Source organism: Juglans microcarpa x Juglans regia, chromosome 1S (assembly GCF_004785595.1).
Source record: "Juglans microcarpa x Juglans regia isolate MS1-56 chromosome 1S, Jm3101_v1.0, whole genome shotgun sequence".
Classification (NCBI taxonomy): domain Eukaryota; kingdom Viridiplantae; phylum Streptophyta; class Magnoliopsida; order Fagales; family Juglandaceae; genus Juglans; species Juglans microcarpa x Juglans regia.
The window spans coordinates 2,312,067-2,456,245 of NC_054595.1; the positions used below are offsets into that span (position 1 = coordinate 2,312,067).

A 144,179-nucleotide genomic window follows, 5' to 3' on the forward strand; every position below is an offset into this window, starting at 1 on the left:
CAGCCTTGTGATTGAAGCCCAACCTGTGTGCTTGATACCCAGCCCAGCCCGTGCGGCCCGTGTGAACCCAGTCCCCCACTTATCGATACAGTGCCGTTTTGGGTCAAGGGAAAATTAGGGTTTTATTCTTTTCTCCTTTGGCGCCGCACTGCTTCATCTTCTTCCTTCTTATTTCTTCTTCTTCCTTCTTCTGTTTTCTTCTTTTCCAGCAGCTGCCGTGTGTCAACCCTTCCTTTTCCACCTCCTTCTTCCACCTCCTTCTTGCATGAACTCTCGGTGTCGTTCGGTGGAGGATCCTTAGCTTGTTGTCATGCGTGCCGCTCCCCACGGCCACCACCTCTTTCTTCCGCAAGCTTCTTGGTGGCGTTAGGCATGGCTTCCGGGTGGTGCTGTCTTTGCCGCCGCATCACGTGTCCGCGCGATATGCTTCTCCTCCTCCACGGCTTGTGATGCCGATTTTCTTTTCTCTACCCGTGCGACACACAACTCCTCAAACCACCATAATTGGTCTATTTATAGTCCACGAGTTCCTCAGATTAAATGTTTCGAAAATCCTCATCTTCTCTCTCGCTTAAGTTTACCGCATTTCTTGGTGTCTGAGATTTTGTTCTGTATATTTGTTAGTGAACCCGCGAGCTTGTGTTGTTCTGCCGAGCTCTATTCATTTCTAAACTTGTGAATTATCACTCGGTTTCTTGGAGAAATTGTTGTGTTGTAGTGAGTTGAATTTTCATCCGCTTGTAAATTGACCCAACCCGTGAGTTGAGAGGCCTTTTGACACTGTTGCCGCCGCTGAGCCGCCACCTTGAGCTACGCCCTTTCGCTTGATCTTTCAGATTTATTCCTATCTTCATTGTATGTAATTATCCAATGCAATTCATGAGTTTTAAAATAATATTGTTATAATTGTCATTCGTAAACTGTTGATTTATTGGTCTGTTGTAATTGGGCCTTGGGCCGGATTGGAGGATGGAATTACACGTGTAATTGGTTGTATTTGTAATTGTTGAGAATTTATAAATGAATTATTTAATATGTCATCCAATAATTGTTGTCATGCACTTTTATCGCCTTAATAAATTGTGCTATGTTGTCACTTTGTCTGTTTGGAAATGAGACTGTTGTGATAATTGTGTTGGTACGTGTGTATCACGACCCCAAGCCGAGATGGGCCATTATCTCGATAGAGCTTCTCTGGTCACTCGGGAGTGAAACAAACTGACGTGACGTCCACTTAGTTGTCGCAGGGCGACGACGGGAACGGACGAGAAGGTAACGCTCTCGTACCAATTCCGTGGCCTTTTTTGCTGGCGAGGTTAGAGGATGCTTGGCCATGTACGCACTGGGCGCGGAACTGAACATCGCTCGTTACGAAGTTTCATGCACAGACGTTACCTGTGGTGTGACGAAGAGAGCCAGGGTGTGCGGACGATCCATAGGGAAGACCGTGGTGCATGCATAATAAAATAATGGTTACGATTGGGCCAAAATGGGATTTTGGCGTGAGTGATTAAATGTGTATTTTGGTTTTTCTGCATATTTGTCCATACGGGGACATGTGATTATATTAATGTGTTTTAAATCTCTTGGATGTGGTTTTAATTAATTACTTGCTGAGATGTCATAATCTCATAGTGGTGTTTTACCCTACGGTTCCGTCTTATGGTGCCGTAGAGTCTGACGCAGAGCCCGAGTTTGAACCCGAGGGATCAGCTCCGTTGGAGGTTTGAGTTGCTCAAACGTTGATCAGCGTTATGGGATTTGTTCCCTTATGTTATTTCTTGTCTTTAATTTATGTCGGATGAATGTATAAATCTTGTAAAGATATTTACTGTTTTTGAACAATTATGGTACTTAATAAAGAAAGACCTTGTTATTTCTCCGCTGCGAATATTATATTGTACACTTATTGCATGTTGTACACACTCTGAGCACTAGTCTTTGAGGTGCGTGATCCGTGTGGTCATCATCCCTGTGTCACGAACTCCACAAATAACACGTGGGGGTCAAGGGCGCCACATTATGCTTATTATAAAAATAGATATGTTTTCAACAAACAGATTTAATGATATGAAAACACATCCGAATGGATTGAAATCAAATTAAGTGCCAATTAATTAATGTCATATTGTAAGTGACAAACAAGAACATTAATGTCTTATTATAAACCATGTCACTAGAGTCCATGTTTAATTGCACAAAATATTTGTATATATTTTTATAGCATGAAGAATTGAAACATGTTGTTGTACAGAGATGATTCTAGAATAAGTTTATTGGTAGTGTTTGTTTTTTGTACTTTTAGGCTGAAGTGTAAATAGCTAAGGTCAAATGGTGTTTTCGTTATTTTCTTATAACTTTTTGTTAGGCCTTTAGATGATAGTTTCCCTTTTCTTTGTAATCAATTGGGTCTTTTCTTCTTCAATACGACATAGCATTCCTCTTTCTTTTCTCTGCTACTTTTCTTTTCTCTGCTACAGTTGCACCTATTTTTCTCCTTTTTGCAACATGGCATCAGAACAGGATTCAAACACCAACAATCTCTCTTCACGCTTCTTAAATTTTAATGACGTCACCAACCCTTACCGTTTGGATAATGGAGATAACCTAGCAGTCTTTTTAGTGACTGATCTCTTGACCACTGAAAACTACATTCCTTGGTCAGAGCTATGCGTAAAGCTCTTAGGACCAAGAACAAAATTGATTTTATCAATGGAGATTTTCAAAGACCCATGAAGCCAAAGGACCCTCTACTGGATGCTTGGAAACAATGCAATGATCTGGTCATCTCATGGATCCAGAACTCAGTTAGTAGCCAAGTGAAATCAACTCTCATTTTCATGGATGATGCACAGGAGTTCTGGGCGGAGCTACAAGACAGGTATTCTCAACAAAATGGTCCTAGAATCTTTCAATTAAAAAAGACTTTGGCTGGTTTGATGCAAGAATAAGATTCAATCAGTGTTTATTATGGTAGACTTAAGACTTTGTGGGATGAACTCTTTGTGTATGATTATATTCCTGAGTGTGATTGTGGAAAGCTAAAGGTTCTCTTGGACCGATATCAAAGAGATCGAGTGATTCAGTTCTTAATGGGATTAAATGATGTGTATAGTAATGTTAGAAATCAGATTATGCTACTTGATCCTCTGCCTCCTTTCAACAAGGTATTTTCCTTAGTCCAATAGCAAGAGAGGCAACATCAGATGGTTTCTCAAGCCCTCACATCTAACTCTATGGCTCTTTTCACTAAGAGGAATTATGTAAATACCAAATTTTCAGCAAAACTTGCTACTAATTACAAACAAAACAGACTTTATTGCACTTATTGTAAGGTTTCGGGACATTTGTTTGAAAATTATTTTAAGGCAGGGAATATTGAAGCACCGATATGCACTCACTGCAATATGACTGGACATATAATGGAGAAGTGTTGCAAGTTTCATGGATATCCTCCTGGGCACAAGCTTCATACCAAGTCAAATAACACTGCAGTTTTTGCCAATTCAGTGAGTGTTTATCAAGAGGAAAATGATGAAAGGAAAATGATGAAGCCAAAGTGGCTTCAACCAAAGAGCAATATCAGCAGCTGTTGGCTCTTCTTCACCAAAAGGATCCTTCACAAACTCCACACCATGTCAACAATGTACAGGCCATTTTCAAACCAGGATCAGGTCCTTCGAATTATTCCAAATTCTCTAGTATTCCAACTTGTTTATCATTCTATACTCATCAACCTTCCAATGTTGCTAACACTCCATGGATTATTGACACAGGTGCAATAGATCACACACATGGTCTGCAACAGATTATTGACACTCCATGGTCTGTTGCACCTCCTTCTTGGCCAGAGTGATTGCACAGGTCCCATAAACTATTAAGTTGCCAAATGGTAATGATGTTCCAGTAACACACATTGGTGGTGTTCAAATTTCAGACACTTTGGTCTTGACAGATGTTCTTTGTGTACCTTCTTTCACTTTCAATTTGTTATCAGCAAATAAACTTGCAGAGTCATTCACATGCATGTTGTGTTGTTTGTTTCTCTGACTCTTGTTTCATTCAGGACCTCACATCTTGGACAACGATTAGGATGGATGAAGATAAGCATGGACTTTATCACTTCTTCCAGACTGTTGTTGGTCCTTCTGCCCTTTTCCAAAAAGTTTTCAAAGTTTTTTTACAAGAGTATTTTTGCTTCTGGTACTGTCATAGATAGTTTATCCGTTTCTAGTCTTTGGCATTGTCGCCTAGGCCAACTTTCTAATCCTAAATTGAATTTAATTGATGATCCTATTGTTAGAAATAATGTTGATCATGACAATGAAATGCCTTGTTCTATTTGTCCTCTTGCAAAGCAAAGTCGTCTTTCTTTTCCTCTTAGTGATTATAAACCATCATATTTATTTGAATTGGTGCATTGTGATAGATGGGAGCCTTATTCCACTGTTGCTTATGATTGTTCAAAGTATTTCCTTACCATTGTTGATGACTTCTTAAGAAGTACTTGGGTGTATCTTCTTAAGAAACTAGGCAGTGTATAAAGTCTTTTTATAATATTGTTGAAACTCAGTTTAGGGCTAGAATTAAAATCCTTAGAAGTGACAATGGAGGGGAGTTCCAAATGACAAATGTTTTTGCCAGTAAATGTATTATTCACCAAAGCAGCTATGTAGAAACTCCACAACAGAATGAGATTGTAGAGAGAAAACATAGTCACCTTTTGAATGTTGCTCGGGCTTTGAAGTTTCAGTCAAATATTCATCTCAAGTATTGGAATACTTGCATTTTAACTGTAGCTTATTTGATCAATAGAACTCCTACGCCTTTGCTAGATAACAAAAGTCCCTACCAAATTCGTTTTGACATTTAAACTTTCTACAACCATTTAAGAGTGTTGTGTGCTTTTGTTTTGCCACTACTTTATCTCAAGGTCGGAGGAAGTTTGATCCTAGAGGAAAGAAATGTGTTTTTCTTGAATATCCTTTTGGAGTTAAAGGATATAAGTTGTTGGACCTTAATAATCACATAATCTTCATATCTCGCAATGTTATGTTTTACGAATCAATTTTTCCTTTTCAAAACATTCCTCAATCTCCTTGTTCTCCTGAAAATGATATTTCTCCTTCTTGGCTTTTATCCCACCATATTGACCAGCCCATATCTACCCAATAGAATTTTTCTTCACCTAAAACTGACCCTTCAGCTGATGAATCTATTTTCAAACCTATTGCTGCAGACAACTTTTTTTTAGATACTCTTGCAACATTTTCCAATCTCCATCATGACCTTTCTTCATCTTCTCATGTTCTTGTTACTTCTCACTTAGCCAGTAATCCTTCTACTCCTACTCCACTTACACCTAATTCTGCTCCACTTTGCAAGTCCCTTAGAACTAGAAAGGCACCACAGTATCTACAAGAGTTTCATGTGAGCAAGTCTAACTTAACTCTCCAACTCAATTTTTGTCTAAGGTGCCAACACGCACTCCAGACATTTCTTTTCCTCTTTCTGATTACCTTTCATACCAGAGACTTTCTCCACCTTTTCAAGTTTTTTCTTCCTCCATTTCCACCCATTTTGAACCAACTACCTATGCTCAAGCTGTGAAAGATCCTAAATGGTGCCAAGCTATGGAAATTGAGTTGCTAGCTTTGGATGCAAACAATACCTGTGAACTAACTAATTTGCTCCTGCTAAAACTGCTATAGATTGTCAATATGTCTATAAAGTGAAATTTAATTCTGATGGCACTATAGAAAGGAAAAAAACCAGGTTAGTAGTTAAAAGGCATACACAGCTAGAAGGAATTGACTATACTGAAACCTTCTCTCATGTTGCTAAAATGGTAACTGTGCGATGTTTGCTCTCTATTGCTGCTGTTCAAGGGTAGTTTTTGCATCAACTCAATGTAAACAATGATTTTCTTCATGGGGACTTACAAGAAGAGATTTACATGCGCAAGCCACCTGGTTACAGCAAAAGAGGTCCTAATCAAATGTGCAAATTTCTTAAAAGCTTGTATGGAGTTAAACAAGCTTCAAGACAATGGTATTCAAAATTCTCTACCTCTCTTCTTGACTTTGGTTTTCAACAGTAAAAAGCTGACTGTAGTTTGTTCACCATGAATACTGCTGAGTCTTTTACAGCCCTTCTTGTTTATGTCGATGACATTGTTGTTGCCAGAACTTCCATGACCTCTATTGTTGTTCTTAAAGATTTCTTACATAATAAATTCAAGATCAAAGATCTTGATTCACTGCGATATTTTCTTGGGATTGAAGTGGCCAGGTCCTCTAAGGGCATTTACATTTGCCAACGCAAGTATGCTTTAGACATCCTAGCAGATTCAAGAACTCTTGGTTGTCGTCCTTCTAAGATTCCTGTGGATCAGAATGTTAAGTTTAACAAGGAAACTAGAAATTTTTTGGATGACCCAACTATTTTCAGACGACTTATTAGAAGGTTGTTATATTTAACAATTACTCGCCCAAATCTTAGTTATAGTGTCCAGACTTTAAGCCAATTCATGGATAAGCCAGCTGATGTCCACTTGGCTGCTACACAAAGCATCTGACATATGTCAAATCCTCTCCAGGTCAAGGAATTTTCTTCTCAGCTAGTCTTCCTTGGAATTGCGAGCATATTGTGACTGAGATTGAGCTTCTTGCCCTAACACTCGCAGATCTGTGACTGGTTATTGTATTCTATTGGAAAATTCCCTTGTTTTTTGGAAATCAAATAAACAAACCATAGTCTCTCGTTCTTCGGCAGAAGCTGAATATCGTGCAATGGCCACTACTTGTTCTGAACTTACCTGGCTAAGATACATCTTAGTTGACCTCCAAATTTCTCATCCACAAGCTGCTACTCTTTATTATGATAACCAGGTTGCTCTTCATATTGCAGCAAATCCAGTATTTCATGAGCGTACTAAACACATTAAACTTGACTGTCATTTGATACAAGACAAGATTCAAGAAGGCTCCATTCAGACAGCTCATATTGCCACTTCTTATCAGCTGGCGAACATTTTTACTAAAGCACTACCAGCTCATGTTCTATTACTTCATCTCTCCAAGCTAGGAATAGACAACATCTATTCTCCATCTTGCAAGAGGGTTTTATAGCATGAAGAATTGAACATGTTGTTGTATAGAGATGATTCTAGAATAAGTTTATTGGTAGGTTTTTTTTTTTTTTTTTTGTCCTTTTAGGCTGAAGTGTAAATAGCTAAGGTCAAAGGGTGTTTTCGTTATTTTCTTAGAATCTTTTGTTAGTCCCTTAGCTGGCAGTTTCCCCTTTCTTTATAATCAATTGGGTCCTTTCTTCTTCAATACGAAATAGCACTCCTCTTTCTTTTCTCTGCTACTGTTGCACCTGCTTTTCTCCTTTTCGCAACATATATGGTTCTAATCAGAAATTTGACCCTTTTTATAAGAAAAATTATTCTCATCAGTCACTATTTACTACCCTATACACTATAAAAAAATAAACTGTAGGTGTGGAATGTGGGAGTGAATAGTGACTGATGAGTAGAATTCTTCATTTTATAATTACTCCAACTAATATCTTTCAAAGATTACATAAATATAGATGTGAAAGCTCTACCCATGTGATTCTGATTTTTTTTTTTTAATTGCTCCTTGTTATAGAGTTTCTTTTAAAAAAATATTATTTTATTATGCAGTATTGCTTTTTTATAATACCAAGCACTTGTTCAGAACAATGAGAAGCCAAAATCTTTTAAAGTCAACCGGTGTTAGTCTTGTATATGTATTATTTAATCAAAACTTGTTCATCTTTTTAGATTTTTAAATGTCATTGTTTAAATAACATATATTTGTTTTGGAAATGCTCAACATATAAATTAAGATTTCTTTGAAATAGATAATGTTTACATTTTTTTTCTTTCATATATATGGGTGCGAGTATTCAAAATTAGGGAGTTTATTTATTTATTTTTGTTTTTATTTAGTTTGCATTATTTGCATGGACAGAAACGAAGTTTGACTATTTTTGAAGCTCATGCTATTTAAATAATTCATAAAAAATCATAATGGATTACACGACCTTAATGGAGTGTTAAAAATGGCAACCCGTCAGCCAAAAAGGCTGAAGAGAAAAGTACATAAAAAAGATACATTTATATATGATTACAAAGCAATAGATTGCCTTTTTTTCCCAAAAATTCTTATTGCAGTCGTAGTCACTAGGGAAACCGCATCGTAACCGGCATCCACGTGGGGGAAAATGAAACGAACCGTTTCATTCATTTCTCCTCTTTCATGGTTCCCCTTTCGTTTCCCCCTTTCTTTTTCGTCCCCCTTTCGTTTCCCCCTTCGTGTCTTTTTTAGAAATGAAAAATCGCCTTCGTGGGTTGCAGACGCTCAAAAATCGGAAAGAGAAGAAGATCAAAAATACACTGGGTTGCAAAGGAAATTGAAATCCAAAAGAGAACCAAAAATACACTGGTTGTGCTAACACTATGGTTGGCAACTGAGAGAGAGGAAGTGAACACCTCGATTTTGCACAGATTTATTCCAAAAAGATTTCAAGAAAAGTTTCAATACATGGTGAAAAGAGAAACAAAATATTCAAGAGAAGCTCCAACCCACGAAACCCACAGTGAACAGATCGAAGAGCTCACCCAATGTCCCTCCTCCTTCCCTAACCCAGAGACCTATGTTAATGCATGCTCGTTTCAATTTTTCTTTTTAAGAATGTGCCACTTGCTATTTGATATAGAGACTACCTATTTATTTATTCTATTTCATTTTCCTGGTTTTTAGGGAGGGAAATGTAGAGTAGGATGGATAGGGTTATGTAGTGGATCTGCCCAGAAAATGTATAGAGCAGTTGTTGAAAATTCTTTTTTCCCAGAGCTATTATTGAAGCTTGGTTAACACACGAAAAGGATCTTAAACTATCAAGAACCCTAGATCAGAAGGGGAAAAACACAAAGTGAAGAAGAGAGGATGAACTGAAGTATGGAACTGTGAAGGGAGTTTAAGTGAGAAGTCTAGGAACTCAAAACGGTGCCATCCTATTGGTCAACAGAGTATGGCTTGGCTAAGTGGAACGCAATGTTTAGTATGTTAGAAAGGAGTTTGTCGTTGTTAAGTTGTGTAATAGGCAACATTTTTATTAAAGTTGGAGTATGTTGTTTATGTTGAGTCGAACACAGCGTTTTGGTGAGTATAAACCAAACGATGCGTTTAGTTATAGTTGTTTTCAGTATAGCGTTGGTCAGATTATCAAACTTAGAGTCTGTTATGAGTCTGGTATATTAGGTAAGAATCATAGAGAGGAAGGGGTCTTGAATGTGCTAAGTTTATGGATTGAAATGGATGAAGGAATTGCCTCAAATAATTCCCCTGTATATCGTTATCTAATGAAGTTCTAGTGGTTTCCATTAAATCCTTGTTCATCGTTAGGGTTTTATAGAGATTTTAGTAAACATAATTCTAGCAAGTGATATCATTGAGCCAGCGATCCTCATGGCTGATGGGACTGGTTCCAAAAAATACCAGGAAGCTCTTTAGAAGCAGGTTGATGGCTTGGAGAAGGGCTTTCGTGAGCACATGGGAGACTAGACCAGATCACTGATAGACTAGACCAGCTCACTTAAATGGTTCGTACTCTTGTGGCTCATCAGGGAAATGAAGGTGCCAGGGACCTGCATTTACAACATGAAGTAGATTAGTTACATCTGAGGGGGAAAATTAGAGAGGAATCCATTTGGACTTCCCACATTTTGATGGGGATAACCCATTAGGACGGATATTCAAAACTTCTCAATACTTTGATGTCAATCAGACACTCCTTGCCCAACGGTTGTTATTGGCTTCCTATCACATGGAAGGGAAAGCTCTGGTATGGTACCAGGATGCATTGGACACGGGGCAATTTGCTAATTGGGAGACGTTGGTTCGTGTTATGTTGGTTTGTTTCGAACCTACAGCTTATGACGATCCCATAGAAACACTCACTCGCCTGAAACAAACAACAACAGTGGCAGCTTACAAGGCCCACTTCGAGACACTCTCCAACAGGCTACAAGGACTGTCAGACCATCATAAACTAAGTTGCATCCTTAGTGGGTTGAAGGACGAAATCAGGTTACCAATCCACATGCTTAATCCCCTTAATTTGACTTCAGCTTTTGGTTTAGCGCACATACAAGAAGAATATATGTCTAGTACTAAGAAGGCCATGAAAGTCAGTAGTGAGAAAGGGGTCTTTTCACCAGGGGTTACTCTAATGCAGTGCGTCATTTTAGAGAAGGAAATAGTCAAACCCAAAAATTCAGTTCACCTACTAAGAAAATCTCATCTATAACAATGAATGAAAAGCGTACTGAAGCCACAGGCAGTGAGTGTAAAGCCTGAGATTTCATTGAACGCAATCACAGGAACAACTATTTCTAGAACTATGCGTTTAGTAGGGTGGATCGGGAATGAACATGTGGTGTTTTTGGTTGACTCCAAGGGTACGCATATTTTCTTAGATCCCTCTATTGCCCAACGTACCAGATTGAGATCTTATCAAACTCCTTTCTCTCTCCTAATGAAAAAACGTGGCTAGATAATTGCAAGAAAACCTTCATGCTATAGAAGTTGACATAAAGATTTTAAAAATAAAAAGCAATTAAGCATTGCAAATGGAGTGTTAAAGTGTCACATGAATTATCAAAAATAAAAAGAGATTAACCCTTAAAAATAAAAAATAAAAACTATTTGCAAAGATTTTTTTTACACCCGCAATACACTAGGCTACCGACCACTCGGGGTGGCTGATTGTGGATTTCCACGAAGACCCACGATGCAAGTTTATCTACACAACCTATGTCTATGTGGACCTACAATCAGATCATGAATCATCGATAACTATCCCATGGGTGGCTCAAGGGCAACCGCTAATACAAGGGATTGACGTACGTGTTTTTTCAGATTTTTCCCTCCGGCCACTTTGGGTATTAATCTGTTTATTTTTATTTCACGTGGATTCCACATCAGATTACTGACTGATGCAGTAGCTTTAACGTTTTGCAACAAAAAAAAATACAAGCAAGATCCAATAGATCTATAATTTAAAAAACCCCCCAAAAGCAGAATCATCCTCAAAAGACAAAAGCACAATTTAATTTAAATATAATTACAAGAGGTTGAAGGTTGACCAAGCCGACGATCCCTAGCCAAAAGCCACGTGTCATGTACAGAGACCAAGCCAAAGTCGTCCATGCTTGACATAACGGCAGCCCAAATCAGTTCCTCCCCTGCGCTGGCATTTCAAAGCTCTAGGCTTGGATTAAAAAAAAAAAATACTAGCAGATTTAAATAATTGGTGGTCCGTTTTGTTCTAGCTTTGGACGACCTTTTGCAAATACAATGTATCGGCACAAGTATATTGCGAATAAACATGACCCCATTTTGCAGCATTTGAAGAAAGAAAAAGGGTCCCATGCTTTTATGGCAAATTGGCTCACTTAAGAGTCTAACACCACACGACAAGGAACTGATCGCCCTGGTCATCGAAGGCAGCAAAACAGTGAAAAAGACCTAACTGCCTTTGGCCTAGTTCTTACCTTCAAAAGGGCAATATTTTTTTATGAGAAAATTGTCGGTTTATTATTGTTCGTCCGGCAACTCCAGTTGACCAAAGACCGTATCAATGGATCCTTTCTCCATATCAAACAGTGAAATACTCTGAACTGTTTCCTTCAAACGTGTCATGAGTTCCTTCCAATGTCTTTGCCAGAGAATTCTCCTCCTCCTCCTCCTCCTCCATAGGATGCTGCTGCCGCGGCTACGTCAAGACCACCGCCTATAGATGTAATTAGAGCTGACAGGCCACTGCTGGGGCTGCCACCAGCAGCCATTCCCAATCCAAGAAAATCAAGAGTGGTTTGCTTAGGACCAAAGACAGAAGGTGTTCCCATCATTAATTCCTTCAATCCTGAGCCTCCATCACAATGGGCAAGTCCAAGCCCCGAAGGAACTGAGGAATTCTCGGGCTCTACTTGTCTCTGACTCCAGTGCAAACCATCCTGCTGCCCAGATGAAGATGATGATGAAACTATACCAAACCCACGGAGCAATGATGCATTGGTGGCGGCTGCCCCCATTTGGGCAGCCTTCTGTAGTAGTGCGGTGGCAGACATTGCTGGTTGTGGTGGTGCCGCATATTGCCGACGGTCTTGCCCTGAAGTCCCAAATAATGATGACGCGTGATTAGTGGAGAGGCAGAGAGAAATTGGTTCTGTAGATGAAGGCCGTGCAAGTTCTGTTGGGGGATCAGGACGCGCCATAGCACGGATTAAGTCGGTAAATGCAGGAGTTTGAGGAGTTTGCAAGCTTGCTGATGCAGTAGAGGAAGCAAATAAGCTTGCGAATACGCTACAGCTTGTATTGCCATTGCTGCTTGAGCTGGTGGTGCTACTACAGCTCCCATTTAAGCCTGTCGCAGCAGCAGGTGCTTCTTCTACTATTGGCTGGGGATTTTCCGGTAACACTATAACAAAAGCCAAAAGAAGAGAACAATAAAAGGGGTTAAATTAAAAACCGAGAGAGACCTGGAAAGTGAAGCTTTTCCTTTATGAAGAACTTTAGAAGAAAAGGCAGAATCAATAATGGTTTCCTTTATCTAAATCACTTCCAACAATCCCCCACCCTTCTTTTAACTTTTGAATGACTCGGGTTGCTTTATCAAAGATTGCACATATTGAATTTCATTACTTCGGAGGAAATCCCACAGCTTATTGTTTTTATATGGTATTTTATCAGCTTGCCAAATCTCAGATCGATTAATCAACTTTGATACAAATAAAGATGACAAAGATCAGTAACAGACAAAATTACTAAACTCCAAGATAGAAACAGATAGAGAAAGAGAGAACATAAAGCTGTTATTGATTTAAGACAAAAATACACATCCGACAAAACCCAACAGAAAAAATTTGAAAATTTTCCAAATTATGGTCATATTTACCCGGACTCTTAGTCGGCAAAACCGAGGATATTTGACCAGTACTTGGCCGTGGTGCTGCTGGTGGAGCTGGAGCTGGAGCTGGGGCTGGAGGCGGGGCTGGTGAATCAACTGCCTTTGCATTCGAGTTTGGCTCCGAAGTTGGATTCGCCAACGGCTGAGTCTGAGCTCTGGCGCTCTCCTCTGCCAACGCATCGCAGAACGCCCGGTGGGTGATAAAGCTATCCCTCCTTCAACGAATCAAAAACCAAAAACAATTTTAACAAAACCAATAAAGCTGAACAATTGCACTAAAAAACTGTGATTCGAACAAAAAGAAATCGAACAATTCCAAGCCGAAAAAGAAGAGTGAAAACCTAGAAAACAAAGTCCCACAGTCGCATTTGTACTCCCTAGTGCCACAAATCTTTGAATGAGCTTTCCAATCGGACTGCACCGCGTACTTCTTCGAGCACTTATCGCATTTCCACTTCTTCTCACCGTGTTTCCTACAGAAATGCTTCTTTATCCCCGTGAGATCGCCCAGGGCTCGCGATGGATCGTGATGCACGCACGACGGCTCAGGACAAACATAAACCCTCTTCTTAACCTCCTTGCTCGACCTCTGCCTGAGCTTCCACGGTAGATTGTGACCCCGACGATGGAGCTGAAGGTTCTGATCCCTCTGAAACCCTTTGTTGCAAATCTCGCATACGAATCGGTTCGTGGCCATGAGGGTCTTCGGAGACAGAGAAATCACCTCCGCATCTGGATCTGTAAAATCCCCACAAATCCAAAAAAAAAAAAGTCAAATAACCTCTAAACAGAATATCATAAAAGAAAAGAAGAATTACTAGAACATGAGAAAGCTCATATCGTTGTGATTCTTATAGGTACCGGGCATTCCAGGGAGGTTGCGCTTTTTCTTAGCTGTGGGCTTTGGGGGTTGACTCTGATTCCCAGAGGAAGAGACGCTAGCTTCCCCGGAAGCCGTAGAGGAATTATCCAAGTCGACCGGCATAGATACTGGGAAATTTTTGCTAGGGTTTTCTTGGGAACAATTTACTAAACAAGCACAAAATTGAAAGACAAACAAAAAATCTCAGGGCATTTTCTAGATTTCCAAAGAAGCTTTTGGAGACAATGTTTTGGGGTTTCTCTCTCTCTCTCTCTCTCTCTCTTATCTACCAGTCAATCAGCCTTATTTTCCCTAATCTTTACCTACCTACCGGCTCTGACGGATGTCTTACCAAAATTCACAGTACCTCAAGGAACCTCAATGATTATACGCTAAGACTGAAAACAAAAGCTCTTCTCTCGGCTGATAGAAGTTAAATGAAGCAAAGAACCCACAACCAACACCGGGAAATTGATCTCCGGCAACGGAACTACTACCTGATCCTACGTACGTTCAAACAATGAATAAAATAATTCTACTTTCTGGTCTAGACAAACAAAGTGAAGGCATTTCGGCGAATATTTTTCAGGGATTTCAACTTCTCGGATCAATCCATAAACAATCCGATATTGCAGCGAAAACAGAGCGAGCATTAGACAGGGTCCGTGTTTTATAAGGCGGCTAAGGAAGAAGAGAGAGAGAACTAGAAAAGATGAGAGATCTTGTCCCACCGAGAGAGAGAGTATGCTAAAGTCTTCGGTCTGTGCTCTGCTTTCCAGCTTTTCAGTCGAGAGAGAAATGATTAATTAAAGTAGTAGTTTTTAAACCATGTTAAGCTGTTGAGTATAAGCTTAACTAGCCTTTATTAATCAGACAGAGATTAACAAAGGTTTGGCAGTGACTTCTTGACCAAGTTTCTAATCTACGACCGAGGATTTAACAGTACAGTTGTCTAGGCCACGGTCGTTAGGCACGTTGTCGGAGCTAATCCAACTGGCTATACTGTTCGCTGTTTGTCGTTTAGTGAACTCTTATGACCGATTGGATTTACGTTCTGAAAATTCTATCCAACTTTATCTTTAGGCCTGGCTCGGGCGTCATAAGTTGTATTTTCCTCTATATTTATTTTTATTTTATATTTATTATAATTGTGTTATAAATTATTTTTATTTAAACCCATAAAAGTCAAATGACTTTTCTCTCTTGATTCAAACCTTTTAAGCCTTTCCGGGCCATACCCTTGCTTGCCGAGGTCCACCATCTTTGATTGAGACTTTTTTCTTGTTTTTTGATTTTTGTGCATCCATGATGGATGGATAATACTGTAATTTCATAAGAGTCCGTCTACATCTATTGTATACAAAATTAAATTATATATTGATGTGTCACTTCATTATTGATTAATTAATAATTTTTTTAATCTTAAAATAAATATGTTAGATATTTCTAAATAATTATGCTAAATATTTTTTAACAATTTATGAATTTACTCTGAAATCTCTTGATATGATATTGAAAAAAAAATTTTGCTTATCATCTTTTATACAAAATATGAGCAGTATTTGACTGTATGAACCATGTATTTAGATGTTAAATTGAATTTAGTTGAATTGAATTGAAATGATAAAATATTATTATAATATTATTTTTAATATTATTATTATTTTAAAATTTAAAAAAATTAAATTATTTATTATATTTTATATTAAAATTTAAAAAAATTATAATAATAAATTAAAATATATTTAAGTTCTAAACAAAACCTTAGCATCTCTAACGAGTTGTAAAAAGAGAATTTTCCATTTCAAAATGGTACGTGGGTTACACGTTGGATTAATTTGAAGACAGGTGGAATGAGCAGCCTTTGCTTCTGAGGGGTACGTTTTCAATTTTCAACCCTGCACCTCATTACTCCATAGCGCCCCCACCTGTTTATAGTGTTTTCACTCGTCTGTTGAGATCGACCCTTCGACTCTTCGACTCTCGTTCGGCCGGAGAAGGTAAAGTTAGGTGTTTTTTTTTTTGTTTTTTTTTTAATAATAAATTGAAATAAAATGAGATGAGATCAAAGTTAAAAGTTAAATAAAATATTATTTTTTTAATATTATTATTATTTTAAAATTTAAAAAAATTAAATTATTTATTATATTTTTTTTATAAAAATTATAGTGATGTGATGAGATGAGATGAAACACTTTTATTATTCTTATTATAAAAATAAAAATAAAAAATCTACTTATAATTTTTTATATTATTACTCTTTCAATATTTCTTGACGTGACATTTAATAATAGGTCTATAAGTAAAGAAAAAGTCTTTTTACAAACGAATTCGCATACTAAACCGTGCATCAATATTGATATATAAAATATCCGTTTAATAAAACTATGTAAATTGAAGATGAAAATAATTTTTATGAGATATATGACTTTTTTCTTCTCTTCAAATTGCTTTATTCTTATTATTGAGTTAAAATTTATTTTTTAAATTTAATCATGTCATGTGAATGGTATATAATGTAAAAGAATTCAAATATAATTATTCGACTTCTAATTACTCTTATTTTTTAGGAGCTTCAATTTAAAATATTTTTTAATGTTAAATCTTCTCATTTTTTATTACATTTATCATATTTGTTGATGTGTCATACTTTTTTATAGATTAAAAATAATAAAATTTAAGATAAAAAAGAATATTATTATTTTCTAAATGAGCAGGCGAAGTCTATCACTACAAAATTTCTCTCCCCTTCGATTAAAGAAAAAGATGCTAATTCTAATAATCTAAATATCAATTAATATATATTTTGAGATTCATTATTAAGATACCTTTTGTACCAACCATGGTCATTATCGAGTTGTCACGTTGGAATTTTATACCGGTTAATGAACTGTCCATATTAATATTAAAACATTAATTACCCAACGGAACTGACAATATAATTCGTGCCATTTGGGGAAGGGATTTTCCCAAAAGTTCTTCTTAGGCAGGATTGTATTCAGGTGTCATCTCCCCATACAAGAAACAGCATGCCCCATCTCCCCATACAAGATCTCAATTACAACAACCTTTCCAAAAGTTCTTTTGTTAGTTTGTATAAATTTATATTTCTTATATACTTAGTGGGGGAGTCTCTTTGAGAGTTGCTACCGTATCATATGTTGTTATCAGATTATTATAGGGTTGGAAAATCCACGTGGATAGTAATTTTTTCTTAAGAAATTATTTGTACAAGTTGTAAATAGATAAATTTTGTACAAGCCTTTGTAAAAAAAGTAAACCCATTTTAAAAAAATTGAAAAAAAAATTATACTTTTTTAATAGGACCTACTTTTTTACAAATAACCTACGCAAAATTTACTATTTATAACTTGTCCCCTACCTGAATTATCCATTTTATCATACTCCTTCATTTTTTTAGGCATACCGAGTAAGTGAAGAGTTATTATCTGCTTTTTATAAGAAATTTATTGATAAATGAGACGGAAAACACTAAAGACACAAATAGATCCTACAAAGGGAAGCCACAAACAAACATTTTTTTTTTCTTGCTTTTCCTTCCTTTCTCCCTCGCTCGTCCCTCCCCCCTCCCAAAGCCCTTTGTGATAAAGGAGTTAGTTCTCCGTCGCCGATAGCCCTTGAACGAGTTATACTTAGCTACAGATGACTCGGTCAACTCACTTGGCAGACAAGCTCGTCAAGCACTCTCTTCAAGCACTCTGATGCTGAAAGAAAAAAAGGGGAAGAAGAGCATAGATAATCCCAAAATATTCTCTCTTTCTTTCACTCTATTCTTTGTGTAACCTTTTTTTTTTTTTTTTCCAATTTGCTTAACCCTCTATTTGGTTGCTGAGAGAATGAAATAAAATGAAAGAAAAGAGAAATTTTGGGTTTTGAATCTACGGATGGGAATTCAGCAAAACTGTTAAATAGAGTAGGACTTTGAGAAATATTTTGCTTTCCAAATATTTTGTTTCGGATGGCTGATAATGCGTTCACTTTTTTGTTCCATTTTAAGCTCTTAATTTCTTTCTTTTCTTTTTCTTTTTCTTTTTCTTTTTTAACAAAACGATCTCTTTTCATCCTAAGTTTGCTTGTCGAGAAAATGGAGGGAAAATAGGAAGTTGAGATTTTGAGTCATTGTTCCAGTTGAATTCAATTACTTGGAATTTTATTATTGACAACAAAACAATATACGTTTCAAGATTTAGAGTTTTTTTTTCCAGCCATTCCCTTTCTAAATTTTCCAGTCAAAATTATATTAATTATTCTTGTGTCGAAATGTTCGTTTACTCTTCATCTTCTTTTGTCTTTGTTCCTGTCTTCAAAGACGCATGTCAATATTTTGTAGGAAATTTCCTTTGTGTTTTGGTGAGAAAAGCTTTTGGAGTTTATAGGTTTTTGGGTGTGTTGTTTTGATTCTTGTTGTTTTTGGCTTTTGGAGTTTTGAGCATGACGAAGCTTGATTTGGGGTTTGGAGTGAGAAAGGGTAACATTTTGCCAAACGAAATTGAAGAAAAAAAGAAATTACAGCACTTTGTGGGATCCCTTTATGTTCGCAGCAGGACTCAAATGAGAATAACTTCAAACCGAATTTTGTGTAAACCTTAGATTTACACCCCCTAGTAAAATTGTGACACTTGTGCTTTTTAAGAAGAGAAAAATACAACTGGTCCCAGCTAACTCTTTATCTCTTTCTCCACCCTCGTTTCTCTCTCTTTCTCCCATCTCTCTTTTCGCTCTTTTTCTTCCCTCTCTCTCTCCCCTCTCTCTTGCCAAATGGGTGATGATTTACATACATAGGCACAAATGGAGGTATGACCCCAGCAAAATTTATAGCTAACATATTTCCATTTAGCAGGATAGTTTGGTTGTGTAGATCCCCATCTTTTGCTGTTAGATGGTACTCTTCTCTTATATTTCCGCATTTATAAGGTGGAGGCAGCATAATGGTTTTCCTTTTATGAGACTATGCTCATGTTTAAAAATTTTACTCCCATTGAAAGCTTCATTGGCATGGATGGTGGTGCTGTCATCTAGGTTGATTAGATAATGTGATTCTTTTCTGCATAATGAAGAACCTTCATCAGATCACAAAAAATAGAGCATATTTACATGTTTTAATTAGTAAATACAGATGAAAACTTACAGAAACCTTTGAGCAGTGAGCATAAGTCAATTTTTTTTTTTTTTCCAAAAAGCTAGTTGGAAGAACACTATAATGAAGAGAGCATAAAAAAAATCTTCCAACAGTTCAGAAAGTATCAGACCTTCGAATGAGAGAGAGGGGAGAAAAAAAGAGTGATGGGAGGGGGGGGGAGAGAGAGAGAGAGAGAGAGAGAAGGCATATGGGATTTGGAGATTTGCTTAGCTACAATCGTTTCTATTTTTTATTTGTTAAAAATCATAGCTGTCACAAATTAATGGGAGGGTGTGAATTCCCCCTCGGCACCCATCCGGCCTCTAGCATCTCTCTTGATTAATAAATTTATTTGATCCTACTTTTGTATAGTAAGTTTTTTTTTAGGAGTAGTAATATGTGACATGACCTGTTAATCCAACACGAACACGACACTATAAAATCAGTCTAGGGTTTAGTGCTAACGGATTCGGGTCAAAACCGGTTGACCTGTTAAGACACAATTGCTTAACGGATTATTAATGGGTCAACCCATTATGATCCGTTAAGAAAATAAAATTTACGATTATACCTTTAAGACCTAAAACTCAAAAAACCCTAACTCTAACCCTTATAACCATGCCGCCCCCCTTCCAATTTCACTTTTCAGAAAAATTTCAAAAAACCCTAAGTCTGAGTTGCGAGCCTAGTGCGCTGCCCCCTCTAGCTCTCTTCACGATGATGCCACCCCCCTCCAATTCTCTTCATGGTGAAGCCGAGTCGCCTATGCACACTTAGAGCCATGGATTCACACTGCCCGCCACAAATGCCCGTCGCCCACGCCGCATCCCCCACTGTAAGTCAAGATTAGCTCGATCCTTTTGAACCAAAAACTCTACCTTTACCATAACATAAAGCTGGAACATATATAAAAACAGAAACTCCATTAATAAAGCTAGAACAACCGAGATTAACTCAATCATTTTGATTTCATGATGCCTGAACTCAATTAAGAAAGATCAATTCTTGCACATAATTTTGCCTCAATACCCGATATTTAGACATAATCGATTTACTGCTCTATTTTGAGGTAGCATCTGGACAAATCTCCTCTTCTTCCACCTGAACAAAACTCACTCGCTTCTACTGATTTTTATGGTCCAACAAAGAACATTAGCATACATATACAGTTAATGCCAAGCATAAAAAAATAGACTTTGGAATTGATAAGAATGGCTTGTATCGAAACGAATCTTTCCCTGTAAATGGATGGAAAAAGACTCAAATATGTGTGTGCTTGAGATATTGATCCGTGTACTTAGATCAGTAGAATCTTTGCTACTTTGTTTCAATAAAAATAACGTAGGTAGCCATAAATATGGCAGAAATTCAAAGAGCAAACGAGGAATAATTAAGCAAATATATATATAGTTTGACAAAATGAACCGAGTTTTAGAACATGACTTGCTTGATCTATCCTCTGTACTCTGTAGTTTAAAAGTTTATGGTAATTATGCACAAAATCAATTGTAAAAAAAGGTAAGCTCTTATATATTTGAATGCCTATTGTAGGTAGAGAGTTCACATGATAACTAAACTTGGAATAGTTCTATATCTAAACTAATTATGGTTTAGTCAAATTTGTGGGTAACTAACTTATATGTTTGGGGCATGAGATGAGACATAAAATTCATATCACAAATATTATATTGTTTACATGTGTTCTTGTTGTTTGTTGTCAAATAAGTTCGGCAGTAGGTGAAAATGACAATTTGATTGATTTAGACCCGTTTAACTCAGAAAGTTTTCAAAATGAGAAATCTAAAGCAAAACGAAGGAAACGGTTAAACGTATGGACTTTTTTTGAAATGGTTCTTGATTTTGAGATCAATGATGGCAAGTCACGAGCCAAGTGCAAGATGTATGAAATTACTTACATGGCAATGAGCAAATATGGAACTGAAAATATGAAGCGTCACATTGACACATGCCCTAGGAGAAATTCACGAAATATTGGTCAAATGATGTTATCGCAAAATAATGAAAATATTTCAGTGAGCGCTCCTAAATTTGATACTAAGTAATATAGAGAAATTTTTGTAGCTGCTATTGTGAAGCATGAACTGTCTTTCCGATTTGTTGAACATTCAGAGGTGAGATCTTTATTACAATATTTGTGTCCAGATGTTCCAATTATTTCTAGGAATACTGTCAAGGCTGATTTAGTTAAGATGTATCATCGAGAAAAAAATAATTAAATACATGTTAAATGATTCTTCTGGTAGAATTAATATAACATATGACTTGTGGACTTCTATAACCACTGATAGTTATATGTGCATTACAACACATTTTCTGAATAGGAAATAGGTTATGTAGAAAAGGGTTTTGAACTTTTCTTTTATGCTGCCACCACCACATAATGATATATATTTGTCTGAAAAAATTTATAATTTGCTATGTGAGTGAGGAATTCAACACAAGATTTTTGCATTGACTTTAGACAATACTTCTTCTAATGATGTTTCAGTAGAGTTGTTAAGAACTCAATTGAACATGAAGAAAGCTCTTGTTTGTAATGGTGAGTTCTTTCATCTTCGTTGTTGTGCTCATACTCTGAATTTGGTAGCACATCATGAGCTAAAAGAGATTGATTTTGCTATCCAAAAAGTTCGTGAAAGTATCAAGTATGTCAAAGGTTCACAAACAAGGAAAGTAAAATTTTTAGATTCAACAAATCAAATGTCTTTGGATAGCAAGAAAGGGTTAAGACAAGATGTCTCCACTAGATAGAATTTTACTTTTCTTATGCTTAAGAGTGTTTTTTTTCTATCGTCGTGCCTTTAGTCATTTGGAGTTGACTGATTCCAATTTTAAGTATTGTCCATCAACATCTGAGTGAGAAAAAGTACAGAAGATTAACGGGTTATTGTGAGTTTTTTATGAAGCCACTTGTAATTTTTCTGAAATCAAATACCCTACAGCCAATATGTACTTTCCATCAGTATTTTTTTATTTATTTTACATTAAAGCGGCACTATGAGGGTGAAGATGACTACATGAAGAAATGTGTTGTAAAATGCTTGCGAAGTTTGAGAAATATTGGTTCGAGTTCAATGTCTTGTTGGCTATAACAGTTATATTGGATCCTTGATACAAGCTTCATTTTGTTGATTTCTCTTATACAAAACTTTATGGAGAATGTTTTATAGAGTATATGAATATTAGGAACAAAATGTCATCTCTTTTCATGGAATATAGTTCTTCTAGTACTCCCACAATGACATGTTCTACCACGATTTCTGATAGCACTGTTAGTAGAGCGGAAAGTCAGTCTTCATATAATATTATTTCAGGTAATATCAAATAATATTTTTTGTTTTAATGATTTATATTATATTGTTGTTTCATATCACATATTGCCTTGAAATATTTTTATTTATTTTTTGTGTATAGGAATTTGATTCATTTAGACCTGGTGATCTTTCTGCCCATATGAAAAAAAGTCAATTGAATCTTTACTTGGATGAAACTAAGGCAGATAAAAATGCAAAGATTGACATTATTTCCTTTTGAAAATAAATGAATTTGGTTATCCTGATCTTACTTATATGGCTCGTGACATTTTGAGTATTTCAATTTCTACAGTTACATCTGAATCTACTTTTTGTGTTGATCTGCGTATCATTGATCAGGTTAGGAGTGCACTAAAAGTAGATATTGTTGAAGCATTAGTCTGCACTAGAGATTGGTTATATGGCGAGGAACAATGTAATATTATTTTTATTTTATTGAATAAATGACTATCATTTTTCAATACAATAATATTATTTGATATAAAACTTTACTGATGTCTTTTTTTTAATAGAAACATGAGAATAAGTTAAATTAGACGAGTTAACCAAAGATGTAATAGAGTTGGAGAACAACATGGGTAAGGACTTGGAGGACGCTCCACCTCCTTCTTCAAGCTCTAAATTTGTTTAGATTTATGTTTTTATTATATTTGAGATTGTAACACTAATATATTTACTATGTGTGTTTTGTTTATTATATTTGAGATGTAATTTTAATATATTATTACAATGTGTGTGGATCATATTTGTTTTTATTGTAATTTTAAACTTGTAGTTAATTTTTTATAAATATTATTTATGTTTAAATATTTATATAAAATCAATCAGGTCAAACGGATCGTGTCGTATTATATCGTGTTTGTTCAACCCATTAATGTAAATGGGTTGGGTCATGTCGTGTCGTGTCAATTTATTTCTTATTCATTAACGTGTCATAACGGGTCATGTCGTGTCAATCCGTTATCTTATCATGTCGTATTGGTGTTTGGAATTTTGACATGAAATCCTTAAAGGGTCGTGTTCATGTTGACTCATTAACTGTAATGTACATACTTCGACACGACACGATACGAACACAACACTTTAACACAATTTGACACCCTTAATTTTTTCCCTTAGATTGATTTGTTAGCGCTATTTAACAGGTTAATTCTAAATCATGCCAAACAGCTATTATTAAGTCTAGTTTGGATAGTGAGATAAGATGAGATGATATGTAAATAGTAGTGAAATAATTTGTAAATAGTAATAAAATAGTTTGAGTTGAGACGTTTTATGAGATTTTGGGAAATGAGGGAGAAAAAATTGAATAAAAATATTATAAAGTTAAAATATTGTTTGAATATTATTTTTTACTATTATTTTTATTTTGATATCTGAAAAAGTTAAATTATTTTTTGTATTTAGTTTGGAAGTTTGGAAAAGTTATAATGATTATACGAAAAGTTTAAAATATGAAATTAAAAAATATTTGTATATATAATGTTTAAATATTGAGATGAGATTAAAGATTTTCAACATTCAAACCAGGCCTTAGTATTACCAAACTCGAACTCCATACATTAGTATGTTTGGTTACTAAACTCATATCAACTCATCATTACAATTTTTACAAATTTCAACACAAAATATAATAAACAATTCAACTTTTTTAAATTCTAAAATAATATTAATATTAAAAAATAATATTCTAACAATATTTTATTATCTCAACTCAATTCACTTTAACATCTAAACGCAACTTAAGAAGTAAAATTTTTGTAAATTTTTATTAAGTATATTGTGCATTTTCCATGTGATTGAGTTATACTATTTGTTTAGTCGCATTTAATCACAATATTGTACGTGGCTCTTCATCATCAATTCAACTAATTAGTAGCCATTATTGGAAGGCAGCGATATTCGAGCAGTGAAATATATGTAGGTTGGCAACTCACATCCCGCACGCGTACATAGTTACCAATATATTTGCACGATTGCTTCCGGTCTATGGAATATATCATTCTTTTTCTTACTTTTTTATAATCCAATTTGTATTGAAACTGAAATCAAATGTAAAAAGGAGGGATATCCTAATTTAGAAATTATAGTTGTAGTCGTGAGTATGTAAGTATCGTACAATCACTTTAAAAAAAGTGAATAAATACGAAACTCACATTAAAAAAATTAATTTTTTAATAGGAGACGCTACTCTTTTTTAAAACGACTGCATGATACTTATGTATTTCATGACTATACGTAGAATTACTCAAGAAAGCTGCCAAAAAAGGTGGGTTTTGTTGTCCAATCTGCTATTTTGACATATTCATTTGAGACTTTCACTTAGACTACCTACATATATATTTGTTTAGAGAACATTTAAACATAAAAATGATAGGTAAGCTTGGATTGTTCTGATCTTTGGTGACATTTAAAAAATACGCGCACCTATACTGATGCGTGGGCTCCATGCGCTGTCGATATTTGAATAGAGTGTGCCAATCTTGAAGACTTGAGGTTGAGGAAGTGACCAATGTCACACGTATAAACAATAAAGTTATAATTTTAAAATGATGCATAAAACCAATGTGTTAGTTCAGTGGCATGCTTGTAGTCGCTTCTTGAAGATTGGCAGGTGGGATTGCTGTGGCAGGCATGTTTGGATTGTGGGTGCAGATTAGAAGGCATTACTGGATCAAGACTTTTGCATTTTAGATAAAAGACAAAATAAAGGTGGGGAAAGCCATACATACAAGGAAGGGAAAATGGGAATGGGAAGGGGGAAAGGTGGAGGCCCTCCCTTCAAGAGAGATGCTGTGTTTTCTTAGAGAGGTGGATAAATATATATCAATTTAATATGGGAGAACTTGTCATTTTCAAATAAAGGGATGACTCAGCAAACTCTAGATACACTAGCAATGATCATACAATTCATCAATTGTAATTCAATGAAATTTAACTTCGTTTGGAATTTTAATTTATCTAATTATTATAATTTTATTAAATTTTTACATAAAATATAATAAATAATTCAATTTTTTTCAAACTTTAAAATAATAATAATATTAAAAAATTATAATATTTTGATAATATTTTATTCAATTTTTATCTTTCATCTCAATTCATTTTATCTCAACTCACTATCAAAACGTGACGTAAATCTTTCAATATTGGTTGGGTGCGGCAGTATAATATCCCCTTAATTATTCCATTCTTAGGGCACCAAGTACTATACACTATCTTTGACAATTTTTAAGCCATTTATCTCTTTGGCAACTTTAACAATTAGTTCTATTTCATGATAAAGATAATAAAAAAAATTAAATAAAAAATAAAGAAAGAAGTACTGTAATTAGATTGCAAATAAAATCATAACTCATCATGGAAGATTCATGATATGGAATAGTTTTCAAAGCAAAAGTGAAAAAAGTATCAACTTACTAATAATTTATTAATTGACTAAAGTGGGCATGATGGGCCTCTTTACATGGGGGTTTTTTTTTTACTACCTAATGACACTTATATGAAATAGTTTCTTAGAATAATGTCCTTCAGAATCCCATTTAGTAATAAAATGTCGGGTATGCCACCTACGTGTCACGTCGGCAAAACCCTTTTTTATTTATTAATTTTTTAAAAAACAATTAATTTAAGTAACAACTGCAAATCTTACCATATAAAGAAATAGCACAAGAGGTTCGAGAGTGAATAAAATATTATCTTGATTTATTTTTTTAAAAAAAATGTATTATCTTGATTTTGGAAGAATATTAAAATATGTCATGCATTGTTTAGATATTATATGAATAGTTATAGATAGTTTCATACGAATACGCAGTATGCTCATCTACAAAAAAAAAAAAAGAGAAATAAATGGATCAAACATATTCCAAATGCAAGTCATGATTTGAATTTCACTTGATAAAAAAAATATACCATATCCGGATAAGCTGATATAACAAAAGGTAATACAAGATCATACAATTAATAAGAATAAATTAAGATTCATGAATAAGCTTGAATTAATTATTATTATTATTATTATTATTATTATTATTATTATTATTATATATAATTTCTTAACTAAGTTGATATTTCAATAATTCGTAGGTTCAAATTTCATCTTAAAATTTGAACTTTAATATCGCTATAATGTTTTGTATCGATTATTATTTTTATTTAGTAATGTAAAGGTGAGTGAAATCATGGTTTTTGTGGGAGCTTTTAATGATTTTATAATAAAAGTATTTTTATAATTTAACGTATCAATCAATCAAGTCACATCAATTTTTAATTTTAATTTTATAAGATGTATTTGTGACTAAAGTATTTCTTTTTATTTTTTCTTTGCAGTAGCTACGTCGCATTTATGCAAATAAAATAGAAATAGTTATAACTTAATAAATATAATTACTTCAAGGGGAAAAATTCCTTCAGAAAATTACAATAAAATCTTCCCTATTAGGCAGCCTGGAAGGGTGTGACTAGTTTTGTCATTTACAATGTGTGGTCAAATATATCTTGAATGACCAGTTCTCAAAATAATGTGGTTGTTGCACCCGCCAAAAACTTTGCAATCCCTGAATATATGTTGCAATTTCGCAATCGAACCACTTTTTTTGGGACTTTGGAAAGCAATCTTTCATTGCAATTTGGCCACTACATTGCAAGTTAAGACCAGCCAATAGCCATGAGTTATACATTACATCTCTTTATTTTTTGTTTTTTGTTTTTTGTTTTTTGTTTTTTATTTTTGTCTCTCTACCATAAGATCAGCCATAAGACATGCAAGGACAAAGCTATATGTAGTTTCTGTTGGGTATTGAGAATATATCAAGTATTCTCAAAATATTTTACTACTATTTATTATTTTATTATTATTTTTCATTATTATTCAATATTTTATCATTATTTTTTTATTACTATTCACAAAATACTTAAAAATAGCTCACTATATGAACGCAACCTAATCTCTTTTTATTGAGTATCTACTTAATTGTCTTGACTTTTAGGTCGTGGGATATAGTAGATATCACTCGTAGAGTGAACCCAAAATTTAATCTACATTCTTATCTTATTCTTGTTTTACTTTATTGATATGATATTGTTCATCATCCCAAAATTTGTATTGAAAAAATAAGAACTGATTCGAAGATTATGATCAATATTACACTGTTATCTCATTCATCCTAATATGCTAATGTGATATTGTTCATTATTCCTAGTTTCTTTTCCTAAAAATTTAGTGTTATTTATAAGATTACGAAGAGTATCACATTAATAAAATAAGATAGAAGGGAGATGAGAAAGTAGTATATAGTATTTTCTTTTCTAATAAATTCTTAGGAAGACTGACCATAACACATTTGAGCGCTTAAGGGCTTGTTTAGAAAGTGAGATGATCTCATCTCATCTCAAAATTTCTCATAATTTCCTTTCCAAATATCACTCAAATACAAATACTTTTTAATTTCAAATTTTCAACTTTTTCATCTAATCATATCAACTTTTTCAAACTTTCAAATAAAATACAAAAAATAATATAATTTTCTCAAATTTAAAAATAATATTAAAATATTATATTCTAATAATAGTTTTTAACTTTATTATATTTTTATTCAATTTTTTCTTACTCATTTTCTAAATTTCAATAAAATATCTTAATTCAAACTATTTCGCTATTATTTACAAACTATTTATCTGTTGTTCCTAGAATTCTTATTTCATCTCACTTTTCAAACTTGTCACAAGTCTCACGTGTCCTTTTGCTTGAGCTGGTCTAAGTTACTGATACGATACAGATGTAAGTAATAAAAATAGTAAATTAATAAAGTATACTAGCTTGTTTAAAATTTGAGTAAAAGTCGATAAGATTTGAGTTAGAAACTTACTAACTTAGAACTTCGTAAACAGAGCATGAATTTTTAAAAGTTATTTTTATAAAAATGCTCTTAATTTAACACAGAATTATGTAAAGAGTTACGAAAAAGATGGCATGTATATTCAAAAAGCTCTGCCGTTTTTATTCTCCATATTCTCATCATCACTTGCATTGACTTGGGGTTTCATTTTTTCCGTAGTTCAAACTCTCATTATTCAGGTCATGATATGGGGCCTTGAAAACTTTACTTTTGCCCTTAGTTTAGAGACTGTAAGGACCAATCACGTTTCCGGGTATATATATTTTTATAGACTATTTAGGTATGAATCTACACAGTTTTTTTTTTTTTCCTCCCTCTAAGCAAGTAAATTTTCATTAGATAAGTAAAAGAAGATACATGAAGAGGGAGTGGGGTTCCTCAACAAACATCTCAGTATAATAACCACGGTGCAAGGTGGAGGAAAAAAAAGAAAAAAAAAATATTTTGAGATCAATTTCTTGATCCTATCCTTATCTTACAAAAAAAACACCGTTTTAGAAGATGGCTTTTTACAAACTGTAGCAACACCGCTGGAGGCGGTGGAAGTAGGTGCACTGCATGGCCATGCGAATCTACACAGGCTTTACTTTAGTCACCTACATTTCACAAATTCAAACTCCTACCCTCATCATGTTGATCAACATCAACCTAACACCTTTTATTTCTATTTTTATGCACGTGTTGTCTCTTGTATTGGGCTCCTGAGCTGTTCATCATCTTCAACTCGTATTTTCTCGCATTATTAAATAGAAAATATAAATGTGGGATGAGGAAATAAAACTCCATTTCAAATAGAAAATAGATAGACATAATATAAAATGGGTTCCAACAATAAATTCTATATGATTTATTTTGCATTTCTATTTCTTTTTCTTGAGACTTGTCATGTTAGAAAATTTATATTAGAGTATATAACGGAAGCGGAATTAACTCGAGTGGCAAATCTTAGATTTGATGTGGTTATTTCACAGATTTTTTCATCATTGTTGTTAGCTCAAATTTATTCTCAATAATGGTGAAATGTGTCACATGGTAAATATTAGAATAACACTCGCTATTCTACAACATAAATATCGGACCAGAGAATCAACACACTTGATGAGATAGAGCCAAAAATCCATGTCTTAAGGGTCGAGGATCTTATCTCTTCTAAATTCAACTAATAACTTCGCTATTATTCATAAATCATTTAAATTCAACTAATAATCTCATTATTATTTATAAATCGTCTTAACTCATCTCATCTTACTATCTAAACAGACTCTAAATGCTTGCTATAAACGCGCCTTTATTACATGTTTGAACTTGAGGGGACTAATGTTGAGGCAAATCTCTATCGGATATAAAAACAGCGTTTACATTACTATTCCTTTCCACGGGAACTGTAACATAATTGTTGAAGTACAGCTAACTTTGAGACTTGAAAGCAATCCATGTTCAATTGGCCAACTAGTCATGAGTCTTGCATTTTGGGTACAAAGAAAAAACAAAATGTTGCCTCAAATCACACACAAAAATAACGGATATAAAGTTTAATTATGAAACTTAAGGACTGTACCATTGTCAGCAAAAAGATATATAGTTGTGTCCATTATAATTACTTCGTGCTAAAAAGAAATGTATTATGCTTAAGAGGACGATTGTCCACAAACACAATCAAATCTTTTAGCTTTTGCTTTACATGCAAAAAGTCCACGATCTGCAAAAGCGGCCTTTTTATTTTTTCCTTTCTTTCAGTTCCACAAGTATGTTTAAACAGAATACATTGTACGACAGGGTTTTGGGTTACAACAATCAACTCATGCTCCTTGTATCTCTTTCCTCAATTCCATATAACCAGATTAATTTACAATAAAAATATTATTTATCATTCTTACACTACACACTAATATGTAATTTATCATTTTTATCATTTTATTTAAATATACAAATCATATATTAGTACGTGCATTGTAAGTTTTTTACTCTTGCATGTTACATATCTGCACTGCAAAAAGTAAGAAAAGAGAAAGGCAGAAGTGATAAGCAATTTCACTAATTCAACTTTCTTTTAAAGAAAAAAAATGCAGGTTGTAGTCAAGTTTTATCATTATTCCCTCACATATAACGGAAGAATACTATTTATAATAAGAAATTTCAAAAATTACAAAATTCAAAGATCGAAGACTCACGAAGAACCTATTAACAAGTAAATGACAACGATGAGCCATAAAGTTAAAACTATAAAAACAAGTACGGAATCCGTTTCAACAATTCTATTATACAAATCTAACTAATGGCAGAGTAGCAAACCACGTTTTAGAGGAGAGATTTCGGCATACACATTTGAATCAAAGCCCAATGGGACAACAAGATCACATTGGAAGTTGCTTGTTCAAGTCGACTTGTCTGGTGGTTTTGTTTTTTCACAATTCTAACTATCACTTGCAGTCTCGAACAAAAGAAATAGAGTTAATACTTCCATGCTTAAACTTTGGGGAGAGATTTTTTTTTTTTTTTTTTTGAGATTGCTTTCAATTGGTGTATTTTTCAATCACGGATGTCTAATAATATGGTCGGATGACCCTCTTGTCTTTGTCTTTAAGTAGTGATGATCGATGGGAGTAATACTTTACCGGTTCATCCATGGGTAGCTTGATAATAAATAAAATGAAATAAACATGATTCAACACCGAGACTTATATCCATGGGTCTGACGTAAATCCACTATAAATAAAACTAAATATAAGTTCTTTAGTGATCTTCTCTAAACTCTCAACAAATTAATCCCACGAAGATGGCTAAGAAAGGTGATCAAGAAGCCCCTCAGTTCTCCCTCATAACTCAATCTCCGCCCCGTCCCCTGCCTAGCTAACCCATTGAATCTTAAAATATATTTTTGGACTTAAATTATAATATAATTAAAATTTATAAATACAAAAAAAACTTAAACTCATTAGAGTTATATTTTGGATTGTATTGACCTCCTAAACCAACCTTTATATAGGAAGTCAAGGCAATGCAATAATCATACTTCAGTAATGTGAGATTTAGTAAGGTTGGCGCAGGAGACCAAGACATTTCAATAACTTGAATACAATTTCAAATCTTTAATAAATTGTATATATCTATATACAATATATTTATTTATATATATATAAAATATATATTATATATATAAATATAAATATAAAAAAATATTTTTTTATATATGTTGAGCAGAGCGAGGGGCAGGGCGAGGCCCCATTGGGGTCATCCCGCCCCTCAGCCCTGCCGGTCCTTCTCCTTGCAGGGCGGGGTAGTGGGGTGTGGAGCCCTGCTGCCCAACCCTAGTCATGCTTGAGATACTTAGGACATAATTACTATGATTGTTCGAGTATCTCCATTGATAATTTACATAAGGTATTTTCGGTGTAATCATTTTACCTTTACTCAAATCTTCCTGGCGATATCATACTGTTTGTCAGAGTATTACTAGGTACTCCCAAGATAATTATTCTGATTGTTAGGGTATCTCATTTAAAATACACATGGTGTAATCATTCGGATTGTCTAAGTATCTCTGACGGAATATGTTGAACGAAATCATTTTTAATTGTTTACTATTCCTGACGAAACAACTAGTGAAATCATTTTGATTGTCAAAATTAATGTATTTTCACATTTAAGTTCATGTATTCCACATTCAGTTCAAGTTCATGTCACGTTTTAGTTTATATTTCAAGTTCACATTCATGTTTCATGTTCAAGTTCATGTTTTACATTCAAGTTCAAGTTTATGTCATATCAAGTTCAGTTTTAAGTTCAATTCACGTTTCAGTTCAAATCATGTTAGTTCATGCCAAGTTACACATCAAGTTATTTTATACTTGCTTATAACTTTGATTATGTATTTATGTCTTTACTGCCATGCATGTATCATTAATCTGTGTGTAAATTTTATGTTAACTTGCTGAGGTTTGTATTCAAATCTTATCGTGGTAATTTCAACTATCATTTCTCCCGAATGATAGGCAATGTGTCAGGACCAAGAAATGGAATGAAACCCGACCGACTAGAGGAGGTTGATTAGGTGACATTGATGTGACGTAGAGCTTGTGGCCTCCATTGTTAGATTTATAGACAGTATTATGACATCATTAGTTGAATTATGCAAGTTGCTTGATGAACTAGACTATTGATTATGTTTTGGTGATGTAATGATGGAGCTCTAACTCTCATATTTTTTAGACTACAATCCTTTTAAGACTCATACTGTAATCATGGATGTTTAACATTTCAATATGGATTATGTTGTAAGTATTTGAGATATCTTTAGTTGGTGCATAGTATTGTTTAAGAAAAATTATCCATTGCGAGTATTACATAATATTAGATGTAAGTTAGGCGCATTACATCTTTAATTGTCACGAACGAGGTAGGTAACCTTGTGTTGCATATCTCAATACTTCAGATGTCTGTATGATCTCGAGTGGAATCTGGGAGCGTCACATATGAGATGCTTAGGGAATAAGATGAGATGAAAATTTTGTGAATAATAATGAAATTTTTGAATTCAGAGATGAGTTGAGATGGTTTTAGATGAATTAAATAAACTATTGTTAGAATATTATTTTTAATATTATTATTGATTTGGTATTTAAAAAAATTGAATTGTTTATTATACTTTGTGTGAGAATTTGTGAAATTTGTAATGATGAAATGAGATGAGTTGAGGTGAGTTTTGAATCCAAACATGGCCTTCAATTAATTTTTTTTTTTGGATTTTAGAAAATGAGAGAAAAATTGAATAAAAAATATTTTAAAGTTAAAATATTGTTAGAATATAATTTTTTAATATAATTTTTGCTTTAAAATTTGAAAAAATTGAATTATTTTTTATGTTTTGCTTGAAAGTTTAGAAAAATTATAATGATTAGATGAAAAACTTGAATATTTAGAATTAAAAAGTGTTTGTATTTGAATGATGTTTGAAAAAAAAATTATAAGAAATTATGAGATGAGATGAAATGAGTTATGTTTTCCAACAATCTAATTCTAAATTTTAAGATATGTAAGTTTTGCATAGTTCGTTTGAAAATATTTGAAACTTGCTATATAAAGTATTTTTTAAGGATTTAAAGTATACCTCATTTTTTTTTTAAAGTGGACAGTGTGAGAGTTGCATGTTATAAAATGAGTTGCACGTTATAAGATAGTATTAATTTTTTGAGTGCTGCTAGAGTGCTACTCAGTAGTGACTGCTGGACGTGCCTCTAGGGAAAATTTCATTTTTTCATTTTTTTCATTCATTTTTTTAATATTTTTAAATGTCTTTTAAAAATGTAAAAAAGTACTAATACATTAATAATTACTTTTTTAATCAATAAAAAAATGTAAAAAAATTAAATATATGAGCAGTTAAAATAAGAGGACAATATAGGGCGGCATAACATTATTATTCTATATTTTTTTTTTATAAAAATTAAAATATATCTTTTAAATTAAATTATGTTATATAAATATTTTGTGATATAAAATTTTTAGAGTTATTTTTTTATTACATTTAAATATTTTTAAAATATAAAAAAAAATACCGATATACTTAAAATTATTTTTTTAATTATTAAATAAAAAAAATATTTTTATCAAGCTGTCAAATAAAACAGTACAAAAGAGAAGGTAAAGTAGTGTTTTTCTTTAAAAAAATAAAAAATAAAACTGTGTGAGTGCTTGGTTAAAAAGAGCTTCACCGGGGACGCGTCTCAACAAACCCTACTCTGTTCGTTCCTAAACCTCACCGGTTGCCGGAGCGATAATCACGTATTCGTCCCGTTAGAGATAGAGTCGGGGGGACAAACGGAGATTTCGACTTTCCAGTATGGACCTGGACGACATCGACGCGCCGAACCAGGTTCCGTCTCGGACTTCAAGATTTGCGCCGAAATCCAAGCCGAAATCGAAACCGAACTCCCAACCTGAGCCTCGAGAGTCCGTACCGAAGGCAGAGCCCCGGGAACTCGGTGCCGCAATTCCGAATAAAAAGGAAGATGAAGAAGCAATGACGGCAATGGCCGAAGCTTCGGCTTCGGCTTCGGCTTCTAATGGCGATGTGAAAATGGAGGATGAAACCCTGTCGGAAGCCAAGGAAGAATCTATGGAAGATGATGCCATGGAGGAAGACGCAGTTGTCCGCGAAATCGACGTCTTCTTCAATCCCCCCATGGATGACGACACGAAGGTCGGCCTACCAGTGCAAATTTTTTTTAACTCTTCTCACCTTTTATTTTCCACTTATTCTCAACACTCATTTGTGTCTGTGGGTCTTTTATTTTTGTAAAACTTGTTTTCAGCTATATGTTTTGCAATATCCTCTGAGACCGTCCTGGCGGCCATACGATTTGGATGATCGTTGTGAAGAGGTGCGTAGTTTCGGATGAATCCAGCGCATTACATTCGTTTTTTTGTAATGCAGGGTGGAGTTATGAGTTTTGCGTCTGTGTTTTGTAGGTTAGGGTGAAACCTTCCAGTGATCAAATGGAAGTAGATTTGGCACTAGATGTCGATTCCAAGAATTTTGACCAAGATTTCGGCAACCGTCTGAAGTTGACGAAGCAGGTCCATTTCTTATCCTGATTATGAATAAAGAACCTATTTACGCATAGAGTGTTGTTTACATAGTGCAAATACTAAGATAATAATGATGCGATCATTTGTGATAGAGCTTCCAACCGCATGAATTGGATGGTAATTCGAAGGGAGATATCCTGGTTGGTCTTTCACCGGCAAAATAAAATGTTTTAGGGTGCGCATACTGTTTTTTTTCAAATTGCATCATGCAATATGGGCAGAAAAATGGAAAGAATCTCCATTTTTATTTGTAATATGGTATTCGAATTAAAATTTTGGGTTGTTTGTGAAATTGGTTAATTTGTGATGTAAAATTAAATTGCATAAGTCATATGGAAATTATGAAACTTGATGTTGGGGTATCACTCAAAATTATGACCATTAGTTATACTAGGTTAGGCTAGCCTTTTCTTCTAATTTTTTTCCCCTGGGTGGATTGTTTGGGGTTGCAAATGGGTACTACTAGCTTACACTCTCACGGTGTCTGCATTTGTGACATGTTCTCTTCTACTCTTTTTGTGTGGGTAAGAGGGTAATCGAAATGAAGGAGAGGGGAAAGGGAGCTAGGGGGTATCGAAGGGGTGACAGTGGGTGTTGACGAGGTGGGGGAGTCTCAATATGGGAAGGCTTCCTATTACATTTCAGGAAGCTGCCCAATTGGCGAGGTTGTGCGCTGTTCTGTGAACTTTTTGGGCTGACCATGAGCAGCCGCTAAGTCCGTTGTTTGACTAGCTACATGTCCTCTTCTACTTAGTGGTAGAGTACAAACTATGTATTTATAAATCAAAGTGAACAGCTATAGTCAGTAGCAGAGTAAGAAGTTCTACAGGGGCAAACTTGTTAGATAATCAACATTTTTTTTTATCTTTTTACAGGGCAAACAAATTTGGTAATCAAGATTTTTTGATCTTTTTACATAATGCACAATTGCTCTGTATAATAACAGAAAAGACTATTAACATGATTCAAGATGCTGAAATTTTATTACTATGTTATCTACCTAAGTTTGCATGTTGCATGTATTTGGCAGTGATTTATGAATCATAGACAATGGTTTTTGGTTTTCAACAGAAAACTCAGCTATTTGCTTTGAAGTCCTAGTTGAGTAAAAGAGAGAAAACATAAGAGAGCTAGAGGTGTTCAAGGGACATGAGGGAGGGTGGAGGAAAGTTCCGTATTATGGCCTTAAAAAAAGATATATTTTTGAAACCTTTTTTGGGTCAAACTCTTGTATACTCAGAAAATATAGATTGTTTAAGGGCATGATTGGATACTATGAGAATTCTCAAAATTCTTAAAACTTCTCATAATTTCATTCTCAAACACAACATTTTACAATTTCAAATTTTCAACATTCTCATTTAATCATTATCTAATCATTATGCAAACACAAAAATCAATACAAAGTTTACAAACTTCAAAACAAAATACAAAAATCGATAATACTTTTACAAACGTTGCAACAGAAATAATATTAAAAAAAATATATTCTAACAGTTTTTTAACTTTATAATATTTTTATTTAACTTTCTCTCTCTCATTTTCCAAAACCCAATAAAACATCTTCACTCCCATTTCACTATTATTCACAAAATTCTGAGATAATCAAGCATCCAAACATGCCCTAAAAGATTTGTGGCTTTTGAGTTTTAGCAATTTTTAAGTGTATGCCTTTAGAATTTTGAGAGACATCATGAGCTTTTTCTTAGATTTTTCAGGGTTAAGAGAGTTCGAAGCCCCCTTGCCCCATTCCCTATAATGGTTAGAATATGTAAGCTGATTATAAGAGTTTCGGTTTAAGTTCTATCTTCTTTTTAAAGAAATGTGTCTCGGTGATGTGTTGCACAAGACATTAATTTGGCCTAGGAGAAAAGGTTCTACATATCCATTCCATTGTAATGATATGAATGGTTTAATGATTGGTTCAATGGCCCAATCTACTTTTCAATTAGAATGGTTAATAAAAGATGATTCAAACAGACTTAAGGCTGGTCCCCTGTTGAACCAGTCTGGTCCTTTTTTCATATAGGTGGATATTTTATGCTCTTGTTTTCTTAATTATGAAGCATGTTTAGGTGATCATACTCATATTGGACTTAATGACCTGGTGGTTTGGCAAATAGTGGGCCTGGAAAATAATGATGGCAATTTAGGCATAAGTCTCCTAGGTATACAGATAACCTATTCTCCCCGGATTTTGGAGCTCAATGCAAACACTATTAATTTTGGTGCCATACTTCTGTATCTATAGTTTTGCACTTTTATCCAATCTGGGAAATGGTTTTCTACTTTAAGAACAATGTTTCTCTCTCAAATTTAAGCTGATTGGGATGTGGTCCTTGTCCCTTCACTTTTTTTCAGTATTGTTAGTCCACTACTTGTGGAACTTGATTGTGATACAATGAATTTTGTTTAGTTTCTTGTATCACTAGAACATCACTCCTAGGTGTTGCTCTTGTATACAACCTGTGTACTTGGGTTTTTGCCTATTTTTATGATCAAGAAAATTTTATTTACTGATAAATTTTTTTTTGTTATCTTATAATAAGAGGGGAAATTGTCGCATGGACCCAACATGAGATGTTTACTAGGTAAAATAGAGTCTATAAACTATCCTTAGGGAGCTATTGTTGAAACTTTAACCAGTCCTTTTGGTGTATGGTGCAAATGTGGCTAGTGTGGCTAGTATGCCCCTAAGTTGTGATATCAATTTTATCTCATACATGGTTATTATACTCTTTTATTTCATTTGTTTGAAAACCACATCTGTTTGGGGGTTTGATTTATTGTAACCTTGCTTTCGTTCTTTCTAAGTTATTCTATGCATGAAACAGTATATGATGTAACTTGAATTCATACTTATTGGTTTTCCTTTAGACTTTGTCGTCATCGTGGAAGGTACCTCACACAACTGGCCACGCTATTGGTGTTCTGATAGGTAATAAGGTACTCTCTCTCTCTCTCTCTCTATCTCTCTCTCTTGTAGAAGAGTTTAGTAAATGGCATTGTAGTTAGTGAATTTTTGCTTTTAATTTATTGTTTAGTCGCGACATTTCCTATTGGCAACTACAGTGCTAATATATGCTCGACATACCTCTTGTAGGAGATAAGTTCATGTGGTCCAACAACTGAGATCCACCGACATGGTCCATAATTGATAAAAAAACCTTTTGCGTAATTGGGTAGCTTTGTTCCCAGATGTTACTTAGAAGAGGCTCTTAGATTATTTTCAGACTAATTTCTTTTATTTCTTGATTGTGATGATTATTTTTGGAGTAAATGGTAGTTCATGTTCAAAAACTTGTGGGTGAAATTCGAGGAATTTGTTAGAAGTTGTAACGTTTGTGGTTGTCATATGATTTCCATGGGTCTTCTAGCTTCCATATGGCTTGTAAATTGAATGTTTTGAAGGTAGATTTCAGGAAATGGAATGAGGTTGTTTGAGCATGTTGGGAAGTAGAAACAACTCCTTATGGATGAGCTATGGGAGATTGATGTTCTTGAAGAAGATAGTGCCATAAACAGGAATGAGGTTGAGAAGGTCTTAGAACTTTAATGAGTTGGAGAAATCATCATTTTAGAGGAGGTGAGTTGGAGACTAAATTTGAGGGATTTGTAGCTAGAAGTGGGATAATTTTTTTGATTGGTAAACAAATTTTTATTGATCAAAAGAGTAGGCAAGACCCAAGTATACGGGACATATACAAGAGGAATGCCTAAGCATGCTAGTTTAGTGATTCAAGGAATTCATGGAAGGCCATGCCATGAAAATCAATTATAATCAACCAATGGAGTAAAGTATTGAAAAATAAGTTTCTAAGCTCATCCATTGACCGCTCTTGGTCTTCAAAACTTCTTTCATTCATCTCTCTCCAAATGCACCACCATAGGCATATTGGGACCATCTTCCATATTGATGCAATTTGAGAGTTGTCCCGAATGCCTCTTCAAGAGGCTTGGAGGTCACTTACCCTTCTTGGCATCACCCAAGCTAGTCTCGACTCCCAACTGAGCAAAGACTTCATTCCACGAAGTCATGACAATCTTTCAATGAAGTAGTAGATGGTCAACGGACTCTCTGCTCTTCTTGCACATACAACACCAGTCCATGACTATGATTCGGCGTTTCCTCAAGTTGTCTAGAGTGAGAAACTTCCCCAAAGAAGCCGTACATCCTTTAATGAAAGAGTAAATTGTGGCCCATTTCACCCCCCCCCCCCCCCCCCCCCCCCAAAAAAAAAGCCCTAAGAAATCGCGTTGGAGTTTCTCCATGCGGTGAGCCACTTTGGCGGAGAGTAGAAATAATGAGAGGAAATAAGCTGGCAAATTGGAAAGAGTAATTTTATTAGGGTTACCCTACCACCTTTGGATAAATACATCATCTTTCAACTAGCTAATTTCATCTCCATTTTTTCTAGGACATCATCCCAAATAGATTTTGATTTGAACGTAGCACCCAACGGAAAGCCAAGATATTTCATGGGTAGCTGAGATATCTTGCATCCCAAAATGGACGCCATTCTCTCCAAATTGGGAACATCCCCGACTAACACTACTTCTGATTTGACCAAGTTCACCTTCAACCCTGATGCAACTTCAAAGCATAATAATAAGAGAGCGCTCAAGGCTCAAATTTGATCATGGCCCCACGAAATATTAAAGTATCATCAGCGAATAATAAATGAGATATGTTGAGTGAGCTAGTAATTGCCGCCTCCATTAAGAATCCAGATATGAACCCACCCTCCACGACACTTGAAATCATCTTATTGAAGCTTCCATCACTAAAAGAGATAAGAGGGTCACCTTGTCTCAATCCTCATGAGCTTTTAAAGAAGCCTTTTGGTGTGCTATTCACCAATATAGAGAAACAAGCCGTAGAGATACATTGATGGATCCATGTACGCCATTTGTACCAAAGCCACATCTCTCGAGCATTAAAGTAAAAATCTCGAGTTGACATGATCATATGCTTTTTTCCATATACAGCTTGCACAAAAGCCCCAACTCTTTCGACTTGAGTCTACTATTCAAACATTTGTTGGCAATAAGTACTGAGTTGAGGATTTTTTTTACCTTTGACAAAGGCATTTTGAGGCTTTGATATTAACTTCTCCAACACCTTGCTCAACCTATTCACCAATACTTTGGAGAGAATTTTGTACAACCCGCTCATCAAGCTAATGGGACGGTAATCTTTTACCTCTACAATACCAGGTTTTTTTGGTAGGAGTGCTATAAAAGTTGTATTTAGGCTTTTTTCAAACCTTCCATTTTCATGAAATTCATGGAAGACCCCCATGATGTCTTCTTCAAGCACTTCCCAGCATGTTTGAATAAAAGCCATAGAGAATCTGGACCTGGAAATATTCTTTTTTTCTTTTTTGGTAAGTAATCAAGAAGTTTTATTCATAATAATAGGCAAAGCCCAAGTACACATGGAGTATGCATGACAATGCCTAGCTATAATCTACAACAGAAAGAAGAAAGCCATGGAGATCGAGTCCATTACAAACAATAGCCCCCACCCAAGAAAACAATGTTTTAAAGAAAAAACTTTCAGCTCCTCCATTGTTCTCTCTTGGTTTTTGAAACTTCTATCATTTCGCTCCCGTCAAATACACCAACACTTACATATAGGAACCATTTTCCATATTGCTGCGACTTGTGAATTTCCTCGAAGGCCTCTCCAACATGCTAGCAAGTCCACCAATCTACAGGGCATGACTCCTGATAAAATAAGTCCTGTAAAAAAATCAGCCCACGGGGTCCTGACCACCTCGCAATGTAGAAACAAATGATCAACATATTCACCATCTTTCTTACACATGTAACACTAGTCCAATACCATTAATCGACGTCTCCTTAGATTATTTGTGGTGAGAATTTTGTCCAAAGCTGCTGTCCAAACAAAAAAAAAAAAAAAACTGCTTTTGAAGGAGCTTTGGTCTACCAGATGCTCTTCCATGGGAATGAGAGCCTGCCTGGGTTCGATAAAACTCTGTGAAATGATTTGACCGTGAATTTACCTTTTTTGGAAGGGCGCCAAAACATCCTATCCATCGTGCCCTCGGTCATATGTACGGAATACAGAGCCACATAAAAATCTGAAATAACCTCAAACTCCCAATCTTGGGCATCCCTAGTGAAGTCCACATATGCAGCAGTTCTATACCAATATGTACTCTAAAAAAGTCAGTTGGAGACCTAAGTTTGATGGTATTGGTTTTGAATCTACCAGTGTTGACGAAGCCAAAGTACTAGAGGTGGCGTAAGCTAGGGCTGAGCACCGACCCTTTTGGAGTCGGAGGGCCCATCCTCCGACTCCGACTCCGACTGTGTTGGAGGTCGAATCCGACCTCCGACTCCGACTCCGACTCCGACTCCGACTCCGAACTGTGCCGAATCCGCTCCGACTCCGACTCCGACTTGTCGGAGCGGAGTTGGATTTTTGGACTTTTTTTTTTTTTTGTCTTTCCTAACTTCATATTTGACCCACTTTTTAAAAAAAAATAAAAATTGTGGGCTTTCAAATTTCAATTTTCTCAAAATTACAATCTAAACTTATTAAACTTTTGATTATAACAAAAAATACAACTAAATAAAACAAGTAATATATATTAATACTATATATTATACTAATAGTGATATTAATACTATATATAGATATAGTGATTAGTATAACTATATTAATATTAGTTCTAGTGATTTAGTATAACTATATAAATTTAATATAATATATTAGTATAAGTTATAGTGATTAGCATAACTATATATTAGTATTTGCTATAGTGATTTTAATTTAGTATAACTATATAATAGTATTAGTATAAATATTATACTAACTATATCACTGATAGTATTAGTATACTAGTAGTCTAATACTAGTATATCACTGATTCACTATAGTTAATAGTATCATATAGTAATATAGTATTAGTAATTAATACTATAGTGATTTATATAGTAATTTATATATAGACTTAAAGTGGATTACTAATAGTATTAGTATTAGGCCATAAATCTAATTATTATACTAATGAATAGTGTGTATTAGTATTACTAATATGGTATTACTAATATATTTATCAAAAGGAATATATTGAGAATTTATTAGGTCAAAAAATACAATTAATACAAGATATTGTTATATAAAATTTATATGAATAATACTTTAGTTATTATAGTTTATACATGAGTATTAAATGTTATTATAAATTTATAGATTAGTGTTTATCCATTCGTATTACATGTTGATATTATTATGCATCTTAGTATTTATAGTATATTATATATATATTAGTATTACATGCTATTATATTTATACATTAGTAATTTAGTGTTACATGGTAGTAAATTAGTAATATTGTAAATTTGTAATAGTATGATATTTACATATAGTCGTATACTAAACTATTATTAGTCAATTTAGTCTATATATTATAGTATAAATATATTATTTAACTAGTATATTATTGAGTTTAACTAACTATATAAGATATAATTGTATAAAATTTAAATGATTAATATATCGAAAAACACATTTTTTTTTTTATAAAATATGTATAAAATCGGAGGCGGAGGCGGAGTCGGATTCGGAGGCGGAGGCGGAGTCGGATTCGGAGGCGGGGGGTCGGAGTCGGATCGGAGCGGAGTCGGAGTCGGTTCATCATTGACTCCGACTCCGACTTCCAAGAGGAAAAAAATTCTGACTCCGATTCGGAGTCTGAGCGGAGTCGGATTTTTGCTCAGCCCTAGCGTAAGTACTGAATGGTGATAAGGCCTTGGGTTTGGATGGGTTTATTTTGTTACTCTTTAAGTCTTCTTGGGAGGTATGCATAGCAACTTTCATAACTATCTTTCATTTAATAACTATCTTTCATGAGTTCTCTGCACTAGGCAAGATTGAGGAGAGCCTATTGTTGGTGAAAGCACTAGGTGCACTCAAACACAAACACTGTCTAGAGCCTAGGCACAAAGTGCAAAGCGAACGCGTGCCTGATTGAAGTAAAGCGCTTATTTGTAGAATTAATGTATGATACCAAAAGATCCACAAAATACAATAAAAAAGGTTTGAAAAGCAGGATGGAACATATTTATGTAACATGAAATCAAGTAATTAACTATTTATATAAATTACTTACGTAATCAACTCTGGCTTGGTCTACCACCACGGGGTGGTCCGGCCACCCACGCGGTGACCATGCTTTGGCCATCATGGGGTGGCTGCCTGTGGTCTCCACTCCTACAAACCTCTATTTTTTTTTTAATTTTTTAATAAAGAAATGATTAAAACTTATTTTTTAAATTTAATTTTGAATTTTGAAAATAAGAAAAAACAGTTTGATACGTGGGAGGTTCACGGGGTGACATTTGTCATCTGTTAATTAAGATAGACCGAAAATGTGATGGAGGGATCTAATCCAAAAATTTTAAAGGAGTTAATCCTAAAAAAAAAAAGGCACGAGGCGAATCTTAAATGGCCAAAAGCACAAGGGGTTCTATGACTAAATTTCCCTAAAATTAAAGTACATGGTTGAATAAGAGTATGTGTAAAGCTCACTAATTATAGGTATTGACTTCTATGCTCAACATAAACAGTCAATTATCAATTCATCTAGAATGCCAACATGGACTATGTGGAATTCATAGCATCTACTTCACATATGACAACATGTGGTGCCATGGTACCTAAATGATCTTCAATATCAACAAAATACTTAAGAATATTTGTTTAAATCATCTTGTAGGTCTTGAAATGATATTTTATACTATTTTTTTTTTTAAATTACGGAAGTGTGCCTTTTTGTGCTTTAAGCTCACACAAAAGCCCCAAAAAGCGCATTAAAAAAAAAGTGTGCTTTTGTAAATGCGCTTCGCTTTTGATAAGCAAAGCACTTTGTGCTTAAGTGCACTTTTACCAACACTTGGAGAGCCTTAATGCTACATTTATTGCTCTTGTCCCTTAGATAGCCGAGTATATGGATGTTAGGAATTTCCGCCCTATCAGTTTAGTGGGCAGTGTATACAAAATTATTTCTGAAGTCCTTGCCAGTAGACTCAATAGGTTGAAAACAATGCTGGATGAGGCTATTTGTGGGACACAAAATGCTTTCATCAAGGGGCATCAGATTTAGACCAAGTCTTTATTTCCATTGAATTCCTTGATAGCAAAGTCAGATTGGGGGGCACCAGGTGTGTTTTGTTAATTGGATCTTGAAAAAGGCGTATGATAAGGTTAATTAGGGTTTATTGATGTTTCACCTCTGCCACTAACAATGTTCTTATGTTTTGAAGATGTTTCCGGCTGAAAATTAATTTGGCCAAATTAACAATGTCCCATTTGGAGTAGTGGATGGGATCAGAGGATTGGCTGGGTATCCTGGGATGTATGGTGTCTTCTCTACCTATGAAGTATTTAATCCCCTTTGTGGCTCCATTCAAGCCAAGATCCATTTGAATTATATTATTGAGAAAAAGTATCTCTTACTAGTTAGATGGAAGCGGCTGTGTTTATTGAAGGGCGGTTGGATCACTCTAATTAATTGTACTCTCTCCAATTTGCTGACTTGCTGCCTGTTTCTCTTCCCTATTTCTATTGTTGTAGCTCATTGTCTTGAGAAATATGTGGCATTTATTGATATTCTTGTATGTATTAGAAGGCAGTTACTCATGTTTTTAGGCCAGTCAGCGCTTCATTCCATGATTTTAATTGCTAGCATGGGGATGATATCTCATTTAAAAGTTGTATGCAATTTCAAAGACACCATTTGATGAAAAAGAGTTTCTAACTTTCGTTGGTAGATTAATATTCCTACCTGTTTTAATATGCGTGTTTGCTTTATTTAGAGATAACAGATGCAACGTTTGAGAAAATCTGTATCAATACCTCTCAACTCTTTTCCCCCATGATTGGCTCTATCCTCTCTTTTCCTATCTCTCAAGGTCCAAATCAATTCTATTGACCATTTAAAGACGTTTTGACTTCTTTTTTTGTTGTGCAGTTGCACCTGAATATAATTCATACAGTTGTGCAGCTCCGACCATCATTGGAACATCTGAGGTCTGGTGGCTCAAAAAGGAAGAACAATGTTGCAGGGGATGGAGAAGTTACAGTTAAATTGGAAGAATCTGCTGAAGGAAGATCTGTTAGTCCATCTAAGAAGCAGGTGATTTTTGTTCTTGACTCTATGCTACAGAACTGTAACACCCCTTCCCGTAGGTCAGGAATTTTACGTACATTCATAACATAATGCCCGGTAAAGAAATTTGAAGTTCTGAAAATACGTCATTTATGCAATATAGCATAGCATGGACATGACATAACATAATCTAAACTTCATATGGATATTACATGGCATACATGTGATTTTTATAACATATCATCCATTCTAACAACAATCCATATCAGCATGGCAGACAGAATCTCATTCACAAACATATCATCGAAATTCATAGAGATTCATGAAAAGTGGCTAACCTTGAACTGGCTCGTAGCGTAGCATAGGTTACAGTAAACCTCACATTTTCATGCAACAACTGAATAATTTACAGCACACATATAGTTATGATCATGCTACTTTCCTCTTAGCGCTAATTTTTGGTTCCTACTTAGTAGCTCGTTACCTATACGAGGTACTAGACGTTACTAACTTTCTAGAAAACGTGGTCGTAGCATTCTACCCACTTGAACACACATCATGAACTTTAATCTAATAAAATATTCAGCTATATACTGAATTCATTAAATACTAATATCATATAGCCATTAAAACCATAATATCATATCTAGTCCATCCAATATAATTTAGTAGGGAATATATATTAACTATTCTATAAAATAACGGTGTAAATAATAATTTCATAAAATAGGTTTAGGCCCCGTTTGGAAGTTGGACTGAACTGAGATAAACTCATTTCAGTCTAATTTTGAGCCGAGTCTAACATCCAAACACCCAACTCTCAAATCACTAAACTCATCTCAACTCAAAACCACTTTACACATGAGATCCATAACCTTTTTCAACTCAACACCTCTTTACATGCGGGAACCTACAATCTTTTTCAACTTCTCATAAATATATCTAAACTCATCTTAACATCCAAACACATCTAAACTCATCTTAGGTGGGCTCCACAAAACTCACTCCACTATCTCAACTCACTATTATTCATAAAGAACTCAATTAATCTCAATTCAGTTCAACATCCAAACGGGGCTTTAATAATACTATAGGCTAACCATAATTTAATGCCTAGCTATATAAGTTTCAATCCCTTAAACATTTTTTGAAAAAATAAGTTCATGGGTTATATATTTATTCAATTAAACCATGCCCATATAAAGTATAACATAGTGGTTTCTTGTAAAATACAACCAGCCTCATTTAAACATCATGCCCACAAGAAATCAATCCACTTAAACAATTATGATAGTTTCTGAAATATAATAAAATCAAGCCCAACTCAATTTAAACACAAGTCCAGTTAAAAACTAAGCCTAGCACACTTATATCTTAAGAAGGCACTTGGCCAAATGGGCTTAGGGCCCAAGGGCCCATTTTAATTTCAAAAGGGCAAGAACTCTCTGGAAAACAGAAAGGGCTGAGAAACAGAGAGCTCGTGAGAGAGGGAAGAGACTGTGCGACACTCACCAAGAGAGAAGGGCAAGGCGATGACAACAGTGGGTGAGTCCAGGTCGACGGAAGCATAGGCTTCTGAGGAGGAAATTGTAATTGCGGGACAGAGGGAAATAAACTGTGGTCTGTTAGAACGAGAATCACAATGCAAGTAAAAGAATGGAGGGATTCCCGCGTGGGCTTACCGGGAAGGTGCGAGTTCGACGGGATGCGACCGGCTGGCAGTTTCTGAGGCTACCAAGAGGTGTTCCGACTTCTGCTGTGGTGGTCGACAGTGGAGCAGAAGTAGAATGGATAGAACTTTTTACTCACAGCACAGAGAGAGAGAGAGGAACTCAATGGAGGAGAGAAGAGGACTTACCGACGCTGTCCTCTGGGTGATTCCGACGAGGTGGCTGACTTGGTATGGAGAGGGAGTGCTACGGTGGCTTCCATGAAAGTGGTTTCTCGATTCTTTTGCTGTGTAGTTCTGGTTTGAAGTGTAGGAGAAATTTGATGTCGCTGAGGGTTTTGGCTGCAAGATATCGTGGGTTTGATGGAGAGGAAAAGAGAGGATTTTATGGGAGGGTTTTGAGGTGAGTGTTGGTTACTGATTAGGAAACTATTCAAACTAGGAATTGAAATCAAACATAGGGATAAAAGGGGCGTATAGAGTGGAAGAATCCCACTCAAATGAAATTGCTATTTCAAAACTGATCTGATAAAATATTTACTAAACTAATATATTAATAATGATAATAATAATAATAGTAATAATAAAATATTAATAAAGTAATAACTCTAAACACTACTTTAGGACCCACATGTTACAAGAACTGTGGGCACCTATTGCAGAAAAACCTGAGTGCATGGATTTGATTGTGTTCATGGTGGTGACTGAAGTATATCCTAGTTTTTGTATCTATTGTATATGCTGACATGACTTCTGCTTTTATGGTTCTTCTAGTTATTTTAACCCACAGTAGCTGATAAGAGATCCGGAATAGCAGTAATTATCAATGCTTTAATATATTTTATTGCTCACTAGCTGTTCTATTAACCTTTTTTTTGGTGGTGTGGACTCCATTTCTCATTTCTTGAATAGAATGTTATTGCATACCGTTGTATTTATGCTTATATGCCCCCTCTGCCCAGATTTTAATTCTTGCCTATTCATTTATCACCTTTTTTTTTTTTTTTATTAATTCAGAACAAGCGGATAGAGTCTTCAACTGAGGAGAAAACCAATTATGAAGAGGTATGATAGTTGACCTTGGGATATAACAGTTGATATTTGGTAATTTTTTTTGGCTTAGAATGAAGACTAATTAGTTGCTAATTGTTTTTCCTTCCCTCTTCCCTCACACCAGGGCTTTTGTTTTTTACAAAAAATCTAAAGTGTCATTGTTGCCTATTTTTTCACCCTTCATTAAAAAGAAACTGTGTGTAACTCTAGATGCTTTCTTATATAATGTTTTTCACTAGTTGACTGGTTAAATATTTGTTGTCTTCTATATTTACTTATAAGAAAAAAGATGACTAGTTAAATACAAAAGTATCAGTATGTATATAGCTTTGAACCCACACTTAGTCAATCTAAAGACATGGAAGGGTTCATGTTTTAGTTTCAATGGCTTAAATTTTTGTCAGATCGCATGCTTTGACCTTTCAAGTTGTTTGTTTGCCATGTACATAGAAGTTTTTCCCGTTGAATTTTGCTTATTCAGTTTCTTTCTAATTCCATTGAATTAATCTTGTGATGATAGCGTGTTAATCAGAAGCAAGTGTTTTTCTGATTGATCTTGTTATTTTGACTCACATATTTCTGTTTCTCATGTGGAACCATGACAATCATATGTTTTACATTGGACTCGGCTACCATGTGTCATGGCAACCCCAAGCAGCAGATCTCAATTTATTTTATTTGACTGTATCTGTTTGCTTTATTTAGTCCATTGTAGGATATTGTAGGAACTAGTCATCTTTCTCTTCATATTTTTATGGTTGAAGAGCTGCCTGCATTATTGGAGTTCTTTCACTCTTCTGTTTACATCTATACTGCAAACTGAGCATTACCTGGAGTCATCACCTGAAAACTTTGTTCTTTTCTTTTCTTTTACAGCCTTGGGTTCCTCTCAAGTACCATGGCTCAAAGAGTGATTTCTCTGCCAGATATTTACAAAGAATGGTGGAACAAAATAGCTCTCCTATACAATTTAAAATGAATCCGTATGGCTTTTACTTTCTTAGTGATGCATGTCATCTATGTTATTTTATGTTTTTGGTCCCTGGGAGGCTCACCGAGCTCATGGGCACAATGTGAGGTAACCTCTCATTTTCTTCAACCCTTAAACACTCTTTCCTAGGTGTTGGTGGGCCTACCGGATCTGTTTGTAAAAGTACAAGAGATTTCACTAGCTGAGCTAACTAAAATGTGATAATATTATCTGTGTCATAATTACTTATCAAAAACTCTCGCCAGTATTTTACACTCACTCTATTGAAAGCAGTTTTTTTTTCTAAGTAACTCTATTGAAAGCAGTTATGCTAATCATTTTATGTTATATTATAATTTCTGTTTGAAGGCACGATTATGTTGACTCCTTGTGTCCCGGGGCATCTAACAACAACATTAAACCGAAAACTACTTCAAAAAGGTATGGTCATCCTCGTCATCTAGTTTCTTAGTTATAAAAAAATCTAGTTCCTTCTTGCTCATGTTAAGGAAATCTAGGTGTATGTATCTTAATTTGATTTGTCTGTTCCTTTTGGATGGTTTGCTATATGCTGCAGTGATGTTAGTATTTATCTTCGAAGTTTTAATTTGTTGGTTTATATTAAGGTAGGCATTAGTTAATTCTGGAAAATGTAATAATATGTTGTGTGATGAATGGTTTGGTGGCTTGTTGTGTGATCTTTATATTCATGCAAGTATTTAAGGAAGAAACTAGGATAGGGTCAAATTAAATAATCTGACTTCACCTCATTCTTCTCTGTGAAATTTTCCATTTGCTTTTAGTTGCATCTTTTAGATGTAACTGCTTCTAAATTAGTTAATACATTGGATGTGCAATTCGAATCACAATTTGAAGCTTTGTTGTTACGTTGCCCTATCTGTGAAAGACTGGAATTTAAGATGAAAAATATCTTACGTAGTCATCACTGAATTTGTATAAATTGGCAAAATTACTCTCAACAAGATAGTGAAATAAAATGTACATTTTGACTCTTCATCTTCTTCACTTCTGAACATTTTCTTTTCCACGCCTTCCCAAATTATGTCCCTTGTCACCGAAATGAGTGGGTTGCTTAGCTACCTTAGTTTCAAATTATGGCTCATGCCATCCATGTGCAACATGGGCCTAATCTGTGAGCTACAAATTCATCAAGGTAAGGTTTGGTTATAAGATGGAAGGTCAGATTGCCTGTGTCTATTAAAGGACTAAGGGATGAATGATACTAGAGAGAGATATACACTTGTAGAAGGGCAAAGAATGTACAAATAACATTGGAGGAAGATAGTAGAGAGAGATCTACATTTGTAGGAAACAATAGGAAGGTAACTGTATGGGTGACTTTAGTTGTGTGCACAAAGTTTCGGAGCTTATGTGATATCTAGGAAGTGTCTGTTATACGATTCTCTTGTGAATACAAACCTCATCTTGAGGTTGAGAATGAATCAATGAAAAGATTTTAACTGGCTGGGGGTATTGTAATTCCAGTCAACTATTCTGCACCACTTTGCAATTTGGCTTATATAAAATACTTTAGGACCATTTACATGACTAGTACACTAACGAAGATAATGAGTGGAGTCTATTCTTTGTTGACTTGAGGAGATGGAACAAGGGGCTCAGACAATTGTTGAATCTTAGGACTTTTTGGATTTGTATTGAATATCATGAGAAAACCAAATGTTGGTCTGTTTGTGCCATAGTTGATGAGGTTGGTAATTGGCTGACAATCTTAGGCCATGGGAATCTGAAGCTGGCATCTTCTTTTTTTTTTTGACAAGTTATTACTTATCAAAAAAAATTTTTTTTGATAAGTGAAATAAGTATCTATTAATCCAATCAATTGTCAATTACAAAGTCAGAATATGCCCTATTTATGCAGGAGCATTAAAAACTAAGAAGTCATGAAAATCCATGCCATTAAAGTCCCCACAGTAATGCCCCAAGTACAAAGAGTCCTAAAAAATAACATTTTTAGCTCTGCCATAGATCTCTGTCTTAAAAAATCCTCTCATTGCGCTCCTGCCACAAACACCACATAATACAGATAGGAATCATCTTCCAAACCGCGTTGATCTGTCGCACACCTCAAATTGAGGTCCAGCAAGCCAAAACATCCAATATGGTTTTCAGCATAACCCACGCTATGTCCATTCTATTAAGCACCTCATCCCATATAGTTCTGGCTACTTCGCAATGTAAAAGTAAATGATTCACCGACTTACCCCCTCTTTTACACATGCAACACCAGTCTGCAATAATTATCCTCTTCTTTCTCAGATTATCTATAGTGAGAATCTTTCCTAAAGACGCTGTCCACACAAAGAAAAAGCTTTGGGAGGAGCCTTATTGCGCCAAAGCTTTCTCCAGGGAAACTATATCTCAGGAACTTGTGTGAGTACCTTGTAGAATGAACAAATAGTGAACACCTATTTCCTTGCTGGACTCCATCACATATCATCTTTATGCTAGATATTTGGACGACAAGAATACAAGAGACTATAAAAATCTACAAAACTCTCCATCTCCCAATTCTGTGCCGCCCGGTTGAAGTTGATATTCCAGTGAATGTTCCTTCTTGCAACTTCCATAACGCCATCTTCTCTAATTGACAGATAGATGTCACTGTTAGAATTTAGATGCAAGATTAAGGTAGATTTTGCAAGTTTTTATGTTTAGTGCTTTATTGGAGAGGTAAGTTATATATACTCAATTCTACGCTCACTGTTGCTATTTTTTCAATGGACAATCACGGAGGTTATGGTCAAGGAACATGGTGAATTCTTGATTGTGAGTCATTCTTCAGTAAGCATCATTTTTTTTTTTATGAAGATAGCAAACTAATACTGAAACTTGTTCGAGTTGTATCAGAAATTGCATATAATCATTTTATTATGAGAAATTTATAGGTTATAAGATAGGTCAATGGGGAGGGTGGAGTTCAAATGTAGTAATAAATGGGTCGTTTGGCATTGGGGTATTATTTTTTTTTATAAGTAAACGATTATACTGATATGAATAGGTATAGCCCAAAGTACACAAGATGGTATACAAAAGGTCACACCTATTTAGAGAGAGGAAATAGAAATGAGAAACATGAATTGAGGCCACGAAAATCTACAGCTGTGGCCCAAAGAAAGAGAGTGCTAACAAAAAATAATCTAAGTTCTTCTAGTGAGCGCTCCTTGTCTTCAAATGCCCGGTCATTTCGCTCCTTCCGTAGGCATCACATGATACAAATCGGGATCATTTTCCACACCGCTGAGATTTGTGGGAGACCTAGTAGATTTATCCAGCTGGCCATGAGCTCTATCACTGTGGCAGATATAACCCAAGCTAACTCCATTCTATTAAACACTTCATTTCATAACGTTCCAGCAACCCCACAACGCAACAGTAAATGATCCATAGTTTCACCATTTTTCCTACACATACAGCACCAATCTACTATGATCACCTTATGTCTCCGCAGATTATCCGTCGTCAAGATCTTACCTAATGTTTATGTCCATACAAAAAATGCCGCTTTGGGAGGCACCTTGTTTCTCCATATCTTTTTCCATGGGAATTGTGTATTCTGTGGTTGTGCAAGAGACTTATAAAAAGAATGGACTAAGAATATACCTTTATCGGTAGGTATCCACCACATTTTGTCTGCTCTTTGGGTTCTTGGCATCATGGTGTATAGAAGAACTCCTCAATGCTGTCAACTTCCCAATCTTGGGTGGCTTTAGTGAAATTCACATTTCATTGGACTAGGTCCCTAGATAACTCTCACCTGCAATCCTAAAAAATGATGGAAAAGAATCCTTTAGGGCTTGATCTCCACACTACAGGTTGGTCCAGAATTTTATTCTAGATCCATTGCCCAACACCGGTCTAGTATGAATGGGTTTCCAAATTCCCACTCCATAAACCCAGTGAACCTTCCTAGTCCTAGTGCACCCCCCCAACATGCCTCTATATTTGCAATCAATCACTGACTTCCAAAGGGTTTCCGGTTCCATATTATATATCCACAACCACTTCCCAAGCAAGGCTCGATTGAAAATTCTCAAATTTCTAATACCCAACCCACCCAAATAGACTAAAGAACATACCTTATCCCATTTGACTAGATGATACTTGAATTCTTCTCCTATCCCACTCCAAAGAAAATCACGATATAACTTCTCAATACGGTTCGTCACACTTGTTGGAATTGGGAATACAGATAAAAAAAATACGTTGGTAGATTAGAAAGAGGACTTTTGATAAGGGTGATCCTACCACCTTTCGAGAGATGTAATCTCTTTCAGCCTGTCAATCTGCATTCAATCTTCTCCACCACTATATCCCAAATCAATACAGATCTTGCAGCTGCCCCTTAAAGGAAGGCCAAGGTAATTCATGGGAAGAGAGGAAACCTTACATCCAAGGATACTAGCCAGCTGCCGGATGTTACGAACATTGCCCACTGGCACCAATTTTGATTTATCAAAGTTAACTTTCAACCCGGATTCCACTTCAAAAAAAGTAATAATGCCCTCAATATTCGAATTTGGTTTTGTTCTACCTCACAAAAAAATTAATGTATCATCTGCAAACAATAAATGAGATAGGTTAATAGTGCCCCTATTAGGATTACCCACTGAGAATCCCTCGATAAAGCCACTATTCACCAAGGTTAGAATCATTTTGCTAAGTGACTCCATGACAAGAACAAATAGGAGTGGGGACAAGGGATCTCCTTGTCTTAGGTCTCGAGAGCTATTAAAGAAACCATTAGGGCTACCATTCACCAATACTGAAAATCTCATTGTTGAAATACACCATCTAATCCACGAGCACCATTTCTCTTCAAAACCGTACCTCCCAAGCACAGAGTAAGAACTGCCAATTAACATGATTATACACCTTCTCCATATATATCTAACTTGCATAAGATTCCCTGTTGGCCAGATTATAGCCTATTGTCTAGGCATTCATTAGCAATGAGGATTGAATCCAGAATTTGCCTATCTTTAACAAAAGCATTTTGGGATTTTGTAATGATCCTCCCAAAACCTCTCCTAGGCGATTGGCAAGTACCTTAGAAATAATCTTATATATCCTATTCACACGACTAATGGGGCGGTAATCCTTCACCTCTGAGGCCCCAATCTTCTTAGGAACGAGTGCTATAAATGTGGAACACTTTCATTAACTCCACCCTCACCACATCCCAACAAGTTTGAAAAAATCCCATGGAAAAGCTGTTCGGGCTAGATGCTTTATCTTTAACCATTCTCCTTACCACGTTGTGGACCTCTAACTCCTCAAAAGGCCGCTTTAGCCACGAAACCTGCTGTGGATCAATGGACTCAAAGGTTAGTCACAGGAGCCTCCATCCCACCTGTTTAGAAAGTAAGTGTTCAAAAAATCCCACAACTTGCTCCCTAATCATAGGAGCCTCCATACAGTCCACTCCGTCTATTTTCGGCATCTCAATGGTGTTAGTTCTCCTATGGGAGTTGGCCACTCTGTGAGAACTTTGTGTTGCAGTCTCCTTCTTTCAACCATAAAGCACTTGATTTTTTATGCCAAGAGATCTCTTCCAATAACACTACCCTTTCTAAGTTTGCCTTTAACTCAACCTTCCGAGATGCTTCCTCCATAGAAAGAGCCTGCCCCTCTTGTCTCTTCTTGACCACCTGAAGCTCCTCTAGCATGAACTAGTCTCCTACATCACCAAAGGATTGAGTATTCTATAACTTTAAATCATTTTTTTGAGCTTTCAATTTTCCTGCAAAAATGAAGCTAGGGGTGCCATTAATTTGATAAGAATCCCACCATTGCCTAACCCTTTCCACAAAAACTTTAGTTTTCAGCCGCATATTTTCAAACTTAAAATATCGACGCCCTCCTTTAATACCTCCACAATCTAGTAATAATGGGAAATTATCTAATGATCTGAACATAGACAAGGTAGCCTCTTTTGACAAAGCTCCGGATAATGAGTTTCTCACTCTAATGATACTAAAAATCTGTAGTATCTGTCCAATCTAGCCCATGTATGAATATTGGACCACGAAAAAGCACCACCCATGAGAGGAATATCCATCAAACCTAAGTCAAAAATACACTCCGAAAATTCTGTCATTGCTGGTCGTAATCTGCTATCACCACGTCCCCTTGGCGGGTGCCCCTATCAGATGCCGTGGGGTGGATTGGTGCCACCATAGTCTGGCCATCCCATCCAACGCCACATTTTTCACAAAAAAATCCACAAAATCACATATAATTAGAAAAATCTCACAAATTCAACAAAAACAAACTTACAAAGTTACATATTAGACCAAACAAATAAACCAAATTAAGTCGTAATCGATCCATGCACAGACCCACGACAGTGATCATGTGTCATAAAGATGTGCATAGATCTTTAGAGATTTGTGGGCAGATCTTTATGGCCCATGGTCATGGTTGTGGGTCATAAAACTCGCATACCCATGGTCGCAGCCGTAGGTCTCTAACTTACGTATCCACGATGACGACTGTGTAGAGACCATGGCCAAGCCGTGGTCTTACAATCATAGACTGTGGCTTGGCCGTCAGCCATGACAATGGAGAGAAGTTGGCTTAGAGGAGGAGAAGAAGAAGGGAAAAGGGAGGTGAAGAGAAAGAAGAGAAGAGAGGATGGTGACGGCCACTGAGGTGTGAAAGGAAGGGGGAGAAGAGAAGAGGAGGAATGGAGGCTGGCGAGTGGGAATGAGAGAAATGTGAGAGAGAGAGAGAGAGAGAGAGAGAGAGAGTAGTATTCGTAGTTAGGGTTTTTTTATATTATTATTATTATTAATAGGGGTGAAGAAGGGACTAGAAAAACCAACCGGATTGGACCAAAATTGTAACTGGTCCTTTTCAGTCCCACAGATGGTGGACTGAATGGGTTTTGGTTTGGTCCCAGGGTCTCTGATTTTTGGACCGGACCGAAACCGACCAAACTATATTTATTTTTTAAAAAAATATTTTTTATATATAATATATTATTTTATCTAATAATTGTATTAGTTAATTATGTAATTTTCATCTAATCTATTATTATTGACCGTATAAAATGTCAAATAATATATGCTAACCATTAATAATATATCATAAATCATATGAAATTTGTCATTGTTTGTAGATACATTCATACATACTCTACTATTTACACTTAATTAAAGTAATACTAAGCAGGTAATTTTTTTTTTTTTTTAAAATACCTAAGTTGCAAGCAAGCATGAATAATCTATGTACAATAAAATTATTTGATATTTATTAAACATATATAAAATGTAGGACATTATTAATAATTATGTATACTAAAGAGTAAAGTCTAAGTTAGTAAGTAGTAACTATCAACATCATAAATATAATTATAGTGAAATATTTTTTTTACTAAATTGGTTACATAATCCACATTAATAATTCACTTTATTTTAATTTTAGTAATTTAAATAATTTTTTTATTAATTTATTTGTAAAAAAAAAAAAAGATGAAAAAAAATTAACAAAATAATTGGACCGAACTGAACAGATCGATCGGACTGGACCGATAGCTACCGGTTTGGTCTGGTTCACTAGCGGTGATTGGTCTGGTCCAGTGTAGAAAATGATGGACCCTGGACCGGACCGGACCGGACCGATTTACACCCCTAATTATTATTATTATTATTATATTTTTTTATCAGTAATCAAGAAATTTTATTCATAATAATAGGTAAAGCTCAAGTACACAGAGAGAATACATGAGAGGTACCTAACTAGAATTTACAACTGAAAGTATATATATATATATATATATATAGGGTTGGGTGGACGGGTGAAACCCGGGCGGGCCCAAGGCCTAGCTTGGCACCCGTCCTCCGACATTTCAAATGGGCAGATTAAAGCCCGTCCGCCTGTTTTATAAGGACGGATGCCCCCGCCCATCCTAGGTAGGGGCTAGACAGATGGGTCAGGCGGGCTGGATGCGGGGGCCTGCCTACCAGGCCTACAAGAAAGTAGAAAAATTTAGTTTTCAATCCGGTCTCAAGGTGGGGTTTTTTCACCCCAGACCAACTGAATTTACTATATATATATTTGTAAATAATTTTTTATAATTTTTTAAAGTAATATAAATTGAAAACAAGTAATTATATGATTTTCTTCTAACTAATTATAAGTAATTATGTAATTTTCTTATAGCCTAATTATTTGTGCTTAGATTATATAAAATATTTAAGGTTAAGAATTCTAAGATAGGGTATTAATTATTGATAATAGACATACTACTAACATTATTAATTTATTTTACTTAATTAAAACACTTAATTAGTTAAGTATATAGTTAGACAACTTAAATTCAATAATTCACTTAATTATTTTTTTCATTTTATATAAAGTTTGTCAAAAACTTGGGGGAAAAAAGAAAGAAAAGGACCTAGACCAGAACACCCTGACAAGACCGATTGGACTGAACCAAAGCGGTCTGGTCCAATCGGTCCGGTCAAGACTTTTGGTGGACCAAAAAACAGGGTCCGGCCCAAAATTCAAGTGCTGTCTCTTGTATACTTCATGTGTACTCAAGTTTGCCATCTACGTTTCTAACCTCATTTACTTATCTAGAAAAGAAATTGGCTGGTTAGCTTGAGTGTTGCCGTTCTACCAAATTGAACCATCAATTACTACTTTTGACAATTAACTGGTTTGAGTTTTGCCTTCTACCATAATAGTTAAGATACTTGCAACATGTCCAATAAAAGAAAAAAAAAAAAAAAAAAAAAAAGGTCACACAGAGGAAAAACAAAAATAAAAGAAAAATAGAAAACAAAGCAAAAAGAATTTGCATCTTTTGCAAATGAATAATCCTCCTTGGATAATCTTGTCCTAGTTTTCCTCTATCTTGTAGCTCCGACCATCTGGGCACCTAGCTTCCTTGGCAAGGCCTTTTTAGATGCTATTTTCAAAGAGTTGTTTACAAAACCCCTAAAAAAAAATCTTATCCGTATTCAACTCCCATCATCTCTGATCATGCCTCTATTGTCTTTCCTCTCTCCCCTTCTTTTGCAAAATATGCTGACGATCTCTCTTAGAAATTTCAGGTGTCATATTTTTTTATATACCTCTTTGATCCTCCAATCTCTTATTTGTTGTAGAAATTCTATATTTTCTCTATTACCCCAGTTATTCATTTAGAAGTTGGCAGAAGAACTTTGTTTAAGAAGTTTTTAAAGTATTTTTTTTAAATGAGTGTTATGGAGTGTATTTTAAAAAATTGTAAATTGTGTGTATATATGCTTTAGTAATTAAGATTTTGTTTTAAAATTGGGTATTGCTTTGATTAATTGTGTGTTAGCTAGGTTTGAATAGAGGCTACGCATATTGTGGAATTGAGGGGAGGGGAGGTGGAAGGTGGGAAGAAACGATTCATTTGGTGACGATGGTAATTTCAGCAACAATAGTGCTGTTGATTCGGAAGCAACAGGTTTCAATCAAAGTTGGGGCTCAGGCACTCTTCTATCCAGCTGTACTCTTCAATATTGCTAGGAATAAGATTTAGGTCGAGTTTAAGTGGTGTCCAGCAAATCTATTGGTTGAAAATCAATTCTCAAGGAAAGATTCTAAAGGGGACTGTAGGTTTGAGTAGATAGAGAGCCCTGTGCTTGAGCAAGAATCAATTTTCTGGGAAGGTCCTGGATGGCATTGGGAGTCATTTCCTGTTGAGGTCCATTGATTTTGCAAAACTTTGCTTCCATTGTGGAAGCATCTTATTTCAGCCAATAGATCTTCTAGCCAATCTATTGGCCAAGAATCAATTCTAAAGATCTCTCTCTCTCTCTCCCCTGCTTTTCTTGGACATGTGTAAGCATCTTAGTGATCTGATGTGTAAAACTGTAAAAGTGGTACATCCCTGACAAGACTTAAGGCAACTAATTGTCAAAATAAAAATTTAGGGATCGATTTTAGAGGGGAAAAATCAGGTTAGTCTCTTTTCAATTTCCTTTATATTAAGTATGTTAAGCTGCCTAATGTTTGTTATTCAGATGTCTCCCCTTTGTATTTGCTGTGCCCCACTGTTCATAACTATAATACATAAATTATTTAATTTATTTATTACTTATAAATGTGGTTTTATATAAATTTTTGTATATGTTTTATTAGATGTGTTTATTGTTTTGCTATGCCAATGGAAACAGCAGCACTTACAGTAACTGTTTTTCTTGTTGAAGTTTAATATTTTTTCCCCATAGAATTTCACAAATGTTAATGGATAATGTTTCAGGTTTATGCTCTCACTGCCTTTGGAAGAACGAATTAAGAAACTGCTGTGTGAGGTTTGTTGCAGCTTAACATTACATGCATGATTTTGCAATGATATGGTCATGGCACTTGAAAAAATTCTGTGGTGCCTGTATATGTGTGCATTTGTGTATACAAGAGCACTTATGTATGTGTGTGGGCTTGGAAATTTCCAGTTGGTTGGTTTGCAAAATAAATGTTGAATCCACTTATCTTCCATCTTTTCAACTAACTTTAATTTACTGCACACATTTCTTTTTGAGTTCATTCTTTATTCAATAAACACCTATACAACAAAATTTAAGCTTGCATATCAGCCGGTCTATAATATCAACCGGTATATAAGATCATGTGAGCTTTCTGGTACAATCCATGCTCTTATGTCAGGCATCATGCCCTTGTTCACTTTTAATTGTCGTCTTGTCATTGGTGGAAGGCTTTTTGCTTTTTTACTCATTGTGGGGTCTATGGTTTGAACCTAGGGTATAACTTTGTAGCTTGTGAGTGCAAGAGCAGTGACTTTGATGTTATTGTAAGGTCGAGTGTCTATTCATTTAGATTGCAAGTATTTGTTGTCTTTTTTTTATGTATTATAATGAAATAAACTTGGTGTTCAAACCTCCTACGTTTTTTTTTTTTCGAAAAGAACAAAATGGAAGAAGCATGCTATAAAAGGAGTTTGCAGTTTGTCTTGGTCAAAAGTATGAGTTTCCAGAGCAATTCACAACCTCTTTGGGTGAATTCTGTTTCCGATCTTCTCACTGCTTAAGTTACATTGTGTGTCTAGCAAGGCTCCATTAACGTGAACTTCTGGTTATATCTTTTTTTATCTGCATTCCTTTCTAACTACAGATGTGTCATTTTTTTACCGCTTTTTTCTACAGTTCCACACATTCTATATGTAAAGCATGGATAAGTTTACTTGCAGTGCTATTTTTAAATATTTATATTTATTTTTCCTTATGATAATTTAGGATCTTTTCTTAGCAGGGACCTCCAGCTCACCGATTCAGCTTTCTGAAACACTTTGCTTTAGATTGCTGCGATGAAGAATTTTTGCAAGTCCTTCAGAAGTATGCTTTACTAGTCCAAGGTCTTTGGGCTCCAAAAAGTTCATTGCTACTTCTGGAAGATGGTGAATCGTCCTTAGTTAGGGATTACTTACTTCTTTTATTTAGCGAGAATTCAACAATTTCAGAATCAGATTTGTTATCAAATATCCCAACAAATCTTAGGAAAAAAATGGAAGTCTTCCTGGATGCTTTTGCTGTCAAAAGATCTTCATTCAAATTTACTGGTTGGAAATTTAAAGAGCCTGCTGATGCTTCTTTTATAAAACGCTACCCAAAAATTGTTGACGCACAAAAAGAGGTTTGGAACAGTATTGAGAAAAACTTAAAGAAGTATATTGGAGGTAAAAAAAGAGGGCCGCGCGAAAGGAATGCTGACCCAAAGCCTATAGTAACTGGTACACCTGGGAAAACTGTAAACCCTATTGGAACCTTAATGAAAAATGCAATTGGAGTATCCAGTGGGAGGAAGACCATGTCTGAAGAAACTCGAGAAGCTCTACCTAAGGCCCTCACAAAAGTTTTTCAAACTCACAAGGTTTGCAGGTTAGCTTTTGGAGCTTTCATTTATTCACAACTTACTACAGTACGAATCTCGGCACTAGTTTTATTTTCAAAATTAAGCTGCCTTTATGTCTTAAGATTTCCATAATTGTTGCCTAGTATCAGTTATATTGAACATAATTTTGAATGACCAACAGAAGGTCATTTTTTCCCTGCTGTATGTACCTAGACTATGATGTTGCTTTTGAGTTTGGTTGATTTAGCCGGAAGTATTGCTTTTAAGATTAATGGTGCAACATGAGGAAATAGTCTTATATTTTTTGGAATTTTATTTGAGGAAATTATAAATGAATTTAGAGGATTTTTGAAGTTATGATATATATTTATGTATGGTGTATAGTATTTTATGATGATTGGTGGTACTCTTATGTTCTATAGGTAACTCGATTCTATCGTCAAGTACAAGTTGTAAGATTTAGGACTTGAACTTTGGAGAATCTTAGGTTACAATTTATTGAGATTATTATTTTAGGTTGAGAATTTTATTATTATTATTTCATGTGGAGAGTTGTATTTTTGTGGAGATCGTTAGTTACTATTGTATTTGGAGTTAAGATAATTGTTGGGTGGATTTATTATTAGGCTTTTAAATCAATTCCATTGTTAAGGTTGATATTTGTTTAGACTAGAATTGAATTTGGAGTGTATGATGATTGACACGTAGGGTGCTAACGTGTACGCCTAAAGGATTAGTAAAGCATCAAAACAGAATATGCGATGATTGCAATTTTTTAATATTAGATTCGATTAAATGATCGAGGATTTGGAAGAGAGACATGAAAAGCATGTGGCGGATAAGTATTTAAGTTATTTAAGATCTAGCAAATTCCGAGGACGGAATTTTATAAGGAGGGGAGTTTGTAACGACCCGGCCGAATAATTCTAAGGTTGGAATATTGAGAATTTTTGTTGGGCCTAAATTATATTTAATAGGCCATATTGGATAAGCTCACGAGCAATAATAATTGAGATTGATTAGGAGTTTTAATTAGGTTCAATAACTAAGTTAAATCTCATTTGATATTTATTGAACAAGTTAGACTCATTTTCGAATTTAAAAATTGGCCATTAGATATTTGTTTTAATTTAAAATATCACTGATTGAAGTTCCCTACGCAGTCTCAGTCACTGTCAATCCTATATTAAATGAATTACTAGATCATGTTTTTAAATTCAAACTCTTTTTTTTTGATAAGTAATCAAAGATGTATTAATAAAGATAGGCAAAGTCCAAGTATACAAGATGATATACAAGATATGAAACCTATCTAGGTCGCAGTAATGGAAACTAGAAAGTCATGAAAATTCAGGCCATTAAAATCTAAAGCAATGGCCCATAGAAATAAAGTACGGAAAAATAGCGTTCTAAGTTCTTGCGGGGACCGCTCTTTGTTTTCAAAAGTCCGATCGTTGCGCTCTTGCCTTATACACCACATAATACAAATCGGGATCATATTCTACACCGCCTTGAATTGTTACGCTCCTCTCGGAAGTGTCCAATTAGCCAATAGATCTACCACCGTTGCAGGCATAATAAAGGCTAACTCTACCCGGCTAAAAACTTCGACCCACAAGACTCTAGTAGTCTCGCAATGTAGCAAAAGGTGTTCCACTGTCTCGCCAGATCTCTTGCACATGCAACACCAGTCTAGTATAACTAATTGGCGCTTTCTCAGATTGTCGGTAGCCAGAATCTTCCCCAATGCTGCTGTCCAAGTAAAGAAGATCACTTTCGGAGGTGCCTTATTTCTCCAAATTCTCCTCCACGGGAACGGGGTGGTGGCGGTTTGGGAAAGAGACTTATAAAAGGATCGAACTGAGAAAATGTCCTTACCCGTGGGAGTCCACCACAGCTTATCAACTTGCTGACTATTTGGCTTCACATAATAAAGAAAGCTGAAAAAAGCCTCAAAGATGTCCACTTCCCAGTCTTGCGCCGCTCTACTAAATGTGACGTTCCACTGCACTTGGTCCCCTGTTAGAAACGTCCCTTGTTAGAAGCATAAAGTCCTCTATCGAAGCATCATGGTTGCATGCCAACTGAAAAATAACTGGAAATGTATCTTTTAGGGCCTCATTCCCACACCATATGTCCCTCCAAAACTTAATGCGAGAACCCCTCCCCAATACCAATTTAGAAAGGCTACTAAAACCCCCCCACCCCTTCCTAATGTGTTTCCAAACTCCCACACCTCTAGCCCCGTACACCAGCCCCCCACATGCTTCCATATTTACAGTCAATCACCAGCTTCCGTAACGCTTCTGTCTCGTTATTATACTTCCATAACCACTTCCCAAGCAGGGCTCGGTTGAAAGTTCTCAGATTTTTAATACCCAAACCACCATACGAGAGTGGTGTACACACCTTATCCCAGCTGAGCAAGTGGAATTTGAATTCATCTCCTATCCCACCCCAAAGGAAATCACGGTACAACTTATCAATCCGAGCCACTACCCTGGCAAGCAACTGAAACACAGATAGAAAGTAGGTAGGTTAGTTAGAAAGGGTACTTTTGATAAGAGTCAAACGGCCACCTTTCGATAAATACAATCTTTTCCACCCTGCCAATTTCTTTCCTATCTTCTCTATGACTGAATCCCATATGGATGAGGCCCTTGTTGCCGCCCCCAACGGCAATCCCAAATAAGTAATAGGAAGAGAGGCTACCTTGCACCCAAGAATACTAGCTAGCTGACAAGTATTACTCACGTTCCCCATTGGTACTAGCTTTGATTTGTCAAAGTTCACTTTCAAGCCTGACGCTGCTTCAAAGCATAGTAACAAAGCCTTCAAAGCTCTCAACTGGTTTTGATCTGCCTCACAGAATATGAGTGTATCATCTGTAAAAAGTAAATGAGAAAGTAATAATGCCCCTATTGGGATCGCCAATCAGAAATCCAATCACAAACCCATGCGTAACCGCTGCCGATGTCATCCTACTTAAAGCCTCCATTATGATAACAAAGAGAAGTGGGGACAAAGGATCTCCTTGCCTTAGACCTCGAGAGCTATTGAAGAAGCCAGTAGGACAACCATTAATCAAAACTGAGAATCTGGCTGTAGAGATGCACCAACTAATCAAATTATGCCACCTAGGCCCAAAACCACATCTCCCCAACAAATACAAGAGAAAATCCTAATTTACATGATCGTATGCCTTCTCCATATCTAACTTGCAAATAATACCTGTGGAGCCAGCCTTTAATATTCCATCCAAACCCTCGTTCGCTATAAGGACTGAATCCAAAATTTGGCGCCCTTTAACAAATGCATTTTGTGGTTTCGAAGTGATCTTGCCCAAAATCGCCCCCAGTCTGTTAGCAAGCACCTTGGATATAATTTTGTACACCCCATTCACAAGGCTAATGGGTCGAAAATCCTTAACCTCCACCGCTCCAGTCTTCTTTGGAGTCAACGCGATAAAAGTAGCATTTAGGCTTTTCTCAAACTTTCCAACCAATGATACTTCCTGAAACACATTCATAATGTCCACTTTCATCACATCCCAGCAAGATTGGAAGAAACCCATCGAGAAACTATCTGGGCCTGGAGCTTTATCTTTACTCATGCGTCTAACTACATCATACACTTCCTCCTCCTCAAAAGGCCTCTCCAACCAGGAGGCTTCTTGAGGCGCAATAGTATAAAAAACAAGACCATCCAGCTTTGGCCTCCATCCCGCACGTTCTGTTAATAGTTGTTCATAGAAATCCACCACATGGTCACGAATCAAAGGGACCTCCTTACATTCCATGCCATTAATGTTCAGCATTTCAATAGTATTAGTTCTTCTATGAGAGTTAGCAACTCTATGGAAGAATTTAGTGCTCCAATCCCCTTCTTTTAGCCACAAAGCTCTCGACTTCTGACGCCATGAAATCTCTTTTAGGGATAGTATTCTTTCTAATTCTGCGACCAGCTCTGACTTGCGCAATAACTCATCTGGTAGAAGGGCTCTAACCTCCAATATTTGTTCAAACTGTTGTATCTCCAAAAGATTGTGAATTCCAAAGCTTAAGATCATTTTTCAAAGCTTTTAACTTACAAGCTAGGATGTATGAGGGGTTACCATGGAACTAATAAGAAGACCACCATTGCCTAACCTTATCCACAAAGCCTTCACTTTTCAACCACATGTTTTTAAACTTAAAGTATCGACGTCCACTTCGAATGCCACCACAATCCAACAATATAGGGAAATGGTTCGAGCAAAGACGTGGCAGCCTCTTCTTGCACACTTCCGGATAGTGCACCTCCCACTCCGGTGAAATTAGGAATCTGTCTAGTCGTGACCATGTCTGATTATTCGACCAAGTGAAGGAACCCCCTAGTAGAGAAATATCTAGCAGGTTTAAATCAAAGATACAATTTGAGAACTCTGACATTGTTAGGCGCAGCCTACTCTCTCCCGATCGTTCACTAGGAAATCTGATTACATTAAAATCCCCTCCTATACACCAAGGAAGCTCCCACTAGCTATGTAACCCAGCAAGTTCCTCCCATAGGGAACGTCTATCGTTGTCTACATTTGGACCGTATAAACCTGCAAAAGCCCACTCAAAATTATCTGCCACGCTCTTAAAAGAGCATGCCATTGTATACTCCCCCACAAACTCCTCTATTTTCTCAACAACTATTTTATCCCACATCACTAGAATTCCACTCGAAGCCCCATTTGAAGCTAGATAAATCCAATCCGCATAAGTGCAACTCCAAATGCTTCGAATTAATCTTCTAGGGACACTTTTTAGTTTAGTTTCTTGCAAACATGCTATATCCACCCTCCATTCTCGCAACAAGTTTTTTATGCGAAGCCGCTTATTCGCCTCATTTAACCCGCGGATGTTCCAAGACAATTTTCGGCTTCATAAAGAATAGGCGAGCCCCTTCCCTTTGGATTTTTTACGACTTGAGCTTCCTTCATACTTCAGTGACCAAGTTAGGCGGTTGAGCTCCCGCTGTTTTTTCGATGCTGATTTCTTTGATTGTGTGATCCGTTTCAATTGCAGTAAGTAAAGCTAGAAACTGCTCTTCATAACCCCCACATTCCATTCCTATCCAGTGTTGCATTTCTTTCACCTTATTAAACAGCCAATCCGGAGCTTTCGAATCACTTGGTAGCAAACGATTCAGTGGGATAGGGTCCCCATCACTAGAAGCCCACTGCAGATTTGGAATCACCCCCCTTCCTTCCTCTCCGAAAAGAGTCCTCCCCTCCCATTCAACCACAGCAGTACAAGTGGGAGATTGGGTCTCAGGGACCATCAACACGTCACAGCCAGATTAGGTCTCGAGAACCACCTCCACCCCTGCCTCCTCAACCTCTAGCTGAGCTTCAGAGCCAAAGTTCCTCACCACGATGGAATCAAGATGGTCCTCGGGATGACACTGGACCTCTGTCTGGGGAAAGGACCCTCCCATCATGATTTTCGGCAATTTCTGGGTATCTGAAACAACACCGCCGTCTCACAGTGGCGGTAGCACCACCAACTCCACTTGACAGCCATCCCGCACCTTCTCTGTACACCCCCCCTTCTCGGGCATCTCCTCGCAGAAAGAAGCCTCAAAGCACCTCTACTCTACTGACGGCAAAGGAGCCGCCGTCGGTTCTGTGGTCGTCGAGCTACCGGCCTCTATCGCACAAGCGGAAGGATCCCGATACAAATTGCACACTCCAATTCTCGCCGGAGCAGATTTCATCAACCTAGCCTCAGTCGGCGGTGTCGCCACCTTCGCCGGGGCCACCTGGCTCTTCGCCGGCAATGGTGGCTGAGGCCCACCCCCCGATGGGCCTGAAGCAGATGCAACGCGTCTCCTCCACACGGGCCTCTTTGGATTCAGCTGAAAACCCCAAGGCCCAACATCAATTCCTTTACCTGAGGCCTGTGTGAAACTCCTGGGCCCATTCTGAAGACCTTGGTCCACACCCACTTCCACCCCTGCTTCATCTTCAACGCACCGTTTCAATAAATATAAATCAGCTTGCACGTCTTCTATTTTCCTCTGCATTTCCATCACGACCTGCAAAAGATTTGCCTCATTAATTCTGACAATTCCACTGCCAGCCCCTTCCCTCTTTTGCATCTTTACTGAAGAAGCGACGTCCCCAGCCTGCAACAACGCACCTCCTCTCAGACTGACAGATTGATAGGGTGGGTAAACAACCTTTGGTTTTTTTAGAGCCTCCAGATACGATGTCGAGGGTTGAGCAGTCGTCGCCGCTACCACCAATGGAGGAGATGACTCCGCTACACTGCCACTACCTGCCACCCTCAATACTTCCACCAGCTTACTCCTGCCCCTCCCATCTGTCCATTCAGGAATGAGAAGATTATTTCTCTGACCCCCCTGTCTGAACTCCACTAACGCCATGAATGCCCCTTGGGAGTTAACACACCTCTGGGCTATATAGCCCCTGTCCCCTTCTCTGTAAGCCGAATAAAACTCCCTTCTTCCCACCTTTGAACAGTCCTCCAAAGCTTTTATGAACCAACAAGCCGAGCTTAACTCTAAATGCAGACTTCTCACTAACTTCCAACCTCTCTCTGTAATGTTCACCCATCGCCCAACTCTTAACTACCTCAATACCTTACGATCAATAACAATAGCATTCAACGTGCTCGTATTCCTACTCATACTTGCAGTTAACAGTCACTCAACCTCCCATGAAGGGCAGCACCAACCAAAAAAACAAAAAGCGTACGGAGAGAAAAATTCAAACTCTCTTCATAGATGATCACGATTGAGTGTTCAGCAGATTAGTTTCACTATATGTATTAACTGAGTCCAATTCAAACTGGTCGTCACCGTCTCCCAAAAATCTCTATAAATATCTCCCTTCCATGTGTTATTTGGAAAAAATCATAAACCTCCTAGTCTAGCATCGTGATTGACTTTGTGTTGGAAGTTTTAGGAAACAACACTACAAGGTAAGTTGCTTGATCATAAATTAGGATTCGCTAGTTATATATATAATTATTAAAGCCAGTTTTTTGGAAGCCAATGTTTACGTACCACACATGTTATGATATTTGCAAGCACGTCATTCATCTTGTTTCATTCTACATATTATAGCATGTCTCATGCATCTCACGTTGCATAAGACATAAGCTTTCGTAAGATCAAGTGTAAGATAAGCTCAGAACAGTTAATCAGATGGTCATTCAGATGCATGGTACCAATGCGATTCAAGGGCGGATGTGCAAGTCACGGATCTAAGCGTGGTCCACCATAGTATGCTAGAATATTATTAGTAGCTCCCCTTGCGGCCGCGAGATGTGTGGCCGGTGCACAATCTTGCACACATGGTTAAGTGTGTGGGCCAACAATATAAGTATGATAAGTCGATAATTCAAAAAAAGTCGTGCATGTCATAGCATACGTATGAACAATCATGATTTTAAGTTCTCAGCATGAAATATTTTATAAAAATCTTATGTTAAGTATGTTATGTTATGAAGGTAGAGCTGCAGGACGAGACTTAGTCCAAGGAGGCGTGACAGTGACCTAGATCATGTACAGAGATTTTAAGTTATAATTTTTATGGCATAGACTTTGGGAAATTTTAATAAATGCCTCCTCGCACTCTCATTTATGATTTTAGTATTTTAATACAAAACGACTCTATTTATTATAAGGAATCTTTGTACTTGGCGCTTTTTTAGAAAAAAAAAAATTATTTTTAAGTCAGGTTCAGTAGTAGAACTCTGGCTCCCGAGAAATTCTAAAAGTAATTTTATTCTTAAACCTAGGAAGCGGGGTGTTACATTTTCTGCTTAGTAACAATTTGGGCGACTAAAGGTCTGTTATTAACCTGGGAAGCAGGGTGTTACATTTTCTTAAACCCGGGACTTCTTGTGACAGCCGTTTTAAGGCAAGACACACCTGTGGTAAGGTCCTCTTACAAGAATTTTAGGGTTGAACCAATTGCTAATTTGAAGGATTCGAGTCTTCTGGAAACTCTTTGCCAAATTTGATATCAAGTAATTTTTGGGGCACCATTTTTGTTCCTGGATTTTTTTTTCCTGAGTTCAATTACTGTGGTGTTTTACTCTGACAGGAAAGTGATGCACAGTACAGCAGTTTTGGTGGCAGCTTAACCTACTTGTGCCATTTTAGTGCTTTCACTTGTAGATACTTTGGTTGTGAGGTGGTGGTAGTTAACTAATTTTGGTAGTTTTAAACTGGAGTTAGATGCTGGTTTTGAGGAGCCAGGTAAACTTGCAAAAGCTGGAGTCCTTTGTATATTGTTTTCCTGACTCTGATTAATGTTTCTAAAAATTTTAACATGATTTACTTATATAAAAAGAAAAATCAACTTGAATTTACTCTCAACTACTGTAAATGTAATTATTGTGATGTTTGAAGCCATGTAAGTTGTGTGAATCTTACCATTTTTTATTGCTGATATTTTTAGTATTTTGCACCATATGCAATTTTAGTTTTTTATTTCTTTCAATCATGGTGTAAAAATCATTAAATTTCTTTGAAATCATGATTCAATTGTAAATACTAGAGTAATAATACTTATTAAAAACAGAAGGATGGTAGAATGACAGCGTCATTTGCTTTGCAGCTTCCAGCTGATATGTCAAGGTCTGCGTCAATTGGCGATTTCTGTGTCTACTCTTCCAAAGGCAGATGCTAGAATGGTGGTTGCTGCTGCTTATGGCGTTGACGCTCCTTCTGAAGAGTTGCATGAGATTATAAACCAAGTTGCAACAAATATTCATGGTCTTTATGTCTTAAAGTCGTCTCCAGAACACCCAGAATACGATCCATTGAGGTCATTGACAAATGCACTACTTTGTTTTCTCTTCTTTCTTTTTTTTCTCTTTTTCCTCTTGATGAGCCACCATTGTTGGTGAAAGCTCTAGGGGCACTTGAGCACAAATGCATCTAGAGCCTAGGTGTATAGTGCAAGCATGCACCTGATTGATATATAATAACAAAAAATTATTGAAATATAATAAGGTAGAAAAAGCAAGATGGTAAAACTGATCAAACGAAAAAAGAAAGCGAGGAGAGTGAGAAAAGTGCCTACGTAAAGCACAAGCACACGCTTTTTTTTTGCTTTCAGGACGTCCTCAAAGTTTTTGTGGAGTGAGATGAGACTATAATGGTTAGCAGTGTCCAGTGATTGTCAGAAACAAGCTTTGATTTGATAGTGGGTTTGGAGTTGTGCAATTGTAGTGGCAGACGAATAAGATGGTGGTTGAGAAAAGGTGGTGGTTTTATGGTAGTGGATGGGGGTGATGTTTGAAGTGGTTATAGTTGCTAATTCGGCTTATAGATTGGTAGTAATAGGAGTACAGCAGGTTGAGTATCCAAGAGTCTAGTCTCAAATAGAAGATCAAGAACATATTTTCACTTAGAGAAAGATATATACTGAGAGTATGAACAACTCAGTTCCAAGAACATATATGTGCCATTGTTATAGATTTTAATGGTCTCAACTTTCATGATTTCCTTGTATCCATTTCTAGTTCCTAGCTACGTGTAATCTCTTGTATACTTCCTGTATACTTGGGATATGCCTGTTTCAATATCAATAAAATATCTTCTTATGAAAAAAACCATAGAACGTATACTTCCAAGTAGGTCCAGATTTACACACAAAAAAAAAAAATTGAAGTTTCAGGGAAAAAAAATCACCATAATTAGGAGACTCCAGCAACTCAAAACCATGTGATTGTTAAATGCTAACATCATAGCGCCTTGGTCAACCAACGATGACCTTCAGATCCTGATGGCTTATACTAGTGGGTGGATCGGCTGGCTCTGTTACAAGTGTAATTTTTTTTCTTGATAAGTAAACATTTGCCTTTATCATACCATGTAGTTGTAAGCGTTGAATTGTAAAGTTGAAAAGAGTGGAGATGAGAGGAAACAAAGAGGATGTGGAAGAGGTCCTTTTTTTTATTGTCTGCTGATCACAAGGTTTTTCACCACATATTTATATTAGGTTAACCATGGCATAATCACAATAATACCCTTAAGTTTTTAGAGTAACAAGACTTCATACAAAACATAACAGTTCTAACAGTGGTGAATGAGATCCCACTTTGGCTGGGAGGGAAATTTTTTTTGCAGTTTTTAATGATTCCAAGGAGCTTTAATTGCATTCTGGACTAGTCCTATTGGAATATGAGCCTTGATGTAGGTTTGATTTTTCTTAGGTCAATTCAATTGTTGAAATACTTATGAAACTGAATGGAAAAAGGTGAGATTGAGCCATTTCTCTATTTTTTTTTTCAAAATGTTTTTGAGCCCAAAGGCAATGGTTTTGATGCTCATCTAGTGGAGCATTGTGAATCTAAAAATTACTTACAATAATAACTTCATGCTGCTCATGTATTATGCTGGTAAGAGATATTCTACTTTGAGGTTATTTGTTTTTCTGTTCTAAAAAATGTGTTTCCCTTGCAGGAAAGTTGTTATTGATCTTCTACGTGGAGGATCACCTGATGTAAAGCTTAAAAAGGCTAATGTATATCAAGCTGCCAAGGAGGTTCTTAAGAGGGATATCTCCATTAATGAATATAATAAGGTCACTTGCTAATTTTCTCTTAATCGACTTTTGATGATCTTCTGCATGCTAAGAATAGTATTAGCAGTAGTAATTATGATAGTAGTACTACGAGTATCAACAACTGCAACAACGGAACATGAATCATGCTTGTTATCATGACCATACGAAGATCAAATCCTCTGTACAGAATTCGCTTTTAAATTTGATAGGAGAACTTCTGCAAGTGATGACCTAAAGATGTGAGATTTTTAAAAATTGTGCCATAACTGTCAGGCATATTACAATATGGTGATGTATAGAAGATTAAGAATCAGAACATAATTCTTTCAATAAAAAAATGAAAACGCAGTCACATCTTATAAGATTTAGCAGAGAAGCTTCTCCAAAATAATTTTTTGCATCTTTTATTTGAACCGGGTGAACACTGGGTATAGGACTTCTTATAACAATGTCAACAAATGCATCTTACTTTGCTCGATGAAGCTTGTTTCTCATTTCTTCTACCTTCAGTAGTGTATGCTTTGAAGCATGTAGATATATGAAGCTATAATTTCTCATCTTATATGCTTTCAAACTGCATTGTTGTACCAGTCCATGTTCTCATGTATGAGGCTGCAAACATGTATCCTGCTAACCAGACTGCTAATATTTTCTTAAATGAAATGTGTTACTTGCAGCTGTCCGTGGTTAATTATTTGCTTGCTTATTATTGCACGAGCACCTGTATTGCGTTTGAGTACTCCTAATTCTGTAATCTGAGTTCATAACGGATCTAACGTACGGGCTTTGTGATAGTTGTACTCACGTAACCTTCACCTGTTCCTTGGAATGTTTGCCTATGTATGAAACACACAAGCAGATTTAAATATCTGATCACTGCATCAAATAATGTAATGCCCCATCCCTTAGGTTAGAATTGTTGCTCATACATGACTATAGGTTAGAAATGTTGCTCATTCATAACTTCGCATCAAGTAAGAGATCCAACATAACAAAAACTTTATCTATGTCTGATTTGTTCGCTTGTCAACATCATCCATTTTATCTGGACATTTAAAAACATAAAACACAAAAGTGAGTTGATACTTTTTCTAATAAGTATCTTTATTGAATAGAATGAAACTAGGCAATGCCAAGTACACAAGAAGTATACAAAGTGAGACACCTAATTACATTCTAGCAAGCTGAAAAGAAGATAGAAACTCATGGACATTCTCACCCTTCAATACAATAGCAGAAAACCACTGTAAAAGAGAAAATATAAAAAAATTCCAGATTTCCCCCATTGCACGCTCCTTGTTGTTAAAACACACATCATTCCTTTCCGACCATAGACACCACATTAAGCACAAAGGTATCATTCGTCACACTGCTGCCAGTTGAGCACTATTATGCCTCCTGTTCCAGCACGCTAGTAGCTCCACCACACTCTTAGGCATGACCCAACTCAGCTGAACTCTATTAAGGATGCCAACCCAAAACTCCCCAGCCACCTCACAATGTAAAAGCAAGTGATCTATCGATTCTTCATTCATTTTACACATGTAGCACCACTCCGTGACCACTATACCCCACTTCCTTAAATTGTCAACCGTCAAGATCTTCCCAAATGTAGCAGTCCAAGTAAACAACGCAACTTTAGATGATACTAAGACCTTCCAAATACTCCTCCACGGAAAGAATGTGGGCTGCTGGGCTGTCAAAGCCTTGTAAAAGGATTTAACTGTAAACTTTTTTCTCCCCGTGTGAATCCACTACATACGGTCACCCCCATTTCCTCCTAACTTTGCTGAATACAAATAGCTGTAAAAATCTGCCATCTCATCAAGTTCCCAATCCTGTGCATTTCTAGTAAAAGTGACATTCCAAGTTACCGTCTCATTGGCACGACACAAACAAATCTGAAACTGCAGCTTGCTGATTTCAAGCCAAAGTAAATGCAACTGGAAAGAAATAGAAAGAGAGCTCTCCCCACTCCAAGCATTGAACCAAAAACCTAATATGTTTTTCAAAGGTGTTCCACCCCTTTCAAATGAATTTCCATAGGCTTACTCCATAAGACCCCCTACCCTCCTTACAACACCATCCCCCCCACTCTTTACCATACTTATGATCAATAAACTCTCTCCACAATGAGTCCCTCTCCATAAGATACCTCCATAACCACTTTCCTAAGAGTGCCTTGTTGAAGATGCTTAAGTTTTGCACCCCTAATCCACCATTCGCAATCAAACAGCTCACCCTTTGCCAACTTACAAGGTGAAATTTAATTTCCTCCCCCATGCCACCCCACAAAAAAGCTCTAAACAACTTTTCGATTTGATTAGCCACACCCACTGGTAGTGGGAAGAGAGAAAGATAGTAAGTGGATAGGTTGGAAAGAGTGCTTTTGATAAGTGTTAACCTCTCCCCTTTGATAGATAGAGCCACTTCCAGCCCGATATTTTTTTCTCAATATTCTCTACCACCCCATCCCAAATACTCTTTTTTGCTTTAAATGACACCCCCAAGGGAAGTCCAAGATACTTCATAGGAAGAGAAGTAATTTTATAACCCAACAACTCTGCAAGAGAAGCAATATTACTCACATTTCCCACCGGAACTAATTCCGACTTTCCCAAGGTCACCTTAAGTTCCGAAACCGCTTCAAAACACAACAAAACTGCCCTTAGAGCTTGAATCTAGTCGCTAATGTCGTCACAAAAGATTAGTGTATCATCCATAAATAATAAGTGAGAAATAGAACTGACACCATTACTGTTGTTGCCCATTGAAAAACCAGCAATATATCCCACCTAACGGCAGCCTCCATGATACGGCTCAATGTCTCCTTTACTAAAACAAATAAGAAAGGTGATAGCGGATCCCCTTGTCGCAAACCCCTCGAAAGCTAAAAAAAATCACAAGATTTTCCGTTGACTAAAACTGAGAACCGAGCTGTCGAAACACAATGTTTAATCCATTCGCACCACCTATCCCCAAAGCCACATCTTCTAAGCATATAAAATAGGAAATCTCAGCACACATGGTCATAAGCTTTTTCTATGTCTAGCTTGCAAAGGACTCCTGGAATGCACTCTCTTAGCCGGATGTTGAAACACTCATTTGCTATCAAAACTGAATCTAAAATTTGCCGACCTTGAACGAAAGCATTTTGAGGTTTGGAAATGAGTTTGTCCATCACCAAACTCATACGATTAGCTATCACCTTTGATATGATTTTGTAGATCCCACCTACCAAGCTAATAGGCCGGAAGTCTTTCAAATCATGAGCATCAACTATCTTTGTGATAAGAGCAATGAAGGTAGCGTTTAATGACTAATCAAACTTTAGGTTAGAATGAAAAGTATGGAAAATTTGCATCACTTCCTCCTTCACTATCTCCCAACACTCTTGAAAGAAAGCCATAGAAAACCATCCGGGCCTGGAGTTTTATCCTTGCACATTCCTCTCACCACTAGATGCACCTCCTCTTCCACAAACGGCCTCTCCAACCAACTTGCTACCTCCAAGTCCAGCTGGTCAAAAATTAGGCCGTCTAGTTTGGGACACCATTATACTTTTTCAGCTAGGAGCTCCTCGTAGTACTGCACTATATGTTCTTGGATCTCTTCAGGAGACTATAACACATTTGAACTTGAATGGAGGACTTCAATAGCGTTGTTGCGCCTGTGAGAGTTAGCCACCTTGTGAAAGAACTTAGTTCATTTATCCCCCTCCTTCAACCAAAGCGCTCTTGATTTTTGCCTCCACGATATTTTCTCAATTTTGGTCACCACCACATTCTTCCTTAACAAAGAATCCTCATTCACGTCCCCTTCCTCCAATGCTTGCAACTCATCCCTACTCGTATTCAGCATATCCAAGAATGAATAGATGAACACATGTTCTTTGCATGAACCAGATACGTGGCATATCTAACAATGAATAAACAACCAACATGTTCTTCGCATAAATCATTAAACTTATATTTCTTGCTTTATGGCCAACACACTAGTATCCCCAAGTGTAAGGTTTGTGCACCAGTCCCATGGCCCCCTGGCCACAAGGGCGACCGCTAAACATTCTTATAGCTTATGCTTTCTTTGGTGAAGCACACTTCCACGGAAACATCCTTCGTGGGGCGTACTGCATGGCCATCTTTTAATGCTTTATTCATTCCTTCATGTACCTTGGCTTTTATCTTTCTTATCATGGCATGTGCAGTAACATGTGAGCTAATATGATATTCATATTAAACATGTACGTGGCATTACAAGTATTACGGTGCATGTATCGTGTCATAGCATTATTTATACATCATGTCATTAATACCTAATATTTGCAGGATAAAAAGTCAAACATGACATAATAAGCATTATATGCATCATATCATAACCTTCCTCGCATTGTAAATCATCATATCGCAGCATTCACAAATTACTTTCATCATAGCATAGGTACATAAATAGTTATGCACACATTGCCATGAGAAATGTAAAAATCACTTTCAAACATTTGTCACTCTCACAATCCTTTTTTTGCCTGTATTGCAAACTATTCACAGTTTATTACCTTCTCATTTTCTCTCTTCTCCTTCAATTGTAGTTTTGAATGCATATTGTCATGTGAATTGTAGCTAATTTTGATAATTTTAATGGTCTTTCTTCAGGTCATGAATGATATTTGTGTTTCCAAAGGTTCTGCGTGGGTCTTGAAAAGTGGCGATGGAAATCCAACATGATTTTACCTTGTTCATTGGATTAATGACAAGAAAATTTTTCAGGGTACAAAGAGGAGCAAGTTAAGAGATATGATGCTGGTCAAGCATGTTCACATGCTTTTTTTTCCAGGTGCTTGTTCTCTGTGTCACGAAATCTAGGGTTATACTGCTTTTTCGCTTCATGTACCCCCCAGTCCCTACATGAATTTTTTTAGAATCATTACTGATGGACGCCAGTTGAAAGCCTTATTATTGTGCAGTTTTTTTAATGTTTCTGGTGATTTGATCGGTGCTTTTGATAGATTTTTTTTTTTTTTATATAGAATTTGGAAAAAGAAAGTATGGGATACAGCAATATAACTGCCTAAACGCATCCTGGAATTTTCTAAAAACTAGTATATACAGCTTTTGGAAATCATAACGTGATGAGATAGAAGTTTGGCATGCATTCGATGTTAGGATTGAAGGATTGTCATTGTTGCCCCTTTTCATGTATCTGTTCCTGCATTCTTAAGATTGCTGACAATAATCTTCCTTCCGCAGTTTGCTACAATGAAGGATCCCAAAGATTGGCTGCCAATATGATGGTAGAGAACGAGTTCTTAACCCTTTTTGTTGACAACGATAGAATATGATGGTAGAGAAGGAGTTCTTTTGTTCTTCGAACTTTGATACTTGTAGTAAATATAATATAAATAGCTAGTAATCCGTCAGAAAGTGGTTATTTAGCATCATTGATTGTGCTCTACGGGTCTTGGCTACGTGTCTGTTCATATGTGAAGGAAAAAAAAAAAGAAAAAAAAAAAAGAGATGATATTTGCAGTCTTAGAGTGTGTAAGCACTTTGAAAAAAGTGGATAAATCCAAATCACATGAAAGAACACTTTTTTAATGGTGGACCTCTCTGCATTTCAATAGGAGTGTGTAACTTGGACACTCTAGTACTATATTTAGAACTACTCAAAAAAAAAAGAAAAAAAAGAAGTTCAATGTTAAAGTAATAAAGCTATAATTATATGATTGCAAATAATTTTTAACTATGTTTAATAATGAAGCGAACTTTGAATTATTGCTAGCGGTGTTTATCCAGGTTCCGACCCGGGAACTCGGGTATATCCGAACCAGAACCTAGGTGTCAAATCCAGGTCGGGTTCGTCCGGGTCAGACTTGGGCTGAAACTCGGGTGGATCCAGGTTTTTGAAACCTGGAAATTCAGGTTCTGGGTTGTACCTTTTTTTTTTTTTTTTTAAAAACAAAAACCTATATCATTCAGTTTCTTTTAAGATGTATTTTTTATTATTATTTTAAGAGCCTATATTCTATTGTAAATTCTTAGAAAAAATGTTCATATTCTTTATATATAAAACTAATTACCTTTATAACTAAATCCATCTAAAAAAACATAATGCAATCACTCCATATTTCATTATTTAGTATTTATACATTACATTACAAAACATAAATTACAATATATAAAATTACATATTATAAGTGGATTACATAGAGCCACCAATACATAATATGTCTGCTTCATGCAATCAATGCATTCATCCACAATTGAGTTTAGTTTCTGATGAATTTCCAGTCTTAGAATAGCCATTGTTGGTCCAAGCTTATCAGCAAGATGTATTCAACAGAAAGGTGAAAACTGCAATTCTGTGGCATTAGTTGAATATGGGACTACGTGACCATTCCTTCATTAAAAAAATAATTAAAACATCTATCCAAAGGAACGGAAAGTGGGAAACCAACCACAGGTAAATAATTAAAACATGCTTAAAGAGACTAGAGAAAGAGGGAGATAGAAACTTGCAACATTTTGCCGACATTGCTAGCATCAAAAACCTTGTGAACAATGGCAAACTTGTGAGGGTCATCAAAAGGGACAATGCTTTACACCCATATTTAAAAAAATAACATAAAAAAAAATCCAAATCTATCAAAGATTCTTCCATTCAAACATGTTCATCAAAATAGACCCAAATCAATGAAGTAATAAAACGAGAAAATCCTAAAAAAAACTGTTATAGAGAAAGCAAGCCAAGACCAGTACTACTTGCTGCTCTGACGGTGAGTTTTTTTCCTCCTTTTCATTTTCTGTACCACACTCCATTATGGGTTGTTATTCATTTTCTACACAAATGTTACAGAGAAATATTGCCTTGGTTCTTCGTTTTCTACACAAATGTTACCTAAATCACAGAGAATAAACCTTGGGGTCAAGAGGATGACGACGAGGTCACGAGGATGACGGAGTTTCTTCGATCGGCACTGAGAGAAGACCTTTGAGCCTCAAAAGAAACAGGAAGAAGATGGAATCACCAAAAGAGACCTTCGATTCACTCTCTTCAATGAGCGACAGAGCTTTGCTCGGCAGAGACGCTACGGTTTCAGTGTGAGCGACGAGAGAGAGAGGGGGGATGGAGACGGATGTATGATAGAGAGAGATGGATTGGAGTCTGGGAGAGATGAAGGTTGAAGCGGCTAGGGTTTCATCTCTTCAAATTTATATAAACCCGGGTGGTACCGGGTGTTTATTATGGAACTCGGGTTTCATACCCGAGTCCGGACCGGATGAAACCGGTTATTAGAATGCGGGTTTTGGCCTGGCTTTGATCCGGGCCAAAAACCGTAACCGGAACCTAGTTATCTGGGTTCTGGACAGGGCTGAAAAAAATCCGGCCCAGATGATCAGTCTTAATTATTGCTACTTTTGATTTGATGCTCACCTGTCCCTTTTTACAACTAATTATTTGACCATAATTCTCATACCTTGGAATTATCACTACCTTTACAATTGGAAGGGTTTAAAACTTTCTTTTTCAAGATTGTTCATTTGGCTGGTCTCTTCGGATTTTAATTGACCATTTTTATCATCTGCTATCTCTTTTCTTATTCCTAATTCGTTGTTCCTAAATATAGAATTAATATAAAATTCTTGCTAGAGGAAGAAATCAAAACGTTTGATCTTTAGTGCATGTTAATTTGACCAAGGTGGTTGGTAAGAAATATGACAAAAGAACATGCTAGGAGAAAGCCTTAGAATCCTTTGAAGAAAGAGTTGACCAATTAATGAGTGATTTGGATTCAAAGATGAGTTGAGATGGTTTATGAATAGTAGAATAAAAATTGAATTATTTATTACATTTTATATGGAAATTTAGAAAAGTTGTTTTGAGATTTGAAAAAGTTGAATTGTTTATTATATTTTATATGAAAATTTGAGAAAGTTATAATAATGAGTTGAGATGAGTTAAAGTGAGTTTTGAATGCAAACGAAATCTAATAGTGCTTAAGAAGATACGAAAATGAATAAGATTAATAAAAAATTTAATTGTAAAGCCAGATTGAGAAGTGCCTTTAAAAATCATTCTTGAGTCTATTTGTGTTGTGAAACTAAAAATTGATGGTAGAGAACGAGTTATTATTATTATTATTATTGTTGTTGTTGTTGTTGTTGTTGTTGTAAGAGAGTTTTATCCAATAAAAGACAAAATTTAGCTAGGAAGACGAAAATGAAGAAATATTTTGAGAGCAAAATGTCCTCACAATATGTCCTCACAATGACAAGAATTTACTATTTATGGAAACTCTCCTTTTGTCTTGTATAAAAGCGTTTTCTAATAAAAGATATAAAAATCAAGTTAGAAATGACAAAAAAAAATAAACTTTAAAGACAATTGCTAACAGTGACATAAATTAATATTGATGAGATAACTTCTTTTTACAGGGTAAAGATTTGAAGTTAAAGAAGCAACAATTTTTTAGAGTTTTTATCAAACTGGTGGAGAAAGATATATATATATATATATAAATTGAATCTCACAATAGTTATTGTTACTCGAGTGAAAACTCGAGCTACATTAAATACTTAATAAAATATTATGAAACTCATTTGTTATGTATATTTATCTCTTACTTTAAATTTTAAAATTTGGCCAAAAACTTCAGAGAATATAAATATGAAATTTAAATTTTATGGTGAGAGGTTGTGGAAGGATAAAAGGGTGACAAATGACAAAGAATTGTGTAGGGTAGAGCAGTGAAGGGTGGCAATGGGCTTCGTTGGGCGATGTCGACGAGACAATTGAGGTAGTAGGGTTGCTTTACAATGATCAACAAGTCTGATCATAAGATTTGAAGGTGGGAAGTAGAGGTGCTACTTGCATGGTGCGGGGCAGGGCACTCCCCCCCCCCCCCCCCCCCCCCCCCCCCCCCCCCCCCCCCCCCCCCCCCCGGCACCATGTGGGGGTGAGAGTTTCAACCCCACCCCCGGGAGGCGGGGGCAGAGCCCCCTCCCCAGTAGCGGGGGGTGGGGTTGAAACCACACCCTGCCCTGCCCTGCTCAATCCAATAAGTCCCACATTGTTTAAAAATGATTGTTGTATTACCTTGATCTCCTATATAAATGTTGGCCCAGGAGGCCAAGACAATTCATAATACAACTCTAATGAGTTTATATTTTTTTGAATAAAATTTATAATTATATTATATTATAATTTGGGTCTAAAAAAAATTTAGACTATTGTATTACCTTACTTAACAATGACTATTGTATTATATTGGTCTCCTATATAAAGGTTAGCCTAGGAGACCAAGGCAATCCATTAACTTGAATTCAAGTTTTTAACAAATTGTATATATTTATATACAATATATATTTATATAAATATAAAAAATAATATTTTTTATTAGAAATTTGGGAGGGTACGGAGGGGGCGGATGGGGGTTGGCCCCCGCTGACCACCCCTGGTGGGAAGAGAGCAATCCAACAAATTCTTTCCATCTCTCGAGAGTAAGTAAATCATTTTAGGTCCACAAAGATTATTAGACATTTGGTAACAAAATTCTTCAATTTTTTTTGCCAATTTGTAATTGTATAAAAATTGTGCCATATAGAATGCATGTTATTTTTTAAAATCTATTTATTTATTTAGGACCCGTTTGGATAGTGAGAAGAGATGAGATAATTTTAGTTTTAGTTGAATAAAATATTATTTGAATATTATTTTTGAATATTATTATTATTATTTTGAGATTTGAAAAAGTTGAATTATTTATTATATTTTGTGTACAAATTTATAAAAATTATAATAATGAGATGAAATCATTTTTGTATCGAAACGGAGGCCGTAATGTTGAAGAAGTAATGATAGACTTATAACTTATTTACAATTCTTTCATAATTAATAAATGTGATTGTACCATCCTATTAAAAAAATATTTTTTTAATTTAAATATTTCAATTATACATGATTATATGAAAATTATAAAAGAATCATAGAAATATTGTCCTTTATTTTAAGTTCAAGGTTAATTATAAAATTAATATTGATTTTCACGTTTTTATAATTCAAGATTTCAATTTTAATTTTTGCAAAATTAATATATGAATTTCACAACACTCTGATTAGATATCTCCATTAATTTACGGGAGGCCACATATCTTTTTTTTTTGAATAACTCGTTTCCATTCCATTAAACTAAAGGGGTACAAGGAGGGAGATCCTCCAACGTTACAATGTGATTATAGTTGGAAAGTGCATCTTTTGCTAACAAGTGAGCCATAGAACTATCGTTTCTCCTAACATGAGAAACCTCCCACTTAGCAAAATTTTTTAATAGTTGTTTTGCTTCACATACAAACATACTTGTACTATTATAGCCTTCTTTATCCCTTTTTAGAGCATTGATAACTTGTAGAAAATCTCCTTCAATAATCACTTGTGTCAGACTAAGCTCCTATCCAAACTGTACTGTTTTAAGAGCTCCAAATGCCTCTACTAGCAATGGATCAGGGAAGAGATGCTTCTTGGTCCTCATTGTAGCAATGATTTGGCTTGTATTGTCCCTAACTGCCACTCTCACTCCGACGACACCTTTAGCCTTGTATACTGCACTGTCCCAATTCATCTTGAGCCAGTTTGATGGAGGAGCCTGCCAAACCTTAGCTGAGATACAAGCCTTACTGGTAACACAACCCTAATTGGATTGAATGATATATGGTACTAATATTGTGCATATTTTAAAGTTTAGATATAAATTATCAATATTGTGCACATTTTAAAGTTTAGATATAATTATTTTTTTAGATGTGAAGACTACCGTTTTTTTTTTCCCCCTCCATAGTGAAGACTTTTTAGTGTATCATAAAAACTCAGGGGCTGCTACAGGGAAGCCTTTTACAGTAACGCACTCTGCACACCATCTGACTTGGAGGGATTTTATTAATAAAAGAGCTTTGTTAGTCATCATCTCTACAGACCATATATAGTATTTATTTTTATTTTATTTTTTATTTTTAAATTTTTTTTTGATTTTATTCTTCTTAAACTTATTGAATTTTTTTATTCATTATCCATATACCACATATTTGGTAAGAGGAAAAAAAATGTGTGGTGTGTAGTGTGTGTTCATGACAAATAGAATTTTTCTTAATAAAAAAAGAAAAATTCTAGACATAAGTCCTACTCTCCTGCAGACTACTTAAAACATGTGATTTTACTATTTTACTCTTATATTTCATTTTCAATATAAATATGAAATATAAGGGTAAAAGAGTAAAATCATATGTTTTTAAATAGTGTACGGAGTGTGGAACTTCTGCGTAACACGACTCATAAAAAAAACACAATGAACAGCAAGTTTTCTTCTTCTTTGAAACAAAACATAAGTGCATTTTGCTCTCATTAAATTTGCATAGCAAGTCTTCTTTTTGGGGTAGCAGAACCGCATTTCTCCCATAAACCCAACCGCTCTGCATTTTGCACACAAACCCAGCAGATTGCATTTCTCTCTCTCTCTTTCTCTTTCTCAATTCTTTTACTGGACCAAGACTCAAATCTTTTTCACGATTTTGTTTGCAGATCAAGAGTGAAACTCTAAACCCACTAAGATTAAATTAGCTGAAAATACAATTTTCCCATTTAATAAACCTCTGCAATGGATCATAGAATTCAGATGTTTTTAGTCCTCCTAAGGGTATGTTGATTGGTTATCTTCCATGTTCCCCTTTTTGCCAATTCCTCTCTTTCACAAATTTTTCAAGAAATCTTCAGCTTTAATAGTCACTCAAAATTCTGGTTTGAACTCCTAAATCTGATATGAATAAAATCAGGAAGGAAAAAGGAAGGGAGGATGGTTTTCGTCGAAAAGAATTTCCTCCCGTGGTGAAGCTTGCTTGACTATGGATTCTCCTCTCTTGGGCTCTACTTTGCATCAAGGGGATTTATTTCCCTCCCGTGTAATAGATGATCACATAAATCATTCATGTTAATCTTCCTTGATTCAATCAAGCACATCGCATGGAGTTAATTGTGTTTACTTCCTAAATTCAAGCTAGTGTAATATTCTGTACATCAAGCAACTTAATTGCTCTTTTCATTTATGTAGACAACTAGCTTAAAGACTATCTTGGCCAACATGGAATTAGTAATCTCACAACAGCTCCACACACGCCTGAGCAAAATGGAGTGATTGAACGCCGTCATTAGCATATCGTGGAAACGGGCATGACTTTACTCCATCAAGCACAACTTCCATCCTCCTATTGGATTTGGCATTTCAGGCCACTGTCTACTTGATCAATAGAAAGCCCACACATTTACACTCCCTTAAATCTCCTTTTGAAATCCTATTTCAGTCCTCTCCTAATTATCTCAAACTTAAGATTTTTGGATGTCAATGCTTTCTTTGGCTCAAACCTTACTGTCAAAATAAACTGGACCCAAAGTCCCGACCATGTATTTTTGTTGGCTATTCCACCTTACAAAATGTATACAAGTGTCTTGATCCAAACACCAACCAGATCTATCTTTCCCATCATGTTCGCTTTGATGAATCTGTTTTTCCTCATACTCAGTAACCAGCAATTTCCTCACCAGCTCAATGTGTCATCACCTCTCCTCCACTTTTGACACTTGATCCTCCTGTGCCACCCCTATCTCAGCTACCCTCGAATGGTTCAACTACCTCGAGTTCTTTGCTGGATACTGCTAGCCAACAGGTGCAGTCACAACCTTGCACTGGTGTTTCCCTTGCGACCTCTTCTTCTGGTAGTACACTCCCAACCATGGGTCTTTCGCTTTTAGCTGTTGAACAAGTTGTTGCCACCATGCCTCCTCAACCAATTTACATGGTCACACGATCCATGCATAATATCTATAAACCCAATAGACTCTTCTTCTCTACAAAGCATCCAATAACCCCAACATTGGAGCCCCCTGGTATTCATCAAGCTCTCAAAGATCCTCATTGGTGCCAGACCACGAGTGAGGAGTTTACAACCCTTGTTTGACATGGAACCTGAAAGTTGGTTCCTGCCACACCCAAGTAAAATTTAGTTTGCTCAAAATGGGTGTTCCGAATTAAACGCAAACCTGATGGATCCATTGATAGCTACAAAGCGCGCCTAGTTGCCAAGAGGTTTCATCAACGCCCTGGACTTGACTTCATAGAAACCTTCTCCCCAGTTGTGAAGCCTGCCACAATCCGAGTTATTTATCTCTTGTCATGATAAAAGGCTGGTCTCTTTGGCAACTTGACATGAATAACGCGTTCCTTCAAGGGACACTAACTGAGGATGTTTTCATGGTGCAATCAACTGGTCTTATTGATGCCTCCTATCCTCATCATGTTTGCCACCTTCAAAAGTCTATCTATGAACTAAAACAAGTGTTGCGGGCCTGGTATCGTGCATTGCATGATTGCCTCTGTGGCATTGGATTTGTGAAATCTGCTTCAGATCATTCTCTATTTATCTATCAACATCACAACTGGCATACTTTCTAGTTTATGTTGAGGATCTAATCCTCACAGGAAATGACCATGCCTTCATCTATGCCATCATAAAACAGCTTGGTGCACAATTCTCTATGAAAGATCTAGGGCCTCTTCACTTCTTCTTAGGGATTGAAGTGATCTCTACCTCAGATGGTTTGTTTCTTTCCCAGTACAAATATGTGCGAGACCTTCTGTGTAAAACTGGAATGGATGGTGCCAAAGAAGTCACCACCCCTCTGGCTACTTCCAGTCGACAACAACTGAATGATGGTTCCAGTCCAGCAGTTAGCACTACTTACAGAAGCGTCATTGGTGCACTTCAGTACCTAGTTCTCACTCGGCCTGATATTGCTTTCCCTGTTAACAAGTTTGCTTAGTTCATGCACTCTCCATCTGAAATTCACTGGACTGTTGTCAAGAGGCACCTAAGATATCTCAAGCATTCGATTTATCATGGTATACAACTTCATCGCTCTGCTGCTCCCTAACTTCTCGCCTACTCTAATGCTGATTGGGCAGAGAGCATTGATGATATAAGATCTACCTCAGCATATATCATCTTCCTTGGTGCCAATCCCATATCCTGATGCACTAGAAAACAACGAGTCGTGGCTCGCTTCTCTACCGAAGCAGAATACAGGGCACTTGGGAGTGCCGTATTATAAATTGCCTGGCTTCAATCACTCTTTCGTGAACTTGGTGTCACCATGAAGTCCCCACCAAAGCTTCTCAGTGATAATATTGGTGCAACGGAGTAAGTCTTAATCCCGTGCTTCACTCTCGGATGAAACACATTGCCATTGACTTACACTTTTGTTCGGGATTATGTCAACAAAGGAATTCTTCAAGTTGCTCATGTGTCTACCCATGATCAATTTGGTGATTTAATTAACAACGCCTTATCAAGTCCGCGTTTTCAGCTTCTACGGTCCAAGATTGGTGTCACTGATGGGAGTACCATCTTGAGGGGGCGTAATAGATGATCACATAAATCATGCATGTCAATCTTCCTTGATTCAGTCAAGCACATCTCATGGAGTTAATTGTGTTTACTTCCTAAATTCAAGCTAGATATTCTATACAACAAGCAACTTAATTACTCTTTCTATTTATGTAGACAAATAGTTGTATATAAATAGGCTCTCTTGTAATTTTTTTGAGGGATTTTTTTTACAATACAACACCGTGTTTTTAGTTCTCTCATACCGTGGATAAGTGAAGCTTTGTTGAGGCTTCTTTCCTTCCTCCCATGGGCGATTCTCTAGAAAATGGAAGGCTTTGTTTTATATGAGGGTAAAGTCGGCATTTCATTCTGCTGATGTGGAGGGTGTGCAAGGCTACCAAATGGAGCTTCTTAATAGCATTTTTCTAAAAAGATGGTGCTACTCCATAGGAGTCCACTGAAACCAACCACCGAATAGGTAAAAATTTTTTTTATCTTTATCTTTTTTATTTTCCAAACATTTTTTTTAAATTCATAAAATATTTTTTTAAAAATTAAAAAATATAAATTCATTTTCAAATAATTACTTAACAATTAAGTGAAACAAAAAAAAAAAAAAAAAATGCAACGGTGGCCACCACGTGGAAAAAGCATTTCCCTTTCTAAAAACTCACATAGATTTTCAAATTAACGAACGAGTTTAACTGACGTGTTCAGTCAGCTGCGTGCCAGATATAAATTAGGGAAGCCCCAATCGAGCCCTAGAATTTTCAGCGCTTCCTAGACTTCACTCGTCTGAAATTCCGCGGACCAAATTTCCCAAGAAACACACGAATCAAGACAGAGAGGACGCGCTGAAGGATTGAGAGAGCGAGTAAAAGAAAGCGGAGATGTCTGATTACGAAGGAAGATACGAAGGCAACGGAGAGGACGCAGACAACTATGGCGGTGGCTCCTCTCCTCAACCTCGCGGTGGCAGCCATGGCGGTCCCGACGATAATAGCGACTCCAGGTCTAAGGTATACGTCACACTTGGATTTTAGTGTCTATGTATGAGACTTTGTGAAGAAGCGTTGGCTGGGTGTGAATCTTAGGGTTTTAGGCTGAATCTAGGGTTTATTGATGATGCTGCTCATTTAAAGTTGAATTTTTGGGTTCTGACTGGAAGGGAGATATTGAACGTGTGTTTAGGGTTTTGAATTCATTTCAAATTGTGCGTTGTTGATGAACTATTAGTTCACTACTTCAAATTTTAGAGTTTTGCAATGAGATTACAATTTTTTCTGAAAGCTGCTGGGTTGTCTTTTGGGTGCTCTACATGGTGAGCTTATGTAGGGTAACTCATTAGAGTCTTGTACAAAACGGTAGATTCATTATGGGGAAGTAATATAATTATAAACTTGTAGAAGATGTGATGGTTTGGTTTTTGATGAATTTTTGGGGTTTGCTATTTTTATTTATTTTTTCTAGATGGAGTATTCTAATCTGAAGTGTACCATTTTATGGGTTTTGGAACTTTAATATTAAAATTTTGTGTTATTTCCATTGCACAAGATCATTTTAGATTGTTGCAGGTTTGGATGAGTTTGAAAGAGATATGTTCTTGTCTTAGGTTACTAGATTTTGGAGGAACACTTGTTTTTCAATTAGAAGAAAATTGTGAGTTCAGGGTCTGATTGAAATTTTCAGCTTTATTCATTTCATTAAATCTTGGGGTACAATTAATGGTTCAGGGAATTAGCTTTGTTTCTTGTTGATATTACTTAAGTTGTGTTATTGACTGGAGGGTATAATTATTACCTATTCCTTATCCAGAGTTGGCCAAAGTGCACTTAAGCTTGAAGCTCTAAGCACCAAGGTCAAAGCACTTCATTTAAAAAAAGCAAAGCTGTAAAACCCCCGGATTGTATATAGAAAGGGGAGGAGGTGAATAGGATACCATTGCTGGGGAAGGAGAAGTTTTTTTCCTTTATAATGAAATTTCCATTAGAAGGGGCTCGTATATGTGCTGTAGAAACCTTTGGAATCTCAGTCAATCAGACCTTGCTTTTGTGAGTGTCCATTCACTTGAATTTGATCTCCTTTCCAAAGGACTTAAATTGTATCATGAACTAGTTCTTTTGGAGTAGGGGCCCAGATGTGGCTTGGGCCTTTCTTAAGCTGTTACAAATTGCATCAAAGCCAATCCCAACCAGAGGCGTGGGATTTGAGCTATGTCACCAATACTGAAATGGTCCATCAAGGACATCGGGAATTTAGGGGGGAGATTTTAACACGCCCCGGTTTGTATATAAAAATGAGAGATGGTGAATGAGATTCCATATTGCTTGGGAAGGAGTTGTTCTTCCTTTTTATAGTACATTCTAAGGGACTTCAGTTGTAACATTGGCTAGTCTTTTTGGAGTATGGGCCCATATGTGGTTTTGGACATTCCTTCGCTCATTACAGAAGTGCACTTTATAGTGCCTTTTTCGTGAGCTTAAAGTTCAGAAAAGCACACTTCTGTAAATTTTTTTGAAGAAAATAGAAAATATCAGTTCAAGGTCCAGAAAATGATGTCAACAAATACTCTTTTAAGTATTTAGTTGATATTGAAGATTATATAAATGGTTACTTGGGCTTTTGCCTATTCTTATGATCAATAAAATTTTGTTTGCCGGTCAGAGAGAGAGAGAGAGAGAGAGAGATCATATAAATGACACTAGATGTATATGCCTTGAACTTGATATAATAGTCCAAGTTGGCTCTCTAGATGGATTGATATTTGATTGCTTATGTTAGCATAGAATTCAATACTACAATTCTTGAGCTTTTTTGGTTATTGCCTTTTTGGCATAATTTTGATTTCAACCTTGTAATTTATCATAGATGTGTATATTTAGTAAAGCACAAGAATTATATAATAGCTGTTTAAGTTTATGTAATTAGTTTATTACTTGATTCTCATGTTGCATAAAACTATAATAAATTGAGGTAATAGACTAAATGTATTACCATCTTGCATTTTAAATCCTTTTTATGATCAAGAGCACGCTTGCGCTTTACACCTAGGCTCTAAATGGAATTTGCACTCGAGTGCACACAGCTCTTTAGTCCATACTGGTTTTAATTTGTGTAGATGCTTTTACATGTACACTTGTTTTCTTTTTGGAGGCAGTGCAGCGTACATTGCTGGTCATCTATTGTGTCTTGTGGGTCCTCCTGCTGACCAGTAACTAAAGCACTTTAAGATATATTTGTGATTAATTTTAATGCATAAGCTTAAAGGTGCTGTTTTCACATATTTTTTTACTACATATTGGTTCTTTAAACTCTCTTAATTACATAAGTGATCTGCTATTTTGTTTCTTGTTATACTTGATGGAAACTGCTAATATAACTTAATACTTTGCAGCATGGTTCTCGTGATTATGAAAGAGCATCTTCTAAAAGTAGGGAGGACAAAGAAAAGGGGCGTGATAAGGAGAGGGACAGGGATAGAGACCGTGATCGGGAGAGAGTCAGAAGCAGTGATAGGGAGAGAAGCAAAGACCGAGATAGGGATAGGGAAAGGGATAGAGATCGTGACCGGGATCGTCATCATAGAGATCGCCAGAGGGATCGGGATCGCAGTGAAAGAAGGGAACGAGGTAGGGATAGAGATGATGATGATTATTATCGAAGTCGGGACTATGAAAGGTAATTAAATGAAATGGTGTATTTTGACATATTTCTCTTGTACCCTATGAAGATTTGAGGGACCAATTTATCCTGTTTTGGTTCTTTGGGCGTTGATATATTGCTTGATTTATTGGCAGACGAAGGGATCATGACAAAGATAGAGAGGATGGGCACAGGCGTAGGTCTCGCTCCCGTTCAGGGGGTAGATCTGAGCGTAGATCTAGGTCACGTTCTCGCTCTCGCTCAAAGAGGTATGGTGTGTTTGGTTGAGAGAAACTTTGAGAATATTTGAGAATTTATGTGATATATCATTTATTTGGTTTTGTGAAAGTAGATAGGAAAATTTGAATAATCTTTTTGAAATATGTTTTGTATTGGGGTTTGTGGAAGTGGAGTGTATAGACCAAATCTAACACTACGAATGCAGTGGAATAGACAAAACAAAGATCTGCTTCATGAAAATGAAGCAACTCTTATGTAAATCCTAACAATCTGACTCTAAGATCACAAGGGATAGGGAAAACTCTCCCAAACAGTATTTTCATAATCAAATCTGAATAGTAATAATCAAGAACCTCTTAAATTGACCTTAGACGGATCTGCTTGGTGTTGAGATCGAGCTCTTGATAGGGCTTTCCCAGCTCTATATAGTATTGCAGTTAACAGGAATGCTTCTGTGGCGGTTCTGCTGGCATTTTCTCATGGTTCTCACCTGTGGAATGTCCTATTTAATAGGGATATTCATGATTGGGAATTGCATACTGTTTCAGATTTTTTTTTTCAGATTGATATACTCCACAGGAAGTATAATGGCACAGGGGGATAGGATATAATGGAGGTCCAATGGTAGCAAGAACTTTACAGTCTAGGCATATTACAAAATATTGGCATCACAAGGTAATGTATCCTTCCCGTGGAAAAGTATTTGGAGGTCTCGCGTGCCTTCCAAAGTAGTTTTTTTCGTATGGACTGCTGCTCTTGGGAATATTTTGACCACGGACAACTTAAGGAAGGGGGAGCATTGTGATGGATTGGTGCTATTTGTGCAAAAAACATGGAGAATTAGTGGATCAATTATTATTGCATTGTGAGGTGACAAGAGTGTTGTGGGATGAGATCTTTAGAAGAGTTGATGTTGCTTGGGTAATGCTATTGGGGGTGGTTGATTTACTTGCTTGTTGGAAGGAGATTCAAGGTTGTCCCCAAGTGGCGGCAGTATGGAAGATGATTACGTTGTGCATTCTGTGGTGTATTTGGTCGGAAAGGAATGCGTGTTGCTTTGAAGATAGGGAGTGCGCAATGATGGAGCTTCTGGATTTTTTTGTACACGTTATTGCTTTGGTTTTCAGCCATTGTGCTTAACGGAAACAATGTTCATGACTTCTTATCTTTAATTTAGCCATTCTAGAATGTATTTAGGCGTTCTTTTGTATACCTCCTGTGTACATGGGTTATGCCTATTTCATTCGTATCAATACCTCTTATAAAAAAAAATGACCTTAGACTTGCCTTTTATAAGACTTACAATGGAGGACTTTAAAATAATATAAAGTCTAATGTTAATACTAAGCAAACTGTAGATAAATCTTAGGCCCGGTTTGTATTCGCAACTCATCTCAACTCATTTTAACTCATCTCACTACTATTCATTACTATTCATCAACTTTAACTCACAAATCTCACTACTATTCACAACTCATCTCAACTCATCTTCAAATCCAAACGACACCTTAATCTATTTAAAATCAATCTCTTAATAACATTATTTCGTCCATGTAAGCCGTAATTATCTCAAATACTCATTACAATTCAAATTGAATTAAAAGTTTATCCAAAATACAATTAAACAAATTCAGGAAAGTTTGCTCGACTGAGGGTCTAGCAAACGTTTAGAAAACTTGTTCACAGGTGTTGCTTATTTGCCATGTTGGTCAATTGAACATCCAACAAACTTCTTTGTTAGTACTCTGTGATACCCTATATGATAAGAATAAGAGTAGGTGGTAAATGAAATTCCACATTGCTTGGGAAAGAAAAGTTCTTGCTCTTTTTAACGCCCCAATGGAAGGCCCATATGATAAGGGGGGAGATTGTGATATACCATATGATAAGGATAATGGTAGGTGGTGAATGAGATCCCATATTGCTTAAGAACGAAAAGTTCTTGCTCTTTATAAGGTTCCAATGGAGCTCCAATTGTGTTATTGACTAGTCGTTTTGGAGTATAGGCCATGTGGTTTGGGCATTCCATTGGGGCATTACATACTCGCTCGACCGAACATTAAGTGACGAGCAAACTCTCGTGTTAGGCTATTGTTGCATGATTTTATCCTCCTTTCAAGCCATTCTTGTCCTCTATGCACTTTTATGCCTTTGATAGCCATAGGCTCTACATCAAGATAAGTAGATTTTTTATTTTTTTGGGGTAGTTTTTGTTTTAGATTGAGTTTTTTTCTTTTCACTAAAATCTAGACAAATGATTGGATGAACAGTTGGATAGATATTTTTTTTTTTTTTTGACATGGGAAGATATTTGGATTGAAGTTGAAATTTTTGGGAAAAAAAAAACACTAACCAAACATGGGCATAGTTTATGCATAATTAATTAGTGAATCTAGGATAAAATTGGCTTATATGGAGATAGGATGACGGTATTTTTCTTGAAAATTTCTGGAACTTTTGAGAAAACTTATTGAAGATGGGTTTTTATGGGGTTTTTTGAAAGTGGTGGGATCCATTAAAAATATGTTTGGGCTGACAAAGTTTTTAAAAGATGTTTTTATTGGGAAGTTATTTTTTTTTTTTATTCGCACCGGGTGTCCAGGCACATTTTTTTTGAAATTGTTTTGGTGTAAACATGTTTGAATTAAGAGTTAAAAAATTTTGATAAAATTTTCATGAAGTCATTGTTGCCAAACCTTGCCTTAGGGGGAAGGAACTTGAGGTATTGTCGAGACTTGGTACAGTGTTTGGGTTTGCCACCAATCTAGAACTTCAAATGGTGAGCATGGCCCCACCACCCATGACTTAGAGAACTAATTTCTTGGTACCTCTTTAGGCATCTTTTGGGTTAACACATTACTCCGGACAAGGTAGTGACAGTAACAATGACGCTGTTGAGGTGCGGAACTTGTGTGCAGGAGATGGCGTTGAGGAAATGATGGGGTTGTGGTTGGTGCCTTGTGAGGAGGAATATTTAGGGCCTGATGTACAGTTTGGAGTTGAGTCTGGGGAAGATGTTGTCCCCCTGATACATCTTCCGCCGATCAACGATATAGCTGGTTCATCATTGGATTGGGTTTTGCAAAAGGTTAATGAGATATAGCAGTGTGTGTGGATTACATGTGGAGGATCTGAGGACCAATTCACGTCACTACTCACTGCAATTGAGGTGGGTCACTTGTAACTAAATCAAGTTCTGAGAAGACCAGCTAGTTAAAGCGTACTTGGGCAATCAACTACAAAGCTAAGGGAGGTAGTCCAAGTCGAGGGAGGGCAAGACCAGTTGTATTATGCAGCCCAAGATTTAACTTGGAATGTCTGAGGACTAAGATATATTTCTTGTAGGATTGTTGGAGTTTGTGGAGTTGCCAATACGTAGGATGGTCCTATTTAGCTTCTAAGGGAGCTTCGAGTGGAGTATTAGTTATGTGGTATACAAGGGTGGTGAGAGAGTTGAGGAGTGTGTTGGGGAATTTACAGTGGCTTGCCTTTTCAAAAAAGGTGGTAGATGATTTCGAGTGGGCCTTTGCTAGAGTTTATGGGCCAAACCTGGATTGGTGGGACATGCCTTGGTGGATTGGTGGTGGCTTCAACATTACCCGTTTCCCAAGTGAGAGATCGGGGGAAGCGAGTCTTTGTCCCAAGCAAGAGGTTGGAGGATCATTAATATGGTCATCCAACTGGGCTTTGTCTAGATTGGATAGGTTTCTAATTTCTCCCTCTTGGGCTTTGTTCAGATCATTTTCCTATCATGGCCTTAATGTTCATGATTTCCTTGTATCTATTTTTGCTCCTAGCTAGGTGCTTTCTCATGTATACGTCCAGTCTACTTGGCTACGCCTATTGATATTAAATTATTAATAACTTCTTACTTATAAAAAAAATGAAGTTTTAACCTCTTGGGGATTATAACTGTAAAATAGTGTGTAAACTTTTTGTCCACCATTAGCTGATAGGTTCTGACTTTTGTAAACTCATCGCCTTTATTGAACATATTAATCTATTTGGTTTGTTATAAGTTGCCATTATTGAGTTCTGCTGTGGTGGGTATAATAATGGAATGCATATTTCTGTAAGTTGCATGAATTATAGTGATATTGTGTTTCTGAGGTCATGAACGTTACTTAAATGTCATTTGGGTATAAGTTACCCAAGATATTATACTGCATATTATTTCGAATTTTTTTTTTATGCATCTATTTTTTTTTTTTGTTTGGTGGTGTTCTGCATTAGGTTGATGTGGCCATTCTATTTTGCTGTCATGTTTCTTCTTTTGTGGTTTACCCATGTTGTTTCGATTATGTACTCGAATACCGAGTGCTTAAAAGAATGTGTCACTTGTATATTTGCTCTCTTCTTGGTATACTAATTCCGTTTGGGTAGTGGAGTGTTCTAAGAACACTCTACTACTATTCATTATTTTATCATTATTTTTCACTACTATTCACTACTATTCAATATTTTATCATTACTTTTTTACTATTATTCACAAAATATCTGATATTACCTCACTATCCAAATGCAAGCTTAACAGTATTTACTTGCAGCAAAAGGATTAGTGGTTTTGATATGGCACCTCCTGCTTCTGCATTGTTACCTGGTGCTGCTGCTGCTGTTGCTGCTGCAGCAGGTAAATGTACCCTCTTATGTATTTAAGAATGATATAATTTTCTTAACTGCCTTTTTCTTTTTGGATATAGTGTGGAAAGTTCCTATCAAATTGCATGGTGTAATTTGGTAAGCGATACTTTTGTTCTTTCAGTTGCACATACAGCTTTCCAGGATGTGGTCTCTAAATGGACTGTACTTCTTCTGTTTACTTAGTGAAATAATTCTGGAATTCGAACTGAGAGATGTTTCTGGTTTTTTGTTGTGTTTGGTGTTTGTTTGTTTTGTTTCTATGTCCTATCTTTTGTTGTAAGAAGGCAATGTTGGGCTAGTTGCCCCACTGAGCTGACAATGGGCGTGAGCCGACTTCTGTAGCTTTTATGTACAAGGAGGAAACAATGCACCGGTTTGATGGGTCTTGTTCGTCTTCAACCAGGAACTATTGCCTGTTTTGGTAGTCTTACGAATATTACCTCCATAATTTGTACATAATGTATTCCTTTCATCTCCTTTGATAAATATTATTTAAAGAGGTTAAGATGTACTTAATTAACGTGCTCTTGTGGAAAATGGTGATAAGAGTCGAGTTACATTGAAGTAAAGTAAGATGTTATGTTACTGTTTCGTTCTTAGTAGTAAAATCTATGTGCAGGTCAGATTCCTGGGACTAGCCCGACCATTCCTGGAATGTTTCCAAACATGTTTCCTTTAGCAACTGGTCAGGTATGATCTTGTGTGTGTGAGCACGCGTTCGCGTCCAGTGCAAATGATATCCATGAGAATGCATAATTGTCATTAATCACTTGCCCTTGGTTTGCATGCAGCAGTTTGGAGCTCTTCCTGTCATGCCAGTTCAGGCAATGACTCAACAGGTAAGTTAATTTAGCACTTAGTATTTATTTAAAATATATTAGAATGTCTGTATCCTGTTAACATGAAATATGATCTGCTATGTGGTTTCAGGCAACAAGGCATGCTCGGAGGGTGTATGTTGGTGGCCTTTCTCCAACAGCAAATGAACAGGTTCATCCATCTCATTGACTTTTTCATTGTTCCTACTATCTTTGATCTCTTCCCTCCTCCCCCTTCTCCCACAAAAAATAAAATAAAATAACACCCAGTGATTATAATGATCTCACATGTTCATCTGCAGTCTGTTGCTACATTTTTCAGTCATGTCATGGCTGCAATTGGAGGAAACACTGCTGGTCCAGGTATGTCGGTGTTTGATATCAGCTTGCCTTCATAAATTACCTGCCTTTTTAATTGGGTAGTTTTTTAAACAACTCTCTCTCTTTCTCTCTCTCTTACCCTGCCGCTGTTTGTGCAGGAGATGCTGTTGTCAATGTCTACATAAACCATGAAAAGAAGTTTGCTTTTGTAGAGATGAGATCTGTTGAGGAGGCTAGTAATGCAATGGCTTTAGATGGGATTATTTTCGAGGTGTATTTTCGAGTTTTATTATGATCAACCTCTGTGTGTCTGTCTACCTTTGATAAATTCAGTCAGAACATGACATGGCATTGACCTCTTTCATTCATTATACTTTTTCCAGGGTGCACCTGTTAAGGTGAGGAGACCTAGTGACTACAACCCATCTCTTGCTGCAACACTTGGTCCGAGCCAGCCCAATCCTAATCTGAACCTATCTGCCGTTGGGTTAACTCCAGGATCTGCTGGTGGGCTTGAGGGTCCTGACCGCATATTTGTTGGCGGGCTTCCCTATTACTTCACAGAGACCCAGATCAGGGAGTTGTTAGAGACTTTTGGTCCACTTCGGGGTTTTGACCTTGTGAAAGACAGAGAAACGGGAAATTCAAAAGGCTATGCATTTTGTGTTTACCAAGATCTTTCAGTTACAGACATAGCTTGTGCAGCTCTGAATGGAATTAAAATGGGTGATAAAACTCTCACTGTCAGGCGTGCTAACCAGGGCACCAACCAACCCAAGCCCGAGCAGGAGAACATATTATTGCATGCACAGCAGCAGATTGCATTGCAGGTGAACTCATCTGATTTTTCAATGTAGATCTCGTCACAGTATTGCTGCTAATGTTTAGCAAGCGACTAATATCTGCGTATATGTTTAATATTATATGCCCTCTGTTTTGCAGAAGCTCATGTTACAACCTGGTGTAGTGGCAACAAAGGTTGTGTGTCTAACTCAGGTGGTTTCTCCTGATGAACTCAAAGATGATGATGATTATCAGGACATTTTGGAAGACATGAGAGAAGAATGTGGAAAATTTGGTAAGACCTTTGTCTGACTAGTGATTACAAGGTGACACACTTTTCATATTTTTTCATTTTCACTTGCTAAGATTCTTGCGTATGTATTAATTTTGTCTGTGCTATATCTTTTTTGTTTTACAGCTTTTTTGTAGTCCCACATTCTGCTTTAAAGAATCAGGCCTAACATGCACAGACAGAAGCCTCCATAACCTTCTTCCATGTTCACCGAAGAATGTTTCTTTGTATATTATTGATAAATCTTATGCATTTTGAATTTTTAATGTGATTTGCAGGTACTCTGGCAAATCTCGTCATCCCGCGCCCAACACCGAATGGTGAACCATCACCCGGAGTTGGGAAGGTTTGTGTGATTTTTGTATTTCCATCTAGTTTCCTGCAGTTGAAAATTTACTTCAATGATGCTTGGTAATTTTGATATGCGAGTTGTAGATGTCACATGTTCCTCCTTTCAGGCAAATACCTGGCCTTACCTTTCTCCCACGCCTACCAATAAGTTGTGGGAAAGTGATGTGACTTGAGGAAACTTAAGCCAAGATGAATCTCTAATGTGAGAAAGATGAATAAGATTACTTTGTTGAAAGGAAAACAAGCATTTATAATGGAAATGTTGGTGTGCGTGTGAGGCATGCATATGCCCTAAATTCTGTTGTTTGGCAACCAAAAACTCGTCCAGTACCTTAACTAGAACTTTTTCATTTGCTGGAACTCAAAATTGCTGAAAACAATTCTCTGTTAATGCCAGGTCTTTCTGGAGTATGCAGACATTGATGGTGCAGCAAAAGCTCGTTCTGGGTTGAATGGACGAAAATTTGGTGGGAATCAAGTTGTGGCCGTCTTTTATCCAGAGAACAAGTTTGCCCAGGGGGATTACGAAGGCTAATAGTATGGTCTTAGAGTCTTCTAACTAGTGTTGCCTTTGTACGACTTCATGATTACGCTCAATACTCGCTGAGGCACTTCATGTTGATGGATATGGAACATATTGCAGCCTATGGTGTGCCCATTTCTACCCCTTTAATATTTGCTGTTAAGTTAGGGTTTGCTACAGATTTAACATGATACCAAATTAGTTTAGCTTGCTTTGTCGATGTTAAGTGGCACAATTAGCAAAATACAATTTGGAGTGTGATTTTTTTGTAGTTCTTGCTGCTATTTTGTCGTCTTTGTTGAGTAGTGGTATGAACTATTAATCACAATCCCATCGTTATCCCCCCAGCTTCGCTGACTTGATAGGCAAAAGTGCATTTTTCTGATGTGGTAGTGTATTTTTTCCCGCAGAAATGGATACCAAGTGTTATGAGGTGCTAATGGAGGAATAGTGATGTAGTTTTTTAATTTTTGAGATTATGATTGATTTTGCAACAAAAGTTCAATACCACTTTAAAATTTATAGAAATTATATCGGAAGATTTAATTCAAAAGCATGAGATACGATGAGAGATATGAAGCCCATGTTTGCTTTAACAAATATATTCAATATTTATTATCTATTTATTTTTAAATAAAATCAAACATCTTTACCTCTATACTTATTAATTTCAACTTTTTATGTTTTAACTCTTCATCCAATCATTATGTAAATACAAAAGTAGTATAATTTTTACAATTTCAAAACAAAAATATTCTTGAAAGTTATATTCAAACAATTTTTTATTTTATTTTATCTATTTAATTTCACAAACTTTGGTATAATATTAACATTAAAAAATTTATATTTACTCATTTGAAAATGTTAAGTTTTGTTATATATATAATATGCACACACAAACGAGGCGTGCAACACCACTCATTATAAAACTCCTTATAATTATAAAAAAAAAAAAATCGAAATACTATTTACTAGTTTATATGGCCGGTCTCCATATCCTCTACATCACTAATGTCTTGATATATTAAAACATAAATTTGTAAAAATAGACATTTTCTATTTGAAAATGTCCAACACAAATTTAACTGTCCATGTTTGTATTTTTGTTTTGAATTTTCAATGGGGCCTCCAAAATTTTTGCGTTGGTAAATTTTATGACCTTATATTATAATTTGCTAATTTTGGGATTAATATAAATAGTGAAGGACACGCATTCTGTGAATCTTTGCACGCATTAAGAATTCTCTCTGTCCATAGTTCGGCATTGTGGAAATCTAAACAATTTTTTATTTTATTTTATTTTAAATTCATCTTAGTCTGTTATATTGATATAATTTCATTGGTCGCTGGAGTTCATGTGGATAAACTTTTGTCAATAATTTGATTGATATTTTTCTCAAATTTTCACGGAGACCTCGTTAGTCATATCCAATAATAAAGCATCATCATGTTTAATAATTTTTTTTATCCAAATAAAACCTCGTTAGTCAGGCCTCTCTTTAAATAAAGTGGAGCCTTCGACAATTATTAATAAAAAATAATAAGATTATTATTCTCTTATTATTATTTTTATATTTAATTTTTTTTAATTTTTTTTATTTTATTTAATAGTTAAAGAAGTGATTATTAATAAAATTATATATATTTTTAATTTTTTTAATCATTAAGTATGTTAAAAAATTATTTTAAAAAAATAATAATAAAATTTCAAATTTTAAATAAATAATAATATGGTTGTAGTGATCACACTGTCCATTGTTATTTGTGCCTTGGCCCAGCCCAATCGTATTAAGCGGGGAGAGAGAGAGAGAGAGGGAGGTTGTGGCAGTAGCAGCGGCAGCGGCAGCCGCAGGGTTTTGGTAGAGAAAAAGCACGCAATGACGACTCGAATAGCACCTGGAGTAGGAGCCAATCTGCTGGGTCAACATTCTGCCGAGAGGAATCAAGATGCCACCGCATATGTCGGCAATCTCGACCCTCAGGTTCTCTTCCTCCCCTCAGCTTTTCTTCTTTCTCCTTTTTGTTTGGTTGCTGTTGCTCCGTATTTGCTCGAAGAAAGAGAAGGAAGTTTGGCCCGGTTAGGGCTTTTATTGTGTTCATTCCAGTTTTGGTTTTATGCAAGGGTTCAATTGTTCGTATTTTCGATTTGTTGATTCCTTGAGCCTGTTTCACTTCTTCTATTTCTACGCTTGTAGGTGACGGAGGAGTTGCTTTGGGAGTTGTTTGTTCAATCAGGCCCTGTTGGTATGTTCCGGCCTTCCTTTTGTTTACCCAGATAATTAGCGGTCTTTACGCTGCATGGATTTTGTATTTCGTTTAAAATTCGTAGTATAGGAACTTAGTTTAGTCAGCAACTTTGGTTTCCCGTTCATTATTATTATTTTTGTGCTTTTGGTAAATTGTTCCCGGCGTCGTACTCTCCAACTGCCGTTTCTTGGTAAAGCTTATTTCTTCGTTTCCTCTCGTCTGAGAATTTTGTTTTGTTTTTTTTTTTTTTCATTTCTGTTTTCTGGTTTATATCCATAAATATTTCAATATTGTTCAGGTTCGAATGAAAGATAATCACGTACAACGAACTTTTATTTTTGCAATGTAGGATAGAAAAACAGTAAGGTTTTAGAGGTTTTTATTTGCAGCGTATATATTGTTAGGTGAATGCCTTATGGAAACCATCCAAAGTTAATTTTTGACCCTCATTATTCTAACCCTCCGTAACTTTAGAGAAGAACAGATCGCAAATGAGACTATTAAGATTCATTCTTGTAAATTATTGAGTTTTTTGGGAAAATCATGTTCAATAACTTTCTTATCCTATGTTTAAAGTTATCTTATGTTAATCTTCAATGGTTAGTAGTTTATTCAGTGTTTATTTTATCTGTGTTACTTCAATCCTTATCTGCTTGTAAGACTGCTCATTTATAACCTTCAGCCTTTCTGTTTCAGTGAATGTGTATGTTCCTAAGGATAGAGTGACAAATCTCCATCAAGGATATGGATTCATAGAGTTCCGAAGTGAAGAAGATGCCGATTATGTAAGTATTGATCAACTACGGCGACTATGCTATCTGAAAGTTTAACTGTCGACTTCCTTTAATAGTTCTTTACTTTTTAATAATCGTTCCTCCCCGGATGACTATGCAGGCAATCAAGGTGCTAAACATGATTAAACTTTATGGAAAGCCTATACGTGTAAATAAGGTATATTTTTTTCCTAACTATTGTTTGGCAGCTTTTTGCAATTTGCTGCATAAATATTATTATTCATTATTGTGCTTGAAAAGGTTTAGTGTTCTCTGCCCTGTTCCTTTTGCATCTTTTTTATGCGATTTGAAAACGATTGTGGTGTTTACATTTTCTTTTTCCTTTGTTTTTTTCCCCAGGCATCCCAAGATAAAAAAAGCTTAGATGTGGGCGCAAACCTTTTCATTGGGAACCTTGACTCTGTAGGTTAAATTCTACCATATTATGCACTCTAACACAAGCTGGCTTACTGATTTTAGCTTACTGATTTTAACTGTCATTACTTGATATTCTTCTCAGGATGTGGATGAGAAGCTTCTATATGATACTTTCAGTGCATTTGGAGTCATTGTCACAAATCCCAAGGTAAGGTTTATGGATTCCTTTTGTTGGCATCTGATTTTAAATTATTTTCTCCATTTCTTTTAAATTGTCCAGAACTGTAGAAAAACTTGTGCCGATTGCCTATCCATTAATAAGACTGTTGGTTTTCCTATTATAAAGTTGAAATCTGGAGTCATTAGTTATCTTCTAACCCTTAGATTTTATATAACATCATTTATGCATGAGGCTACTATGAAATTTAATCATGGGCGGAGCAAGGTCTTTTGTGCCGGGGTTCATGGTCCCTACCCTTGTCTAATATGAAATGTGATATCCATCATCACATCACCTAAAAAAGTGTAGCTAAAAAGGGCACACTTAACGCTTTCACAGCCGCAGAAAAGAGGTCTAATTTGCCATTTGTTTACCAAGAAATTGTTACATGTAGCCATTGCTTATAGTCCTCGATTATCATCACATGCCCATGTATGAGGGTGCAATTATTCTGGTAGTATGTAATGATTTTGCTTAGCATTCCCTTTTTTGATAGGTAAACGAAATTTATTATTTTTTTTTATAAGTAAAAATATTATAGATATATCAAAATAGGTGTGTTTGGCAAGTGAGAGTATCTCAAGTACTCTCACTACTATTCTTTATTTTATTATTATTTTTCACCTACTTTTCTACTATTCATTACTTTTCACTTACTTTTTACTACTATTCAATATTTTATTATTACTTTTTCATTATTTTTTCATTACTATTGATAAACATTCTCAACACTTATCAATTATTCTCACTACCCAAACCAAATGTATACAAGAGAACACCTTGCCCATAATAGAAAAACCCTAATAACCCAAAAAGCTTGTGAAAAACAACTCAAAATACACCAAACCCGACCCCAACCCCAACCCCTTGCTTCCTGTAGAACTAAAACTCTACCCAAAAACCCCACCCCAATCCCTAGTTTTACCGTCTTCACAATGCCCTCCCTTTAGACTTCCCTCTAGAAGAGTTATCACCCTTAGCGTCGTAGTTGATTCCCCAAAAAAGACGTTGTGACTCCCTGCTTTTCTTGAAACTTGATTGGATTTCAAGCGCGTAGCTTGCCTCAATCGCAATAATTAGTTTTTTAAATTGGTCTTCACATCCTCCATGTGAAATTCCCATGAACTGCTGAATCTCATTAACTTTAGGTAGAATCTAATCTGCTATTGGAGGAAGAGAGACCAAGGGATCCACAAGGCACCAACGCCAAATCCATATTCAAATCCCGTACTTCCTCAACAACTCCATTGGTTCTCTCCAATGGTATGACATCAAGTCTCTTCACCTCTGGTGACCCTTTATGTGCAACTTCAGTAGATCCCTTCAACTCCGATAAGGGAGCCATAGTTTCTTCGAGTACAGAAGTCACCTGAGGCGAATGACATTCCATTGCAGATGTCTCTACGCCAATGCCCGACGTAGAACCCACTTCAAATAACCCAAAATTCCTTTTAACTCGTCATACTCTTCTAGATCTGGGTATAGGAACAGGGCCGGATCCCCTTTTTTTGTTTTTCTTTATTTGAATTTAAAGGATTCGGGCCTATCTTAGTCTTGTTCCTTACGACCCTATTGCCTCTAGCTGAAAGCATGTCTATTTTCGTAGACAAAAAAGCTATCGCTACTTTCAATTCGACACGTTGGGTTTCCATCTCCTTTAAGGAATTATGCATTGCGACAAGCTGGTTTTGATCATCAATCCCCTCACTATGAACCCCCGAAGCACGACTGGTCTTCAGAGCTGCCGCATATGATCGCCTCGCCACCGTGGATGTACTTTGGTCTTTATGATTCACCTCCAAGTTGATGTTCTCATTCTTCTTTTGAATTTCCTTCTTTGATCAGCAAAAAGCATATCCGCAGCTCTGTGTAATTCTGTAGCAAATTTCTCCCAACCCAGGCCTTCATACCTTTCGGGAATGACTACAACACTCCGTCGGCCTCCTCCATCATATTCAATGACCGTTAGAAACCTACCATGCTCGTTGGAGCATCGTTGAGCCATGAATGTTTTGTTTCCTTCGCGCAAGTGTTTTATGAAATCCAAATTTCTTCCTGTCTGTAATACTGATTCCACTGTAGCCATCAGCCATTCTATACCACTACGACCCATCACTACAAATCTCCAAACCCTTCTACTCCTCTACACGATTTTTAAGGAAGACCTCCATATTTCTAGCAAATGCTCGAAAGTCTTCGATTCCACCCAAAAGCTCACTATATGACCCATACTAACATCAAACCTACGACTTTAGTTGCAGAGGCATCCCAAGCTGCATTTCTTCAATTTGTCGAGAATGCACGAAAGAGGAACAAAAGCCCCTAATCTAAGTTAACAGAGAAAATAGAGTCGCCGGATGATGACCGATGCCGGAGGCCCTAGTTGCCGGAGTCCCTCGAAACAGTCCGTCGAAATAGTCTGTCGAAACAACAGAAAAGCAGAAAACTCCCAGTCGCCTGGGTCTATCGTTCAAGTTTGTGGTGGTGTCGATGAGCATGGCGACAGTTTGGTACTTCCGACGAAGAAGAAAAGTGAAATAGCCAGATCGTCGGCAAGGACCGATGCCGAACGGCCCACAGCGAGGACGCCGGTGCCCGTCGGCCTTGTCTGTGATAGCGGTGTGGTGTCACTCTTCGGTCGATGGTGGGTTGGGGGTGGCGGAGGGATAGGTGGGTTAGGGTTTCTCCTGGCTCACTGTTCACTCACGGGTCTTCGTACGGAGAGAGAATTTTTGGAAGCTATTTTCTCTAATTAAATATCCCCCCCTGTACTTGGCTATACGAAATTTAATTAATAATAGAAAAGTAGGTGTAGCGTAAGTACACACGATGTATACGAGAGAGTACCTAATCAAGAACTAGGGTTGTACACCGATGGGTTCGGCGTCGGTTTCGGCACAAAACCAATACACCACCGACGTCTGCCATGGCTCTATGGAACCGGCCGAAATCGTGGGTTTGAGGAGAGAAAACCGATCATATCGGTCTCGACGTGCTTCAGTGCGGTCTTCGGTCCACCGTCGGCGTCTTCGGTGAAGGAGAAAAAATTGAGGAAGAAGGAAGAAGCCTCACGCCATCGCTGCCACGGAAGAAGAAGAGAGTTGCAGAGAGGAAGAAGACGACGCGGGGAAGAAGAAGGGGGGTGTTATTAAGTCATTTTTGAAACGGCGCCGTTTAGCTTTTAAGCCAAACGGTGCCGTTCTATTATATATATTTTTTAACTTCCAACCTCTAAAACGACACCGTTTCACTCATTTAAGTGAAACGGCACCGTTTTATATACATATATTCAAAAAATAAATAAATAGACCGGATCAGTCGGTTCAGCGGTTTCCCAGGGGTTAGAACTGGCGCCGAACCGCCGATATCGGTTTTCCCTCAATTCCTCTCAACCGCCGACCGGTTTTTTGTCGGTTCCGGCTGGTTCCGTGCTCCGATGGTCAGTCTGATCGGTTGGCGGCCGGTTCCAGCGGTTCCTGTACACCCCTATTAAGAACTATAAACAGCCACAGGAAAATCATGGAAACTTTGTCCATTAAAATTTTTTTTTATCAGTACTTTGCCCATTAAAATCTATGGCTAATGCCCAAAGGAACAAAATATTAACGGAGAGGCTTCCAAGTTCATCCAATGTCTGTCCATAATCTTGAAGTTTCGGCAATTCTTTTCCCTCCAAATGCACTAAAATAAACTATGGGGACCATCTTCTATGTGGTTTGGGGACTACCATATAAACCACTCCAGCTTGCGAGAATTGCTTATCATTCTTGCAACTGCTGTCTCTCTTAGTTATTTTTTTGAGGGATGGGGAGATTACTATAAATTATAGGTTTAATTGATAATCTCCTGCATGGCTGCATGGCTTGAGGGCGGCTTAAAACTGTGCTAAATTAGCTTTTCCGGTTGACATGGTCAGAAAAAGATAATGAATCTACGATTAATATTTGATACACAACAATGGAAGAAGCAACAATTTTTTGCTAGCTGTTGCATTTTGTTAGAATTCAATGATTAAATTTACCTCTTCCCATCCACTTGAGCTTTTTGGACAAGTAGTGATTTAACATCTTATCTAAGCCACCATGTTAAATCACCACTTGTCCTAAAAACATAAGCTAATGGAAAGAGGTAAATTTGATAATTTAGTTTATATCCTAACATTTCCTCTTACGTGTGGGCCAGACTCCCCTTAATGAATGCGCGCAAGTGGAATATACAAATAAATGGGGTGAAGTGTGAAATCGGGGTTTGAACATAGAATCTCTACTCTGATACCATGTTAAGTACCACTTGTTCCAAAAGTTTAAGCTGTTAGGAATAAGTTTTTTTTATTTTTTTTGATAAGTAATAAAATTTTACTCATCAAATGCAATACGCGAAACCCATGTATACAGAAAGTAGCAAAAGTTACACCTAATTACATTCTAAGATTAGGAAATGAAAACAAAAACTCATGAACAACCCTTCCATTAAGTACAATAGCTGAAAACCATTGAAGCAAGGAAAACATAAAAAATTTCCAGATTTCCTCTACAGTACGCTCCCTGTTATTAAAATACCGCTTATTCCTTTCCATCCAAATATATCAAATAATGCACAAAAGAATCATCTTCCACGCAGCTGCCACTTGAGAACAACTATGAAGCCTATTCCAACACGCAAGTAGATCCACCACTATTTTAGGCATTACCCAAACCAGCCCTGCTCTACTGAACACACCATCCCATAACACCTTAGCCACCTCTCAATGTAAGAGTAAATGGTCCTCCGATTCACCATATTTCTTACACACGAAGCACCACTCCATAACAATCATGCCACGCTTTCTCAAATTATCAATTGTCTGAAGATTCCCAAGTGATGCTGTCCAAATAAAAAATGCTACCTTTGACGGCACATTAGCCCTCCAAATACTCGTCCACGGAAAAGAGAAGTGATGCTGAACAGTCAACATCTTATAGTATGATCTAACAGAAAACTTTTTACACGCAATATGCTTCCATGACATTCAATCCATCTCATCTCCTCCAATATCCAGAGAATACAACAAGCTGAAAAAATCTGCAACCTCATCAAGTTCCCGATCCTGGACAGCTCAAATAAAACTAACATCCCAATGCACAACTCCATTAGATCGGATCAAAAAATCTGAAACGGAAGCCTGCTGATTAACAGCCATTCTAAAAATTACCAGAAAAACTCTAAAAAGAGCATGCTCACCACACAATCATCAAACCAGAAGCAAACTCTTGAACCATCTCCAACCTCGAACTTAACTTGTTTCAAAAAATTATCCCACCCCTTTCTAATAAATTTTCAAAGACTCACACCGTAAGTCCCCCTACTCTCTGTAGAACACCAGCCCCCCCACTCACTCCCATACTTTCGATCAATAACCTCCATCCACATCGAATCCTCTTCCCTTTGATACTTCCACAACCACTTTCCCAACAACGTCTTATTAAAACTACTCAAATTACGAACCCCCAAACCTCCATTAACAATAGGACAACAAACTCTATTCCAACTCACTAGATGGAACTTATTTTCCTCTCCCATACCACCCTACAAAAATGCTCTAAATAACTTCTCAATACGATTTGCCACACCTACCGGTAATGGAAATAATGAAAGAAAGTAAGTGGGAAGATTGGAGAGGGTACTTTTGATAAGAGTAATTCTACCCCCTTTTGATAGGTATAGCCGCTTCCAACCTGCCAATCTTTTCTCAATCTTCTCTACCACCCCATCCCAAATATTCTTAGCCTTGAATGACGCCTCCAATGGGAGACAGAGATATTTCATAAGAAGAGAAGCTACTCTACACCCCAAAAGTTCTGCCAAGCTGTTAATATTATGCACATCCCCCACCATAACCATCTCTGACTTACCCAAATTCACCTTAAGGCCCAAGACAGCTTCAAAACACAACAATACAGCCCTCAAAGCTTGAATTTGATCACCATCAGCATCACAAAAGATAAGAGTATCATCAGCAAAGAGTAAATGGGATATTGCAATAAAACCATTATTTGCATTTCCCACTGAAAAACCGGAAAGAAAACCCCCTCCTACTGCAGCCTCCACCATACAGCTCAAAGCCTCCATAACGATAACAAATAAAAAATGAGATAACGGATCCCCCTATCTCATTAGGAAGAAGTTAATTTAATTATTTAACTTTATTCAAACACTTTCTCCTGCTCATGGAGGCAACCCTCTAATCCTTGGAAAATTGGAGGGCAGTTGCTTTGCCTTCTCTAATGTGTAGCTTGTATGATAAGAAACTACTCTTGATACCTGCTCCTTGAATGACTTTAGCCAATTGGCAATTATAGATGTATTTTGGAAGACTAAAATACACTTTAAAAAGTAGTTTGGGACTTATTTCTAATTTCCAAGGAAAATGTCTATAATATATTAGCCTATCCGCATTGTTCCATGTTATGGGGTAAGTGGTGTGCCGCTTTCTGTTCCAATTCTGCATTCTGCAATGAGCCATGTTCTGGGTGAGTTGGATCTCTATCCTCAGTAAGGTATATCTAATGGTGCTTTGGTCATGGTAAACCTCAGATCTACTTTATGAGCATTTTGCATGGTCTTCAACTCCCCATGTTGGTTTTCTTATGAGTTTATTTCTGCTTTAGCAGAACTGGATGTAACCGTTTTCCAATTCTTCCCTCCTATTTGTGTGTGCACTAGTTGTGGACTCAAACATTTATACTGAATGCATAAAAATTGTTTTACTGACTGATGTTTTCTACCTATTAAAATTTTGATGTTTCTTTTATTTGGATTCTAATCTTTAGCACTTCTCTCCAGATCATGAGAGACCCGGAATCAGGAAATTCACGTGGTTTTGGGTTTATTAGCTATGATTCTTTTGAGGCATCTGATGCTGCTATTGAGGTTTGTGTCCTTCACTGATATTTTAACGTTCACCATATCTGCTTGAGAAACGGGAGATTTGATGATGCGGGAATTAGATGAATCATTAATTTGTTAGTCTTTCTGCTTTTTTCTCAGTATTTAATATCTCAGAATTTTGAGTTCCACTTGGTCATAGCGTGATGCCAAGTCTACTTATATCAAGGAGTCCATGATACTCATTTCAGAAATTAATTAGGGTTCTAGGATCTAATTCAGTAACATTGTAAAAGGTATTATAGTAACCGCTAAATTTCTTTAAACCATGAAACATAAGCGACTCCATGGCACTAGTATTTGTTTCGATCTAATGATATATAGAGCTGATTTGGTATTGATCTTCTACATTTACAGGCAATGAATGGTCAATATCTTTGCAACCGTCAAATTACAGTGTCTTATGCGTATAAGAAGGATACTAAAGGGGAGCGTCATGGTACTCCAGCCGGTGAGCATTTTTAAGCTGCTGCTTTCTTTTTGTAGGAATAATTCATGCATTCATTAAGAAAATTGATTTGCTATGTGCTGACTGCTGCTGTCATCAGAGAGAGTTTTGGCTGCAAGCAATCCAACTGCTCAAAAGAGCAGGCCTCACACCTTATTTGCCAGCGGACCTCCAACACTTCAGAATGTTCCTCAGGCCAATGGAGCTGTGCCTCCACGCCCATTTGGAAATGGTACTGTAGCTCCAGGCCCAATTCCTGCAATCCGTCCACCACCTCAAGCTGCAGCCTTCCCACCTATGCCAATGGCTGGACAACCAGTTTGGCAGGGTCACCCACAGCATCCGGGTCAACATCTCCCACCATCTGTCATGCCACCTCAAATGCAGCAGTTCAGGCCACCTCCCCCAAATATGCCACCGGCCCCTCCACAGGTAGCTCCAGGTCCTCCAAGGCCTCTTCCACCACCAATGGGAATGGGAGGCCCACCGCCTATGTGGCGTCCACCACCACCCCCACCCCTTCAGCAACATGCCGGTAGGCCCCATATGCCACAGACATCAATGCCTCCACCTCCCCCTCCACATAATCCCAATAACCCCCCTCTGCCACCGTCAAGTTGAGATCTTGAAATATCATTCTGAAAGGTTCTTATCATATAATGTCTAGGAAATTTCTTGTTTGATTTATTTGTTCTGAATTAGGATAATGCAGATTGTAATGTGTGCCACAATGGTTAAGAAAACAAGCATCAATCTTTGGCTGGAAGGAAAATTTATTTTCAACAGTCCTTCCTTTCTGCTTTTGGTAAGTTCTCATTTCTTGCACCAGAAGTGCCAGATTATTGTTAATTATCTTTTAGGTTCTCATTTGAAGCGAGAGATTCAGGCGTATTACCAGAATCTTCTCGTACGAGGTGAGGATGGGGAAACTGAAGTTCTCTCCAAATTTTCAAGGTTTTTCTGGTCTTAGAATCTCATGACTTGGATCAGGCTCATGGAATAGCGACTTTTTATATATGCACGTTTTTTATAAGGAAAATTTTATACATCATATTACCATCTCACTTTCATCCTATTAAGTATGATGTGGCACATTTATCACCATTAAATGATAATTTATTGCATGCTTCTTTATCATCTAATGGTGTTGAATGTGCTAAATACTACTTAGCATGATCAAAATAGGATGAGAGGTGTATAGCATTATTTTTTTTATAAATTGGGCAATGGGGAGCATGGTGGTCTCAAGGGTGACAGGGAGGTGTCCACTGCTGAAGGCAAAGCATTGGCAGAAGCATAGCATTTGTTTTTTAGGGAAACATCTGCTCTTGATTCCTCCAATCTAGATGCGGCTTTTCAGACAGTTGTGAAAGAGATCTAAAATATATTGAGTCGAAAAGTGATTATTAAGTCGGAAAATATCAAGAGCTCAAAAATAAGGATTCTACCTAGATGGGAAATGTAAAGATGATGGTATTATAGTAAAGTGTAAACCAAGAAACTGAGGTAGAATTAAAAAACGTGATTGTTGGAAAGAATAAGGGTTGACAAAAGAAGATAATTGGATGTAAAATGTAGATATTTAGGTATGGATGTGTTTAGTAAAAACTTTGTAGTTAATATTAAATGACCATTTAAAATATGATTGTTTAAACACTAGAACATGATTTTTAATTAATATATGGTCAGTAGAAATGTAAAATATGGTAAAAATAAATTAGATAATAACAAATATAAAATATTAAAATATTAAAATATTAATATTTTATTATTATATAGAGATGATTTAGCTAATTCAATGTGGGAATATATTTAAATAAAATAGGTAAAAGTAAAAACATGTGATATTAGCCAAATAATGACTTTGTATTTGCATAGTCCAATGTTAATGCTCTTAGTATTAAAAGATGGTTCTAAATGACGTGTTTCACACTACCAACTACACGGATGACCTGCGACAATAAAGAGGTGGCACTGGTTGCCCTAGGGAGACTCTGATGCTTAAGTCAAAAATACAATATGAGAATAAGTATATGTAAAGATAAAGTGAAGTACTTGTTACCTCTTGTAGATTATTTATAGAATGACATGGACATGGCATGATGGCAACTGATTCTAATAATCATTCTTGTGTGTGTATCCTTCATGATCCCTTATTAATTGGAGATGATATCTCTTGTTTTGTAAGAGTCAACTTGCCTGAGATAATCATATCAAATTGTGGGTCGAATCTGCAACTCTCTGGGAGTTATCTTCTTCGTGGTTGTGGTTACAGACACTTTGGTCGTGGCCCTCTCAACCTTAAGCTAAGGCTTTGGGCCAGCTTCCTATTCATGGGCTTGGTTACCTGAGAGGATCCAAATATCCCCTTCAGTTACCTTGCTAATTTTCTTTGTGTAGGCACATGAAAAATTAAACTTCTAGATTCTTTATAACTACTGCCTACCCCACTGGCTCGTGGGCGTGCATCTATGATTTTCCCTTACCTAGCTGGGGTCTATGCAAGTTGGTATGCTCGAGCTCGTACCCTTTATTTTTCAAAAGGACGTGGCTTACGTCAGCGATAACTGTTCCCGCGTTTTAAATGGTTTTCCAAAGAAATGGTAACCGTCGCTGCGGCTAACCATTCATATTCTCGAAAGAGGTTAATGATTACCTTTTAGACCCCTTTCCATTTTTGCGTTTACTCTCTTGCTCCACCAACGCCTTAGATATTTCGATTCTCCTGCAACTTTTCCCTCCTTTCTCGCTCAACCAAAATTCCTTACACATTTTGAGGGAGTCTAAGGGTGAATCTTTCCTCACTTAGAGCCCTACTTCTTTCGATAGATGTTCGTGGCGCTCAATCCTAAATGTGGTGGACCTTGTTGATTTGAGGGAGTCTTTCTGTATTCCTAAATCTGTGGACATGAACATTCCAGAGGCGGGATGTGTCGTCAGAGAGAGCTATGCTGGAGATGTGGCCTTGACTGTTTGTGCCCTAACTAATGGGTTATGCCTCCCTTTTATTCGTCCAGTGCGTGACATTTTGAACTTCTTGAAGCTTGCACCTTCCCAGCTCCATAGTAAGGCATGGTGTGTATTGATGTGTGCCTGCGTAGTCTTCTGCAAAGTGTTGGAGCCTCTCGGAGAGAAGTATCCAGATTTAACAGAGAAGGAATTTCTTTCTTTTTATAGCGTGGCGGCTCTGCCAGGAAATATCAGCATTTTTTTGCGTCCGTGGGTAACGCTTGTTAACCTTCAAAGGGCTTTATTCCAACGGCAAGCAATGAATTAGTAAGTTTTTCTTTATCTCTAGTCGCAGTTGGAAATTCCCCGTTGAAGAAATGAATGTAAAAGATTACCCTGTTAGGGCCAATTGGGGATGCGTCCTTGATAATAAGAGCCTGTTGTTAGAGCTGAGTGATAGTTAGCGCTCTCGCATTAACCTTGTTCGTGAATGGGCCAAGGAACATGACCAAGATGGTTTGTGGTCAGATGACCTCCTTTCCCTCGCCAGTATAGATAGGTTTTTAGTGGTGCCCAGTAGTGCCCATGTCAAGGGGTCCAAACTCAAAGGAGTTCCATCTCCTGCGAAAATGAGTGCCCCCAAACTGGTGGACCAAAAATGAAATGCCCCTGCAATGAGGGTGCCATGATGTCTAGTGGTATTCTGATTCTGTTGCAAAGGTGGCACAAGGAGTAGGTATGGATGCAACTGGTTCTAGGGAAGCCACATCGGTTGCTTCCCCTTTTAGGACCTCCCCTCCGATGAACCCAGGTCTTGATGACCTGGGAACCTTGATGAAGCAGGTTGTCGCGGACCTTTCGATAGCCTATGACTTTCAGCTGCCCCTGGGGGGCAACTCTATGGACACCCCCTCTTTTGAATTTCATGTCATTCCTTTTGTTGTTTCCCTGCCCTGCGACAGAGTCAATTTTAGCGACATATATGTTGCTTTCACCTTAGGTGTGTCTGGGGAAGGCATGCTTGATGCTTATGCCCATATTGCCGGCAACGTTGCAACTAAAGTTGAAGGCAGTGACGTTGCCCACCGTGGGGGGCAAAACTCTTCCCCACACTTTCTCCCGACAACTACGTCGGGCAGTGAGACCCTGCCTACGGACCAAGAAAGGATATCAATTCCCTCACCAACCTTTTCTTCGTTCGGTGGAGATGGGGGCACTAGCCCTTATGAAAGCGAGATTCTGGTGGGCGGCTAGGACATTGTTGGTGATGGCGCCTTTGAAGAGCAAGTGGATGATGAGGTCGGCACCCAATATGATGGTAGTCCCTCTGGGGAAGTGTTTGCGCCCGAGCTTGGGGCCGCCATGGCCCCAAACTTAAGCCTTGGGTGGCTAGTGTGGGTCGAAGCTGATGTAATGGGGGACACAGTGAGGTGGAAGATGCTGGCCCTCGCTGCCCTCCGCCTCCTTCAGGGCCAGCTGTGGAGATGGCCAAGCACCTGAGGAGGATGTTGCCTTCGGTAAGGCTCTTTTCCCTATTTCTTTTTGGCTTGCGTGGCGCCTTGTTATCCTTGTACAAAGTTTGCTTAATCCTTTGTGCTCGCACAAAATGTAGATGCTTTGGCATCTTGGATAGTGGATGATAGGGCCTACTTGAAGGAGGAGGTCCATGAACGGCGAAAGTTCTCTTTTTTTGCCAAGAAAGAGATCGACCGCCTTAAGGTTGAGAGAGACCAGCTACAATGTTGCCTGGAGCAATCGGACGGCTATGTTCACGCCCTAGAGGAGGACCTCAACTCTCTTTGAAAGGAGTCATGTGGCCTGCGCTCTGAACTCCTTCATGTTCAGACTCTTCATGCTCGTGACAGTTTTGCCTTACATATGGCAGAGATGGAAAAAGCTGCTACCAGGGTGGAAGTGTTCTGCCTAAGGGGGCGTTGGAATCCTCAGAGCGATTCCGAGCCAATGCTAAAAGAAAATGTCAGGAGGCGATTGTAGCCTTGGCTTCCTCTAAAGAGAAGCATGAGAAATTGCCAAGGAGTTGTCTCGAAAAAAGGAGGCGTTTTGGCAGGAGCGCCACCAGAAATATGCGAGGATAGCAGAGCTGCAAGTGGGTATGTCTTAGGCGCAGGCTAGGTACGAGAAGTACAAGAAAGAGCACGAAGGGGTAGACACCCACCAAGACCAAACCCTCGGGAAGGTGGTCAAATTGCTTAAGCAAGTGAAAGAGCTACAAGTGGCGCAGGAAAGGTTGGAGTCCCAATTGGTTTCTACGAACAATGAGATTGTTTATTTGCATCCTCAGTTGTCTGCCGCCAGGCCCATTCGAGATCAAGCTTTCATATACGAGTATGGAGCGGGATTGGCTTGTCTACGAGCACATTTGTTGGCCAATCCTCAAACTAATTTGAGGAGTTTAAATTTGAAAGAGTTTGAACCGGATGTCGCCGCAGTCCAATATGTAGATGCCTTGGGGCGCAATGTGATGCCTCACGCCTTTCCACATCTCCCGTCGCTAGAATGAGTTTTTTTTTTTAATGAGTTGTTGGCCCCCTGTTTTGGGCATTTTGAAATTATTGCCCTCTTTTGGATCCTTTATATACCTTGGCAGATGTTGGGATTTGGAAAATTTTTTACCCTTGAATTGGTCTTTTACTTTTGTATTTGATTTTTGTGTTGGCTCTAGACAATTTTTGCTTCATTGCTCCATGTGGTTTTATTTTTTTTTCCTCGGATACTTAGTTTTTGTGTGTTTCCTATGTTGGTTTTTAGCATTTGACCTCTATTCCCGTTTGCTTGCAAGTGGAGTTAAGCTCGATGGTGGCAGCCAACAATTGGTCTGTTGTGGGGTCTTCTGACCTCCACGCCCTTTTTGGTTGCACCACGAGCATGCACTCGACCTTTGGTGGCTAACTTGTTGGGGGGTCGTGGGGTCTTGTGACCTCCACGCCCATTTTGATCGCATTGTGAGTGTATACTCGACCTTTGGTGACTAACTTGTTAGGGGGTCATGGGTCTTCTGACCTCCATGCACGTTTTGGTTGCGTCGCGATTGTATGCTCGACCTTTGGTAGCTAACTTGTTGGGTGCATCGCGAATGTATACTCAACCTTTGGTGGCTAACTGTTAAGAAGGTTGTGGGGTCTTCCAACCTCCACGCCCTTTTTGGTTGCATTGTGAGTATATACTCGACCTTTGATGGCTAACTTGTTGGTTGCATCGCGAGTGTATACTCGACTTTTGGTGGCTAACTTGTTGGTTGCATCGCTAATGTATACTCGACCTTTGGTGGCTAACTTGTTGGGAGTCGTGGGGTCTTCTAACCTCCGTGCCCGTTTTGGTTGCACCGCAAGTGTATACTCAACCTTTGGTGGCTAACTTGTTGAAGGGTCGTAGGGTCTTCTGACCTCCACACCTGTTTTGATTGCACTGCAAGCATGTACCCAACCTTTGGTGGCTAACTTGTTGGGTGCACCGTGAGTGTATACTCAACCTTTGGTGGCTAACTGTTAAGAGGGTCGTGGGTCTTCCGACCTCCACACCCTTTTTGGTTGCACCGCAAGTGTATACTCGACGTTTGGTGACTAACTTGTTGGGGGTCGTGGGGTCTTCTGACCTCCATGCTCGTTTTGGTTGCACCCCAAGTGTATACTCGACCTTTGGTACCTAACTTGTTGGGGGTCGTGGGGTTTTCTGACCTCCACGTCCGTTTTGGTTGCACTGTGAGCATGTACTCAACCTTTGGTGGCTAACTTGTTAGGTGCACCGCGAGTGTATACTCGACCTTTGGTGGCTAACTTGTTGGTTGCATTGCGAGTGTATACTTGACTTTTGGTGGCTAACTTATTGGGTGCACCGCAAGTGTATACTCGACCTTTGGTAGATAACTTGTTGGGGGGTCGTGGGGTCTTCTGACCTCCACGCCCGTTTTAGTTGTAGTGGGCTGAATGCTTGTTCGTTTTTATTGCCTTGACTCCCGTCAAAACGTACATTTCGAAGGCCAAAATTGTCTTTAGAATAAATGCATAAGGAGATAACTTTTGAAGGATAAAACCTCTTTAGGAGTTCGGCATTCCATGAGTGTTGTAGCTCTCTTCCCTCGTTGTCTTTAAGCCGGTATGACACTGGACAGTTGCTGGCGGCTACTACGTAGGGCCCTTCCCACCGTGGGCCAAACTTCCCTTCATTTTGGGTCGTGACACCTATTTCTCTCAAGACCAGGCCGCCAACATTGAATGATCTCGGCTTGACCCGCTTATTGAAGTATTGTCCTGCTTTTCTCCTGCTTTTCTCTTGCTAAGGATATTTTGGACTTTCGTCTCCTCTCTTATTTCTTCGAATAGGTTTAGTTGCTCGCCAAGGCCTAATCATTCTCTGCCTGGTCGAAGTAGTTGGTACGATATATGGGCAGATCAACTTCTGTGGGAGCAACTGCTTCACTTCCAAATGCCAAAGTGAAAGGTGTCTCCCATGTTGGGGTTTTCACCAATGTTCTTTAGGCCCACAAACTTTTGGGAGTTCTTCTGCCCACTCGCCTTTCTGGCCGCCTAGTTTCTTTTTCAAGATCCCGAGTAGGGACTTATTCGTCGACTCTGCTTGCCCATTTGCCTGAGGTGCCTTGGTAATGAATATCTCACCTTTATTTTGAGTTCCTGGTACCACGTCCTGTAATGCTCCGAATCGAATTGTCTCCCGTTGTCGGAGATTAGAGTGTTGGGGATTCCAAATCTATACACAACACTTTTCCATAGGAACTTGGTGACAGCTTTTGCTGTTATGCTTACTAGAGCTTCTGCTTCCACCCACTTCGTAAATTAGACTGCATCACTATCATGTGTTTTACCCCACCCTTTCCTAGTGGGAACAGTCTGACCAAGACCCCCACTGGGCAAAGGGTCATGGATGTGATGGAGGATAGTTTTTCTGGTGGGCAGTGCGGGACCGAGGTGTATACTTGACACTAAGTACATCTTCTAGTAAACTGTTTGGCGTCTTTAAGGGCGTTGGGCCAATAATACCATGTCCTTAAGGCTTTTCTTGCCAAGACTTTCCCTCTGAATGGTTACCACAGACGCCCTCGTGTATTTTTGTGAGGATGTATTGCGTTTCTTTGGATGAGATACACCTTAGTAAGGGTTGTGAAACCCTTCTTGTACAACCTGCTGCCAATTTTGACAAACTACGTTGCCTTCCTTCTGATTTTCCTTGTCGTCTCCTTTCCTTTGAGGAGTTTCTCTGTTTCTAGGTAGTTTGTTATTTCGTTGGCCCATTTTGGCATCTCGAGGCCCTCATGTGTTATTGGGATTCCAACGGCTGGCACCTCGATCAACCTCTTCTGTACCTCCCATGGTAACTCTGTGCCATCCTTTGCTGATGTTGCCCTGGCCAACCTGTCTGCCACCGAATTGTTCGCTCGCGGAACTTGTACTATGGAAAAGTATGTGAACTGGTCGCGGAGCACAAATACTTGTTCAAGATATTTCTCCAACTTCTCCCCCTTGGTGGTGTAGGCCCCTGTTACCTGGTTTACTACTATCTGGGAGTTGGCTTTTAACTCGACCTGCCTAGCGCCTAGTGCCTTGGCGGCGGATAGTTCTGTTATTAAGGCCTCATATTCCGCTTCATTATTGGTGGTCTTAAAGGTGAGTGTTGTGATATAATGGTGATCTTGACCTGCTTTCGTGATAATGTGAATCCTAATGTTGCCCTCTGCTCGGCAGGCCGGAGGGTGGCACCGAGGCTTATGCTGGGAAACTAGTGAACTCAATGACAAAATCTGCGAGGGCTTGCCCCTTGATTGCATTTTTGGGTGCATAGCTAATTTTGAACTCACTAAGCTCTATTGACCATACGACTAACCTTCCTGAGGAGTCCAGCTTTTGTAGTACTCTCCCGAGAGGATGTTCTGTTAATACCTTGATTGGGTGGGCTTGGAAATATGGTCCCAACCTTCTGACGTCTATCACTAATGCAAATGCCAGCATCTCCATCCGCGAGTACCTAACCTCGGTGCCCCTTAATGCACGACTCGTGGAATAGACTGGGGGCTGGTTTCCTTCGTCTTCCTTTACCAAGATGGCAGATACAGTGTGAGGGGATACTGCCATGTAAACATATAGGATGTCCCCTTGATTAGGCTGCCTCAACAAGGGCGGATTGGTCAGGTACTGCTTTAGTTCTTGGAAGGCTTGGTCACATTCTTCATTCCAAGCGTGTACTTTCCTTAGGACTCAAAAGAAAATGAGGCATTTATTTGTGGACCTTGACACGAACCTATTCAAGGCGGCCACCTTTCCTGCTAGTCGTTGGGCGTCGTGTATAGTTCATGGCGGTGCCATGTGTAAGATTGCTTCTATCTTCTCAGTGTTGACTTCAATTCCCTTCTCCGAGACTATGAAGCCCAAGAATTTGCCCGAGTTAACCCCGAACGTGCACTTAACTGGATTCAGCTTCATCTTATACTCGCGTAATACTGTGAAGGATTCCCTGAGGTCCATTAGGTGTTGGGCAATTTCCTTACTCTTCACCAGTAGGTCGTCCACGTATACCTCCATAGTCTTCCCGATCTGGTGCTTGAATATTCGATTGACCAACCTTTGGTATGTTGCCCCAGCGTTCTTCAATCCGAAGGGCATCACTCTGTAGCAGTAGAGTCCTCTATCAGTTATGAACATCGTCTTCTCCTCATCCATCTTATTCATCTTGACCTGATTATACTCAGAGTAGGCGTCCATAAAGTTTAAAAATTTGTGCCCAGCAGTGGCGTCTATAATGACGTCAATTCGAGGAGTGGGAAGCTGTCCTTAGGACAAGCTTTGTTGAGGTCGGTGAAGTTCACGCACATCCTCCATTTACCATTGGTTTTTTTTTTATGAGCACTACATTGAAGAGCCATTTAGGGTAGTGCACCTCTCTTATGAAACCCGCCGCTAAAAGCCTATCAATCTCTTTAGCTATGGCCGTGCATTTTTTTTGTGTTGAACGACCTCATTTTCTGCAGTACTTTTTTGGCCTCTAGATTGACGCAGAGCCTGTGCTATATGATCATATTGTCAATCCCTAGCATGTCTTCATAGCTCCAGGTGAACACATCTCTGTGTTCGATTATTAACTTTTTTAAGGCCTCTTGGTATTTCGGTGGAAGCTTCGTACCGACCCTTGTGGTGGCAGTTGGGTGTTCTGGGTGCAACTTTACTATCTTCAGCAGCTCATTGGCCTCGGCCTGCAGTAGATTGCTCTCATCCCTAGTTTCTATGTCCTATTCCTCTTCTACCCAAGGTGGTGGTGGTGGTTGCTCCCCTGAGTTACTCACAAAACAAACTATCGATGCCTTCGCCTTCAACTCCTGGACGTAACACTCTTGCGCCAATATCTGCTTACCTCGAATTTTTCCGACTCCCGCTTCTATTGAGAACTTCGTTTTAAGGTGGTAAGTGGAGGTTACCACCTTTAAGTTGTTGAAAGTTGGACACCCTAATATAGCATTATAGGATGATGGAGCCTTGACCATTAGGAAGTTCGTCATGCTTGTGACCATGTGGGTGCCTTGCCCCATCGTAACTGGAAGCGTTATGGCGCCCATAGGTTAAACGGCTTTTTCGAAAAACCCTTTGAGCAGAGAAGGTGATGGTCGCAGTTTGTCGTGATTAATACCCATCCTAGTGAAAGCATCCCAAAATAAGATGTCGACCGAACTCGCATTGTCGACCAAGACTCGCCTAGTCGTGTAGTTGGCTATTAACAACATGACTACCAAGGCATCATCGTGGCGGTTATGTTCATCCCCGAACGAAATGGTTGGGGTTGTCCCTGTCCTGAGGTATTTGTGTGGCCTATTTGCCATGTATACCTAGTGATACCTTGCCCTGCGGGCGTGGGCTTTTATGCACAATGCCATAACGCCGCCCCTAGCAAAGCTACCTGCTATCGTGCGAATCTCTCCAAGAGGGGCTTGCTCTTGGTCTCTTCTTGGCCGAGGAGAATTGTTTCTTCCTTGCCTCTCTTGTTTCGGGCACTTAGAGCTTCTACTTTGCCTCTGTTCTCATTGGCGACTCTATTTCCTATGTGGCCTGATGTGATCAGTTAGCACTTTTTCCAATTCCCCACTTCCGGACATCTCATCGATTCGCTTCTTTAGAGTGATACAATCTTCGGTGCAGTGGGACTTGGTTCGGTGATGTGTGCAATAGCGTTGGCGCCTGCCTGTGAGTGTTCTTCCTTCCTTGTTGTCCTACTGTTCTCCTGAACGTTGAGGTTGTTGTGGATCAGACGGCGCCCTTGGTCCTACTAACTGGTGTATCTGTCTCACCTATCATCCTACTGGCATTGGCCGTTTGTTCTTTTGTCTTTGTCTTTGGAATTGCTTTGGTTCCTATTCTCTGGCTTTGTTTCCTACTTCTGTGGCTCTAAAAGGGCCTGTAATGTGTCCTCCGTGTTAACGAATTCGTTTGCTCAGTTCATGAATTTCCTTAAGATGGAAGGAGTTTGTCTGGCCAGTTCAGACATGAACAGGCTTCGAGGCCAAATTCCCCCTAGGAAGGCAGCTAGGGTGATCTTCTCATCTTAGTTGTCCGTGGTGAGCCTTTCTTTGTTGAAGCGTGTCAGGTAAGCTTTTAGGTTTTCTCCCTCCTTTTGTTTTGTGGTCAATAGATAGGCGGTCGGCTTACAACGCCTTCTACTTGCCATAAATTGCGTATGGAACTATTTTGCCAACTCCTCAAAACTGCCAATGGTTCAAGAATGTAGGGCTCCAAACTAGTCTCGTGCTATCCATTTCAACGTTAGTGGGAATGCATGACAAGCCACGTCCTTGGGGAAGCTGTGAAGGGTCATATGCATTTTGAAATTTTCGAGGTGATCAACGGGATCCTTGGGACCATCGTATAAGTCTATCTGCAGCACTTTAAATTTGGATAGTAGTGGTACCACCATGACTTTCTCGTTGTAAGGAAAATCTGTATGAGTAAAAAGCTGCTCCACGGAAGAGGAACCACTTATCGTCTTTGCTATCTCCTCATACTTGTCAACCAGACTGCGCAGTTCATCGTGCATCTTTTTCTTCTTTATTTCTTCATTGTTTGCCCCCTACATGCTCTGTGCATCTCCTTCAACCTGCCTGTTTTGGACAGAGGGTTATCCTTCTGCCGTTTCAATTCTTTGTTCACCTTTTGCAGTTGCTCAACAACTACCATCACTTGTTTCAGCCTTTCTTTGGCTTTCGCTAACCTTGTCTCCACTTCCATCATGCTTGTTTCTATATCACAATTTACATGTGATCGCGTGACGGTTGACATGTGAAAATCACATTAAAGTCTATAAAGATTCCACAGAGGATGCCACTGTAAAGGACGTGTTTCACACCACCAACCACACGGATGACTTGCGACAATAAAGAGACGACATTGGTTGCCCTGGGGAGACTCCAATGCTTAAGTTAGAAATACAGTATGATAATAAATATATGTAAAGATGAAGTGAAGTGCTTGTTACCTCTCGTTGATTATTTACAGAAGGACATGGAGATGGAGTGATAGCAAATGACTCTAATCACCATTCTCGTGTGCTTATCTTTCATGATCCCTTATTAATCGGAGAGGATATCTCCTTTTTTTGCAGGAGTTATCTGGCCTAAGATAATTGTATCCAACTGTGGGTCGGATCTCCAACTCTCTGGGAGTTATCTTCCACATGGTCGTGGTTACGGACCCTTTGGTCGTGGCCCTCTCAATCCTAAGCTAAGGTTTTGGGCCGGTTTCCTAGTCGTGGGCTTGGTTACTCGGAGGGATCCAAATATCCTCTCCACTGGTCTATCCAGTTATTTATAAAAATTATCAATATACTATTATTTATAAAAATCAATATATGTATGATTATTATTACAATGTTTTGTATAATCATATCTTAAAATTATTTTATAAAATATGATTGTGCAAATGATCACAATGTGTGGTGTAAAGATTTTAGAATAGTAATACTCTTGTGACAATAGAGTTATGCATATGATTTCCAATTCAAAAACAAGTGAGTATTGATATCCGACTGTCATGCCATTAAAATTAATTATATAAATATTAATGAAATCATTTTCATCCTCAATTCAGTTATCTTCAATAATATATTAAAAATTTTATGTGCAGTTATTTTTATGTATTTTTTATACACCTAACTGATGTGATTGACTGTATCACTTTTTTTAATATAAAATAATTACTTTAGCTAATCACATCGATGAAATGTATAAAAAAATAGAGAAACTCTTATTGCAGTCAGGTGGGGAAATCGCTACGTAGTCGGTGTCGTCCACGTAGACAAAAATGAAACGAACTGTTTAATAAACAAAACACAACGTCCCGTTTTGAGCAACCCAAACTTATCTTCCTCTTGTATCTTTCAACTTTTTCCCTAAGCATTTCTGGTCCATAGTTAAAACCTTGGAATCTTGAAGCTGCATCTAACAATAAAAGATCCAACTTTTCAGGGAAAGTATCCATGTGCCGGCACAAGTCATTTACTCTAATGTCATTCTGAATAACCTTGCTCTTGAGTACATGGCCCAATGCCTTAGTTGTGCCAATAAAAGATTTGGCAAGCTCAGACTCTCTAAGCCCATCCACCACTTGATGGAAGTCAAATAACAAATGAGCATAGTCAGAAACCAGTATCCTTCATTTGCAGGAAACCCCATTGGATTCTAGGCTATCGATTTCTTGAAACAATCCCAGTAGATGCACCATAATTCCATTCCCGATAACAAAGTATCCTCATCAAGGATACCGGAAGGAACCAGGTGAAGGGCAAATTTTTTTCCCTCCGCATTGTAGATAGTATGTCCTGCATTGGCTCCAACCTGACAACGAGCAATAATATCAAAAATTCACATGTGATTATTCAATTGGATTTATATTTGAAGCCTGAAGGTGCTTTTGTTGTTTTCTTCCAAGAAAAAGAAAATCATAGAACAACCAAAAAGTATACTACTGGTGAATGGCTACTCAGACGAAGAGCAAAACTCACAAAGATGAGACACACGAAGAGCAGGACCCACGAAGACGAAGACGAGACCCACGAAGACTAGAACACACGAAGATCACCAAAATATTCTATTAAAGTTCATCTACCCACATCAAGAGACCCCCTCCCTTCGAAGAAGAAGAGCTCCTGCACTTGTTTTCGTCTGAACTTTTTTCTTTTCTAGCTTTTTACTTCTATTTTTGTCTGTTTTTTGTCTTTCTTTTTTTAAGTGGTAGACTGACATGGCAGCGACTCCCAAGCATTTGCATCTTCCGACTGTACGTAGAAGAACTATGAAAAATATAAATCGCATAACTCATCTTATATTTGAAGTAGTTAAATATATAAAATCAGTCCAAATATATCATTCCTGAAAAGGACAAAAATGTACAATACAAATTGCTGCTTTTATAACAGCAAGTTGTATATCCGCCATAAAAATCAACGGCCCATATATTATCATCCGGTCGAGTCCAACAACTTCAATCAAGTGAAGTCAACCCAAACCAAAAATCATACGAATATACGATGTGGTGGCCCGTGTGACGTCCATATTATCTATGTATGCAGGCACTAAGATAGTTGACCCCTCCATTTCAAGCAATATCTTGATTGTTTTTTCCCTTCCCAAAACCGAGTCCACCTGAAACTCATCGGACTGAAGAAGAAAGCAGTAGAAATTCTGCAAGTGTATTCATTAAGCAAATCAAATTATTCAAATTCAACTCCACAGGAATCTGCATTTTTTCTCTATTTGATCGATATGAAGGATGACGATGCCCTTCCGACAACGACGACGCCTAATTGTAAGAAAGAAAGCTCCGATTCGAGTCTCTTTGGTAAAGGCCGGTATAAGTTCTGGGCATTCGCCGCAATTTTGTTGCTCGCATTTTGGTCAATGTTAACCGGTACAGTCACTCTCCGTTGGTCTGCCGGTAACCTCAACCGTCTCTCCGACGACCTCGATAATCCCATCCGCGACGATCTGGACGTCCTCGTAAACTTCCCTTTTGCGTCTCGCTTGCTCTGCATTCTCTTTGCGTGGTGTTGGATCTTTCGTTGGAATTTTGATCTATTTACTTGGCGTGCAGGAAATGGAGGAGAGGGAGAAGGTGGTGAAGCACATGTGGGACGTGTACACTAACAGCCGTCGGATCAGATTACCGAGGTTCTGGGAGGAGGCCTTCAATGCTGCCTACGAAGATTTGACCAACGACGCCCCTGGTGTTAGACAGGCCGCCATTACTGAGATCGCTAAGATGTCTGTGCGCTCCGTTCATCTCGATCCTCCTCCCGTCCAATCAACGGTTCGTATCTTCTTCCCTTCGTCTTTTTCTTAGCGTTGCGGATGGGTACCTTCCTTGAGAGCTTCATTTAGGTATTTTGGCTGAAATTATGATTCAACATCCGGCGTTTCGAATTGATTATTCTGCTTGCTAATTTTCTGCCATCTACAACTAGTATTTGTTATGTTTCCATTTAATAGTCAAATCTGCTTGTCCAACTGCTCCATAAACTAAAAGGTAGGAGGTGGAAAGCTTTCATGCTTTTTAATCAACTACGTAATGTGGGCTTGGAATGAAGAGAAGAGTGATGATTAGGCGTTTAGCAAGTAAAGTTGGTCGAACGGATGCGGAAGTTCAGGTGTATTGTTGTTTCCGTTGTGAAGTTGTGCTGTTGGGGATGGGAAAACTCTGCTAATTCGAATGCCAACAAGTCTTGGATTTTATGTGTACGCGTTTGGTCTAAGATATTATTGATATTATTATGCCTAATCTGTTTAATCTCACTGTTATAAACTTCTTCTGAACCTGTTGTTAACTATGGATACCCTTTGTATCTTCATTGTGTTTGGTTATATTGCTTTCTTAAACATTTTATCGTTCCTTTAAACTTCGTTTTGATGTCAGTGCTGTATCTGTTTTGACAGCTTGAATGCTTGAAGATGTTTTTCCTCTTCTCTCTTCCACTTTCCTGTAGATCTCCATCATTGCTACATTTTCTTTGGCATATTCACCTAAATTTGATCCACATTGTACTTTTTCCTTCAAGACCACACATTACCTTCTCCCCAATCTGAAGATTTTTCACAAGACGTCTTCTGTTACTGAGAACTAGTTTTTCCCCACGAAAATTGTGTTTATGAAAATTTACTTGTTGACATAACAATCATCTTAGCTGTAAAACTTTATGGTTTGTATAATCAGCTTTTTGTTTGGTCTTTTGGGCGGGGCAGGGGTATCGTTTTAAGGTTATGTGGGCAACATAGGCTACACAATAATCTAAATTTATTTTTTCACTTTTGTTTTGTAAGGTAGTAATTCATTAAAATACAAAAGGAAAGGGGACAAACCAAGCACGTGTTATGTATAGAAGAGAACCGCCAAAAAACATGTAAAAAACAAAGATCCAAAGTTCGATAGGTTTAAGTATTTTAGCAAGGTTGTGAGAAACAATTAGTTGCAACCATCCAAGCTAAAAGCAATGTTAAGAACATTAACTTCAAACATTGTAGTCTAATCAACACACATGCCCACAGACCTAACCAGAATACTTTTTTTGATTGGTAAACAGAGTTTTATTGAAAATAAGATTAGGCAAGAGCCCAAGTACATGGGACATGTACAAGAGTGTCACTTATGCATGTTAATCTAGTGATACAGAAAATTCATGAAAATTATTGCCGTTAAAATCTGTTACAATCTACCAAATTATTCAAAAAGAAATTTTTAAGCTTATCCATTGATCTCTTGCAATCTTCAAAGCTTCTTTCATTCCTCTCCCTTCAAAGACACCACCACATGCATAATGGGACCATCTTCCATATTGCTGAAATGTGTGAATTGCCTTGAAGGCCTCTCCAAGTTTATAGAAGATCAATCACCCTTCTGGACATCACTAAAGCTAGTCCCACTCTAGCAAAGAAGTCATTCCATAGGGTCGTAGCAATCTCATAGACTCACTAGGAGCATTAGGGCCCCAGGAAAGAAAAGGGTTACTTCCAGATCAGGGATAATAAATAAAACTGAAACAAGATTTTTTTTTTTTTTTTTTAAACAAGATAAAATTGTCAGCCTACAAATGTGGTTTCGATCCTTTCGGTGATGCAAGAAGTTGTTAGATGATCAATGGACTCTCCACTCTTTTTGCACATGCCAACACCAATCCATGACTAACTAGAATATTGACTGGAAGCTTTGCATTTGTTGGCATGTGGATGAACACCTCTCTGTTATTTATGAAAATTCATTTTAAACATCATTGATGGGTTTGGCAGAACACCCTAATTTTGTTTTTTTTTCTATGGATCCATAATAGGTTTACTAGGCTATTTTAATGGGCTGTTACAATGTCTTAAAGGCGACATAAGTTTTGCAAACCTCGTCTTAGAAAATTTCTATTTCCTCATCCCCTCTAATTAGCCCATAACTCCTGACCCGACAAAGATTTGCTTAAACCTGCCGTCCTTAGTTTTAAGAATATTAGATGAAAATCTTATGTATGTGAATAAGCAGGGTTTTTTTTTTTAGCCATAAATACCAAGGGTTTTGGGCCATATTTTCTTCAACGCATAGATTTTTCTGGTTTTATCACAGATTAGGTAGAGTTATTATGTGGACCTGACAGGCTTGGTCTCCCTTTATATTATTAATAGTTTAAGGAAAATCCATATGCCAAGGAACTGAGTTCCATTCTGCTAGAGGGAGGACACACCTTGAATCTTCACAGGTATATATGAAAGTGATGAGCATATTGCATGACTTTAAAGTGCTGTCTGGTGCTATCCAACTGATCACCACGTCTGTATTTTAAATCTGCTTTGTTACAAATAATCCAGCCAAAGTAATAGGAATTAGACCTAAGACAATTCCAAATAGCAAAACTTCAATCATTTTAACTTTAATAGCCTGTTTCCGAGGATTTGGATAGAAAGAACATCATTGATGAGAGCATCAAAGTCTCATTTTATAACTTCAGAATTTGGTTTCTATGTGAATCTCGTTCACCTAGATTAAAAATGATAAAAAAACTCACATCCTCATTGTTTCCCTGATTGTTTGAGACAATGTTATGATATTACCAATTTCATACAAGCCAATTAAAATAAAAAAAATTGTTTGAGATTATGTTGTCTGCTCTTTTCTTGTTGTTTACATATTGGGCCCCAGAAGTATTAACAGAAGTGTGTCGCTGCTGTTTCTTTCCTCTTTCTATATTGCCAGACTGCACGAGAATTGAGTAAGAGTTTGAAACGAGCAAAGAATGGCAGGGAAATATAAACTCAATAGGGGATCATCGATGATGTAAAGGATGATGGGGATTCAAGGATCACATCTTCACTGGTCTGTACTACAAATGCTCATGTGCTACCCCAAGTTTGTGAAAGGTAGTGACGGCCCGAATCCTACTCGGTTCTTAGGTGGTTTCATAACAAGGAGAAACTACCTATTTAATTAGGTTATTGTTCTTACAAATTTTTGCCGTCACAATATTCCACGCGGGTAGTGAATTGATAAGTTGTAGATCATTCAAGCGAACAAATTTTTTTGATCAGGTTTTATTTAAATTCAAGGAAAAGAATTTCCAAAACTCTTCTGTTGAATAGGAGTTCCTTGCTTACATGGACAGGCATGTAAGTTAAGCATTGATGTCTTGATTAAATATGTTCAGAGAAATGCTTGTTGGAGCAGGTTGATTCCACTTCTCTTGTATGCATAACAAGTTCAAGCTATTAAGGGAGTAATGCTCGTTGCTTCAGTTGTCTCATCTCATTGATTTAATAAATTCAAAAGGAACATATATTGGAGGGGTGGATTTGTTTCTCTTCTTCTTCTCATAAAAGTAAACTTATAAATTGATGTAATTTAATGAGATACGTTATATAGTAAAATTATTTTTATTATAAGGTAGATCTAACGTATTATGTGAAGTTATATTTTTTGCGATTGTAGTAATTCTCTTTATCTTAATTCTACATTGTAAAAGCAACGAATACCATCTCAAATGAACATCAAACACGCAAACATAGAATTGCTTGCCCTTGTCAAGTTCATTTATGGACCTCCCAATTCAGTTATAAAACGAGGAATGGTTCAGAATTTGGGACTTTGAACTCTTTGTCGTCATCCATCCGAACCTAACTAAACACGTTTGCACAATTAGTTAAATAAATAAAAACTTTCTTAATTTTAATCCGTTCTGCAAAAGTTGCCTACTCTTCACTTATAATTGGCAATTGCAGACGTGTAGGCTATAAAAAAAAAATGTTTTCAATTTCGAATATGAGCTTTGCTACTTATCATCTCCATATATCACACATTACATTTATTTTTATTTTTTTAATTTTTTTAGATTTTATTTTTCATAAACTAATTGATTTCTTCTATTCATTATTTGTACACTACATATTTGGTAAGAAAAAAATATAAAAAAATAAAAAAATTATATATAATATGTGTTATGAGGATAATGAGTATAATTTTTCTTCGAATATTATTATCTAATCTACCTCTTAAAAGATGTTTTATTTAAATTGTTAATTTATAAAACATCATAGCAAACAAATTATATATATATATATATAAAGGAAAAAATAAAAAATTAGCAGCGAACCAAATCAGGCCGTCTCACACTACTTGACCCGATTGGAAAGTAGACTGTACCAATTCCCACGTATAGCTGAGCTCCAAACCTTCAACTCGCAAGCCGCTGAACGCAATGAAGTGCCCGTACTGCTCATCGGCGCAGGGACGGTGCGCTACCACTAGCTCCGGCCGTTCCATATCGGAGTGCGCATCGTGCGGCCGCGTGATCGAAGAGCGGCAATCGCAGCCCCACCACCTCTTCCACCTCCGCGCCCAAGACAACCCTCTCCTCCTCGTCACCTCCGACCTTCCCACCCTCGACCCCCACCACGACGACCGCGACGGCGAAGAAGATCCTTTCGAGCCCACCGGCTTCATCACCGCCTTCTCCACCTGGTCCCTCGAGTCCAGCCCTCTCTTCCTCCGCTCCTGCCTCTCTTTCTCCGGCCACCTTGCTGAGCTTGAGCGCATCCTTGAATCTTCTTCTTCTTCTTCTTCTTCTTCCTCCTCTTCGACGGTTGTGGTCGATAATCTGAGAGCCTACATGCAAATTATCGACGTAGCCTCGATTTTGGGCTTGGACCACGAGATATCCGACCACGCGTTTCAGCTATTTAGGGATTGTTGCTCCGCTACTTGTTTGAGGAATCGTAGTGTGGAGGCGCTTGCCACTGCTGCTCTTGTCCAGGCCATTAGAGAGGCCCAAGAGCCCAGGACCCTCCAGGTACCTCATAATTTCATTCGAGTTCTCCCATTATTCTATTTCTTTGTCCTTGTTTTATCATCTGGTATAAGGTTATCTCGGTATTTTGGAAGTAATTGGTGCAACTGGGGCTAGGACTTTGAGGAACGTGAAGCTATTTGCTTGCTCTTTCACAATGTGGTATTCGGATTTTGTTTGTATCATTCTTTCGCTTTATTATTATTATTATTTTCTGATAAGTAAAATAAAACTTTATTAGTACAAGTATTTAGGCGAGTATAAAAGAGAAAACACCTAAATACAAGCTAGAGTTAGAAAAGGAAACAAGAAAATTTTGTTAATATGATTTTGAATCATAAGCTCTAAAATCCGGGCTTTTCTCCTTTATATGCGACGTTACAAGGAGAGTTAAAATGCCGGAACATATATTTGTGTTTGTGGGACAAAATTTTGTGAAAGTGAAAACAGCTGGTGGTTTATACATATTTTTTTGTGGTCTATAGCAGTAATCTTTGTTGTATGTGACTCGGTATCTTGATGGGATTTCCTCTTCCCTCTGGTGGGCAATCTTGCTTCCATGTCAGTGTCGATTGCATCCACAGTGTTTTCTTGGCACAACCTGCCAACAAGTACAAATTCAGCCATAGTTATTTCAGTCGTTGCTGATATATGAATGCTCCTCTATCCTTTATGTGTGTCACTTCAAGTAGTCTTTACCAATGCTTGATATCTGATTTTGCATGCAGGAAATCTCAATTGCCGCGAATGTACCCCAGAAGGAGATCGGGAAGTACATCAAGATACTTGGAGAAGCTTTACAGCTAAGTCAGCCCATTAACAGCAATTCCATATCAGTCCATATGCCAAGGTTTTGCACGCTTCTCCAGCTCAACAAATCTGCTCAGGTACATTTCTTGTATGCAGAATACTGTGTTGGATGACTTGGGAAAAACTCCTGCACTAGAAAACCCTTGATACCATGTGGTATGGTAATCATACATTAGGTAGATGACAGCAATATGATGCCAAAAAGATTTTGGGAAAATGGGTAGAGTTGGATAAAAGAGAATTGTCTATTAGAGGAGTTGGGAGACTGAAGAAAAAGAAAAGGAATGGTAATAACATCAAGAGGAATTTCCTGTGCACCCCCGGGATTAGTCGGGACTTTGTTCTTGGATAACTGGTGCCAAATCAAAAAAGCATCAAAAGAGGAGTTTCACAACTTTTTATTTCAAATGGTTGCAAGATCTAACTCTGATTTTGCAGTTTCATGATGTCTATTACACCAAAACCTTGTTTTTCTGGACATTCAGAAGATGTATTTGGTCACCTTCTAGTTCACATATGAAGAGTTTGTTAATTGATACAACGTTGTAACCCCTAGGGGTTGGCTAAAGTGGTAAAGGCCTTGGGCTTTGGAGTCTGCTCCCCCCAGGTCTAAGGTTCAAATCTCCTTGGGTGCAAATAATCTCTAGGGGCCTTCGGATTGGGAGATTTTTTTCTTGAATTACCCAAGGTGCACTTGTAGGAAACTCCTTGTCGAGGGCCTATGCACCCCCCGGATTAGCCGGGACATTGTTCCTGGACACCCAATGCCAATCACAAAAATTGATACAATGGTGTGTCTGCACTTTCTTTTTCCCAATCATCAGTTGGGTTTATGGTTGTGTAGTCATTTTTTCATAGGAATGGTCTGTGATTCCTGTTGGTGGTGTTGAAATTTGATTTGATAACTGTTTTTATATAGAAGTTTGCTCTAGTGAGAATTTATGCCCTCTATCTTTTCATTTTGACCACGGCTGACCATGGTCCTGCATATCATTTTAGGAGCTTGCAACTCACATCGGAGAAGTAGTTATCAATAAATGCTTCTGCACTCGAAGGAATCCTATTAGCATCTCTGCAGCGGCTATTTATTTGGCCTGCCAACTAGAAGACAAACGCAAAACCCAGGCAGAGATCTGTAAGGTGACAGGCCTCACTGAGGTCACTCTTCGTAAGGTCTACAAGGAGCTATTAGAAAATTGGGATGATTTGCTCCCATCTAATTACACTCCTGCTGTTCCTCCAGAGAGAGCTTTTCCCACAACTGTGATTGCTTTAGGCCGTGCTTCAGCAACTAAAGTTGATTTATTCGAATCAACTTCTTCACTGGACAGAGACAAGCAGCTAGAAATTAAAGCTAACAAGCCAAATGAGGTCCCAGACACGGGCCATCAGGTTAGGGCAAAAGAGGAAGCTGAAAGTAGAGGCAACTCCTACGTACTGAACAGACCACCAACACTCTGGCAACCCCAAACTCCACTTGGGACGTCTGGTCCTAGGACAGTAAGTGAAAAGAATCAGAATATCACTCGAGGAACAGACATTAATGAGCTGCACCCTAACCGTCAAGAGTTAGAGCAGAAGGCAGATCAGGACACAAATCACGTGACCAATCCCCTGAAGCCAAACCAACTTGCAAATCCGCCAACTTCAAGTGCAAGTTCTGTTTCCCGGCAGTTTTGGCCCCCCGCTATTTCCGTGCCTCCAAATGTTCGATATGTTCGGCCACCAAATGTAGTGTCAGGTTATTCCGAACATAAAGGAACTGGGAATCAAAATGGAAATAGAAATGCCAATCAGTGTAGGGATCCATAGCCACAGAGGTATATACTGCCTTGTTTCAGTCCTGTATTTACCTGTAAAATACTAACATTTCCGACGAACTCTTTTGATTCAGTTCATTGCCAAATCGAGAATGTTTCATGTTTTAGCAAATCTCAGGTGTTAGGTTTAGTAGGGTGCCATTAAACTGATGATTGATGAAACGAAATTATTTCTGGTTGATGGTCTTGAAAGCGCTTATAGCTCGTATCTGTTTGTTTCCATATGTGAGGAGCAAAAGACCATTGGAGTGTCTTTTTCTTGTCCAGCTGTCCATGGAACATTCGAATCACATGACACGCTGCGTTTGGTATTCATGCCGCTTGTTTGAATTTTGTACGAATTAAAAGGATCGCACAGCAAGCAGAAGTACGCCGGAGATCTTTGCATATCAAATTGAGAAAATGAAAAGTAGATTGGTTTCACTTTATTGGCTTGTTTCGTCTTTTTTTTTTTTTTTTTTTTTTTTTTTTCTCATATCGTTTAAGCTTATGAATTGTTTGAAGTCTTTGCTATTGGAGTTCAACTCCCATTCTCTTTTTGTATCAATTTTTTATGGCTTTTTAATTTAAATTTGCTGAACTGCTGCAGAAATTCGAGGTTTGGAACCCAAAGTAAAAAAGCCAAAGACCAAATCCCGGTTTAGAAAATCTTATCATAAAATGTTGGGGTAGATGCCTAATTTAGCAATTTGTTTGGTACCATTGTAATATATGCATAATAGGCTCCAAATCCATGGAGACAAGTCCCTAGTAAAAGCAAGATTTTCAATCAATCTAAATCCGGATTTGATTCATCCAAATCACGGCCAAACAAATATCTATATTTCAATGTATTTTGATAACAATTTTGTAATTGCTCACTTTTAGGGTGAGAACCTCCGAGAAGAAGATGAAGGAAAAAATAAAAGATTATTTTACTTTCTAGATGCCTTTCTCAAGATTTTCCGGTACATATAGTTGTCTGAATTCTTTACGTGGCCAAGGCCAGCTAAATAGTAAAGTTATAAAACACAACAATTCAAATCCTAATCCATACAGGCCCAAACCCATTACATCTAACAATCCAAAATCCAATGAAATAACAATCTACTAAAATAATACCAAGGGAATGATATTTGCACGTGGGCCGATCCTAGGCGGTGCTCAGCACATAGTTGAGGAGCTGAGGGGTAAGATATCCTCAAAAGGGGTAAGTTTGGTTGGTACGTGTGGGGAGGAGTTATACTACCACTCTACTAGAGGTACCCACGAGGACCAATCCTTACGTCAATCTCCAATAAAACATCTTAAGTAGTTCTCTAAGGCTTTGTTGACTGCCTCTATTTACCTATCGATTTGATGATGGTAAGTTGTACTCATGCCCATCTGAACCCCTTGGAGATTAAAGAATTCCTACCAAAATCTATTGGTGAAGGTATTTTCTTAATCAGAGATGATTGAGGTGGGTAGTCCATGTAAATTGAATACATTTTTTAGAAAGAGTTCTGCTACGATTTTTGTAGTGTATGGGTGCCTTAGAGCATTAGTATTGGTGTATCTAAAGTTTTAGGCAAATTTTGAATAAAAAATGTCACCTTTTGTCTTTTGCCTATCCATAATAATTTATATCCCACATTGAATTAGACATATCACTAGCTATAATAATAAAATATTATTATTTTTTAAAATTTTTAAATTTTTTGTCTAAACATTAATGTATACCTTTATATATATATATATATATATATATATATATATTTGGCCTAGTTTTTTGTTTTACTTTTCATAATTTTTAATAATCTACACACCAAAATACATAAAACCTATTAAGAGAAGAGAGAAGAGAGTTTGAGTGTGAGGAAAAGAGATGAGAGAGAAAATAACATAAATTAATCAATTAGAGGGTGAATAGTAACCATACATATTTAGATATTTACTGTAGCATTTAAGGCAAATGGTTTGCATTTGCCTCTTCCAATGCAGGCACTTTTAAGGGATTATTAGCCAAATTTTAGATTGCAAAAGCATTTGGCTAAGTCAATACCAATACTCTTAGGGGGTGAAATGGCTATACTTATTAAGTCTATCTACCACTACCTACAGGTTGTTGAAACCATTTGAGTTAGAAAGTACTTCAATAAAATCCATTGTTATGTGAGTTCATGACTGATTAGGTACTCGGAGAGGAAACAATAATCCACTTGGAAGAGTGTTGTCCATCTCAATCCTTTAGCATAAGTCCAACAGCTTGTTCATGAATTCTTCATGCTGGGGTATATAAAGCCTATTTTGGTATAAAATCTTATTCTCCTCTCAAAATGTTCTGGTGGTAATTGATCCTTTATAATTTGGAAATGAGACTTTGTAATTGTTCATCAATAGCATGGGGTGCCTTCAATTCTTCCAGCTAACCTATCGTAGGAAAAATTATTAGGGATAGAGAACATTCATCTTCAATTCCCTTCCTGGATAGGGCATTCACTACTCTGTTGTCAATTTCCCTCTTATATTCAACCCCAAAGTCATACTCGAGGAATTTAGTGATCCACTTTTGCTGCATATGAGTACCCACCTTTTGATCAAGCAAATACTTAAGGCTCTGTTGATATGTTTTCATTATAAAAGATGTCCAAGTAGATAGGGACTCCATTTAAGCACAATTGAGACAAGCAAAAAGCTTATTCTTATAAGTAGACATCATTAGAGTCCTCTCTTTAAAAGCTTGACTGAAAAAGGCTAGGGCCTCCCATTTTGCATTAATATTGTTTCGACAGCATTCCCTAAAGCATCACACTTTATAGCAAAAGGGATGAAGAAATTTGGTAGTGTAACAACTAGGGGATGCATGAGAGCCTCCTTCAACTTTTGAAAGGCAACCTTAGCTCACTCATTCCAGTGGAATTTTTTGCAAACGTCTCTGTGAGAGGTATAGCAATCCCCCCCCCCCCCTTCCCCCCCTCCCCTCCCCTCCCCCAAAATATCCCCCATATCCTTTAATAAACATGAACATGTGATCGTAGTCTATCAATCCCAAGAATCCCTTTAAAGCCTTGAGTGAGTTAGAAAGTGGTCATTTCCTCATAGCTTGCAACTTGTTAGGATCTGCTCGAACTCCTTGAGCAGAAATTAGGTGGCCAAGATAGGAGATCTCATAGCACCCAAACTTGCACTTGGATTGCTTGGCATAGATTTGATGTTGCCTCAAAGCCTCAATGTTATTTATAAATGCTCTGCACGTTCTTGTTCATTTTTTTGTATACCAAAATATCATAAAAAAAATAAGAATAAATTTTTTAAGATATGGTCAAAATACCTCATTCATGAGGTTTTGAAAAGTAGATGGAGTATTGGTTAGCTCAAATGGCATAATTAGGAGCTCATAATGTCCTTCATGTGTTCTAAATGCATGTCTTTGAAACATCCTTTGGCTAAACCCAAATTTAGTGATGCTTGGACCTTAAGTCTAGCTTGGAAAATATTACTATCCCATGTAACTCATCCATAAGCTTTTCTACTACTGGTATAGGAAACTTATCTTTAATTGTGACACTGTTAATCCCTATATAAACTACGCAAAGTAGCCAAGTCCAACTTCCTAACCAAAAAGACAGGTGATGGGTATAGGCTTTAACTTGGCCTTATGACCCCAGTGTTCAACAACTACTTAACTATTTTTTCTATTTCATCTTTTTGGAAATAAAGGTATCTATAAGGCCTGATTGAGATTGGCTTGTTGTCTCGAGCTAGGTTAATGGCATGGTCATGGGATCGAGGGGAGGGTAGGCCTTTTGGTTCACCAAAAAATCTACGTAGTGCTTTAATAAAGTCTGCACTACTACTGAAGGAACATCTTCATTTTTCTGCTCACTGCCATCATCACCTTCTATCACTGTAAGACTACTCCCTTCTTCACAAACTTATTAAATTTATGAAAAGAGCATTCCTCAATCATTTGGGATGCAACTAATCCCTTTAATTCTACTGGTTTCCCCTTATAGTTAAACTTCATTGTCAACTCCTTAAAGTTCCAGAGAATTTGGCCTAATTCTCTTAGCCATTGGATACCAACACCATGTCACAATCTATTAATACTAGTAAATGAACATCAATAGAGAAGTTGGCATCTTGGACTTTAACTCTTAACTGTAATAACCAAAAAAAAAAGGACCAACCTCATCCCCTCCCCTTTTTCTTTCCCCTTCTATTTCCTTCCTGTAAGTTCTCCCCTTCTCTGATTTTCTCTCTCACACAAAACCCCATTTCTCTACTCTCTCTGACACACACCCCCTCCCTCATCTCGTCTCTCCCTCTACCCCCCTCCCCCCACTCATACTCTCTCACACACACCCTCTCTCTCTCTCTTCGGTCCACACACACGCACAACCCCCATCTTACCTCTCTCTTTCTCTCCCCCTCTCAATTCCCCCCCCCCACCATTGTGTGTGTATATATATATATCTTTACTCTCGCTCTCTCTCTCAATGTATTTAATAATTTAATAATATCCCTATTCTCTATTTCCCTTTCAATGTTTGTCCTTGCAACGTAATAACCTCCATCCACAGCCATCGCTCCTTTTCATTTTATCACCACCAACAACAATATTAGAAAATTTTTTCTCCCTTATAAGTAGCATATTTAATGAATTTTGAATATGAAATTTGTTAAGATCTGGTATTGTGAATTGTTGAGAATATACTTAGTTGATTATGTTGTTAGGTTGTATTGAAAATGAATTTAATATTCAAGTGTTACTGGTGGATACTAGCTAGAATTAATCCATGTTTATGTCACTGTTATATAGTTGAGTGTAGACCTTATTTACGTTGAAATAATAAGGGAATGGAAGTCAGTATATGTGTTGTCCAACAACATGTTTGCAATATAAGAAATTTGGGGTTTATCAATTTTGGAGGATAATCTTTTAGAACAAATTTAAATTCATGTTATTATGGATTGGGTGAAATTTTAGAGTTAAGTGAGACTATTTTAGTGTAGAAGTTAATGGTTTGTAATGATTTTAAAATAGGTTCCGAGTGACCATTGGCGAATGAATATCGTATGATTATTTTTTACTAGCAATCGAGGTAAGTGGCTCTTTAATGAGTTTTTAATAAAAGAACTGTTGGTTTTGTTTGGAATGATGCACTTGTGTATTATATTTTAAACTCATGTAAACTTTGTATTTGTGCGCATTCTTATGTTATTTTGGCTCTACTTGTGAGATTTGTTCAAATTTTGTAATGGATGAAATGTTTAATAAATGCTATGTAGCTTATTAAATTTGAAAGTTAAATGTGAGCATGCTATTTATTATTGAGCCCATGATATGAATGCCTTTATGACATATTTGACGTCCCTTGTGGCATGATGTTTTCGTGGCATGATGTATTTGTGGCATATTCATGCCCTCGTGGCATGATGTCTTCATGACATGATATATTTATGGTATATTGGTGATTTTTCTATTATCATATGGCCTTAAATATGATATTGGCTGAACATGTTGGTTGATATAAAATTGTATTGTTCACATTAATTTATTGAGAATTTATTCACTCTCTTATAGTCACTAAAATTGCTAACTCCCACACCTCCATTAAATTGCTACTTACTGAGCATGTGGCAACTCACCACTTCATTTCACATCTTTTTCAGAGTTGTAGAAAGCCCCTTCTTCTGAGGTGATAGCTTCTGAGTCAAAGATTCCAGAGTGAACTTGAGTTAGTTACTTGAGGTTGGAAGTTTTGGAGCTTGATAACTTTGTTACTTGAAGATAATTTTGGTGGTACAGAGAATGTTCTTATATTCATATCTTAGTTTTTATTATTATTATTTTTTTGGATTATCTATATTGTAATTATTTATAATCTAATGACTCTAGTCAAACTTGTGAATGGATTTTTGGGAATCATTTTATTATAGCTGTGAATTGTTTGAAAGTTGTGTATTTGATATATATTTATAAACATGGAGAAAGTTTTAAAAATATTGGCGAAACTCTATCCGTTTATGGTTTTGGGTTTGGGGCATTACACTGTTTGGGGCATTACACTAACTCCTTCATTCACTTGGAATTAATTTTTCACTGGCTACTCTCACTTTTACCTTCTCAATAAAGTCTAGTTGAAGTTTTGTCTTGTTTAACCACAGCTGGATCTAAGAAATTATGGGTCAATACAGTATCAATAAAAATAGTTACCCACCTAGACCCTATCTTCCCTTTGACTCTCATGGTTTTTAAATTGTGAGATCATGTCAAGGCATGCAAGGATATTTTTGGCTTGTCCTGGATATTAATCAAGTCCCCTCTTCCACCTTTTCTATTGGTATCATATATTGCTCAATTTTAGTCTCTTCCTCTAGTAACAGTTCATCTAGTAGATAGAGTTTAGAGTTTTGACACTTATGTCCAAGATTCCACTTAGCATCACGATAATAACACAACCACTTTTCTCTCGTATCATTCATTTGGGCATGGTTAATCCTTTGGACTGGTAAGGTAGTTTTTGGTGGGTTGGGGCTTTTCAATAACCCTAGACCAGGTGAATATGGTGGGATTGGTTTATGATACTTCTAGGATAGGTTTACATTTTCCTTTTGGATTTTAGCTAGGCTTTAGGCTTCTGTCAAGGTTGTAAGGTTGAGCATCCTAATTGGAAACTTTATATCATCTCATAACCTATTGAGAAAATAACTTAGTTTATATGAGTCAGAAAACACCCTTAGTCTATAAAATATTACCTCAAACCAAGCTTTATAATCTTTCACAATTCCATTTTGTCTCAATTTGAGGAGTGATTCCATAGATAGGCACTCGGGCCAAACCCTACCAATAATGCTTTGACAAATGTATCCTAATCAGTCAACTACTTAGATTGCTTCAAATCTTGGAACCATATGAATGTTTCCCTTCCATGTAAAATGATGCAAGTATGATGTGATGTTGTGGTAAAGTGTTATGAAAAGTAAAGAAGTGATGTACCTTGTATAGCCGACTTGTAGGGTCATCACCTTAGAAAACAGGAAACTCCAAGTGTATAGTCTGGTTTTGGACTTCTCCCACATGGTGATTATTGGTCCCATCACACATCAAAACACCAGATGATGATTATCCTAGACGATGATTCAAATTTTTCTTTTTCTATAGCTCTACTGTTAAGGTTGCCAACTGCTGCATTCTTGAATTTGTTTACCTTTCTAGTGCTAACATTTCTATCTCCAGGTTCTGATACTGCAAATCAATAGACTTTTTGAGTGCATTTAGTCCATCTTGAAGTTGGTTCAGACGGTTCCCTTTAGCCATGATAGATATTTTTCTTCCTTTGTTCACAGAGATCGGTATTTCTCTAATACAATAAATGTAACAAACCGCTAATGTATTTTGATAAAAATTTTGTAATAGCTCACTTTGAGAGTGAGAACTTCCAAGAAGAAAATAGAAGGAAGAGAAAAATAGAAGATTATTTTACTTTCTGGATGCCTTTCTCAAAGATTTGCCTCTACATATAGTTGTTAGAATTCTCAACATAATTCTTTATGTCATGAGCTAAAGCCACCTAAACAACAATGAAAGTAAAGCACAAAAAAAGAAACAACAATTCAAATCCTAATCCATTTGGGCCCAAGCCCATTACAACTAACAACCCAAAGTCAAATGAAGTAATAGTATACTGAAATAATATTAAGGTTGTGTTTGGTAAGTGAAGTGAAGTAGTTCAGACTACTTTACAACAATTAATTACTATTTACAAATAGTTCATTATTATTTACTAACTATTAACTATTTTTTTACTACTATTCACAAATCATTTGAGATCACCTTACCATCCAAAAATAATCTAAAAAATGACATTTGAGCCTAGGCTGATCTTGGCTTCTTCTTCTAACGTAAGCTTCTTCTCTTGTACTTTTTGCATCAACAGCTTACGGGATGCTTGAGGAATAAGATGAAATGATAATTTTGTAAGTAGTAGTAAAATGGTTTGCAAATAATAGTAAGATGGTTTGTGAGAGCATTGGCAATGGCCTAGCCATTACCAAGTCTAAAATTTGACTAGAATCTTAACTTTTGGCTATAGTAATAACTTTTGACTAGTTGAATCCACATTGGACTAGTTATTTTAAAGTGAAAATAACAATATAATATTATATATTTTAATATTATTTTATAATTTTTTTTTATATTTTACAAATACACTTCATATATTAATTAATAATTTATATTTTACTTAAAATTATTGTTTCTTCAACCTATTTCTTATGCAATGTGCCTGAAATTACAAGTGTAATCAAAAGGAAATCAAAAGACAAAAGGAATTGAGACAAAACTCTATTATCATTCATGAAAAGGAATAAAAAATACAAATGCTGACCTACTAAAATTCAGACGTTCTAATCTGTCCACTACACTAAAATTCAGACCTACTAATAGTGTCCTCAACACAGTCCACAGAACATATGAATATAATGAACATTAGTATTGAGCAAGACAATTCACAAATAAATACAAACACATTCCACAATCCAACACAGTCCATAGTCCACAGTCCAACAAAATAATGAAGACACACAATCTAGTTTAATAAAAGATATTCTCAACAGAATAATATATATACAGATTTGGTAACAGTCCAAGCATTTAGTTGCTACCCAGCCACATATTTATCCAGCCCACATGTGACTCGGCAGCCACTAAATTCTCAAAAAATTTAGGACTACCAACACTAGAAGTTAGACACCTCCATAAGGTGTCGAAGGAGATGTAGATGTACCTACAGAATGAGACTTCGAATCCTCAAAAATTGCTAGTTGAATATTACGGAAATATTCTTGTTGCATGGCATTCATGCCACGTACATCTAGCATCATCATCTTTAGTTCAAAATTCTTCTTCTCTAGTTCAAATTTCTTCTCCCCTAGTTCAAACTTCTTCTTCTTTAGTTCAAATACTTTCTCGCTTTTTTAGTCTGCCTTCAACATAGCATTTCTCTGCTCTTCCATGGTCGTCGCTCTATCCTCGGTCATTTTAGCGACGCAATTTTGATCTCTACCTCTTTGCCTTCCATCGACTTCCGCTTCCTCTCCCTTTCTTTCTCAGCTGTTTTGCCTGGAGGTCTCTCAATAAGAACCTCCAGGTCCCCTTCAGCTAAATTAACATCAACTTCACCAACATATTTTTCTTGTAGCTTTCTCTTCTTACTGAAGGTGGATATGTGTTGCTGCCATTTTGGTTGGTGTCTCAAAAGACACCAACAGTGCTCCATTGTGAAATTAGACCATACCATCTCTTTGTACAACATCTTTGCATTCTTAATCTACAAAGTTGAAGGAATATTTATTAGTTCATAAATAAGTCCAACATAAATTCATGATTAAAACAAAATGGTACATACCTTGTCTTGCTCGGTTGCACCACTCGGGTGCAATGGCTCTACCTGTGCTATATATGCACAGAACTTATTTGTCAATTTTTGAATCGTGGACCATCAATTCATCAATGAGCACTCAGAACGGTTAGCAATATTTGGTTTTTTATATTCATGATAAAATGTGGTAATTCTTTCCCACATTTGAGTTGACTTTTGATCAGTATCCCTTATCGCATCGATGCTAATATTGAGCCAAGCTGAGACGAGGAGATTATCCTCCTCTATAGTGAAAGATGCACCTCTTTAAACTTTTTTTGAATGATGCCTCTTTTCACCGTCAGCTGGGGTTGCTTGGATCACAACATTAGAATGTTGCGTTGGTGTGCTATTACAACCTCCTTCCCCACTTTGTAAGAGAGTGGTGAAGAATGGGTCATTCTCAAAATGTGTGTCCATCATTGAAAAAGATTAAATTTTCAAGGAGTCAGAAAAGTTATCCAATATAAGTCCAAATTCACAAGATTCCAGCACATTCACAAGATTCCAGCTTCAATTGCCTTGGTTTTTAATAAAAATTATCAAAGAGATGCAATTCCAGCTCCAATAATTATAAGTGCACAATAAAAAATGCAAAGTATAACTCATGGATTTCATAATGTTATAGTTGCAGAAGGCAGCACATATATCCTCATGGCAACTTATAATACAATGGGGGTGGCTTTGGTTATGAACTACTTTTGGCATATAAATGTATCTAAAGAGAAAGGAAGATTAAAGGTTAAAAGGGCCCTTTTCTTTTTTGTTTGTATTCTGAGCTGGGAAAAGCTTCTACTTTCTGCATAGAATAGAGGCAAAACATATTAAATGTTTTTTTTGATAAGTAATCATGTAATAAACGAGATTTTTATTTGTACAAATGGTACTTCGAACTTGGAACGAGCAAGCTGCAAACAAGCCAAACATGGGCAAGACCTACGAATTCCACTCTTTAGAGGCAAAACATATTAATGAACAAAAAAAGAAACCTTCCAAAGGCTGTGCATAAGTTTTGGAAGCATGGAAGTAGTGAAGCAAGATTTACAAAGGACGTGGCAATGGAAGACCTAGTTGTTTCAACATTCAAAAGCCAAACCACCCAACTTCTGAAAAGCATTCTTTTTTGCCAAAATTGGCACCACATCAACACTATAGAACTCCACAAATGCAACATTGCTAAATATACTAGTCATTTCCACAACAAAATCTGATCATATACTTTTAGAGAAATCGAATGTAAAAATTACAAATACAGAAATGGAAATGTAGACTGCTTGAAATAGTATTAGAAAACCATAATTCATTTAACTATACCAGGAAAGAACCAAAAACTTGTTTGAAACCATGTTCAATAAGACTGTTTTGGCAGCCATTGATACACAATATATCAAAGAGGTGCAACAGTGTGCAAGCATAAGCACCTAATTCTTAGCTTCCAGCCTCTAGTGACTTTTGTGGCTAATAACTTTTGTTGTAACTTCTTGTCCATGCATATGCAACTGGACATTGATGATTAAAGCAACAACCTAGAGAATTACCAAAAAAATATTGTTGCTTCAAAACTGTTATGACTCATGAGCCTGTTCTCAAGGAACATCACTTCTACCTCAAGCCTTTAATGGATCAGCACAAGTCTAAAGGAGCAAAAGATGGTGATCTACAAATCAAACAAGTGAAAAACTTCAAAAAGTCAACTATAATTTCTTAGTGGGGGAAAAGTAATAAATGACCATGTTAACCTTTGGAGCAGTTTGGCTGAATTGATTAGAAAAGCCTACCATTTTCACTGCCTCTTCCCCCCACCCCTTGGCATTTTTCTTTTTAAAGTAAATTCTTAACACAGAATTGATGACAAAATAAATGGATGAAACCCAAATACCAATTTAATATTCAACGGCTCTTGCCCAAAACCTCATATTTGACTTGCAAAGGTATGCATTTTGTAGTTTGAATATCCATAAGATGGTTACAACAAAAGCATTATGAAGCTATGCATATCCTTGATTAATTTAAATTGGGATTGGCTCTAGATCCTCCCCAACTAATGAGGGCCAGCCCACATGATTTGTTTCTGCCATTCTATCCAATCAATATAAGCACAGTATAGTACAGAAAACAATTAGATTTTCTAACATGAAAAATTCTTCGACCCAATAATTGAATAAACAAAAGCAGGTCATAGAGATTAGGAACTTTAAGAAGGGGATCTGAGAAAGCCACCTGAGAATGAAAATTACGTTCCTCAAAATCCATGTAAAGCAAAACATACGGCAAAATCTGAAGAAACCGATAGTACTAGAATAAAAAAATCTTCCTGCAAACAATACCCAAATTGCGAAACACACGGCAAAATCAAAAGTTCTAAGCCATCGAAACAGAGTGTTCATCAAAACCCATGTAAAGCAAAACACACAGCAAAATCAAAATCGCAAATTAGTTTGTAAAAAATACTCAAATCGTGATTTTCTTGTGACAGATTTATGGAGGAATGCGCAACCTTCTAGACGACGATTCACTGGCAAGGAAAGGGGTTCAACTGATGAATGGTCCTTGCAAAGTAAAAAGCATGGTGATTCAATCATTCGGTGAAGAGGAAATGGGAGAAAATAGAAAGAGAAGAGGGAGAGGAAAGCCTACACAGATAAGAGGGAGAGAGGAGTGGAAAAGAGAGATTACTGTTTGGGCTGGAAGACGAGGGCGTGGATGATCGAAGCAGTAACAGGTCTCTGTCTCTTGAGTTTCGGACGTTTCAGGACAAAGAAAAGGAAAATGAGGGAAATCGGACGAAGAAAGAGAAAGAACGAGGGAAAGAGATGGGAGGTAGATGAAATAATAAAATAAACATTTCAAGAGTGAACAGTGACTCGCCAAGTTTAGAGAGGAGCTAAGATTTACTGTAGCTCAAATGTTAAACTTTAAACTTTTAGCTAGTCCAATGTGGAAGCTTTTTGATAAATATAGTCAAATTATAGACTTGTATTGACATTTGGCTAGGTCATTGCCAATGCTCTGAATATTAGTAAGATAGGTTGTGAATAGTAATGAGATATGTTGAGTTAAATATTTATTGAGTTTTGGGAAAGAAGAGAGAAAAATTTGAATAAAAAATATTATAAAGTTAAAATATTGTTAGAAATATAATTTTTTAATATACTTTTTATTTTAGAATTTGAGAAAGTTGAATTGTTTGAAAGTTTGAAAAAATTGTAATGATTAGTTTGAAAAAGTTGTAATGATTAATTTGAAAATATTTCTTTTTTAATGATGTTTGGGAAGAAATGAGATGAGATAAGATGAAAATTATTTCCAAACATCCCCTTAAAGACTTCTCCTTAAACAATTTGTGGCAGATCAGTTTGAGATATTCCTCATTTTCTTGAAAATATATTTGACGATAACTCATTTCGGAAAAATAAAAGAGGAAGACGTGGGAGGCAACAAGGTCGAGCAAGGTTAAAAATCGAGGGTACCTATAACTAGACCCAACAAATTTGTTGTACTTGAGAGGAAAGAAAAAATAGATTTTCTTTTGATCTCTAGGCCTGGTTTGGTTATACAAACCAAACTATTTCATCTCATTTTATATTATATAATCATTACAATTTTCTCAAACTCTCACGTAAAATATAATAAACAATTTAACTTTTCCAAATCTCAAAATAAAAATATATTAAAAAATTATATTCTAACAATAATTTATATAACTTTCAACTTTTATCTCATTTCATCTCATTTTATTTCATCTGTG

General features: G+C 37.1%; 6 protein-coding genes and 2 long non-coding RNA genes across 15 annotated transcripts; 6 read left to right on the top strand and 2 right to left on the bottom strand.

The window, feature by feature from the left end:
• Positions 1-11,074: 11,074 nt before the first annotated feature.
• Positions 11,075-14,656, bottom strand: LOC121245788 (zinc finger protein GAI-ASSOCIATED FACTOR 1-like). The gene is made up of 4 exons (XM_041143653.1): positions 13,864-14,656; positions 13,344-13,740; positions 12,991-13,217; positions 11,075-12,513 (listed from the first exon to the last, which is right to left on the bottom strand). The coding sequence occupies exons 1-4, from the start codon at positions 13,985-13,987 to the stop codon at positions 11,732-11,734; spliced, it is 1,530 nt and encodes a 509-aa protein (XP_040999587.1). The 5' UTR covers positions 13,988-14,656; the 3' UTR covers positions 11,075-11,731.
• A 19,266-nt stretch (positions 14,657-33,922) lies between these two features.
• On the top strand, positions 33,923-76,563 carry LOC121246282 (DNA-directed RNA polymerase III subunit RPC5). 3 transcript variants are annotated; one of them, XM_041144386.1, is made up of 14 exons: positions 33,923-34,438; positions 34,551-34,619; positions 34,708-34,815; positions 37,705-37,773; positions 44,832-44,996; positions 47,656-47,703; positions 48,568-48,674; positions 49,031-49,102; positions 58,944-58,995; positions 59,948-60,576; positions 69,171-69,380; positions 71,024-71,144; positions 75,779-75,959; positions 76,373-76,563. In XM_041144386.1, exons 1-13 carry the CDS (start codon positions 34,079-34,081, stop codon positions 75,848-75,850), a joined length of 2,082 nt encoding a protein of 693 aa, XP_041000320.1. In that variant the 5' UTR covers positions 33,923-34,078; the 3' UTR covers positions 75,851-75,959; positions 76,373-76,563. The 3 variants fall into 3 exon arrangements, with proteins under 3 accessions (XP_041000320.1, XP_041000321.1, XP_041000322.1); XM_041144387.1 differs by having other exon boundaries at positions 59,951-60,576; XM_041144388.1 differs by lacking the exon at positions 69,171-69,380.
• On the top strand, positions 62,106-69,145 carry LOC121246283. Its single transcript, XR_005937098.1, has 3 exons — positions 62,106-62,564; positions 68,106-68,110; positions 69,135-69,145. It is a non-coding gene; the product is annotated as an uncharacterized LOC121246283 (long non-coding RNA).
• LOC121246284 lies at positions 67,307-85,487 on the bottom strand. The gene is made up of 4 exons (XR_005937099.1): positions 85,475-85,487; positions 82,443-82,444; positions 72,569-72,577; positions 67,307-67,467 (listed from the first exon to the last, which is right to left on the bottom strand). It is a non-coding gene; the product is annotated as an uncharacterized LOC121246284 (long non-coding RNA).
• An 800-nt stretch (positions 85,488-86,287) lies between these two features.
• Positions 86,288-97,431, top strand: LOC121246174 (splicing factor U2af large subunit B). 6 transcript variants are annotated; one of them, XM_041144212.1, is made up of 13 exons: positions 86,288-86,571; positions 88,947-89,230; positions 89,350-89,463; positions 93,982-94,064; positions 94,695-94,765; positions 94,870-94,914; positions 95,006-95,065; positions 95,196-95,256; positions 95,373-95,485; positions 95,598-96,044; positions 96,157-96,292; positions 96,568-96,635; positions 97,038-97,431. In XM_041144212.1, the coding sequence occupies exons 1-13, from the start codon at positions 86,443-86,445 to the stop codon at positions 97,173-97,175; spliced, it is 1,749 nt and encodes a 582-aa protein (XP_041000146.1). In that variant the 5' UTR covers positions 86,288-86,442; the 3' UTR covers positions 97,176-97,431. The 6 variants fall into 6 exon arrangements, with proteins under 6 accessions (XP_041000146.1, XP_041000147.1, XP_041000148.1 ...); XM_041144213.1 differs by lacking the exon at positions 97,038-97,431 and having other exon boundaries at positions 86,294-86,571; positions 96,416-96,583; XM_041144214.1 differs by lacking the exons at positions 86,288-86,571; positions 88,947-89,230; positions 89,350-89,463 and adding an exon at positions 90,017-90,109.
• A 1,498-nt stretch (positions 97,432-98,929) lies between these two features.
• On the top strand, positions 98,930-108,938 carry LOC121246930 (splicing factor 3B subunit 4-like). The gene is made up of 9 exons (XM_041145254.1): positions 98,930-99,145; positions 99,359-99,407; positions 100,107-100,195; positions 100,305-100,361; positions 100,544-100,606; positions 100,704-100,769; positions 107,604-107,690; positions 108,063-108,156; positions 108,254-108,938. The coding sequence occupies exons 1-9, from the start codon at positions 99,041-99,043 to the stop codon at positions 108,772-108,774; spliced, it is 1,131 nt and encodes a 376-aa protein (XP_041001188.1). The 5' UTR covers positions 98,930-99,040; the 3' UTR covers positions 108,775-108,938.
• Positions 108,939-122,678: 13,740 nt separating this feature from the next.
• LOC121247660 lies at positions 122,679-126,864 on the top strand. Its single transcript, XM_041146061.1, has 3 exons — positions 122,679-123,106; positions 123,201-123,416; positions 126,333-126,864. Exons 1-3 carry the CDS (start codon positions 122,873-122,875, stop codon positions 126,387-126,389), a joined length of 507 nt encoding a protein of 168 aa, XP_041001995.1. The 5' UTR covers positions 122,679-122,872; the 3' UTR covers positions 126,390-126,864.
• Positions 126,865-127,720: 856 nt separating this feature from the next.
• On the top strand, positions 127,721-131,157 carry LOC121247658 (plant-specific TFIIB-related protein 1). Its single transcript, XM_041146059.1, has 3 exons — positions 127,721-128,418; positions 129,144-129,302; positions 130,225-131,157. The coding sequence occupies exons 1-3, from the start codon at positions 127,828-127,830 to the stop codon at positions 131,035-131,037; spliced, it is 1,563 nt and encodes a 520-aa protein (XP_041001993.1). The 5' UTR covers positions 127,721-127,827; the 3' UTR covers positions 131,038-131,157.
• The last annotated feature ends 13,022 nt before the right edge of the window (positions 131,158-144,179 follow it).

Coding starts and splice junctions, on each gene's coding strand:
- LOC121246930 (XM_041145254.1), top strand. CDS start 99,041: ATGACGACTCGAATAGCACCTGGAGTAGGAGCCAATCTGCTGGGTCAA. Junction 99,408..100,106: donor TGTTCAATCAGGCCCTGTTG/GTATGTTCCGGC, acceptor TTTCTGTTTCAG/TGAATGTGTATGTTCCTAAG. Junction 107,691..108,062: donor CATCTGATGCTGCTATTGAG/GTTTGTGTCCTT, acceptor CTACATTTACAG/GCAATGAATGGTCAATATCT.
- LOC121247660 (XM_041146061.1), top strand. CDS start 122,873: ATGAAGGATGACGATGCCCTTCCGACAACGACGACGCCTAATTGTAAG. Junction 123,107..123,200: donor GCGACGATCTGGACGTCCTC/GTAAACTTCCCT, acceptor CTTGGCGTGCAG/GAAATGGAGGAGAGGGAGAA. Junction 123,417..126,332: donor CTCCTCCCGTCCAATCAACG/GTTCGTATCTTC, acceptor CTATATTGCCAG/ACTGCACGAGAATTGAGTAA.
- LOC121246282 (XM_041144386.1), top strand. CDS start 34,079: ATGGACCTGGACGACATCGACGCGCCGAACCAGGTTCCGTCTCGGACT. Junction 44,997..47,655: donor TTAGTCCATCTAAGAAGCAG/GTGATTTTTGTT, acceptor TTATTAATTCAG/AACAAGCGGATAGAGTCTTC. Junction 60,577..69,170: donor CAAACTCACAAGGTTTGCAG/GTTAGCTTTTGG, acceptor TTTGCTTTGCAG/CTTCCAGCTGATATGTCAAG.
- LOC121246174 (XM_041144212.1), top strand. CDS start 86,443: ATGTCTGATTACGAAGGAAGATACGAAGGCAACGGAGAGGACGCAGAC. Junction 86,572..88,946: donor ATAGCGACTCCAGGTCTAAG/GTATACGTCACA, acceptor AATACTTTGCAG/CATGGTTCTCGTGATTATGA. Junction 95,257..95,372: donor AGGAAACACTGCTGGTCCAG/GTATGTCGGTGT, acceptor CTGTTTGTGCAG/GAGATGCTGTTGTCAATGTC.
- LOC121245788 (XM_041143653.1), bottom strand. CDS start 13,987: ATGCCGGTCGACTTGGATAATTCCTCTACGGCTTCCGGGGAAGCTAGC. Junction 13,218..13,343: donor TGTGGGACTTTGTTTTCTAG/GTTTTCACTCTT, acceptor GATTCGTTGAAG/GAGGGATAGCTTTATCACCC. Junction 12,514..12,990: donor TTTGCCGACTAAGAGTCCGG/GTAAATATGACC, acceptor CTTTTGTTATAG/TGTTACCGGAAAATCCCCAG.
- LOC121247658 (XM_041146059.1), top strand. CDS start 127,828: ATGAAGTGCCCGTACTGCTCATCGGCGCAGGGACGGTGCGCTACCACT. Junction 128,419..129,143: donor AAGAGCCCAGGACCCTCCAG/GTACCTCATAAT, acceptor TTTTGCATGCAG/GAAATCTCAATTGCCGCGAA. Junction 129,303..130,224: donor AGCTCAACAAATCTGCTCAG/GTACATTTCTTG, acceptor ATATCATTTTAG/GAGCTTGCAACTCACATCGG.